Source organism: Rhinolophus hipposideros (genome assembly GCF_964194185.1).
Source record: "Rhinolophus hipposideros genome assembly, chromosome: 12".
In the NCBI taxonomy this organism is placed as follows: domain Eukaryota; kingdom Metazoa; phylum Chordata; class Mammalia; order Chiroptera; family Rhinolophidae; genus Rhinolophus; species Rhinolophus hipposideros.
In genome coordinates, this window is record NC_138058.1 from 1,665,328 (window position 1) to 1,776,069 (window position 110,742).

Genomic DNA, 110,742 nt, shown 5'->3' on the forward strand with positions numbered 1-110,742 from the left:
TCACAGCGGGGACACCGCGCGTCCCGGAAGTGACGCAAGGAGGCGCGGCCGCGGCGCTGGAGGCCCGGGTGACCCCGCGGGCCTGCGGGCCTGTGCGTGGAGCCCGCGCGCGGGGCTGCGCCCGGGACTGTCGCCGACCCGAGGGCGAGCGCGCCCTGACGTTTTGCGCCCCCGCCCCGCGCCCCCCCCGCGTCGGGTCCCTGCCTGTGCGCCCGGCACCTTCTGATCGTTGGGCGACTGTGGTGGAAGAAACCAAAGGACAGCGCGCTGACGATGACAGATCTGTCATCTGGTTCTGGCACTTCATCCGGAGGACGCCGAGCAGGCGAGGCTTCGCCCGGGATGGCGCCGCGGGGAGGAGGAGAGCCCGCGGTCTCGGCCCGGGGCCAGCCTTTCCCCCGCCCTCAGCGGCCCTGTGTCCACGCGCACTGTGCCCGGCGCGGGGCCGGAGTGGGAGGCGCACGCTGCGGCGTCAGAGGGTAGCCGCTCTGGTGCAGGGGAGGTCGAATGAATCAGGCAGTTACAACCCAGCCTTGCAGGCCCCTGGCAAATGAAGCTGTACGAGTGTAAGAGGCTTTGGGCAAGAGCTCCAAGACTTAATCAACGATCAGATCAGCAAGGGCTTTCTTGTCCCAGGAAGGAGTTTGAACCTTATCTAAGCACACAGGAGGCCACTGGAGGGTCCTCCCAGGGGATGCCATGGTTACACGTGTTTCTGAGTGGTGGTTTCTTACTTGAGGAAAGGCGTCTGGGTGAGAATGGTAGAGGTGAGAGCAGTGGTGACTTGGTGTGGGGCGGAGATGATGAGTCCAGACATGTTCAGGAGGTAGAGCTGACAGCCCTCAGTGATGACAGGAGGTGCCAGGCTGCTGCTTCCTAGGCCTCTGGCCGGGTAGATGGCAGTGCTATTCGTGCAAACAGGTTGTAGAGGGGCAGCGGTCTGAGGAGAGGATACCCAGCTCAGTTTTGGATGGACTGTATTTAACGTACCTTTGGGGACATTCCAGGGGGTACAGCAGAGTGGGCAGTTGGACACATAGGTTTGGAGCTTGGGGCTCTAGTCTGGCTTGAAGATAGAGGTCAGCATAGAGATAGAAATGGAACTTTCGGGGTGGGTGTGATCAGGGGGAGTGGACGACAGAGCCTGGCCATAAACACCAGTGACGAGACCCATCATGTAAGGGTGGGAAGCACCCGAGTGCAGCCAGGGAGACAGAGGGACACATAGCTTAGGCAGAGGTCAGGGGGCTATGCCTTCCAAGTGCCAACCAGTAGATTTCTGCTTTGGACAAGATGGAGTAGCACAGAGGGGATTCACCCTCCTGCATGAAACAACCACAAAATTCAAAAGTGGACACAACCATGGATTTCAAGAAATTAGACCTCAAGCAATGAAGAACAGTGATCTCAGATAGAGAGGAGACAAATGAAACAAGCCCTGTGGTGCCCCAGCTTAATGCTTTGAGAGTTTCCAGGCTGTGGCACAGGGAGGGGGCACTGAGGTGGAGCCAGCATACCCCACAAGTCACAGCGATGGAGTTGAGGGCCCAGTGAGACCAAGGAAACTAGAGTTTTCAGGACAGAGTACTGGACAGGAGAGACCTGGGCTGAAAGAGGACTTGGTGTTCTCCCTTGAGTATTCAGCAGAGTACGGAGCAGTGCGTGCCTGGGAGGCACTACCTGAGACCAAGGAAAGAATCATCAGGAAGAATTAGACGGAGCAGTGTCACGAGATTGTGCAAGGCCAGGAACAGTGCCTCTTCCCACTAGTCAGATTGAAAAACCATAGAATTCATGAAATGCTGGGTGGCATACTCATAAAGGTCTTATCTCCATAGTGGGAAGTAATGAGCCCGAGACCTACCCTTCAATCATAAAATCAAGACCAAAAGGATCAGACTGTCTTCAAGTAGCTTAACTATCTCACAGACCAAGCTCAATGATGTTTGTAGAAATTAAAAAAATATACATCCAGCAGCCAACAAGGTAAAATTCACACGATTTGGTATCTAATCACAGATTACCCAGGCTTGGAAAGAAGCAGGAACACATGACCCATAGTGAGAATAACCAAGCAATTTAATGCACAAAGACATAACAGTTATTATAACTGGACTCTATCTGTTAAACGTTAAGTAGAGACATGGAAGATATTTTTTAAAAGGACCCAAATCAAACAATTCTATGGGTATAAACTGCAATGTCTGAGATGAAAAATACACTAGAAGGATTAATGGCAGATTCAGCATTGCAGAAGAAAAGATTAGTGAATTTGCAAACAGCACTAGCCTTTTGGCTGGAGCTGCTGTCTTCTGGTAATTTGCCAAAATGACCAACACAAAAGAAAGAGGAGAGGCACCCCTTTGTTCTTGAGGCCTTTTAGAAACATGGAGCTGGCTGTTGCTTTGGCCACATTCATGTAACTCTATAAGAAAGTGATCAGGTAAGGGCTAACATGTACAGCAGTGGTTATGATCCGGTGAACAGCTGCATTCCAGGAACATCGTGCTGAGTCTACGTCAGCAGTTGCCGGACAACAAACAACTGAAGTCTGAGAAAACTATGTCCCAAAAAGCTCCCTGCTAGATGCATTCAGAAACATAGCTTTAAAAACCCCAACACACCTTCTCATTGGGGCAGTTGTCTCTGAGACTCTGCCCGCTCTGCTTAGAGGGTTCTTAATAAATCTGCTCCTCTTCAAATCCTACTTTGTCTTCTGAATTCTTTCACAACCCGCGAACAACCATGACAGAAAGGTGGTATTGTAGACATCAGGGATGGGGACTGTTCAAAATGGAACGCCCCACGATTGTTCCCATTGCAGAACTGGGCAAGTCTACAGCGTCTCCCAGCATGCTGTTGGCATTATTATAAACAAACAAGTTAAGTTCAAGATTCTGGCCAGTTAATGTAGCTAGTGAGCACATTGATCGCTGTAAGAGCCAAGATAACTTCCTGAAACCTGTGGAGGAAAAGAAGGAAGTCAACGAGAAAGGCCCTTGGTTTCACTGACGTGCCAGCCTGCTCCACCAAGAGAAATGGAGGACCAATAGAAAGGAGCCTTGAAGATTTTGCAACCTAGTTGTCTGGCAGTTGGCTGTTGGGGACTTGACTGATGGCCTGCTTTTTAGTTTCTGGATGTTTTACTGTATTTGGTGATTTTTTCAAACCGGGAGGTGGGGGTGGGGGTGAAGCACTGTTTGGCTTCGTGAGCTGTGCTCCTGAGCGCAGGACACAGTCAGAATTGCTTAGGAAAGGGAAGTGGGTGGAAGACGGCTGGGCTGCAGGTGGGTCCTCAGGCGCAGGCGCCCCACAGTGCAGGCCAATGTTTCAAACAGACTTTGACTCTGCTGCCTTGGAGAGCTGGCTGGTGACCCTGGGCTGCGTGCTCCCAGCAGCAGCTCCTTCCCCCCTCCTTCAGTCCAGCGCATTACCGACCACCCCCTCCCCCCTGTGCCAGCCACAGTGCCATCCTGGGGCTCCAGGGGTGAACACCACGGCCCTTGCTGTCAAGATACCCTCAGTCTGGCAGGGCAGATAGTGCTGGGCCTGTTTGCCCCTGACCCCCCCCTTCCTTCAGGGCTTACTGGCATCTAGAAAGCACATTCCACCCCACAGCTGAACTTGGCATTAGAAGCTGTAGCAGTTGAGAAATTTTCAGCTAAAAGTGCCAGATAGCCCAGTTCTAACTGGCTTGAAGGAAGGTGTGGGGGGATCCTACGACTGGATCTTGTAAGTGCAGCGTCTAGAGATTAGGAGGAGCTTACCTAAGGTGAAGTTTGATTTTGAGCTCCAGGGCGACTCCTCTCTCCCACCATGCTTGCTTTTTCTGTCTCCTCCCTCAGCTGGCCTTTTCTGCTCTGGCTTCATTCGCATGGCTCCCTGCAGAGACAAAATGGCAGCACCAGCCCAGGACTCACTCCCTCCAGCTTCAGACAGGGAGGGAACAGAGCCTTTCCCAGTATTCCCAGCTTGGGTCTCCCTGGACCTCATTGGTTGTGATCGGGTCAGGTGCCCACTCTTCAACCCATCACTCAGACAGTGAAAGCCGTGCACCAATGGGCTTAGAGTCCCAAACTTCCTGAATAGAGAGTGGCAAAGGGAACCCCAGGGAGACTGGGAGCTACTGCCCAGAGAAGGAAGAGACTGCAGGCGAGGCAGAAGATTGGTGTCCAGTCAGCTGACCTTCCTCAGTGCCCCCCGTGGTGCCCAAGGATGTTGTGAGACAGAAGACCCTGAAGGCCTTTATTGCCTGGGGGTGGGGGTGCAGTGGAGTGAGGATGGAGTGGCCATCTCTGACAGAGGCGTGGGGGAGACACAGACCCTGCATCCGTAGGAAGGTTTGGTCATTTTCAAAGCCAGCCAAGAGAACTGAACAGAGAGGGCTCTGTGCCCAGGTCGAGGTTTGAGAGCAGACAGATAAAGCTGGGGTAGGTGAGTCAGGGGGAAGCTAGGGTTTCCCGCTGGGAAGAGACAGAACAAAACAGCACCCAGCAGATGGCAGGGAGCCTAGTTCTAGGACTGATAGCCCTCGGCAGTCAGGGGAGTTTGTGTGTTGGACAGTCTTCTGACTGGTGCCACCACCACCCACGAGAGGGCTGTGCCCAGGAGGAGCCTGAACACCTTCCAGGGCCACACAGGCCTTCTGTCAGGCCCAGCCTCATTACACTGCCCCTTCGCTGGGACCACTCGGCTCTGGACACAAGCTAATTAGACCTGTATTTTCAATTCCCTGCATGAGAGGGCAAGGTGTGGGTGAGGTGAATGGACAGTTTCTTCCAGACCCCCTCATCTTGGCCCTGTGCAGGCACAGGGTAACTCCAGCCCCATGGGCTCTGGTACCAGCACCCTTTCCTAGGCAGATTGGGCCCCATCTATATCCCTGTTCTCCTCTCCAATTTCAGAACCCTGCTGAGCTCACTCCACAGGCAGCTGGAATATTCACATTCCTTTATGACCAACTGGTTCAGACAAAGTCCAGGCAAAAGCAGATTTAAAGTTGTTTCCAGTGAAAGAGTAACCTAGATTCCTAAATACTCCATAACATTGAAAACTAAAGTGTCTATATTTTAAAGTGTTGAATCTTGAATTTCCGGGATAAACCCAAATCTGTCATATGTTATATATATATATATCTGATGTATATATAATGTTGACCTGAGATGACTAATATTCTGAATTTTACATCTTTGTTTACAGTTGAGAATGTCCTGTAATTTTTCTTTCTTATCCTATCCATGACTGATGTTTTTTAAAAATCCCAGTAACACCAGCCTTTAAAATGAGTTGGGGCACACACGCTTTTCTCTTATACCAACACCCAGAGAGAGGAAGAGAAGGAGAGAATGGAAGTTGTCCAAGGCCACATGAGTCTCGTGGCCCAGATCAGGACTGAGGTCTCCTGACTCTGAATCCAGGGCTCCTTCTAGACCCCTCACTGCCACTCAGCCACAGAGGACAGAGCCAAGACACTCCCTCTGCATTGAGTGTCTGGGTCAGGAAGGTGCTGAGCAACGAGTGGGAAACAGATGTACAAGTGGATGGATGGATGCATGGATGGATGGATCGTGGATGGATGGATGCATGGATGGATGGATGGTGGATGGATGGATGGATGCATGCATGAATACATAGTGAATGGATTGTGGATGGATGCCTGGTGGATGATTGGTGGATGGCTGATGAATGGTGGTGGATGGTGGTGGATGGTGGGACATGGAAGCATGATAGATAAATGGGTTCCCTACTCCGAGCTCTGTGAACCATTGTGAATTGTGTGAGTCGGTACTTACACTCAGCCCGCAGCCGCCATCCTGTGTTGGAGTCCTGGTTCCACTCATTCATGGCTGAGAGGTCCTGACACCTTTCAGCCCATCTTTCCCATCATGTCCTTCAGGGTGAATGGGCTCAGCATGGTGGCCGGCCCGTGGTAAATGCAGGCTATCCCATCCGAGACAGCAAGGTCTGGCTCCCTTCCTGGGACCGTGCCAAGGCCTGGCGCTCAGGTTGGGTGGAACCTTTGCTGTGTGTGGCAGTGGCAGGGGGTCCTGTCATCTACCCTCCTGGCTGCTGCTGCGATGCCCATCAGCCGTAGCCGGTGACCCATGGAGGCTTGCGTCCGCATCGCCATGGAGATGATGTCACATGGGGTGCGTGCTGGCCCTTGGAGCACTACCAGACCCTCCAGAACCTCCCTCCTCCCCATTCCTGAGTTGGGGACCCCCTTTCCACTCCTCCTCTCGGGTCCTCATTTCTTGCCCCTCTCCTGGCATAACCCTTACTGAGTTTATACTTTTGAAAATAAAAAGCAGGAAAGGAAGATGTCTTCAGGCTAATTCTGCTTCTGCCCTGTGATCTGCATCCTCTAGCCGAGGGGACGTGCAGAAATTACTTCCTGGAACTGGTAAAAAAGAATGAGCTGGGACTGCCATACAAATGGCACCTCCAGAAGGCACCCCGTGCCACCAGCACTGCATACAGGCGACAGGGCTGGTGTTTCTCATAAAACCTTCCAACTGGGGACATCACTTCCCAACTCCGCCTTCGGTGACATCACATTGGCTGCTTGAAATCAAGTGCAGAAATTGGCAGATGCTTCAATTCAGGTGTTAAACATTTACCAGCACAGCACAGGGCAGGAGATGTGGATAACAGCAGGGATGGGCGGGGCGGGACCGAAATCCAGAGTCAGGACAGAGCCAATGTGAATCCCTCTCCTTTGTCAAGTTTATTTTATTAAAATATACAGGACTGAATATGGGTGGGTGCTGAGAACAGGAACCACCCTCCCAGGCTATGCCCAAGGGAGACGCTTCTGCCATGCAGACATGCGGCCAGTCCATGTCCCACCATGGGACACAGGCCCCTCCTGGCTGGACATGCAGCCAGGCTGGCCCAAGGCCAAGGGGGACAGGGGCATGGTGGTGGCCTTCTGCTCTGGCCTTGGCCCCTGAGAAGCAGAGCTACGTCAGCTGGGAGGGCCGGGCGGGGTGGGGAGAGAAGATCCCTGAGCCTGGGAAAGCTGATGTCCTCCTGGAGGGGAGAAGGACCCCCAGTCAGCCTGGAGATGGGGTGTCAGTGCAACTCCAAGGGGAGGACCCCCCATACATGGGTACCAAGGGGTCCCCGTGGCTGAGCCAGGCCAGTCTCCACGGCCTCTGCCATCCTGCCCTTCCTCAAGGGTCCTGCTCACCCTGGGGCCAGACCTGAGCAGAGATGGGGAGGCAGCTGATGGAATGTATGTATGCGAGTGTCCTCGGAAGGGCCCATGCTGCCTGGGCAGGCAGGAGCTGCTTCTCTCTCTGCCTGTCTCCTGGACGTCCCTGTGGACGTGCCAATGGCCTCAGGCCCTCAGCCCTCACTGCTGGCTCTGACCTCAGGTGGAAATCAGCCCCATCCACAGAGGAGAACCCAGCCAGGCAGAGTCCCGGGCTTTGTGCTTTTGAGTGTTGGTGAGCTGGGCGGGGGATGGGCTTTGAGCCCCCACTGCTCTGAGGTTCAGAACTGACAGCCAGCTTCCTTCCCTGGGTCAGCTGTATCAGGGCTGTTGGGACCCAGGCCTCAGCCCACCAGGATGGCCTCTGTCCTCAGCTCTCCTCGTGGGCTGAAGCTGAGCTGATGGGGGGGCTTGTGCTTTCTGGATGGGGTTGTGGAGAGCCCGTGTGGAGGCGTGGCCACACCGCTACATGACCCTAACCAGGAAGGGGGGCTCGGCGGAACTGCTTGGCCGAGGATGACGTAGGAGAGGACAGAGGGAGGGACAAGCCCTTCCCAGGCCTGCTCGTCACCCAGGCTCCCTGGCTGCCGGTCCCTGAGCTACGTGAGCACTTCTCGGGACACAATGACCTTGGTGTGAATAGTCTAGAGTCTAAGTGTTATGGGTAGCCCCACCACTGCACCTCCTGAGCCAGGCCTGGGCAAGCAAGGGAGGGCTTCTCCAATCCACTGCGGTGGGCAGACAGTACCCCTCACAATGGCCACCAGGAAACCCAACCCTGGGATGAAAGGACAGCGGGGCAGTGGCCCCTCATCACTGGGGCAGAGCTTACCCAGGGGGCCTTTCCAGGAAACAGCAGGCCCCACCTCCATCACCACCTCTATCCCAGTCTGAACACCCTTGACCCCCAGTGGCCCCTCCAGGGTCCTGCGGGGAGGGGCATTCTAGGATTATGGTTAGTGGGCAGGGAGTGACTGGGGGTCCAAGGAGGCCAGAGCAGCCCTTGGGTTGCAGGAGAGAGGGTCCCGTGAGCTCACACAGGAGGGGTCTTTGCTCTGGAGACTGGAACCTCCTCTACAGAGGAGGGGAGCACTTTCCTGCTCACACGCAGCAGCCAGCAGCCTGCAGACACTGCTCTTCCAGCTGTCCTCCCCCCAGAGGCAGCTTCACCCCGCTGGCCTGGGGCAAGGCTGGCTGGGGTGTGTGGCTCATAGCTGGACCCAGCTCCCAGCCAGATGCAGCCCCTTGCTGACCTTGGTCCCCCTCTGCCAGCCCAGAGGAATGGCGTGTGTGTGTGTGTGTGTGTGTGTGTGTGTGTGTGTGTGTGTATCTGGAGGAGCAAACTGTTTACTCTTTGCAAGTATATTAGAAAAACGTTTCTCATGGAGGCTGCTCCTGGCAGGACTGAGGTTTCTTTGGGAGCTGCAGTGGCAAGGGCCACTCGGGGATCCCCCACATGTCCTAGATGACGTTTTCGAACAGCTGCATGGAGTTCATGATGTTCTCGTCCTGCGTGGAGAAGGTACGAGAGGTCTGGTCAGACCTGGGATGGGCAGGGTGGGGCAGAGCCCACCTCCGGCTGCCTTGAACAGATTCTTACCAGGGGCTGAACCATGCAGGGGCAGTTCTGTCTGTCTCTCTGGTGAGGTGGAGTGGGTCATGCACAGCCCGTCTTGGGCCCATGGCCTGACTGTAGCTCATCTGGGGCAGCTACCTAACTGAGGACAAAACTCCCTGACTGTGCAGCCAGACGGAGGCCAGGGGCGACTGAGAGGCCACTGTGGGAGTGAGGCAAGCAGGCGGGGCCATCTCCTGTCCCAGCATGACTGTACCTGAGGGCCACAGGACATCATCAGCTTCCCATTGGCCCCACCTTTGCCCCTCAAACTCCAGGCACGCAGGGGCAGGGCTGACTGACAACGTGCCCAAGTGGGCTGTGCTGGCCAGCGGGTGGGGCCAGGATTGGCAGGGGCAGGACACTGGGAGTTCTCAATCCCTGAGGCCACCTACCTTCTGGCAGGTCTCCAAGAACTCATCAATGGTCACCACCCCATCCTGATTCCGGTCCATTTTCTGCAACCCAAGCCATGACCTTGGTGAGTCTGTGTCCCACCAGGGGCGGCCCCTGCCCCAAGCCTGAGGACATGGCAGTGGGTGGGCACCCTCACGTCAACTTGTCCCCGACCCTGTATCCCAGTCACAGGAAGTGCTCTCCTCAGCCACTCTGCTCTCCACCCCACAGCTGATCTCTCCCCAGTGTGCCCTGCAACCCCAGCCACTTCTGATGACCTTCTGGGCTTACCCTTCCTGAAATGCACCCTGACAGACAGCCAGAGTCCATGGAGCAGCCGAGGCGCGGGGGGGCCACATGACCCAGGAACACAGAGAGAAGTCACCCCGACCGCACCCCTCTCACAGACAGCTTCCTCGGGGAGCTGGGGGAGTTCATGGAAGAAACCAGAATGCTGGCCCGGGTCAGGAAGTGGAGATGGCATTTTAATTCACGGCTCAATCCTGACCAGAGCTGGATGTGAGATGCCAGTTTAACCTCCTGGTGGGAGGGGGCGGCCCAGCGAGGGCAGTGGCTCGCCCAGGGGTTCCCGGAGCAGGAGCCCTTCAGAGCAGGAGCACTTCGTCTTACAGTGGGAGCACTCACCTGGAAGAACCTCTCCACGTGCTCCAGCGGCGCTTCCTCCCGCAGGAGTGGGTAGGTATGCCGGCCCATCATGTCGTAGATGGACTTCATGATGGCCAGCATTTCCTGGGGAGCAAGGTCGGCCTGAGAACACTGCAGGGAGGGGAGCAAGGCCCGAGGGGAGGGGCGGCACCCGAGGACAGGGGCCCCTCATGGCAGCCAGCCGGTGAGCGAGTGGGAGGGGCCCACCCACTCTGCCCAGTGCCCACTTCCCACTCTCCAAGAGAAGCTGGAGACAGCGTTTTAGGTGCAGACTCCAAAATGTGAAACCGAAACAACTACTTTACATACAAAAAGTGTTGGGGCCAAAACACCCTGACTGTGGCCCCTGTGGCAAGGGCCCCCCACACGCCTTAAGAGACCACACTGCTTCTCCACCTGTGTCTCCCACAGGCTCCCCCATAAGAAGGGGTGATCCGAGGACACTTGCTGAATTGGATCGAGATGTCTGAGGGACACACAGCCCCACACTGCCCACACCCGGGGTCTAGGACAGAGAGCCCCTTGGTGCTGTCCCCACTGGCCCTCATCTCTGGGCGAGAGGGGACACAGGACAGCCAGGGCAGCAGCAGTGGGGCAGGGGCTGACGAGCCGCGCCCCAACCACGAGTACCTCTTTGGTGATGTAGCCATCCTTGTTAATGTCGTAGAGGTTAAAGGCCCACTTGAGCTTCTCTTGGACTGTCCCTCGAAGGAGGATGGAGAGGCCCACCACAAAGTCCTGGCGGAAGGGAGGGTGAGGAGTCACAATGTGACGCCCACATTCTACTTCCAGTCCTTGTGCAGCTTCCACTGAATTCACAGCTCCAGAGGCAGGAGCTTCCAATACAGAGTGGGCAGACGGTGTCCATCCGGTCGGCAGTGTGTGCGTGCGTGTGTGTCTGTGTGTGTGTGCGTGCATATGAGTGGGAGAGTCTGTGTGTATGTGTGTGCACGCAAGTGTGTGCATGTGTGCATGAGCGTGCCTGTGACTGCACGCACGTGCACGGGTGTGCACTTGTCTGCACATGCGTGTGAGTGCGTGCATGTGTGAGTGTGCGGTGAAGATGGCATGGGGCTGCTACCCTCACAAGTAGAGACACTCAAACATGGTATCTCAGACCACGTAATGCATTGCTCTGACAGAGGGCACCTGGGGGTGCTCTTTTCATAAAGAGGGTGCCCCACTTGTAGTTTGCCAGTACCTGCATGTCAGGGGGCTTGAAAACTCCCGGCTCCAAAAGCTAAGCTCACAGTGCTCAGTTCTGGGGTCGGGACAAACCTCTGATGGATGACGGATTACTAATGTGACAAGACAGAGATGTTCAACAGCTTCCACGTGGAAACACCAGCTGTTTGTCATAAAAGCTGGTGGGACACAAGTTTTCCCTCCACCCCCGGAAGGCTTGCAGATTGAATCTCCCTGCCCCCCAGGGTCCTCCAGGCTGTTCTGAAAGAAGGGGGGCAGAGAAGGCCTGTCCCAGAAGGGGGGAGGGTGCCAGACTGCGGAGTGCGGAGGGATGGGGCCACGCACCGTGGGGCTCAGTCCCCACTCCATTTACACTTCCGGGGTGTAAGGAAGCCTGCACCACGAAAGAGAAAGACCAAGGGAAACAGAGAACAGGAATTCGGAAGAAACAGAAATTATTCCCGGAGGGGAAAAAAAAAGTAACAAAAACTATTAGATTCAGAGATTGGAAATCTGACATCTCTAAAGAGTAGGAGGATATTAAAAAAGAATAATTGAGAACAAGAAAGAGCTCTGGGGAATTAAAATAAGCAAGCAAAGTGACACACTCAGAAGAAGGGTTACAGAAGCAAGTGGAATGTTCCATGAAGTAGGGGGAAGGCAGAGCTGGAAAACAGGAGCGTAACAGAAGAGAGGCCTGCTGGGGAGGGACCGCCACTTGGAGAGCAGGAGTGCCAGGAAGAAGGGAGCACAGGGAAGAGAGCAGGTCAAAAGGGAAAATTTCCCAGGATGAAGGTTGTGGATGTCCAGGTGTGCGGAGGTCTCGCCCAGCGCCTGCAAACGGCCTGCAGTGTTGCCTGCAGGAATGCTCCTGATGCCATTTCCAAAAACTGCGTGCAAAGAAAGGATCCTATAAGCTTCCAGAGAGAAAAGCGAAAACAAGAGAAAACACAGAATCAAGCCCTGTGCACAAAGCCAGGGATCAGCAGGTTTCGCCGGCCACCATTCTGAAGGCGCATAGCCTCCCACCACAGCTCTGGTCCCACACGACACGTCGAGCAAGAGTGAGAACAGAATAAAGATGCTCGCGGACATCCAAGGGCTCAAAAGCCACGTCGCATGTACGCTCGCTTTCCTAGGAAGCTGCTGGAAGATGCGCCCCTGAAAAGAGAGTAAAGCAAGAAAGAGGAAGGTGCCGGGATTCAGGAACCAGGAGACCCCAGGTGGTATTTAGTCCCCATGGACCAGGAGGAGGCTGGGGAGGCGTCCTCAGGGAGGTGCCCGGCCAGACAACTGGAGAAGGGCTCGGGGAGGAGTTAACGATGAGGTCACAGACCAGCAGATAAAACTCAGGGCAATTGCCAACAGCAGACAAACCAAGAACGTGTGCAGAGGAGGAAAGCGTCATCAGTTTGCCGCGAGGCTCAGCTGGGGCTCACAGGCACACGGTCCGGGGAAACTATATGTCCTTGTCCTCTGAATCTGTACTTCTGTTGGAAGACGAGGGGGGCGGGGGGTGTGGGAGACCCAAGTCCTCACCACCCATGGCAGAGGACCAACAGGCAGCGTCTAAGATGGGACAATCAGGAAGGAGCTGTAGAAGCGTGCGCGCATGCTCCTGGGGTCAGGCAGAGCAACGAAGAGTGACAACTGGCCAAAACAGGAGAGCGCGGCTGCCTCCTCCGGTGTGTGTGTGCGGTGGTTAAGTGATCTTTTCCAAGGGACACCCTGTAATCTATTGGACGCTTAAAGTCGTGTGTGTGTAAGTGAAGCGAATGAAAGTATATTCGAGGAGAAAGCATGTGACAGTTCTCTCATGCCCGAGTTGGGGCCGAGATCTCCTCTGGACCTTGTGCGTGACTTACTTTGTAATAAAGAGTCAGAGCGTCTCAGATCACGTCACTCTCTTCCCTGGGGTCTCACAGGCTTTCCCAGTGGGAGGCAACGCCATGGGAATTCTGCACAGGATGTGCTTCTTGTGTGGGCCAGGGGAGGGTCTGCCGTGTGGAAGCCCTTGTGGTCAGCCATAACCGAGGAATGTCCCCTTCCATTGTCCCTAAGCGTGTGTGCTACAGTAGTGATGGTACTAGGAGAGAGGTGGGTGTGAATGTACCCTCGAGGTCACTGGCCTGTTCTCAGTAACACACAGAGGACCCCAGTCCAGCCGGCTTGCTGGTTCTAAATTTCCAGCCCACACAGCACATGTGGGACTACTGCTAGCGGCATGTTCTTAACTCCAAGTTGTACGGTCTGTCGCCTCCACAGCCCTGCTCTGTGGCTGTCCCTGAGGCAGATCCCAGGGAGGGCGAGGGGCTCCTATAGTGACAGTGACCCCAGAGTGTCCAGCAGGGGGCCTGGTAGAGTGCAGAGTGGGGAGCTCAGCAGAGGGTGTGATGTGGGCTGCAGGCCTTCTTTCCCATTGCTGAAGGCACACCCCGGGTGCTCAGTGCTCCTGGGAGCAGGTTACTTGGGGTGGAGGGATAAGGCAGAGGCAGCCACAGCCTGCTTCTCACACACACTGGCCCCACCTCTCCCAAAGAGGGGCTGTGCCGGCACAGGAGTGAGCTGAATCAGGAAGGCCCTATGGCACCCTGCGCGGCCTGGCGTGTGCCCAGGGGAAGCCAGCACGGCTCCCCCCAGGAGGCACATCCCAGAGGTCCCAGGAGCACCTGCAGAGCAGCAGGCACGTCCTGAGCAGGGACGTGGGACCATGGCCCCATGTGGCATCGCTGAGGTTTGCTAGATTTGCCATTTTATTTCCTGGTAGACTTTTTGGTGAAGGCACGAAAGTTACAGTATTTTACCATTCTCAATAAACTGCAATTAATACGTGCTTTGTCTGTCAAGAACATACAAAAGGGCTGGGGATCACTGCAAATACTCCTAAGCTGACCCGTGTTTCCCTGAGGCTGTGAGGGGCCGAGTGCCTTCCCGGCCCCTGTGAGCACCCAGGATGGGGGCCTGCTGGTTGGAAGGCCCCTGGGGAGATACATGCCCTCCTCCCTGAAAAAGCCTTCCTAGAGCAGACACCAAAATCAAGAGGATGGTCCTCACGGTGAATAAACACCATGTGAAACCAGAGGGTTAACTTGACCTCAGAAAAGCACGTGGAAGGCCTAGCACACACTGGAGGGAGCAGCCTTCCACAGGGGCTTCAGCAACAGCACCCCACACAGCCACTGATAGCACCCCCCACCCAAAGACCCACAATCTACCGCCTTAAGTGGGCACCAAGACCTCTCCTTGGGGAGGGTGACCTAGACCTTCCTGACACCCGCCGCACCCCAGGGTCCCTGATAGCCATTCGATCCTGATTTCAGAAGCACAGAAACCACCCACAATGCCCCGATGGCTCCAACACACAAGGGTCCTTCCCACACTTCCCTCCCAGATGTCTCCAGGGCCTGGAGAAGGACCTGCAGAAACTGGTCGCAGGGGAGGGACCAGGGAGACAATGAGTTTTTTCTGTGTACTCCTCTGTACTGATAGGATTTTTACCGTGTGGGGACATCACTGAAAATAGATGAAAATACTGCATGTTCACATGAGTAAGATGCTAAGTATGGCTGGAGGGGGGGCCCTGTTGTCTCCCAGCTGGATGAGCAGGGTGGCAGCCTCGGTCTGTGTGTCAGGGTTCATGGCATTAAAAAACGAGTGATGGGAGTTATTATTATCCCCGCGGGCTGGTGCAGGAGCTTTGTGAGCACCCTGCTGGCCCTGCGGCTTTCCTGCCACCGCCCTTGGCCCTTGGGCTGAGCGCTTATCGATCACACCCGGCTCTCAGCATGAGTTTCCTCCCCGAAGAGGTTTCAGTTTTTCACCTGCTGCTATTTTTAGGGGCCTGGGCTCCACAGAGGGGCCTTCTTCAAATGATCTGGGGGTGGGGCCTGGGTGGGACCCACAGCTGCCCACACAGAGCCAGGCAAGGCCTTATTGGGGGGCAGTGTGGGGGACAGACTTCTTCCTGACAGTGGGGTCACCAAGTTCACTCAGTGTCTGGCTGGGGTGACAGGAGCCTGCTCGGGCCTGGCTGCTCTGTTTCCTGGAAAGGGGGCAAATTTTGGGGCGGGTGCCTGAAACCCCACCGTCAGCACAGATTTCAGAGTGAGGCCTTGCTCCCCTTCCGAATGCAAGTTCACGCTGGCTCACTACCACCTCAAGGTGCCTCAGTAGCTCCCTGGGCTCAGTGGGGCTGGAATGGAAGACGAGGCTGGGAATAGGGCAGCCAGACAGAAACCAGTTCCCTAGGGACACACTGGACCGTGTATACCAGGACCATGTCTGACCCTCTGGACAGCTGGAGGGTATGTATGGCAACAGGGCTGGCTGCAGGGGACAAGGCAGGAGTCAGCAGGGACCTACCTCAAAGTGGATGGCCCCGTTCCCATCAGCATCGAAGGCGCTGAAGAGGAAGTGCGCATAGGTGGTGGCATCTGGGGGAAACAAGGGCGCAGGCTGGGGTGTGTTGGGGCCGCCTGGCAGCAAAGCCCCCAGCCCAGGCAGCCCCACCTGAGTATCCACCTGTGTCCTGGGCTGGGTTTCCCCTACCCCCTTCAACACCAGGCTTTCAGAAGGTAAGTGCTGGTAGGGAAGGTAGAGGTGGAGGTGAGGGTCCCCTTCCCGTGAAAGGGACGCCCACCCTCTGCAGAACTGCCATGGGGATGTGGGGGGCAGAGGGTTTGGGGGGGCACTGGCCTCAGACTCACCTCCTTGCGGGAAGAACTGTGAGTAAATGAGTTTGAACGTGTCTTCGTCCACCAAGCCCGAGGGACACTCCTGCAGCAGGAAGTCACCCACTCAGCCACCTCGGTCACCTCGGCCACCCCCAGCCCTGCACCCTGACTCCTCCCTCCAGGGGATGTCTGCTGCCCCAGGCACTGACTCATTCCCCCAAACTCCCCCAAACCCCAGGCAAGAGGGGTAAGTGGGGGTATAGTTGGTCCCCCAGGCCACTATGGTCAATCATACACCTTCCTCTGTGTCAGCACAAAGACAACAGAAAGGAGACGGGGCCTTCAGAACACTGATTCTGGGGCTTGGCGCACCCCCCAGATGGCTCTCCCGCAAAACATGAGCCCCATCAAGGACCCTGGGATATTTGCTGTGCCATGGAAAAGTTCCAAGAAGGTCTGCCTGGGCCAGAGCCCCCTTGCTGGCACCAGGGACAGGATGTGGGTGGGTCAGGGCCTCTCCTGGGGGGTGGGGAGTACTCACATTCTTGAAGCCCCTGTAGAGGGACTGCAGCTCCTTCTTGGTGAACTTGGTCTGTGCTTGCAGTTGCTCTAGGCCCTCTGGCTGGTGGCGCATCATGGACAGCTCCAGCTCACTGTCGCTGCTGTCTGGAGGGCGACACAGACCCAGGAGGGAGAACATGCTGTCCCCGCCCCACCTCGCTGCAGGGTGAACCCAAGGTAGAGGAGCTCTCCTTGCATGACTACCATGTATGGTTACAGAGGTGGCAGGAACGGAGGGGCCACAGGGCAGCAGCTCAGGATACTCTGCCTCCCTGCTCCTCACACAGCGTGGGCCCTCCCCACTCACCTCACCTGGAGCCTGCCCACCCTGTCAGCCACACATGGGGCAGGCGCTGGGAGCTGGCCTTGTCCTGGGCAGACACTGAACAAGGGAGACAGCAAGACAGGCTCAAGGGACCCTCCACCTTCAAGACCCAGATCCTGGCCACCTCCTTCGTGCAGCTCTCCCTGACTTCTGCCAGGAATGAGGAGAATACCCTTCTTAGCCCATACAGTCTGACATGCTGCTGCTTGGCTGCAGGTGGTGGAGGGTGTTACTCACATTTGGAAAGCAGGTCAAATCTCAAGGGCCTATTGGGCAGGGACCAGCCCTTTTCTGTAACAATATCACATCCAAATGTTAACTAACTATGGCTGCCTCTGGGAGGGGAGCCGGAGAGTGGATTGCAGGTGATCTTTACCTTTTTATTTATCTTTTTATTAATCTTTTCCTAATCTCTTTTGGTAAAGCATCCATCAATTTTATAATACAAAATGGAGCTACAGAGTAGAACTTACTACCTATTACCTGCTGAACAGGCTGACCACATAACTACAGAGCTTCTTACGAAGATGGGAAGCACGATTCCCACTGCATTGTCACCACTCCAGCCTCTTCCGACACCCTGAGGGCTGTGAGTGCTTAATGATCTGCAGCTCCCCTATACTGCCCACCCTGTGCCCGCAGAACCCAGCACAGAGCCAGGCACAGCCTCTCCCATGAGCACTGCCCACTCTCACTAACCTGACAGCAGCCTGCAACCTACTCAGCACTGACTCTGTTGCCTTGGCCATGCAGACCCCCAACCTCCAAGACAATTACTTGATGCCCTCCTCTCTTTAAATTGCCAGTACCTCCTCCCCCACCCTAACCCTCAGGTTGCTTGCTACATCGCTGAGAAAATGGAAGCCACAGAAGGAAATTTCCCTAAGTTCCTGCCACCACATCTACCCATCCACCTGCATCTGGCCCAGACCTCCGCTTTCCCTCCTCTGGGGTTGAACTGTCCCTGTTCCTGGCTGATGCCTCCACTTGCATAGCAGCAGGTACCAGCCCAGTCCCTCTAACCTACTTCAGCATGAGGCTCCAGCAATTCTCCCCATTCTTTCCTCCCTCCCCATCCCCTTTTCTTCCCTCCCTTCTGGGTTATTACCATCACCATACAGGTATTGGCAACCCTCAGTCAAGTTTAGTATAGGCAAACCTTGCAAGGAGCAATTCCACTCTGGATTCTAACATCCCAAATAGAATCTTACCCAGCTAAGGGGACCTGTACAAGGATGCTCATGGTGACAGTGTTTTAGATGGAGGAGTTGCAGGCATCCCAAAGGTCAGTCAAAGGCAGGATGGGGGGCACAGTATAGGAGGTGCATACCAGGATTAAACGTGCAGTACATTCGAGGTACACATCAATACACAGATCCAAGAAACTCAGTGAATCCTGAGAAGGAAAAATAAAAATAAAACCACACACAGGAACAATATGGTCAAACTGATGAAAACCAAAGATTAAGAGGTCACCTTAAAAGGAGAAGACCCTACAAGAGAAGAGCCTACAAGACCCTACAAGAGAAGGAAGACAGTTGACTTCTCACAAGAAATTATGTAGACCAAAAGACAATGGAACACACTTTAAATTGGTGAAAGAAAAAACATCTGTTAACCTAGAATTCTGTATCTAGTGATAATATCCTTTTAAAAAGGAGGGTAAAATAAAGGCATTTTCAGATAAATGAATGCTAGTGAATTTGCTGCCAGCAGAAATGTACTAAAAGAAATGCTAAAGGAAGTACTTCAGGATGAAGGGAAGTGATAGCAAATAAAAATGAAGATCAGCAGGAAAAGAAGAGGAAGCTAACAGAAATATTTTGAACTGAGAGCATTTGAAAAGATAACATGTCAAAAGTTGTGGGATGCAGCTAAATTAGCACTTACAGGGACATTTAGAGCATTAAATGCCTATTAGAAAAGATAAAAGATTTTAAATAAATAATATAAGCTTCTACCTCAAAAGAATAGAAACAGAAGAGTAAAATAAATCCAAAGCAGGCAGAAGGAAGGAAACAGAGGGAATAAGAACAGAAATCAATGAAATTGGGGGGAAAAATAAAGAATGTCAATGAGATCAAAAGATGGTTCTTTGAAAACATCAGTAAAATTGATAAAACTCTAACAAGAATGAAAAGGACAAAAAAAGAGAGCAAAGGCACAAATTACCAACATCAGGAATAAACAGGTAAATAAATAGAGACCCTCCAGATATTAAAAGGATAAAAGAAAATATCATGAACAAGTACACAAATTCAATAACTTTGATAAAATGGACCAATTCCTCAAAAATCATCAACTACCTAAATTCACCAGATGAAAGTGATAACCTGAATAGGCCTAACCAATATTCCTCTTGCACATAAATGCAAACATTCTTAACAAAACATTTGCAAATTCAATCCAAATGGTTCCCCCCCCCCCCAGGAATGCAATGCTGGTTCAATATCTGAGAGGAAACCAACATAATCGACGATATCAAAAGTCTAAAGAAGAAAAACAGGGGCAGTCGGTTAGCTCAATTGGTTAGAGTGCAGCACTCGTAACAACAAAGTTGCCGGTTCGATCCCCACATGGGCCACTGTGAGCTGCGCCCTCCACAACTAGATTGAAACGGCTACTTGATTTGGAGCTGAGGGGTCCTGGAAAAACACACTAAAAATAAAATAAAAGTTAAAAAAATATTTTTAAAAAAGATAGGAAATATTTTAAAAAATAAAGAAGAAAAACACACAGTCATATAAATGACGCAGAAAGAGTATTTGACAAAATTCAATGTTCAATTCACAATAAAAAGCTCAGTAAATTAGGAATGTAAGGGAACTTCCTCCACTTGATAAAAGACATCTACAAAAACGCTACAGTTAACATCATAAAGGTGAAAGACCGAATGTTTCCCCCCAAGACAGGCAAGAATATATGCTGTCTCCTCTCCCATTCAATATCATACTAAAAGTCCTAGCCAGGGCAATGAGGGGGGAAAAGAAAAGAAAAAAGAAAGGAAGACCTAAATAGAGTGACATTCTACACAACTATTAGCCAGTAATGGTTTTAAATGTCAAGGTCACAAAAGTCAAGGAGGCCAGAGAAACCATTCCAGATCAAAGAGGGCTAAAGAGATGTGACAAGCGGGTGTGGTGTGTGGTCCTTTTCCTACAAAGTTCATTATCATGACAAATGGAGAAATCGGAATGGGGTACTATGCTTGCAACTTCTCTGTAGGTTCAAAACTATTTCTACATAAAAAGTTTATTTAAAAAAAGAAAGGAAGAGAGCAAGGAAAATCATAAAGATTAGATTAGAAAGAAAAAACCAAACTAGCCCTATTCACAGATGACATGATCATCTATGTAGATAATCCCAAAGAACAGACAAAAAATCCCCTAATAACTGAGTTTAGCAAGGTCACAGGTTACAAAGTCAACACCCCAAATCAGTCACATTTCTATAGACCAGCAATGTACATTTGGAAACCAAAATTTAAAACACAATACTATTTACAATCACTTGCCCCACAAATAAAACACTTAGACATAAATCTACCAAAATATGCACATAATCTGTATGCTGATGAAAGAAATCACAGATGATTGAAATAAGTGAAGAGACATAGCATGTTCATGGACCGAAAGATTCAACATCGTAAAGAGGTCAGTTATCTCCAAAATGATTTATAGATTTAACATAATTCCAATAAAAATCCCAGAAGGATATTTTTACAGATATAAGCACACTGATTCTAAAACTTATATGGAAAGGCAAAGAAAACAGAATAGCTAAACAGTTCTGAAGAAGAATAAAGTGGGAGAAATCAGTCTATCTGATTTTAAGACTTACGATACAGCTATAGTAATCAAGACTGGTGTTGGGGCCAGAAAGACACACAGATGAAGGAAATGAAGCAAATAATCCAGAAATAGATCCACACAATGACCAGCTGATTTTCGACAAATGTGCACAAGTAATTAATGGAGAAAGGATAGTTTTTTTTTCAATGGATGGTGTTGGAAAATTGGACATCCATCTACAAAAAAAAAATTAACTTTGATAGAACATAGGGAATATAGTCAATAATGTTATAATAACTATGTATGGTGTCAGGTGGGTACTAGACTTATTGGGGGATCACTTCTTAAGTTATATAAATGTGTAACCACTATGCTGTACACCTGAAACTAATATAATACTGAATGTCAACTGCAATTGAAAAATAAACACAATTAAATTAAAAAATGAGTTTGACTAAACCTTATATCTTATTCAAAATTTAACTCAAAATGGAGCATAGATTTAAATGTAAGACATAAAACTATAAAACTTCTAGAAAAAACACGTAGAAGAAAATCTTTATAGTCTAGTTTTAGGCAAAGAGTTCTTAGATACCAACAGCACAATCCATAAAAGAAAAAATTGATAAACTATACTTTTTAATGAAAAATTACAACTTTTGCTCTATAAGAGATGCTGTTAAATAAAAAGATAGACTACAGACTAGGAGAAAATATTTACAAATCACCTATCTGACAAACGATATCCAGAATATATAAACAACTCTCAAAACTCAGCAATAAGAAAACTAACAACCCAAATTAATAAATGGGCAGCGGACTTGATCAAATACTTCACCCAAGGGATTATACAGATGGCAAATAAATGCATAAAGAGGTGTTTAACACCAGTTGCAATGGGGGAAATCCAAAGTAAAACCACAATGAAATAAAACTGCACACCTATTAAAATCATTCAACAAATATTGACATCAGACACTGTTAAGGACGGGAACTGTTATACTTTGCTGGCAGGAATGAAAATGGTGCCGACACTTTGGGGATCAGTGTGGCATTTTCTAATAAACATCCACTTAACCATATGACCCAGAAATCCCACTCCCATTATTTACCCAAATAAATGAAAACTATTGGATTCACACAATAATTTATGCAAATGTTTAGAGCAACTTAATTCACAATCGCCAAAAGGTGGAGGTAACCCAAATGTCCTTCAACCAGTGAATGGGTAACTGAACCATCGTTTGTCCACACAGTGGAATACTCCTCATCAATGAGACTCGTGATGCCCACAGCAACAGGAACGAATCTCCAATGCACGGGTAAGTGGGAAAATCAGACTCAACAGGCTACGTGATGTATGATACCGATAACACGACATTACGGAAAATATATAATTATAGAAATCACAGAGAAGGAGAACGTATCGGGGCTGGGGGCAAAGGAGAGGCTGATACAGAATGAGGGAATTTTTGTGTGTGGTGCTAGAGCTCTTCTACATCTTGATTGTGGTAGGTGTTACACAACTCCATTTGTCAAAACTCACAGAACTGGAGACACCGGACACGTGCATGCCCAGAGGAAAGACCACATGAGGGCACAGCAAGAAGGTGGCTGTCTGCAAGCCAGGGAGAGAGGTAGAACATGTTTGCATCTTCATACTAATGACACATAAGTGAATGAAAATCACCTTTGCGTGTCTGAGGGTGCAGTCCCCAGGTGTGCCTGCCGGAGAAGCTCAATGCCCAGGAGACATACACAAGAGTCGTCACTGAGCACGCTGCAGTAACAATAGCTTGAATCAACCAAAGGTCCATTGATGATAGATCAGATAGACGGATTGTGGGGCGTCCATGGGATGAAATGTTATAAGCAGTGGACATGATAATAACCCTCATCAATAGGGACGAGTCTTAGAAACAGACTGTTGGATGAAAAACTAGTCCTAGGAGGCCAGTATGATTCCACTATTTTTAAAATTGAAAACCAAGAATAACCAAACAATATATTTAAAGGGATACATAAGAGATAAAATTATAAATAAGAAATATCCAGGAGTGACAAACACAAATCTGGAGGGTGGTAACCTCTATGGGGTGGGATAGGAGAGGAACTCAAGAGAGAGAGAGAGAGAGAGAGAGAGAGAGAGAGAGAGAGAGAGAGAGAGCGAGCTGGTGACGCTCTCGTTCTAGGGAAGGGTGGGTTCGCCTGTGTGCAGTTACTCTGTGTAACTCACCTATCGTATATATATGCACATTTTCAGAGGTTAACTGAAATGTTTAAAAGTAATTATAGTCCCAGAACAAGAGCGAGAGCGAGAGCGAGAGCAAGAGAGAGAGAGAGAGAGAGAGAGAGAGAGAGAGAGAGAGAGATATGAAGAGAGAGACAGAAACACCTCTGCTCTGAATTGAACATTCAACACTTGGAGAATAACAAAATAACAGCAATTCCAGAGGAAGAAACTGAAAAAACCTAATAAGCACATATAGAAGTGTTCAAAATCATTAGTATGAAAAATGCATATGAGAACAATGAGGAAAAAATAGGGCATGACACTTATTAAAATTTCATGTGAACTCTAACAACTCCGTAAAAGTTAAGCTGCAGTTGGGGGATGTGGGCTCCCTTCTCCCTGAGCCCCAGACTCACCGCTCGTTTTGCACATGGGTGTCAAGGAGATTCCCAAATGGAATAGGTTCAAACTGAGCTCCTGGTGTTCCCCCCAGACCTGCTCTGGGGGGAACACCCGCAACCTTCCCTGGCTCACTGATGGCTGACTGCAAGTCTGTCCTGCTGAGGGCTTGTGCCAAACCCTGAGCACAGACCTCTTCCCTCACTCAACCCTGCCAGCCTACCTCCAACACACGTCCTGCCTCCGTTTCCCCACCTCACTGCCCCCACACCCCGGTCCAAAGCTGCATCGTCTCTCCAGGCTCGTCTCCTGGATCCCACTGGTCTATTTTTCAAACCTGGAGGAAGCTGCTGAAAACATATCCTCATGCATTCCTCCATTCGACAACCTCCCTGAGATTGGAGTGTAAAAGTCAGAGTCCTGAAATGGCCAATAAATGTGCCCCTCACCCCTCAGCTCCAACCTCACCTCTCATGTCTCTCCCTTGCTCTTTCTGCTTCAGCTATGATGGCCCCCTGGTGTCCCCTCAAACGTCCAGGCAACTCCCTCCGCAGGCATTCCCCCCCTGCACCCCGACCGCTCTTCTCTCCAGGCCTCTGCTCAAATGTTCCCCCCTCAGAGGCACCACCCCCACCATTCCCATCTATCCCTCATCTCTCTTACTTTTCTCACTTGGCTACGTCTCCCTGGCTCATGCATATTTCTCTATGTACTGGTGTTATGGACTAAATTCTGTGTTCCTCACACCCCATAATTCATACACTTAAGCCCTAACTCTCAATGTGACTGTATTTGGAGATGGTGTCTTTGGGAGGTAATTAAGCTCACGTGAGGTCATGTGAGGGGGCCCTAATCCAACAGGATTCGTGTCCTATAAGAAGAGGAAGCGAGATCTCCCTCCCACTCCCACCTGCACAGGTGCACTGAGAGAAGGCGGCCATCTGCCATCCAGGCAGAGGGGCCTCATCAGAAACCACCCTGCCCACACCTGGATATGGGACTTCCAGCCTGCAGACTGTGAGAAGTAAATGCCTGTTGTTTAAGGCCCCTGGTCCGTGGTATTTTGTTATGGCGGCCCAAGGAGAACAATGCATACATTGGTCTATCGTCAGTCTCTCCTCTACTACGGGAGCTCAGCAGAGACTTCCATCTGCTCCCTGCTGTACCGAATCCTGGAACAGTGCCTACATGTGGGAGTGCCCCGGAACACACTGTGTGGGATAGGTCACCCACCCCTGTTTCCTTGGGTGGCACATGGACTACGGCCTTGGGTGTTAATTTGAATGTCTACAGGCAGGGCCCACCTATGGCAGGTTGTCCCCGGCCCAAACTCCCTGTTACTTATACCTGTTGGGCACAGCGGGGGTGGGGAATCAGGGAGAGAAGTGATATTCCAAGACTCAGGTCCAATGACAGCAAGTAGACAGGAGTCCCAGGTGAGCCAAGGGATATGTGGGCACAGAGGCCATGGAAGGCCCCAAAGCAGGGGAAGGCCTTGTGTGATCTCCATTCTAGAAAGGTCACTCTGGCTGCAGATGTCAATTGAAGTGATGAAGAGAACAGAGAGTGGGACTGGCAGGAGATGTCAAAAAGGAAGGAGCCTCTGTCCCTAGCCACTGAGTGGACCAGGGCAGGGTGGGCAGAATCGGGGACTACCCCACGTTTCTGACTTGGGAAACCGGGTAACGGTGGGTGCCACCCACCCAGGCAAGGGGCTAAATGGCCCAGCGCTGGAAAACGTGCAAGGATGGTTGCTGCCACGTGGCTTTGCAGCGTCAGGCAGGAGCACTGTTTACAGGAACTTGCTTGATTCCACCTGCTAAAGGCCACAGCCGGGTGCTACACATTCAGACCTAGAAGAAGACAGTTGCATACGACTCGTGTCCACTGGAGATGCAAATGATTTCTGTCCGTGGAAGACATAACCCTTAAAGCTACTGAATGTCATTGCCAGCGCAGTTCCAACGCAGTGATCTTATCCCAACCTTAGTCTCTGAACAGCTTTGCTACCTGCTTGTTCTCTCACTGAGTTAAGCCAATGAGAATCTGGTTTTGACTTTGACAGTTGTCTTGGTCAGGCAGAACACCATAGGCAGAGACTGGCCAGATCTGTGGGGAGCTGCTGGAGGCCTCGCTCCCACCTCTGCAATTCCAGGGTGGGCTGTGATCAGTGGGTCTACACAGCATTTGCATAGCTTCGTCACCACACTGGGGTCTCGCTGGGCCAAACTGTGAAGTCGGCCTGTTGTGCCATCTCCCTCACCTCTCCCTGGTCCCAGGCCTCCTCGCCCCTCCAGGGGCTAGTCCTGGACACCCCCCCCATCAAGTATCCATTGATGACCAGGGGTCAGTAGTAAAGATTTCACCTGTCTATCAAACAAGCATTTCATCAGAGGCGTGAAAGCACGAGGTTTTATAACATTGTTTTAAAGTTGAGTGTCCCAAAGTACAATAGCCTGACAGACTACAAACGGGGCTTTCCTCCCACGTATAAAAGTCACCCGCTGCACGCCGCCTTTCTGTGCCCTGGTATGAGCTTGGGAAAGGTGGCTCCAGGCCTCCGCTTCCCTGAGCTAATGGGCAGTATTAGGCGAGGGCACTCTTGGCCTAGCCAATGCAGGAGCCTGTGACACCCCTAGGCTGTCCCCAACACCTCTGCGAGGCTGCCCTGCAGGTGGCCCCCTGCCACCCAGCACCCATCTTTGCTCCCCTCTGCAGGAAGATTCCAAATTGCTGTCCACATGCGCTGGCTCCAGTCACTCTTGAACCCAGCTGGTAGATTCAGCCTTCACTTAGTCCCTGCTGGTCAGGTGACTCCTGGACCTTGGGGACCCACAGAGGATCCCCCAGGGACCGCCATGGGCTCAGAGGACGCCTGTGGGGCAAGACTCCCTTTGCGACCCAGCAGGGTCCTTCTGCGTGTCACAGTGCTGGGCTGCCAAGTCACACTTCCTGTGCGATTCCTGACTAAGCTGCTTGGAAAACACCGCCTGTGTCTAGATGTGTAACAGTCGGGGCCTGGACTTGGGGCGGGGGGGGCCTTACCCAAGCTCCCCAGCCCACACAACGTCAGGCCCGGGGCTCCAGCCCGCCTCCCTGTCCTGCAGGTGCCACCCTGTGCAGCTGGCCTGTCTCTTCCTCTCCCCAGAGTCGGCCCAGCAGGCAGCAGCCTCGGCCAGTCTGGACCCAGGTACCCGGACCTGACAGAGGACATAACGAAGGACGGCCAGCATGATAAAGGGCCTGTCAAGTGCACTCCCCACCCTCCCTGCCCACTAACTTCTAGTGTAGCCAGTGGTGTGTGACCTGGGGTCATTTGGGCGAGGTCACCTCTGGCAGAAATGTTCCAAGTGTTCCCTCTGTGCCAGGCACTGCTTCCTGAGCTCTGCACACACTCGCACACTTAGTCCTCTTGAGGCTCTGTGACCAGGGCCCTTCCCACTTTAGATCTGTACCCATGCAGCTGCGTCCACTTGGAGCTCCTGACACTTGTGCTGGAAGAGCCTGGACACGCACACCTATGTCCATGGCCCCAGCCCCCCTGCGGAGTTAGAGACACATCCAGAAGGATATGCCTGAGTTCAGAAACGTCCTGGCTCTGCCACTGTCCAGCTGGGTGACCTCAGGCAAGTCACTTACTCTCCCTGAGCCTCCGTTTCCTCAACTATAAAATGGGCACCCCGGATATGCACACAGTGCCCGGAGCACACAGAGTGCTCATTAGAAGCTGGCTACTCTGCTGTCATCAGAGATCTGGAAGTTGCCTGGGCCGCAGGAGTCCTGACAGACTTGCAGTGTATGAAGAGCAGTGGCCCCTTCCAGGGACAAGAGCACCCAGCATGCTCAGAGCATTACCAGCCCCAGCGAAGGTAGGAGAGGCTGCCGGGGGAAGGAGAGCAGGAGGGGCAGGAGGAGTCAGGGCTGTGGACCTTCCAGTCTCCCAGGTCACCTTGGCAAAGCCAGGCCCCAGTGGGCATTGTGCACACACGGCAGCCATAGAGACTTGGGACCATCTCCTGGAGAGTGGAACAGGGGTGGTGAGCCAGGCAATGCATATCTCCATTCTGGGCACACCCCATTCTCCCCTTTACACCTCCGTTCTCTTCACTGGCCTATACTCCAACCTCACAATCCAGCCTCCCTCCCTCACCCCCTGCCCAGGCTGCCCTAAAGGGAGGGCCAAGACCTGCATTACTTGTGCTCCTGTCAGCCTCACACTGCCTGGCATACAATGGGTGCCCAATAACTGTGTACTGACAATGGCATATAATTTAAACTTACTGAACACCTTCTGTTTGCTAGGCAGTACTGGGCAGTTCTGGGCTTGCTGCTCTTGCAGAGCACACAGTGGGTGGGGACGGCATCACCCAAACAAGCTGAGGGGCAGGGAGCCAGAAGGCCAGGGAAAGCCCACGGGGAGACGGGGCCTCCAATTCAGCCCCCTCCCTTACAGACAAGGAACAGAGCTAAGACAGGAAAAGTGACTTGCCAAGTGAATGACAACATGCCAGGGACCAGGTCAGGTCTGAAAGGCAGCTGTCCAGCCCCCGGCCAGGGCTCCTTCTGGAACAAGGCTTCCCAAAGTCACACTGACCCCTGGGCCTGATCATTTTTTGTGGTGGGGGCTTCCTGTGCATGTCAGGGTGTTTGCCCACATCCCTGACCTCTACCCAATGGATGCCAGTAGCACTCTCCCCCCAGTTGTGACAATCGAAATGTCTCCAGACGATCCAAATGTCCACTGAGGAGCAAATGGCCCTCAACAGAGAGCTATAAGTCTAGAAGTTAGGAAACCTGGGCTGACAGAACAAGCAGCCCGAGTCAAGCGCTGGGCACAGACATGGACACAGAGGTCTGGTGTTGGGCTGTGTGGGCCTTGAGAACAAGACTGGCCAGCCCAGCCTCACGTTTTACTGGTGTGGCCCACCCCTAGGAGTCCCCGAGTTCCACTTTTACTTTGCAAAGCGCCATAGTTCACTCCTCCCCCAACCCGTGAAGTGGATAGTGGAAAGCAGCCTATTATTATCCTCATTCTACAGATGAGGAAATTAAGATACACCAAGGTCACCTAGAAAACTGGTGACCAGGCTGGCACACCCCCTGACACAGTCACCAGAGACAGAGACTGACAGGGGACCTGGGGCAGGGAGAGGAGGGCTTTCCACTTCTGTATCTATTTCTAGAAGGCTGCATCCCTACAACCCGGATCCATTAGTTCATAACAATCCCCAGGGGCTTCATAACTCTGGTCTCTTTCTTACGAGAATCACGGAGGCTCAGTGAGGACAAGAGACACACATCCCACTGCATGTGTGCAGGCTTCGGGGGGCGGGGGGACTGGGCCCTGGGCACCAGTTCCCTTCCCTCAGTGCCAGCTCACATCCAGGCTGGGACCACAGGGCCCTGGCTCCTCGGAGCCCATCTGACAGTCCCTTAGACACTGCCAGGCCAGTGGGCCCTTCCAGGCACTTAAAGGGCCCCATCAACAGGGAACATCTAGAATTTATAATCCCCTCCCTCTGACACAGGGAGAGGATGTTTTCAGCTGTGAACCAATTCTGCTAATACGACTCATCACTCTATTGCTAATTATTGGTAATGGCAATGGTTCACAAAGCTTGTGCATTTATTACACACGAAGAACAGTGCTGGGGCCATGAAAGCCTCACTGACTGGTTACAAGTCCCACGGGGCAAGAATTATTACTGGTTCCACTTTATAGAGGGTCAAACTGAGGCTCAGAAAGATTGAGGGAGTTTTACAGCCGGTATGTGTGGGTGACAGGAGCTCAGCTGAGACCTGGCTGCCTCTGAGTTGCTGTGCTCCTCCCACGGCATCAAGAGCCCAGGACGCCAAGGGCACAAAGTGGACAAATACACCAGAACAGACAAACTCATTCGAGTCTGAGGTGGGTGCCTCTGTAGTCTTGTGCATACTCTCCACATCGGACAGAAATCCCTTCTCCTTAGGAATCACAAAGGCCAGCTTCAGACTGACCCAGACCTGTGGGTGGCACCTTGAGCCACATCTCTTGCTGTCCTTAGGGCCACCATCCAAGTAGCCTCTGGTGAGCTCAGCCAGCTTGGACCTCCAGGTGGTGGAAGATGAGACCTGCTCCTATGCCCACCACAGGTTCCAGGTGGGGAGAGGATCAGGAACAGAGGATGAGCTAGTACCTCGCAGGAGGCAGGGTCCTCAAGGGCACAGCAATGTGGGCTGCTCGGCCTCCCACCTCACCCAAGCCACTGCATTTCACCGTTACAGATTCCCCCTGCAAGGATCAGCAGCCAGCCAAGTGCAGCCCTGCCGGCAATTTTCCTCTGCAAGTAAAATGTAAGTTCAAGGCAGCACCTCTCAGAACTGCCTTGAGCAAATAATTCCCTTCTTTCTGGGCCTCCTGAACTTACGTAGAAGAGGTGTGATGGAACCAGATGGCTTCTGGGGGAGGCACGTGGCCATGAAGTTCAGGCAAACAGCCAGAAGAGCCGGCCCTGGGCTCTGAAGGCAGAAGGGAGGCCGGGCCTGGATCCCTGGCCCTGTGCCCCTTCCTGCCCTCAGCAGGCCTTCGCAGGGGTTGGGGATGCACTCCCCAGCCTAAGGGGCCCCTGGCAGTTCAGGAGCAGGGGCCAGGTTCTCCTCCCTGCCCTCTCAGGGCCTCTGGTTTCAGTCCCAGGATCTGGAGGTTGGCAAGGGCAAGCAGAGTCCTCTGAGCAGACAACAGGGAGCATAGGTGACATAAAGGTCAGGCTGATCTGTTCCCCATAGTCCAGGGTTCAGAACCTCCACGGCCTCTTAGGAACAGGGGAGGTAGGTTACAGCCCTGGTGAGTCAAGCAAGGTCCCCTTCAGAATGGGTGTGCCCGGAACCTGCCCAGAAGTCTAAAGAGGTGCCAAGGGCTGGGAAGCAGCTCCAAGGGCACCTGTCTGGGGCCGGAGGAGGCAACAGTGTCTGACTTAATAGGTCTGTCTCCTCAGTTGATATTTTATTAGGACTGAGGATTTGGTTACTGGTCTCTAGGCCTGAGCCTTGCCTGAGGACGGGGGTGACTGGATGTGGGATGGGGGCAAAGGGATGGCCCCGTCACTCCGCAGAGGCCTTATACTACTCAGTACAAGACTACTCAGTATCCAGCGCCCTGGCTGCCTGGTCTTTTGTCATCTTCACCCTGCACCACCTCTCACCACCCGGGCGGCCCAAGGCGGCTGTGCTCACGGCGAGCGGCTCTGACGGCCCGTCTGGGACCGCCAAGGATGCGACTCAAGGTGCCACCGGCATGTCGCTCACGCCCGCCCCAAGCGCCACGGCTCTGTCCCCGCTGGGAGCCAGAGTCCCCTCTGCCCCCCTAGTCCCAGGTCCAGAGCTCCGGCGCCGAGAGGCGGCCCGGGTGGCGGAGCTCGGCGTGCCCGACCGAGGGCCGCTGCTCACCGGCTCCCTCCCCACAGCCCGCCGGCCCAGCGGAGGGCAGCGGGCGGGCCCGCTTTACCTTCCATGGACATGGGCTCCAGGATGCCGAACTGCTTGAGCACGGCGATGAAGAGCAGGACCACCACGGCCATGGCGCACAGCTCCATGCCCTGGAGGCCCATGGCGGCCCGCGCGCTGCCTGCGAGGCGCCGGGCCGGTGCCGCCCGCCGGCTCCTGGGGAGGCCGCGGCTCACATGCCCCCGGCAGGCGGGGCGGCGGGTGTCGGCGGGGCGGCGGCAGCGAGCTGGGTCCGGCCGGGCGGTGGGACGCGGCCCCGCGGCCGAGCGCAACTTTCGGAGTCAGCCGGCAAACTTCGAGGCGCGGCAGCGGCGCGGGCCAGAGGCGCCCCCACGCCCGCGCGGGCGCCGCGCCTCTCTGGCCCCCTCTGCAGCCCCGCGGGCGCGGGGGCGCGGGGTCCCGGGCGCTCCCGGCGCCCAGCCTCCATCGGACTCCCCGCGCGCTCATTGGCCTAGGCTCCGCGACCACCCGGGAGGCGTCCCCGGCGGCCCCGCCCCGCGCGCTCCGCTCGCCGACCCGCCTGGCGCTCCGCCACTGCGACCCTGCCAGCCCCGGGAGGCCGCGCGGTGGCGGCTTCCCCGAACCGCCTGTGCAGGGCGGGAGCGAGGCTGCGGAGTCGGAGCCCCCCTTTCCTGGCTAAAGGTGAGGAGCCCGGCCGCCAGCGCACGGCTGGCTTTCGCAGGTCCAGAAGCCCTCTGGCCCCCGGGGGTTCCCCGTACCCCTGCCCTCGGCGGAAATTGAATTTAGCCCTGGTCTCCAAAGTACGCGGAAAGCCGCGTACGCTCGAGGCGTTAGGAGCGCGCGTGGGCTTTGGCACTAGAGTCCACGGAGCTGGGTTCAAGGGCTGCCTTAGCTGCGTGACCTTGGGGGAGTTACGGACTTGCAGCCTCCTCCTCTCGACGGAGGGCCTGGTGCCCGCCTTTCCGGCTGTGGGAAGGAGCTCAGCGGATGCCAGGCTCGCGCGCGGGCAGGTCAAGGGAGTGCTGATTAGTTTGTGGCTCGCCTTCTTCCTGCCCGGGAGTACTGGGTAGGAAAGTAAAGCCACGGAAAGGAAGGAGAGCAGAAGGGGAGCGGTGGGGGGTGGCAGGGCGGAGAGCAGGGTTCTCCGAGCCCCCAAACTCCCGGACTTGAGGGCCAGAGCCACGACACTCCGCTCCCGCCAGTGGGCGCTGAGCACCACACTGAACTTAGAGGGCGGGACACCAAGTTCTGTCCTGCTGGTGACTTAGTGGAGGGGGAACCCAGCCCGGCGCCACGCCTGTGAGGGTGGACCCCGTTTGCACCTGGAACCTGAATAGTAGAAGCTTCCATTTATGGAACTCTGCTACGCATTCATTCATTCATTCATTCATTCAACTAATGTTGAGCAGGTACGGCGCCCCAACACAGAGTTCGGTCCGGGTTAGGGTGGGAAACGACAGCTGAGCGCCGAGGGCCCTTGTGGAGCCGGCAGAAGGAGCCAACCCGTTAGGTTTCCTTGTCATCCTTGAGAGCGGTCCCCGTGGATATTTCTCTTCCCCCATTTTACAGGTGAGGAAAGCGGGCCCTAGAGAATGGGTTATGGAAGGGGCACAGATGCAGCCAGGACAGCTGGGGTTCAGAACAGATGTTGCCCCAGGGCACCGCACTGCTTCCATGGAAACCCAAGGGGACTAGGCTGGTTGAGGCATTTCTTTGCGCCTGCGCAGTTCAACCTCACTATTTAATACACCTGGTTAAAAGCCTCAGCTATTGGAGATATTTTGAAAGAACCATAAATGTATAGCTTTTGATTCCATTTAAGTGGGATACAGTGAGTCTCCACTGACAAAGGCAGAGTTCTAAGCAGAGATGCTAAGATGGGAGAGATCACTCTGGACCAGGAGAATTACTAAGGTGTGTGAGAGTCTCAGAGGTTAATGAGCCTCCTGCCAGTCCCACAGGGGCTCTCATGGCCCCTTTACATGTGTTCTTCGAGCTGGGTGTGTCCAGGGTACCAGATGTGAGATAGATGGGGGGACAGAGAGCCGAGCAAGTTAAGAAAGCCATCTTGGGGTCCTCCTGAGGCTGTCCCACCATTGCTCCCCTGCCTCAGTTTCCCCTGGTGTTCTTGCACATCTTCCCTGTGAAAGTTTCAATGACTGTTCATAAACACTGAGCTATAAACGAGACATTGATCCCTTTGCTCTGCTGCGTAAAATATTAACGATTTCTAAGTGGATAGCACAGCTCAGAGCAGAACATCCAGTAGGCATCAGCAGCCGGGCCATGGGCCTAATGGATGGGAAGCTGACTCCCCTGGCTCACTAGTTTGGGCCCAGCCCAGGATCACTGAGGCTGGGTTTTGGGCTCCATCACACCTGCTTCTTCTCTGGACCTGGAGAGGGAAGCCGGCACAGGAACCCCCAAACCCCATACCTGCTCCCAACACCCATGAAGTACCCTGCTAGCCTCCCTAGCTGCTTGTTACTCCCCTTCCAGGGGCCATTTGCCCTGGCATGAATTCACCCCTTCCTAAAATTACCCAGGGCCTCCTGCAGCAGGGAGCATGCTGGCTGCTGACAGTGCTCCCTGCCAGCTCCCTGCCTTGGGGAGGGGGTGGGCTGTGGGGAGGGTCACAGAGAAATCTCCACAGGGCTGAGGGCTGCCACACAGATAAGAAATGTGAGGTGCGCCGTGAAGGGAGCAGCTCGCTCTTCCACAAATGATAGGGAAGGCTGGTGGTGAGCTCCCACTTGAAGACCTCGCGATGTCTCTGAGACTCAGGGAGGTGTTGGTGTCCTGGCCTAATTCAGAAAGTTCTTAGAGACTCAGCTGCTTTGAGGCTGAGTGAGCTGCACTCCACGCCTAAGCTTGTACTCCATGTCTGCGGTCATGGTCTTCCTTTTGCCTGGCACATTGACAATGCCACTCCAGTCCTGCCTCCAGGAAGCCACCCCAGGTTATGCTAGCTCTGCATTAACCTCCTTCTCCTCTGAGCCGCCACGGCCTCTGCTGCCTGGCTACACCACCCTGCATTGACTTTTGGTCATCTGTCCAACATCTTCTTTGTCACCTGTGCTCCTCATGTCTCACCAAAGCTGTACTGACAGATCCATGGGTCTTGGACCCCATCAGTTCGACCAACATTCATTGCATGCCCCCAGCCTGCTGGTCCTGAGACCACCTTGCTGCCCAGGACTTCAAGTCTTTGGACTCTTAAGGGAGGAACCGGGCCAGACATATTCCCTGCGAACAGCTCAGCAAGCTGTTTCTGTCCCGACTCTCCTGGGGGGCAGGCCTCACTTGGTTCTAGTGCATTCTACTAAGCAGAGAAGGCATTGTTCAATGTATTTATTATCCTTCTCACATTTCATAGGAACCAGACAAAAGCGTGAAGTAGACTTTCTAACTCCCACAGAAATGCCTCTAGGACTCCTTTCCATGGATATCCCAAGGCTGCTCAAACTCAGGGCATCCAATGCTGGATTTTCACTCCTTCCCCCGGTCAAACCCTCCTCAATCTGCCGCTCCCTGAAGTTCCCAGTTTCAGCTGCTCAGGCCAAAATCTGGCTCTTGGCCTGGAACCCGCCTGTCCCCAATCCTCCCCAGTATGCCACCAGCCCGGCCACGCCATTGCCACTCTCTCCCGGACTCCCAACGTTGACCCCCACCTCCACTCTGTCCTCCTCCCATCTGCTCCATTCAGCAGCCCGAGTGGTCCTCTCAGGCCCTGTCCTTCCCTGTGACTGACTCAACACTTCCTGTGTTTGCCTGCTCAGCTCGCCTTGCCTCATTTGGTAACAGCACCCCAATTTACTTTTAGGACCACCTGCCAGCTCCAGATCACTGATCTCGGATGTTTGGGGATATGACTGGCTGCTCAGTATCAAATCCTCTTTTCCCGTCATCTCCACAGCCATGGCAACTGGCTCAGGGCTGGGTACCAGATGGGAACTAGTTGGGAACCAGGACAGTGAGAGACCTCCATGAGACTGGCCCTGTGACAGGCTAGAGAGAGGCGCTGTCTTTCACGGGTAGCTAATTGGCCACACTGCCACCATGTAGAGACGGAGAGAAAAGAGTGCTATGTGCCTGGATCTAGCTGTCCCTGATGACACATCTAAATGTACATTTTTCAGTTATATGAGCCAGTAAATCTCCCTATTGTTGAGTAAGCCAATGTGAGTTGGGTTGCTGTCCCTTGCAATCCAGAGGGTCCTGATTAATGCATTCTGCATTATTCTATTCATAGGTCAAAGACCACAATCTTTAACAAGGCCCATGCCAGCAGCTGATATCTACTGCGCACTTGCTGTGCACCAGGCACTTCAACTCGACTTATATCTCCTTCTTATCTCCTTCATTCCTGACAGCTCCAGATAAGGTAGGGACTTCATAAGAGGAAAGAATTGAAGCACAGAGTGGTTAATGTCTTGCTTAAGGGCACACAGGAACCACAGTGTTGGGATTTGAATCCAGGAAGTCCAGCTCCAGGGCCTATGATTTTTAATTCAGTAGCACCCCTCCCCTCTTGACCCATGTTGTCGGGCCCTTTGTCTTCTCCTTTGCTCACGTGAACCCAGCCACACTTGCAGTTTCCTGAGCAAGCCCAGGACCCTCTCACCTCCTGAGCTCAGTGCACACTCTTCCCTGAGCCTGCATGCTCCTCCTCCCCGTCCTCTTCCTCTTTCTCCTTTTCTTCCTCCTCCTCCTCTTCCTTTACACCCAGCTAATTAATACTGGCTTGTCCTTTGGGTCTCAGCTAATGTTATTTCTGCAGAGGTGTCTTCTCTGACCTCTTCCCCCTAGTTAGTCTCTCCCATGGCCCCATCCCTCTCCCTTTTTGCGATGGTCACAATGTAAACTTGGATATTTACTTGTCTATTCATTTATTCATTTCTGTTCTCCCACTAGATTGTAAGCTTCCCAAAAGTATGAGTGTTACCTACCTTGTATAAGTATTTATGACATAATTAATAGCATGTCAAGTGATGTCTCTTCCCCAGAGGCTGCCATGGTATCACTAGAAAGAGCACTGGACTGGGAATCCTGGAGAACCAGGACTGAGTCCCTAGTTCTAACCCTAACCTGTTGGCAGTGTTGGCCAAGGCACACCACTTCTCTGAGTTTTCCTTTCCTTCTTGTAAAATGGGGTCACTTGGTGACATTTACCTACCTGTCACACAGTCAGCTATGGCAATGTGACAAGCTGATGAAAGAAAGCATCCAAGACATGATAAGGGACCTTGTTCCTGGAGGAGCCCACTTCCTCAGAGCCAGAGTCAATTAGGAAGTGACACTAAAGGAGTCCAGTTCTCTTTATATCATGGTATTGCCCAAGTCCTCTAATTCAATAGGCCCCTGGTGGCCACATAGAACCCATTCACACATTCACTGTTCTGACCCAATTTTAGATGAAATGGGGGAGGCTTATAGCTAGAAGTAACAGAAAACCTTCATTCCTTTTATTTCAACAATACTTCTGCAGGAAATGGACCATGTCACACATAGTCAAACAGGAGGATGGCTCCAGGGGCAGTCAACTCAGACGCAGCCAACTCAGACGCAGCAGTATCATTAAGGACCTGGGTTCTTGTATCTACCTACACTGACAGTCCCAGAGCATCAACTTTATCCACAGCCTGCTCCTCTCATGTTCACAAGATAGGTGCCTAGTTCCAGCCTTCACATCCCAACATGACAAAGTTCTAGGAAATAAAAATGGACAATCTCTTCATGTATATTCTTCTTATAGTGAGGAAGACTTTCCCATTAAGCCTCCCATAAAAAAATCCCTCATGTTTCCTTGGCTGGAATTGCTTCGCATGCCATGCCCAAATCAGTTACTGGCAAGAGGAATGAGACCACCATCATAGTGGAGACTACTAGCTCTCCACCCAAATCTATTCTTCTTTCTTCTACAATAAAAAAAGTCTCAACCAGGTATGTTGACAGTATTTCTGGTGCTAGGTGGTGACAACATTTCTCGGACTCCTTGGCAATTAGGTGTGGTTATGTTCTTGCTAGTGGAAGTGATGAGTGCTCTTTTGGGGATGGAGGCCTTAAGACAGCGAGTGAGTTTCCTACCATATACATCCATGTATATGTGATGAGTCCCAGAAGTATAGGAGAGAGAGAAAGGAACAGAAAAAATATTTGAAGAAATAATGGTCCCACATCTTCACATTCTATGAAAAACATAAATTTATAGATTCAAGAAGCCCAAAGAATCCCAAATATGATAAACATAAAGATATCCATACCTATACACATTACAGCCAAACAGTTGAAGTACAAAGTCAAAGAGGAAATCTTAAAAGCAGCAAGAGAAATATGACATATCACATACAGGGAACAATATGATTAATAGCTGACTTCTCATCAGAAATGATAGAGGAAGGAAAACGGTGGAATGACATACCCAAAGTGCTAAAAGAAAAAAGAAAAAAACACTTATCAACTGAGAATTCTTTATCCAGCAAAACTATCCTTCAAAAAAATGAAAGTAAAATGTATTCCCAGATAAAGACTGAAAGAATTCATTGCTAGCAGACCTACTTCATAAAAAATATTAAAGGAAGACCTTCAGGCTGAAAGGAAGTAACTCAAATTTACAGGAGAAACGTAGGATGCCAGAAATTGCAATTAGTGGATAAATTTAAAAGACAGTATAATTGTATTTTTTTTTATAATTTCAACTCTTAACTCCTTTAAAAGACATGAATTTGCATAAAGCAATAATTACTAAATTTTTTGCTTATAAATAGATGTTATATATGTGACAACAATAGCATACAGGAGGGGAGAGAAAAAGGAAATATATTAAAAGAAAGTTTTTATATTTTACTGGAATTAAATTAATATTATTCTGAAGTAAATTATGATAAATCAAAATGCATGTTATAATCCCTAAGGAATCCAATAAGCAAGTAACTCAAAATAATACAGTTTTTAAAATCAACAGAGGAATTAAAATGTGCACTAAAAATTTTATTTAACACAAAAGAGGGCAGTAAAAGAGGAGCAGAGAACAAAAAAAAATAATGAAAAGGAAACAAATAGAAAAGTAGCAAAATGGCAGACATGAATTCAACCATATCAATAATTACATTAAATGTGAATGGATTAAAAATGAATGGAAGGAAAACTGGAAAGACTACAGGGAATATGTGAGACAAAGTAAAAAAGTCTAACAAATGTGTAATTGGAGTCCCAGAAGAACAGAAGATAGAAAGGGACAGGATTTGAATTTGAAGAAATAGTGGCAGAACATTTTCCAAAACTGATGAAAGATATCAAACCACAGATTCAATAAACTCAGCAAATCACAGGCAGGATAAATACAAAGAAAACCACAGCTGGGCACATCATGATCAAACCGCTGAAAAATAGAGGCAAAGAGAACACCTTAAAAGTACCCAGAGGAAAAAAGATACATTATATTTGGGGGAATAACAATACAAATGATGGCAAAAACAATACAAATGAGGACAAAAACCACAGAATCCAGACTGCAATGGAATAACAGTTTTTCAAAGTGTTCAAAGAAAAATAACTGGTCAACCTATAATTCTACACCCAGCAAAAATGTCTTTCAAAAATGAAAGGTAAATAAGACATTCTGAGTTAAACAAAAACTAAGAAAATATCTCATCACTAGGCACATTCCTCAAGAAGTACTAAAGCGATGAAGTCTTCCATGTTGGAACCAGCTTCTGGGAACAAGTCTTTGACCTTCACAGGAATCATGGGCCAGAATCAGGGCCAGTGGTCTCTGGAATGTAAGCAACTTCATGGTCCTTAATTAAGGAGTTCTGGTTCTCATGGTTTGGAAAGACTTGGAAGCCATGAGAGGACTGAGCTACTTGGCCATGTGGACACATCTCCAAGTGTCACTGTGGTAGTGGACCCCTCATTGCCTACTTATGGGAACACACTTTGGATTGATTCTCCCTTGGTCAGGAGTTGGGGTTCTCTCTTCATGCCTCTTTCCGCACACAGGGCATATCCAAATCATCATCTATTGTCCCAGGGCTTTACAGGAGTCTAGTAACATTGAATAGGAGCTACAAGGAGGGACACTTGAGGGCCTCTTGTCCTCAGAGACCCTCAGAGACCTGGTCCCCTGTGATGGTAAGTTCCAAACCTCTCTCTCACATGGAGGCCTTCTCATTTCTTCTTAGGTCTCTTCTTCCCCTCACCTAGCTTCAGTCCAGGGGAACCAACCAGCCCCAGAGTGACAGGACTGGGTAAGACCAGCTGTGGCTCTTGCCAGCAACTTCACTTCTGACTTAGAGTTTGCACAATGTCTACCATGTTGGTTTGTGAGTTCCTTTAGGTAAATCATATTTCTTGGTTGAACTTGGCTTTTCCATCTTTCTATGTTGGCAAAAGGACTGGGTAACGAGAGTCAGGAGATGCAAGGCTGTGTAATATAAGCTATGCTTCTTACCTCCTTCCGCCTCAGTTTCCTCATTTCAAAAGTGGGGGAAACATTCCTTCACCCCTGGCCTGCCCCCTCATGCTGTTGTCGTGAGACTCAGAGGCACCCACACGTGTGGGCGTGCTCTGTACACTGGGGGTGCTCCAAGCACATATTAACTGGGGTCGTGTTATTTCAACAGCCACTGAATCAAGGACAGGGCCCTGTGTACAAAGATACACAGGAAATGTAGCTGGTAACTCAGAGTCTGCTGATTCCCCTGGCAGTCGCCCCAGTCACATGGGGTCATCAATCCTCATGTTTTATGACACTGATGCTAAGTGCTCTCAAGTCCCATCCTTGCTGCTTATCTGTGAAGTTGTCTGGACATAAACATTTCTTTGTTTGAACTCAAGCCAAGGGCCCCAGGGTGTCTTGGGGAATTTCCACCCGGGAAGCTTGGTGACAGTATCTGAGCCTCTGTGGTGGCCTCTGGCAGCTCAGGGAGGCATGTTTATCTCAGATGCCCTGCATCAGCTGGATGCAGGTGAGTGACTTGGGAATCGAAGCTGTGGGATCTGACATGGAAACAGAAAGGAGATGCAGAGTCATGGCCTGGGCGCCAGAAGTCCTGGGTCTGAGTCCCACCCTTGCCCCCATAGGCTGGGGGCTCAGCCAGTTCACTCTTCTCCCTGAGCTCAGCAAAGCGAGGGGACTGGGTAATAGTAGTAATAGTAATACTACTAATAAAAGCAGCTTCATTTATTGAGTGCTTCTATGTGCCAGCCACTCTCCTAGGCACTCACATGCATAATGTCATTTAATTCTCACAGCGCCCCTATTAATGTCCCCATTCACAACTGCAAATAACAGGGGCCACAGGGTCTGCCCCGGCTACTTCTCTCTGGAAGCTCTGGGACGCTGACCCCAGCACGTGCTCTGAGAAGATCCTTGGAAACACCCAGCATCCCCTTCTCAGAGTATTAGATGGGCCCAGGGCAGGCACTGGTGAGGCTCTCACAGAGGAGGGGTCAGGCCTAGAGGCGTCTGTTAGCTGGACCCAGAGGAGGAAACATGGTTTTTGAATTTTCCTTCAATCCGGAGAGTCGTAAGATTCAGAGTTAGAAGAGGCCTGGGCTCATTCATGCATTTACTCTGTCAACACATATCCTACTGAGTGTCTGTTCTGTGCCTGGCAGACATAGCACTGAATGTCATTGGCCTCAAGGAGCTTACACTCTAGAGAGGGAGACAGACAATGAGACAGTCGTGATAGGACACAGCAAAGACCATGATGGGAGAAATGCATCAGAGGTGCTCCCACCCCAGACTCAAGGCCCAGAGGGAGCCTGGTGTTTCCAAGGCCAGGTCGGAAAGCAGACAAGATTGAGGACCCAAGTCTGACGGAGACCCAAGCCTGCAGGCTCTTACCCACAACCTTCCTTTAAAACGTGCAGAGCGAACCTCGTCTGACCAGCACATCTCAAAGGTGTTTGACCACAGAATCCCCTCTCACACACCGGATAACAGCCCCCGGCCCGCACTTGGCCAGGCACTGTCCTGCCTTGTGAGTTTTTAGACAATACACTTGTCTTAGTCAGCGTGACCCCAGCGTGTCAAGCAGATGGGGAGCAGATTCTCCTCCTAGCTGTGGGGCCCTTGGAAAGCCCATTTGCTTCTCCCAGGGTTTCTTGAGGATCAGGTATGACTCCTGCACTGCGTTTATGGAAAGGTTCAACACAATAACACAATTTTCCTATTAATGACTATTTCCTCTCCTCTGGTCTCTGAATACCTGACCTGCGTGGCTATGAGGATTTCCCTGGGCATATGTTCCATTTGGGGGCTTGGGAGACCGTTCCCTATACCCCTGGGCATCCTGGCTGGGCCTTGAGAAAAAAGGAAGTGAAGCTCAGAATGGTTGGTGGCCCCTGATCTGGGCAGTGCCCCAGACAACTCCCATTGGTAGGTGGACCCCAGAGGGCGTCAGGGAGCACCTCCAGCTGGGAAGCTCAGCACAGGATTCCTTGCACCCAGGAGCTGCTGTAAATACGCATTGACTTGGTTCCACACCACCCCCCAGCCCATGGCAGGAGTTATTTCTGGCATGGAGCCTTGTCCAGGAGCTCATTCACGATCACCTGCCTGTCACCTCAAGATGTCCTCATGTCCTCACCCTTCCCTCCCCTTTCTTCAATACTACAGGGCTCCCTGCCCCGGCCTCAGCTTCCCTCTGTCTGCAACTCAGTAACTCCAGGCTCCCTCCTCCTGCTGCTGCCAGGGAAACACCGCAGCTCCCCAAACCCAGCCCCTCCTGGAAGTGGTCACAGGTGGACCTGGGTCCACAGCAGAAGGGGGATGAGTCCCCCACCCCCAGCAGGGAGGACAAGAGGAGGCCTAGGGTGGGATGAAGGCCCTGAGCTGGCATTTTCGGGTTTGCTTTTGGAGACAATTAGGAGTTGAATTATTAAAGCTGGGCAAGAGCAGAGGCTGTTTTTAAGAACGCATGAGTAAGCAGCGCTCGCCCAGCAAAGTACAGGATCGAAGCGATCAATTGCCATAATGGCTGCGAGTATTTACTCAGCTTATGTGGAGGTGTGCGCCAGCGTGTACCCAACAGGGGCCCATGCCCAGCAGACCCTGTCAGGCTGCCCAGAGGGGTGCGGCTTCAGCCCCCTGCCAAGTCCCCACCAGCAGCCAGGCCTGTGACTGGTGATGAGGGCCCCTATGGGCTTTGGAGTCACATAGTGCAAGGCCCTCCTAGTTTGGTCACCCGGGCCGGCTGCTCAATCTCCCTGGACCTCAGGACTCATCTGTAAAATGGGCTGGCGATGCTCAGCTTCACGCATGGAGCACCCAGATGGTGGGCACTTGGCAAATGTGGGTTCTATTGGCCTGGGCCTGGGGGCGTGGTGAGGCCTACCTGGGGGCAGATGCCTGGAGCTCTAGTCTTACCCCTGGACTTGCTTAGGTAGAATACAGAACCAGCTTGAGCCTCAGATCGGGAGTGCCCTCAGGAGGAGCCCCGCTGCTCCGAGGCTCAGCTGAGAGCTGGGAACCAGATAATTCACTGTATACTCACTGGGTCCTAGGCTAGTGCTGCATCTTGTTTCATCCTTACAGCAGCCCAGCAAGGAGAATTCTTCCATCATCACTCCCCATTTCACATGAGGAAAGTGAGGCTCAGAGAGGTTGAGTAACTTGCCCAAAGTCACACAGCTGGTAAGACACAGAGCCAGGACTACAGCCCAGGCTCCTCTCATCCTTTCTAGGAAGCCACTTAGAACCCCCACCCAATCTCTGCCTTCTCCTCCTCCTGCGTGGCACCCCCTCTTTCTTCCATAGGCCACTAAGAGGTGCCCCAGACACCATTCAGCAGCCCACATGCTTGAAGCTATGTCTAAGGGTTGGCAAAGGTGTGGGGACAGAGTCCCAGAGAGCAGTTTCCAGGCTCTCTGCCTCAGGTAGAAAGGTGCGGGCTTGGTTATTAGATGGCCATCAACTATAATCAGATGGCCATCTGCTGTGGCTGGGTGGCCATCAGCTGTTACTGGTTAGCCATTAACCACTAATATAATTGCCATGCCTACGCTGGAGGGTGGGTTGGTTGGGTAGTTGGCAGAGAAGTGGGCGGTGGATTGCGGATTGTGTTGATCCTACTTCCTGTGTCTTGCCCGGCTGCCAGCGAGACCGGGGTGCAGGAAGACCCCTCGTGGGGTCGTGGCGGATGTTTGCTTTTGTGTCTCGACCAGCCGCCATCGAGAATATAGTGGTATGACTCCCCTATCCATGGCTCTGTTGGTGTTCCTTTTTTGGCCTCATCTTATCCTGCGTTCTGATGCGGGGAGCGGATCCAGAGACCCTGCATGACAAAACGCCACACCCGAAAGGACACACAACTTGTTCACTCCTCTGCCAGGGCTCATTCCGCCCGGCAGCCCCTGCACCCTGAGATCCTGGCTCTAAGGGAACTGCACCAGCCACACTGTCCCAGTGGTCAATCAGCCGATCTCTAAGGGCCATCCGATCGTGAATGAGGATGTTACTGCAAGAACAGCACCTGGTCTCTTCCCTCCCAACAGGCAGTCTCAGGCCACGTTGATCACAGAGAATGTGCAGATGGTAAGCCTGTGTACACACACGCACACACATTTACACACACACACGCACACACTGACAACCAAGCCAGCATGTGGTGGCCCCCAGCCTCCCCACTGGCCCCTCAACCACTTTCCTTAGGAGAATGCTGCTTAGCTCAGGTGCCCACCAGATGCCCATCGCCTTCCTCCAAGTGCTAGGACGGAGTCTTCAGCTGTTCTGTTGGGGACACTGAGGCTGAGACAGCTGTGGGGAGTAGAGGAAAGAGCACCATCTTGGGAGTTCCCAGACCAGTGCTTTGCACGGCTCCCATTCTCTTTCCACCCTCAGTTTCCCCATTTGTGCCCTGAGAACTCAGCAGGTCCAAGAGGAAGACCATGGGGCTGTGGGAGGGGTGGAACCTGCCATTATCCCAGGCCCAGGAAGATGGAGGGGAGGGATGGATAAACTGTACCCACACCCTTGCCTCTGCTCTCATCCCCCCAGAGGGTTCAGGGCACAGGGAGACCCAGTTTTGTCCAGCACAGGCTGGCAGCTGGTCCCAAATACCCCAGCTCAGGCCTGGCCTCCAACAGACTAATCACAGCAGAAGAGGCGGGATGACGAAAGAAGCAAGGAATGATGGGTGAGGAGCAACTCTCCTCTGCTGCTTTCCATCACCTGGCATGCACTCAAGGCTCATAGGGGTGGAATGACCTGAAGGGCCATGGCCAATGGGGCAGAGCTGGGGGGAGGGACACCCAAACCCTCCAGCCCAAGCCTCCTGCCCCTCCTCATCACTCCCACTGACCTGCTCCACCAACCTGTCTTCCCAGGCTCCTCACTCCCCTCTTGAGGGGAGGGAATGCTGGCTGCCTCTCGCCTTGCTAGGGAACCTTCTGCAGACAATCACCCTGCTGTTAGCCAGACTCCATGTTTTGTGAGCCCTCCTATCCTGCTCCTCTCTGCCTTTCACTCCCTTCCTCCCACATGCATTCATTCATTCATTCATTCATTCATTCATTCACCTATACTTGATTACACTCTGTTCCTGGGCCCATGAATCTTCAGCCACTTCCCACTCCAGTCCCCAGCTTCTGATCACGTCTCAGGCCTAAAGCTCAGCTTGTCCTTCTCCACAAGGGACAGCTCTCAGCCGTCAGAGTGGGAGGGCCAAGCCCGTGGACCCCATTCATATGGCCGCAGTTGCTCGGAAGGGAGGTGGGGGAGAATGTTGTCCCTGGGGCCCAGCCAAGACACCTGCGCTCTCCATCTGTCCCTGGCCTCTGCCTCTCACTCCTGTTACTGCCTCCTTCCAACCTTCCAGTCCAGACTTAACCAGGCAGGGGTCTGTAGCTTTTGTCCCTGGACTTTTATAGACCCCTCATATTACCCCTCAAATTTGGAAGAGGCCATTAAAGTGTTCTCTTTTATTTTGCGATGCAAGGGCACTAAAAACAAATAAAAACCTAACTACTCTCTATCTTCAGCATTATTTCAAAGAGGAGGAAGATGTGAACCACCGGCAGGGAGGACGTTTAGTTGTCCACTGCCGTCCTTCCCCATGTCACCTATGGGACTCTGCCAGCCCAGGGACTGGTGCTCAGGAGCCTGGTCTGCCCATTTGGGGGGGCATCTGTGTCAGATCATTATCGCCCCCTGCCCCCACTCCAGGCCAGGCACAAGCCAGCATGTGGACATGGCCGCTGTTGGAGGCTGTCCCCTCATCCACACCTGAGGAAGACCGCTAAAGGAGGCCTTCCTGTGTCACACCCTAGGATTCACCCTGCCCGCCAGAGGCCTCTCGGGTGACCCGAGAAGGTGCCACGGCCACCCCAGGACAAACCTGTAACTGGGGCAGGCACTTCATGGGCAGCAGAGGGGAGGGGAGGCCTGCTGTCAGGAGTCCCAGCCTGTCCTGAGCTTAACCCAGGGTGTCTGGGGATGCGCCCTGGAAGAGAGGTGGCAGCCTGGGGACGCCGGATGTCTGTGTTCTAAGCCACAAATGTGTGAAGAGGTGAGTGTGCAGGTAAGGGGGAGGTTGATATTAGAAAATGGGGAGCTGTGACTTCAAATGAAAAGGGTCCAGGGAGGCAGACATATTGGCCCTTGTTGCCCCCTGGTGGACAAATGGGGGAATGTTTGTCAAGAAAGACCCTTCTGCAGCAGAAGGGGTGGGAAGTCACAGGATGGGCATGGCCAGGCCAATGGGCACCAGGCTCGCCAGCCTGTGAGCATCTGCCCGGGAGCCCTGATGACTCAGTCACCAAGGTTCCACCTTTTCCCTGAGCAGCCCCAAGCATGCCCCAAAGACATTTCCTTCCATCCTGAGCATCTGGAAGCTATTTCTGTTTTCCCTGCACTCCACCCTAAGTAACCCAAACCCCTCCACCCCAGAAAGCAGGGACTGGGCCCCAGAGCAGCAGGAACACACACACACACACACACACACACACACACACACACACACACACACTCACACGTCACTAGGGAAGAGGGCTGGCACAGGAAGGTGGCCACCTCTGTCCTGTGACCTCCCTCCCCCTTAGCCTGCTTGCAGGAGCGTCTCTCTTGACAGGCATTCCCCCATCTGCCCACCAGGGGGCAACAAGGGCCAACATGTCTGCCTCCTTGTGTCTGGGCAGGTGGCCTCCAAACATCTTTTTGAGGGCTCCTCTGCCCACTCTTCCAGTCAGTGCCCAGCAAGCCTTCTCACTGACTCTCCATCTGCATCCCCATACACCCTCTCCTACCCATTCTGAACAGACCATTTAGAGTCAGGCAATGCGGGAGGCTTGAGGGCAGAGGCCACTGGAGGGTTGGGGGCTGCAGCAGCCCGTTATTCTGTCTGGAGAACCCCAGCCTCTCTGCTAAAGCTAAGGCAGGATGTCAAGCTGCTCACCGTTGGCTTATAATGAGCTTCACTTCATTAGCAAGGCCCTGGGGAGAGGTTTGGGAGGCATTCTGAGTGGTGAAAGGGCAGAAAAAGCATCTAAAGAAAAGCCAGGGAGATGCAGGAGTGGGCAGTACAGGCTCCAAAGGCAGGCCCCATCCCAGAGTCCAGGAGCCACAAATGTACTCCAAGCTCCCAGGGCCCTGTGGCTGCTTAAAGGGGCAGAGAGAGGAAAAATTTACAGGATTCAGAGCTGTCCTTGACCTTGAAGATTGCCTTCTCCAGCTCTAATTTCACAGATAAGGAAACTGAGGCCCAGAAAGGATGTAACCCCAGCTCAGAGTCACACAGTAAGTTCCCATTATCACCAGCCCTGTCACTGAAACCACGTCATGAGGGGTAGCACTGCCCTAGTCTTTCACGGACTCTGGTAGAATCCACAAAACCACCCTCCATTATACCAAGTCAATGGATGAGGAAACTGAGGTTCAGAGAGACCAAATAACTTGCCCAAAGTCACATGGCAACATAAAGCAAGCTGATACAGGAGCCCAGCATGGTACGAAGGCGGAGAAGGTATAAAAGGCAGGTTTTTATGTGCATATGGCAACAACGTTCTTAATGACTTCATCATTCCTATGACCATTTCACAGATGAGAAAGCTGAGGCTCAGAGAGGTTAGAAGCAGTTTGCTTCATGCAGTTATGTGAAAGCGTTGGAACAAGGAGGCCACTGGACTGAGGCAGCTCTAATGCCTCGACAGGTGATGTGAGCAACCCAAAACCCAAGTCAGTCAATGTAGTCAAATCAGAGAAAATGAAACTTATGAACAGTCAATCACAAACAACCAATGAGGCTTCGCCAAATACAGACAACCACTCAAGCTACAGCCAATCAAATAATTTCCTCACTTCGCTTCTGCATGTTCTCTATAAAAACCCTTTACCTGGCTCCTGTCGCTGGAGCCCCTGAACTACATTTGGTTTGATGCTGCCTGGTTCAAATTCGTGTCTGCTCAAATACACTCTGGACACTTTTTAATGTGCCTCAGTTTACCTTTTAACAGCCATGAGTGGCAAAGAGGCTATTCTTTAAAATTGTTTTTCAATTGTGTAAATAAAGCCCAAAGAGCATTTTGTGATCTTTTGGGTCCCATGAGGGCGTTGACTGACACCTGCCCTGGGCATTGGACTGTCAGGAGAGCAGAACTAAACTGTACCACTGATGAGGGCCCAGACGTTTTACAAGCCTGTGAAGCTGACAAGGTGTGATTATTTCCTCTTTTCTCTGGCAAAGAAGATGACCCCACGGGTGGCCTCTCTGCCCTGCATAGTCCTAAGTTTCATATCCAACTGAGTGCTCGGATCTCAGTGTTCCTTTTATCTCCACCCTCTCTAAAACTCCCTGTGTGTTTTTCTCTTTTGAATCAGCTTTGTCATTCTGCTGGTTCCCTCATTAAGGACCTCAGTGGAACCCTGACATGCACTCACTGTCTATTTGTAGGAGAACGATATTTTTAACACATCAACAACAGTGCTTTGACAATTCAAGCCAGCTGTGCCAGCGCTTTCTGTAACCTTGGGTCTCTGCCACCTCAACCTGAAGCCCGAGTTCTCTGTCCTGGCTTCTGGCCCCTCTTTGCCTCTTCCCTATGCCTGCCTTGTCCCTGGGAACCTGCTGCGGGGTAGGGGGTAAGTGGCCCAGAAGACAGGATCTCCCCTATCTTGATGTGGACTCTGTCTCACATCCAGGTGTTAAATGTGACTTTTTCTGTGGAGTTTGGGCAGAGGTTCCAATGGTTGCATTAAGGCACTGGGAAACTGACTCTGTAACTCACTGTCCTCAGCCCTGTGGGCGTGGAGAAGAGGAAGGCTGGTGAGGTGAGGAAGGGTGTGTCTTTGAAGGGTTGGTGTTCTGGGGAATTTCCCCTCCTCCCTCACCCAGGCGACATCCATCCTTCATCCAATTGAGGGGCTCGGGGAAGCCTGTGGGAATCTGGGCACATGTCCCTGGAGTTGGGGGATGTAGGGCAGGTGGGTCTGACCCACTGCTGGAGGAGACAGGATGACTGATGGCCATTGGCTATACTGGCCAGAGGCCACCAGGGTAAGGGGAGGGACCTGGACACCCGAGCAATGGTCATGGAGGTGGAGGGTCCCTTCCTGCAGAGCTCCCTTGGACTCTGTGGGAGAAAGCTGGGAAATCCGTCTTTAAAGTTCCATCCTCCTTCAGGAAAGACAGGGGAAACGAGTCCAAGGGCCACCATGGGCACTGATGGGAGGTGGCCCTGGCCTGGCCCCAGAACCGACTGGGAGCTGAGCAAAGCAGGAGTGAGGATGCCAGGACCTTGCCCATACTCTGCCTTCCTTCTCCAGCTGTAGGCCTGGGACACTCAGGGGCAGGGAACCCCAAGTGACCGAGGGCCTGGAGCACTGATTTGGGGCCCGAAGGGGTCCTTGGGTACTTGCTGACCTGAAGTGACCACAGGATCTGCGCAAACACCGTTCACAGAGTGGGAGCAGCAGTTCTGCACAGCGGACTAAAAGGGTCACAGGTGACATAGAGTCACACTTCCTCCAGCGTGTTCCTACCTGGATGCCCAGCATTTGTGTTTTCAGCAACCGTCCATATGGTTCTCAGCCCTTCTCGGGGTTCACACCCAGCCTGCTCTCAGCCCCTTGGCTCCCTGTTCCCAGGAGGCTCTCAGAGCCAGCATGCCCCTGAGTTGAAAGGAGCTCAGAGGTGAGCCAGCAAGCCCGTACTGGTGTTTTTTTTGTCGGGTGAGGGAGCTGAGGCCCAGGGAGGCAGATTGCGCCCTGAGGTGACTGGGACCTGCAGTGCCCTCCCTCCCTTTCAAGACAGACTGAGACAGAGAGCTATGCAGAGAGGGTGAGAGAAAGCACCCCAAGCGTGCAAGCACATCGGCCGCTTTCCCTGCAGCCTGAGGCCCCCAGAGGCCCTGAGGTTGTGCCCCTGCTTTAGACGCACTCCTGCTCCCTCGGCCAGCCTTCACTGCATCAGAAACTTGTCTTTTTACTCTAGAGGTTTGTTACTGCTTTTGAGTATATTTAAACCATTATTGTTGCACCGATTTTCAGATGATTCATCATAGGCTCAATTTTATGTTTTTATTCTTCTTAAAATGTTACTCATTCACCTGACAAGAATTGAGGGCTCCAGGCTTTGTGCTAGGCACTCAGGACAGGGCAGGGAGCAAGATGGGGGGACAAGGCCCCCCCACTGGTCAGGGGACGAAAGCTTTTCCAGCCCAGTCCTGCTCAGCGTTGGCACGTTGTCTCTTGGCATCCATGAGCATCTCTGGGCAGCATAAGCAGCTTTTGGCTTTGGCTGAAGAGCCAACATGTCACATGTCACACGTCACACTGACTCATCTTCTGTGTTGGGGGATTCCTCTCATAGCTCCTTGGGGAATCATGTGATTGCTTTAGCCTCCTTCCCTCCACATCCTTCCAATAACAGAACAAAAGGGCCTGGAAGCTGCTGGGGTCTCTCCCTTTCAGGGTCTAAAGCTCCTGCCGCCACCCTTCCAGGTGCCCTGGCACGGACACAGGGGTCCCCACACGTAGGAGGTCCTCTCATGGTGCCTGCCTCCTGGGCTCCAAGGCCCCAGCACGGTCCTGGCCCTGCTCAGCCCTTGATCATCTGCCCAGCTGAGGGGCAGTGGGGCCTGGCCTGCTGGGAGTAACTGAGAACACAGCTCCGGGGGGCACCGTGGTGTCCCTGCCAGGCGGGCTGGTTTGCAGAGATTTGGGGAAGATGGCTGTCACTGACTAGGCAAGTCCTACATGGGTCTTTCCCCACACCTGCTCCTTTTCTTTGTCCTTCATACAACTGTCACATCTGCCTTTGATGGAGGGGTGAGGGGTCCCCAGAGAAGGAGGGAGGTAGAGAGGGATGCAGGGCAACAGGGTCAGCATGCACACAAGCTGCTCGCTCCCTGCCAGCCCGACTGGGCCTGAGTCTGTGGCCCCGGGGATGGAAGCCCCCTCCCCACTTTCCTTCCCGCTCCAGCCTCCTGAGTGGGGGAGCCTAGCCTGGACCTCAGTGCCTTCAGGTCACAGGGCAGGACCCCAGGACTGCAGTCAGGGCCACTATTCAAGGTGGGAGCCGCTCGGAGCCCCAGCCTGCCCCTTCCTGTACCCTCATCCCAGGCCCTGCTGAACAGTCTTCACCTTGAGCCAGGTTCCCGGAGATGAAGCGGAAGAAGCAGCCGATGACGTCCCCCAGGAGCTTCTTGCAGCCATGCTGGCACTCCTGCAGCCTCAGTGCCACCCCCCGGGCCGGACCAGGCGCCTTGCCGTGCCCCGCCATCCCTGGGTCTGGCCCAGCCCTAGAGTCCCCTGTCCTGCCCTCGCTCTCACTCTGCAGCCCCAGCCGGCTCTGTCCCTCCTCTGCCTGCCCGTGCCTGACTGGACACTCAGAGCCTGTCTACTAGGGTGCTCTCTCCCACTGCCCGCTGTCTCTCAGTCTCAGCTTCTCTCCTGTGGGCCTCAGCCCATCCCCTCGTATCTCGGCAGCTGCAGCCTGCCCTGTCCTCTTCTGTTCTCTGCCCCCACGTCCTGCTCGCTGGGCCTTTCCCAGCCCCACTGCCAGGGGTCAGCACCCTGGAGCAGCCTCTGCTCCTGCCCAGAGCTGGCCAGGCCCCTTCACCTTGTGCCTGGCTCTGGCTCTGGCTCCTGGGACCCGAAGCTCACTCTCTGGAGGCTGTAGGGCCCCCACTGCTCCCTGGGCTGGGGAAGGGTGGGCCTTGTGCCTGAGCTCCCAACACCAATGAGGAGGTGTCAGATGTGATTTTCAGCTGAGGGTGTGATCTCCCTGCAAAGGGGCCTCATCCAGGCCCCAGGGCTTCGCTGCAGCCAGAAGCAGAGCCACCTTGCTCCCACCCCACCCTGGCCAAGGAGGCTCAGGGGCCCGGGACCCTGGGCAGGGCTGAGGGACAGGTGGGGCCCTGGGCTTTGCTCGCTGACCCATGGCCCAACCCTGCTGGTGCCTCTACAGCCTGGAGCATGGGGGAAGGGAAGGGGTTCCTCTGAGGAGGAGGATAAGGGAAAACCGAGCCTGTGACTGGAGCAGTGCTGACTACCCTGCCCCCATCCCCACATTTATTGAACACCTAGGGTGTGCAGGCAGCATGCCCAGGTCCTTCTGGGCACCGGTACATTCAGTCATCAGAACTCTACGAGGCAAGCATGGCAGAGAATGCCACTTCAGTTTTCATTCTCCTCTACCTTTTTTATGCACAGAATACAGATTGGAGGTGGAAATGTGCCCAGTTTAAAAGGTTGCCATTTCCCTGCCTTCCTTGCAGTCAGGGTGGCTCTGTTCTGAACAATGAAGTGTAGGCATAAATCTTCCAGAGATTTCTGTAGGAGAGTTGCTTTCCTGATGTAGGCCCTATCACTTCCTCCTTTCACCTGATTTCTCCTTCCTCTTGCCTGGAACAAAGCCATGATGTCTGAGGCCAAAGCAACCACCTTGCAGCTGTGAAGGAAAGGGCAAAAACCCCCAAAGATACTGACTCTGACATCCCCAAGCTGCTAGGCTGGTGCCAGCCACTGCCTCGCCCAGATTCTTCAGTTAGGAGATGCATGCCGCTGTCTAAATGAAGCCCCTTTTATTTGGGGTTCCTGTTTTGTGCAAGTAAGTGCAGTGCTTGATGGGCCCTCCCATGTGCCACAGTTAAGCGGGCTGCTCCAGGCTGTTTCCTGAGCTCCAGCAAAGGCTGTGCAGCAGGGGAGGCTGCTTATAAGCAGCTGTGTGCCTGGGCCTGGTGACCAAGCACACTCAATGGCATGCTGTGTACCTAAGGCTAGTGGCAGGCCCCAAAGCAGCATTCCAGGGTATCCTCGGGTTTGAGCAAAACCAGGCTTTCATTGGCAAAGATCTGCCTACTGGACTTTCATGGAGAGGGAATGCCTGGCTGTAGGACACGGGTGGCCCTGAGACCTGGGATGCCGGCTAGCAAATTGTATACCTGACCCCCAGGGCTAGAGGAGCATGGGTGGCATCACGTCGTCACGCACAGGTGTGCCACGTAGGCTTGGGGGACACGTCTAGAAGGCTCAGCCCTCCCGTGGTAGCAGCCACATTGCACCCTTCCCCTTGGCCCACACCTGTGGCCCACTGGGGAGTCCCTGAGATGCTTGAGGAGGAAAAGCCTTTGTGTGTAATTTATAGACAGAGCTGCCAGAAATGTTAGAAGCCCGTCTAAGTAGATATGACAGGCCATTCAGGTGGAAGGACATGGAGAAGAGACATTGTCTATGTGGGCTGTCATGTGGGTGTCATACGGGGTGTCCGGCGGGGTCTCTGCTCCCGCTCCCCACATAAGAACGCAGGACATGGCAAGGCCAAACAGGAACACCCATGGAGCCATGGATAGGGGAGTCACACCACTATAGTCTCACTGGAGGCTGAGTTGGAGACACAAGAGGCTAGAGCCACACGATCTGCAACCTGCCATCCACGTCTCTCTGCCAACCCACCTCACTTGCTAGCTGCAATCTGCCTCTCGCAATCCGTAATCCACACTCTGCCACGCCACGCCAAGATGCCACACCACCACGCCAGCTTAGCCATGCTAGCTTAGCCATAGCAGTTATATCAGTGGCCAATGGCTAACTGGTAACAGCCAATGGCCAACTAGTCACAGCTGACGGCCATCTACTACCTGAGCCAGCACCTTTCCACGTGAGGCCGAGAGCCTGGAAACTGATCTCTGGGGCTCTATTCACATATGGCACACTTACATCTGCTTGCCCCCCTGGCCTGGCAGGAGAGATGACCTGGGGTACAGATTTCCATTGTCCTGGACCATTCGTTCAGGGGTCAGGGCAGCAGACAGAAGAAGGCTGGGGATCTGGCCACTCGGAATCGTGGGAACATCAGAGACTTTGTGGTGCTTTCCAAAGGGCACCTGTCCACTGAGTGGACAGGACAGCCTGTGTGCACACGCCAGGGAGCCTGTACTGGCTGCCTACCGGTTCCAGAAAAGAACCTTCCCTCGCTGAGCGGACCGGGCTGCAGCTGTTGTCAAGTGCCCAGCCAGCCAGCAGGTGGCAGGTCAGCTACACTGTACCCTTCCATCTGACAGGGACCGTTCGTCCTTTCTGGGCTTGATACTCACTCTGCACATGGACCTTCCTTGCTGCCTGCCCTGCTTCTGCGAACGTCACCACCCATCAGTGTCCACACAGCACAGTCACTCACCAAGGGACTCATTTTACAACAGGGAAGTGTGGCCAAAGGCCAGCGCTTGCAAGACCCCCTGGCCTCACCGTGTCCTGGTGCCAGCAGCCCTTGGCCTTACAGAGCAGGGGAAGCGGAGCGTCCCCTGCCAGCTGGTTCCAGCACCAGCCGGGAGATTCAGATGCTGTCCCGTGGGAGGCGGGCGCTGTTGCTCCTCTAGCCAGAATAGCGGGTCCAAGCCCAAGGGCAGTGGTGGTGGCAATGGGCTCCATATTACAGGTTTTAGATCCCAAAGAAGGATGCTTTCCCAGAGGGGAGAGGCCTCTGCATCACTGAGGATGGTCCTCGTTGAGGATGGACGCACTTCTCAGCCAAGGATGGGCACTCCTCTTGGGTGGGGTGGGGAAGTGCCTCTTGCCCTGTGCTCCCCTTTTCCTGGGCACAACCATCCTAGAGGCCGCTACTGCTATTGGGGCTTTCACAGCCCAGAAGTGATGCCAGGGCAGAAGGGCAGCTGGTCCCACCCTGGCCCTCGCGACTCTGGCCCCTGAGTGCCACCCAGCCTTGGCTGAAGTGACCTGAGCTTGGGGACACCATGCAGTTTCCTGGGCCTTGGCTTCAGTTCCAGCTGGTTCAGAAATCTGCCTCTCTGTCCAGCTTCTGTGAATGGAAAATCCCCTGACAACAAGGGTGCAGTGTCTCGGCCGCCTGCCACCTGCCCCAAGTACCCGCTGCCCAGGCCACTGAGCTGGCACGACTGAGCTGCACTAAATGGCACCCATTGTTCTCCAGGCCCAGAACCCATAGAAGCTCCTGAGGGAGCAGGGGCACCTCATCTGCACACAGTTTAGTATTTCACATAGGCGCAGCCCTCCATGTGACCAGCAATGCCATCCTTAAGGGACGTACATGGAACCTGTTGCACGGAGGAGACGAGTATCTGTGAGGGTAGCTGCTGCCTGCACAAACCCTAGAGGCTCCACTCTCCTCTGCACCCCCGAGAGAAAACACATGGGAGACACACATCAGGGTAGGTGCCCTCCTGGAGCACATGGCAAAAGCTCCAGGTCAGAGCCCACGGGGCCCCTGACACCATGTGGCCCATTGAGTCATGTGACCTTGCACCAACTCTTTAGTTAAACAGAGTGACCTGCACTGCCCGTCTCTCACAGCTAAATAAGACCTGGTTTTCCTGTGTTCACAAACCCTCAGGGTGCCTAGTGTGCCACCTGGTAATCAATGCACCTAGGGGCTGGGCCAGAGCCACTGATAGCATCCCGGGACTGCCCCCTTCTCTTGTCTGCACAGCTGCTGTGACGAGTGACAGATCCTTCAGATGCATCCTGACAGCTCGGCAAGAGCTGAATGTGAAAGGCCCTGCCCTCTATGAGCCCACTCTGAGCTGAAGGCAGGGCACGTGAGTGTGGTCCCCTTCGCCCCCCTCCATTGTTGTGACCTTCAACACAGCAAGCCTGCCCCCAGCTCGCCTTTCTCTGTGTCCACCCGTTCTCAGGTGTGCTAACAGTCCCAGCGAAGGGGCGGCACACCACACTTGGCCCCAGCCTGAAAGTGAGAGTTAAAGCCGGGCCCCAGCAGGAGAGGCCTGGGGTGGGGTGGGTGCTGGATGGAGCGGGTCAGGGAGGGGAACACAGAGACACTGAGGCCAGGCCGAGGCACTGCAAGATCTCTAGGAAGGAAAGGAGGGAGCCCTGATGACTGCAGGGGAATTTGGGCGTTGAGCGTGAGACCGCTGTGCCAGCCAGAGTGTCCGGCTGCCCTCCAGTCTGCCTCCTCCCCGATGGGGAGCTCTTCTCATGCTGCTGTGGAGCGCTGAGTATTGGTGGGAGCTTTCCGGCTAAGCTGTCTGCACGGACTTGTAGCAGCATCACACTTCTGCCACATGCAGAGCTATCCCCAGCCCAGAAGCGGGAGAATGGGCAGACGCCACACAGGCGTCCACATGCACTAGTGTGGAGGCTGCTGTGGGGACAGTAGCTGAGCAAGCGTCAGCTGAGGGTGACAGCGCAGCATAGAGGGGCTGGGGCTCAGAGGAAGCAGAGGAGGGGCTGGGGTCAGGCTATGATCACCCTGAGTGGCGTCTTGGGTAAAGGACAGGGCCCTGGCTGTCAGCCACTTCCCCTCACACACCGGCTGGAGGTGGCAGCCAGCCTCTGTGCCCAATCCCCTCCTCACCCTAACTTATCACGCCTGGGGGACTGGGGCCACTATTGTACCCATTATCCAGTCAAGGGGACTGAGGCCCCCTGGAAATCACGCACAGAGTGTCTGACACAACACACATCTGTCAGGGCCATACTTGCATCTTTTCCTTAAAGTCAGACAGGCAGTCTCATCCATGCCTGTGTGTGTACCTGTGTGTCGCACGGATACCTGTGTGCGATACGTGTATGTGCCTGTGAGGACCCACATATGCGTGGTGGGTGGGTGTGTACATGTGTGGGGGGGATGTACAGGTGTGTGTGGTAGGTGTGACAAGGGATGAGTGCGTGGCATGTGCACTTGTGAGAGGAGCTCCCCTCTGCACCTCCTGCAGTGTCGTACGTGCAAACACCAAGTATCTCTGACAGCCACCACTTCTGTCAGTGCCTCACAAACAACTAGAATGGAGGTGGAGGAAAAAGCCAACACCAGCCGTGGGTGCACTGGGCGGGGCTGACCCCCCCAGGCTCCTGCACACATGGTCACCCTTCTTCACATGTGTCCTGCATGTGGACGCCAGCCCCTTTTACAGAGGACTGAGAAAGGGTGAGTTCCAGCCTCAGGTTACCCAGCAGGTGAGGTGGGCACAGCGAGCCCAGCCTGTCAGGCTCTGACGCTGGGCTCTACCCTCCCAGCTATTCATGGGGAGCCCCCAGCGTGGCCCCAGTCCTCTGTCCCCCCCTCGTTGAGCTCAGTGCCCTGCGTGGATGAATAAGGACAGGTGTGAATGGATGAAAACACATCTCCCGCTGGAGGCAGCGGTGGTGCGACCTGGGCTGGGGTCCCAGGGTGGTCTCCGAGACCCCAGATCGGACAGAGCTCCGAACAGATCCCACCCCCCCGCCCGCCCCAGCCCCTACCTGAGCCCTGCGGGGCAGCGCTGGACAGGATCCACTTGACCAGGCAGCACCGCATGAGGGCCTGGCGGGTGAGCCACGGCCTCTGCCACTTGATGCCCTGCTTCTTGCTTAGCGGCGCGCGTCCGAGGTCTCCCAGGAGGCTGCCGTCCGACACCTTCATCGCCTCCTGCAGCAGGAACAGGGAGCGCGGCCTGAGCCCCTGCTCATAGAGGGGACCTGCAGATTGTCCCAGTCCCCAGGACCTCCCGGGCAAAGCTGTCCTTAACTCCGCGCAGTGCCTTGCCTTCCAGAGCTGCATGCCAGGAGCTCACAGTCCTGGCCGGAGAATTCCAGGGCCCTGTTGCCCCTGACACAGGTCATCTCCTGCCCAGTGTCTCACCAGCCCAACTCTCTCTCTCTCTAAGAGCCCCCAGTCTGCTTGACAAGGGACACCTTGCTGGCAGACAACATCCACTGGAAAAGCCGCCCAATGACTCAAGACAGAGGAGTGAGGGGGGATGGTCAAGGCCACCCGTGCCACCCACACATGCTCCCTTCCAGCCGCACCAACCTGCCCTGTGAGCACACCACTCTATCCTACACGTCTGTGCTCTTTGCCCGGCAAAAAGCCTCCCTTGTGTAGCCTGGTGAGCCCTACGCGGACTTTAAGACCCAGCTACAAGCCACCTCTCCCATGCAGCCTCCCGGCTTCTCGGCTGAGGCAGTTGGGTCTGCCCTTGTCCACAGTGGCATGGGCTGAGCAGTGGGATGCCTGGCCGAGGGCAGGGTCTTTGGGCTCCCCATTCTGTACCCTGGTCTGGCACACGATGGGGCCCCTTAGAAGGAGGAAGGTGAGGTCCAGACTTGCTCATCAAACTCCCACCCTGGAGAGTCCCTTAGAGATCATGACCCCTCCTCTGACTGAAGCCCAGAGAGGGCAGTGGAACCACATATGTTCACACAGCAAAGCTGGGCTTCCGCATGTCATTCCCGCACCTTCCACTGTTTTCCACCTGAGGCAAGGAGGGGCTGTGTGAGAGACCCCCAGCCTTCCCAGGGGGGCACACTGATGGAACCCACTGTCCTGACCTGTGCAATGATCTGAATGGACAGTTCAAACGACAGACTGGAGGACTCTTGGAAAATGAGCCACAGGGGATTATTCAGAGACACTGGATATGAGCTCCAGTGGTGTGGACAGCCTGGGGTCAGGGAGGAGGCTCGTAGTCAGCGAGATTTGTTTTTCTACAATATTTCGCGTCTCCCCGCATCCTAACTCCTAAAGCATGTCTTCTGTGCCCACACTGGCAGTAGGGTGGCCCCTTGAGGGCCAGGCCTGACCCAGGGAGGGGCGTGTGCAACCAGCTTCACCTGCCACGGTAGCCACTTGGGGCATCTGCAGAGTCTAGTTTGTGGCCTTGTGCCCTGCTGTCCTGTTGGGGACAGCTGTGCTATAGGTGTGGCCTGGCTGACCAGGTCACTGACACAGGCAGCCCCCAGGTTCACACTATCCACGAGTTCCTGCCCTGCGAGCAGCAGCACGCCTGGACAGCGGCCCCGACCCCCGGGGAAGCAGGCTGGTGATGTTCTTCTAGGTGGCCAGTCTACGTTTGCACAGCCCTAAAAAATGTTTGGTTGTCCAAAGCTGTGTAAGTGGGTGGCCTCTGCAGAGGCAAAGCTTCAACTGTAACCCCTGCCTCAGTCAGGTTCTCAGACGCAAGGAGCAGAGACTGACCTAGGCTGATTTTAACCAGAAAGAAAGGAGCAGTGGGCAGCCTAGACCAGTCCCAGCCTCCCCAGGGAGGACAGACAGCCAGGCAGACAGACCAGAGCAAAGAGCAGGTCTGGACAGCCAGACCGCAGCCACAGTCACCCCACAGAAGAGGCCCGCAAGCACTACTGGCCACACTGGGCCTGCTCCTGTGCTGCCGTCCCAGGGGCTCAGGCCCGAGACCCCACTGGCCTCATGGCCCTGCTGTCCCTGGAACCTGGAGGCTGTGGCTGTCTCAGTTGAGTCACTAACTCCAGGTTCAAGGTCAAGAGTAGAGGAGTCTCTTGTCCCACCCCAGGCCATACACCCCGTCTCGGGCTGCAAGGGCAACAGGGAAAGCAGTGTCTGGCTTGTTAGACCCTCCCATGTCCTCAGTGGAGCCTTTCCTGAACTTGGGGACTAAGAAGCACCCTATAACCATCCCTAAAATGGGGGATTTGTGCCAATGCCTCAGTGAAGGGAAGCTGGTCTGTTCACCCTGCCAGCTCCCACTGAACAGGACAACCCCATCAGCCTGTACACATTTGGGGCCGGGCACTCAGCCTCCTGGTCAGTTTTTGGTGAAGCGGCCGCCTAGACAGGGTGATGTCCAAACCCCTTGCTCTGATCTTCAGGGCATTTGCCAACCTGGTGCTAAGTACCCCTGTTGTAGTCATCACCCCTAGGCCAGCTCCTAACACACACCCTCCTCAGTAACACCCCTCACATTCTTCCCCCCCTCCAAGGCTCACCCCAGCAATGAGGTGGGGGTGGGCACATGCCACCCTGATTTGGCAGAAAGAGGGGGCAGGGAGGCAGGGATGCTGAGGGAGCCCCCTACACACACATATATACACGCATGCACGTTCGTACGCACGTACACACAGCTCCTGCCCTGCTGTCAGCCAGGCACCTTCTCCATTATTAACAATCTTATTCGGAAGATAAATGGGCTCAATGAATAGTCTTTATTTAGGTCCAGGGTGAAGTGTGGAAGAAGAACAGGAGGGAGACAGACGGCTCGTGCTTCATTGTTACATGAATTCTTTGCTGCGGGCTCGGCATCTGGGTTAGTGGACACCATCAGAAGGAGAAACTGAGGGAGGCCTCAGAGACTCAGCAGTACCCCATCCATCTCCGGACAGTGCTGGCGCTGGCTGGCAGGGGGCCCTGGCGAGGCCCTCGGCTGGTCATGCATACCTGCAACCCCTGCAGCCTGAGCCTGGGCTGATGGGAGACCCAGCTGGTGACCCTGGGGACAGTCCTCCTGGGAAGGCTGGAAGGGCCCCAGGGCCCGGCTGACAGCTCCCTCCCATGCTATCCTGGGCCTCAGTGTCAGCTCATCACGACAGCCTCAGAGGTCAGCAACACTAACCCCGTTTTAAGATGAGGAAATGTCCCTGAGAGGACTTCCGTGCCAGGCCACACCGGGCTCAGTTTCTTTGTTCCACAGTTCAGGCATTCTTGGCCACAGGCTGCATGGCTGGAGAGGCCTGGGAAGCTGGGGTGGGGTTCCCTAGCCCCCAACCATGTCACAGTCCCTGTTTATGAATGTTCTGCTGAGGGCCGCTGAGCAAGCCCTCTGGGAAGTAATGGGGGGTCCTTACTGGGAGGAGGGCAGGGCCATATCACCACCAAGAAGCGCTGAGTCCTGTGGACTGGGCCCCTCAGACAGGGGGGAGGGCAGAAGGAGGGGGAGTGACCGCTTCCCGTCCTCATGAATATTTGACACTTGTCTGTCTGAGAGAGGGTCTGACTGGCGTGTCAGGGACTGTTAATAGACACTCTGGCTCCCTCCCCTGAATGGGGAGGCCCTTGGGCACCAAAGGGAGGGGGTTCTTCCATCCTCACCCCAGGGGCTCCGTGTTAGGAGGAGAGCTGGGCCAGTCAGGAGACCCCACACAAGGCTCCCCGCAGCCTTTGAGATAAAACCCCAGTGTCCTGGTCATGTGCAAAGCCCCACTCCAACCAAGCCCTGCTGACTGTGTTGGCCTCACCGTATCTGCCACCCCCTCATCACTCTGTTCTTCACCTGCTCAAAACAACCTGCTGCCCTCCATTGCACGTTCTTTCACATACCTGCACACTTCCCCTCACACACCTGCACACTTCCCCCTCCACCTGCACACTTCCCCTCACACACCTGTACACTTCCCCCCTCCACCTGCACACTTCCCCTCATACACCTGCACACTTCCCCCTCCACCTGCACACTTCCCCTCACACACCTGCACACTTCCCCCTCCACCTGCACACTTCCCATCACACACCTGCACACTTCCCCCCTCCACCTGCACACTTCCCCTCACACACCTGCACACTTCCCCCTCCACCTGCACACTTCCCATCACACACCTGCTCACTTCCCCCCTCCACCTACTCACTTCCCCCCTCCACCTGCTCACTTCCCCCTCCGCCTGCACACTTCCCCCTCCACCTGCTCACTTCCCCCCTCCCCCTGCTCACTTCCCGCCTCCACCTGCTCACTTCCCCCCTCCACCTGCACACTTCCCCCTCCACTTGCACACTTCCCCCCTCCACCTGCACACTTCCCCCTCCACTTGCACACTTCCCCGCTCCACCTGCACACTTCCCCCTCCACATGCTCACTTCCCCCTCCATTGCACACTTCTCCCTCCACCTGCACACTACCCCCTTCCACCTGCACGCTTCCCCTCACACACCTGTACACTTTCCCCTCCACCTGCACACTTCCCTCCTCCACATGCACACTCCCCCTTCACCTGCACACTTCCCCCCTCCACCTGCACACTTCCCGCCTCCACCTGCACACTTCCCCCCTCCACCTGCACACTTCCCCCTCCACCTGCACACTTCCCTCCTCCACATGCACACTTCCCCCTCCACATGCACACTTCCCCCGTCCACCTGCACACTTCCCCCCTCTACCTGCACACTTCCCCCCTCCACATGCACACTTCCCCCCTCCACCTGCACACTTCCCCCCTCCACATGCACACTTCCCCCGTCCACCTGCACACTTCCCCCCTCCACATGCACAATTCCCCCTCCACATGCACACTTCCCCCTCCACATGCACACTTCCTCACACACACCTGCACACTTCCCTCCTCCACATGCACACTTCCCCCGTCCACCTGCACACTTCCCCCCTCCACCTGCACACTTCCCCCCTCCACCTGCACACTTCCCCCCTCCACATGCACTTTCCCCCGTCCACCTGCACACTTCCCCCTCCACATGCACACTTCCCCCTCCACCTGCACACTTCCCCCCTCCACATGCACACTTCCCCCTCCACCTGCACACTTCCCCCCTCCACCTGCACACTTCCCTCCTCCACATGCACACTTCCCCCGTCCACCTGCACACTTCCCCCCTCCACATTCACACTTCCCCCCTCCACCTGCACACTTCCCCCTCCACATGCACACTTCCCCCTCCACATGCACACTTCCTCACACACACCTGTACACTTCCCCCTCCACATGCACACTTCCCCCCTCCACATGCACACTTCCCCCCTCTACATACACACTTCCCCCCTCCACATGCACACTTCCCCCCTCCACATGCACACTTCCCCACACACACCTGTACACTTCCCCCTCCACATGCACACTTCCTCACACACACATGCACACTTCTCCCCTCCACCTGCACACTTCCCCTTCCACCAGCACACTTCCCTCCTCCACCTGCACACTTCCCCCCTCCACATGCACACTTCTCCCCTCCACATGCACACTTCCTCACACACACCTGTACACTTCCCCCCTCCACATGCACACTTCCCCCCTCCACATGCACACTTCCCCACACACACCTGTACACTTCCCCCTCCACATGCACACTTCCCTCCTCCACATGCACACTTCCTCACACACACCTGTACACTTCCTCCCTCCACCTGCACACTTATCCACACACCTGCACACTTTCCCCCCGGGATGTTCGAGGCTGACCCTTTCTCCGTTCCGGCCTCCTTCAGGTCATGTACTGGCAGATTCCTGGCCCCTCTATCCTGTTGCTCTCCTTCATGCATGCTCCATCTCGGCACCTGTTTTTATCCCGTGTGTTTGTTTTCTGGTGCATTTTTGTCTGCTCCCCCCATGCCCCTCGTCAGCTCTGAGAACTGGGTTGGCCTGTTGTGTGAACGTTCTTCACCATCCAGCACCCAGAACCCAGGAGGCCCTCCCCTCCAACACCCTGCAGTGAAAGAACAAAGCATCCGTGAGAAGGTAACAAAGCCATGCACAGACATTTCCCCCGAGGAGCATGCACAGGTGTCCAGGAAGCACCTGAGAAGACGCTCAACACCATTAGTCATCAGAGATGCAGACGAAAACTCTCATGAGACATGGCTCGTGCCTCTCAGAATGTCTAAAATGAGAAACAGTGACAGTACCAAATGCTGGCCCTGGTGAGAGAAATGCCTCCCTTTGACATTGAATATGGGGACGGGAAATGCTTTAGACATTCTGGGAAACAGTGGGCAGCTTCTTTAAAAAAACAAACATGCAACTGCCATCCTACCCAAAAATTGTCCCCTTGAGCATTCATCCCAACAAACAAAACCTGGACACGAATGGTCACAGCAGCTCTATTTCCAAAAGCCCCACACTGGAAACATCCCAGGTGGCCTTAAACAAACTGGTCCATCCACACCGTGGAATATTATGCAGCCATCAAGAGGAAAAGACTGTTCATACACACAACAAACTGGGAAATTATACTGAATGAAAGAAGCCAATCTCAGAAGGTTGCATATTGTAGGATTCTATTTGTATAACACTTCAGAATGACAAAATTTTGGAGATGAAGCAACTTAGGACTTAATAATGCGGGGAGAGGTGGGAGGGAGAGAGGATGGTTACACAAGGACAGCACCTGGGCTCCTTGTGATGATAGAACTGTGCTGTACCGTGGCTGTGGTGGTAGCAACACAAAGCTACATATGTGATAAAATTGCATAGCACTGAACACACACACGCACACACATAGCACGTGTAAAACTATGAAGGTCAGAATGAGAATGGTAGACTGCGTACCACTGTGACCTTGTACTGCAGTTTTGCAAGATGCCATGGGAAGGGTAAGTGGGATCTCTGTTATTTCTTACAACAGCATATGGACCTACAATTATCTCAATAAAGTTTCAATTCAGAAAAACGCTTACACACACAAAAGAGCATTTAAAAATACACAAAACCCTCAATAAACATTCACAAGTGACCTGGTTCAAGCCCCCCGATATTCCCCATAATAAACTTGATCCTTTCTGTTCTCCCACTCCTGCTGGAGGCCAGCATCATTGTAACAGAGGACAAAGCTGTCTGTCCTCCGTGGGGATGGCCAGAGTTGGGTGACAGAGACCAATGAAGCCAGAAGATCTGGGCCCTGAGGTCACGCCAAGTCCCCAGTGGCACTGCCCCAGTGGGGTGGGGGGTCTTGGGACGTGCAGCCTCCTCTGAGGTCCACAAGCTTCCCCCAGGACAGATGCTGCAGCAGGCAGGGCCATGCCTTGACACACCCCAGAGCCTAGACAGCTCCTGCCCTACAAAGTGAATCACCTACTATGTGCTGGGCACAGAGTTAGGTGTTTGGAAAGGCTGCCTTATTTCATGCTCATGCCAACCTTTTGGGGTCCCTTAGACCTGCCTCCAATTCATCCAACTGAAGCCTAGACTCTGTACTAGGTTCTTTCTCACACTCTCTTACCAAGCTCCCCTCGCAATGCTGTGTGTTCTCACTCACTCAAGGTCAATGAGAAGTCAGCCCAACTTGCTCAACTTCAGGTGTGTCCTGGTGGGCTTGGCTGGAAGTCATTGGCTCCAGAAAGTGGGGTCATGTCACTGGGCACCCAGGAGCTGCCCCTACCTGGTATTGGAGGTGACTTAGCATGTCTCTAACGCCCAATGACCCACCTTCTTTTACAAAGATGGGATATGGCCTCAGCAGGCAACATGGGGCAGGGGAGGGGCGGATGGAGAGAGGAATTTTTAACGTGGTTGTTTTGCTTTTGTGGCATTCTTATGGTTATGACTGAGGAAAGAGTGAACAAATAAAATGGAGTCACTATAGTCAAGCTGCCATATTTCTAAAATCCAGTAAACTGGGGCATGAGGAAACAATTCTATAATTAAGTAGCCTGGGAACTGGAATTTTTGAACTTTCCAGCTATAAATATAAATCCTATAGATGACCCTCTTATCACCTCCAAAGGACTTAGGAATGAATGTTCACATGTCCAGATACCTGACATGCATCAGCCAGACTGCCAGACACCTGGGAGTTTATCATCTTGGACCAATCCAGAAGCTACAAATGCAGGACTACAAATGCATTCTTCTCAAGAATGAATTTTTTTCTCTAAGAACTCTTTACTTTTCTGTGTCTTTCAGAATGCTCTGGGCATTGTATAAGTGTTTCTGGTTTGCAAAACCCTAAGACCTTTGAGTAAATCTTCATCATTTATTTCTAGACAAAGCCTGATTCATTTCCTCTCAGTTGACACCTTCTACTTCAGCAAATACTACCAGCTCTCCATTTACAATAATGATTTAAAGATTCTCTTTTAAGTGAACCTAGTAAAGTTTAAAATGTGAGTTAATTTAAAGAAAAAATCAAGAAGCAATAGCACAGATAAAGCAGATAAGGCAAAAATCAGTGACTGTACAGTACAAATAGCTAGGAAGCTTGGAGGCCGAGGGGCCCGCTCAACTCAGCTGGACTAAGCCCTTGAGTCTGAACTGTCCCGTACAGCAGCCACTCCTTGAAATGTGGCTACTAAGCCCTTGAAATGTGACTAGTCCCACTGAGATGTGCTGTCCATGGAAACACACACTGGATTTCAAATCCTACTTACTAGAACGTAAAATACCTCAAGGACAATTTTTTACATCGATTACACATTGAAATGATATTTACAGTGGGTTGAATAAAATAATTGATTTAAAAAACAACAACAACTTTCTTTAACATCCCTACCCGAACATTTAAAATGGCCCCATGTGAGATTTCTGGTCGAGATGGCAGAGTAGGTAAATGCTGTGCTTACCTTCTTTCACAATCACATCAAAATTACAACTAAACTGCAGAACAACCATCATTGAGAATCACGTGAAGTCTAGCAGAAACAACTACAGACATGCAGAAAAAGTCACCTTGAGGCTGGTAGGAGGGGCAGAGACTCAGAACAGGCTGGTCCCACACCCGTATGTGACCATTAAAAACTGGGAGGAATATCTCGGCTGAAGAGGTCCTCCCCTGAGGAGCAAGTGGTCCAGCCCCTCACCAAACTCCCCAGCCCAGAATTCCAGGGCCGGTGAGAGAAGTCCCCACAATATCTGGCTAGGAAAACCAGTGGGGACAGAGGGTGGCTGGAGTGCCAGGTGCTCCTCTTAAAGAGCTGTGGACGGACTGACTCACTGTCAGACCCACTCACTCTGAGCTCCAGCACTGGGAAGCAGATGGTAAGGCACAAGGAATATACAGGAAGAACTAAGTTGTCTGGCTTCAGAGTGAGGGCTTGAGAGGCATCTTTTTCCCAGACAGAGGAGCCGGCAGAAGCCACTGTTTCTTTGTTGAGCCCTCCCCTTCCTTGTGTGCAGACACACGCTGATGCGTATCTTAGCCTCCACCAAACTGGCTATCACCTTTTGTCTGCCCCACCCTAGTGATTCTGAGACCCCCCCGCCCAACTTTCAGGCACACCCAAGCCACTTCCTGTGTCTTTTCTGTACAAATGGCCTCCCTTGGCTCATGCTGCAGACTTTCCTAAAATCTCCCAAAGGTTCACAGAACCCAAACAAGCAGCATCTGGTTTTGACATGTCCTGTACCTCTGGCTGAGCAGCCCTAAGCTCGGCACTAGCGACAGCCAATCTCGGTTCACAGATTAGCCTCTCGGGCACCTCTAAGCCCAGTGCAGGTGGCAGCCATCTGTGAATTGCTTTGCGGTTCATACCAGGTGGCCCCGGGCAAAGCACACATTGCAGTTAAACTTGGCCTGCAGCAGGTTCCCTCCCAGGAGGCCCCAGAATTGGTACATCTGGTGGCCAGCTTCAGACCAAGCTGGAGCATCACCCAGCTGCTTCAAAGGAGACACACCCAAAGGGCAGACTGGGCAGGCACCAGAGCACCACTAGAGTGAACCCTGCTCTGCAGGGTCAGCCTCTGCACAACAGCCCCTCCACTGTAGTCACAGCCAGTCCTCACAACCAATCAGCCTGAGGGTCAGTCCCTCCCACTGACATGCAAACAGCAACCAAGGCTCATCTACAACAAGAGGGCACACACAGTCCACACAAGGGACACACCTGGAGCACCAGCTCTGGTGACCAGGGAGAGTGTACCAGGGCCCCACAGCACACCTACTACATAAGGTCACTCTACTAAGACTGCAAGGCATATCGGCCCTACCTAATACATAGAAACAAACACAGGGAGGCAGCCAAAATGGGGAGACAAAGAAACATGTCCCAAATAAAAGAACAGAACAAAGCTCCAACAAAAGAGCAAAACAAGTTGGAGACAAGTAATCTACCAGACACAGAGTTCCAAACACTGGTTATAAGGATGCTCAATGACCTCAGGGAGAACTTCAACAAAGAGATAGGAAACATTAAAAAGAACCAGTCAGAAATAAAGAATACAACAACTGAAATGAAGAATACATTGCAGGGAATCAACAGTAGATTAGATGAAGCAGAGGTTTGAATCAGCAATTTGGAAGATAAGGTAACAGAAAACACCCAATCAGAACAGCAAAAAGAAAAAGTAATCCAAATAAATAATAAATAAATAAGAGGAGCATTTAAGGGGCCTCTGAGACAACGGCAAGTGTGCCAATATTTGCACTGTAGGGGTACCAGAAGGAGAAGAGAGAGAGCAAGGAATTGAAAACCTATTTGAAGAAATAATGATGGAAAACTTCCCTAACCTGGTAAAGGAAACAGACATGTCTAAATAAATAAAGTACAAGCCCAGGAAGCACAGAGAGTCCCAAACAAGATAAACCCAAGGAGGCCAACACCAAGACACGTCATAATTAAAGTGTCAAAGGTTAAGGACAAAGAGAGAATCTTAAAAGCAGCAAGAGAAAAGCAGTTAGTTAACTACAAGGGAGTTCCCATAAGACTGTCAACTGATTTCTCAACAGAAACTTTGCAGGCCAGAAGAGATTGGCACGAAATAGTCAAAGTGATGAAAAGCAAGGACCTACAACCAAGCTTATTCTACACAACAAGGCTATTATTTAAAATCAAAGGACCAATAAAGAGCTTCCCAGACAAGAAAAAGCCAAAGGAGTTCACCACCACTAAACCAGTATTACATGGAATCTTAGAGGGACTTCTTTAAGAAGAAGAAGAAAAAAAAAGATATAAAATATGAATAATAAAATAGCAATAATTATATATCTATCAACAATTACTTTAAGTGTAAATGGATTAAATGTTCCAATCAAAAGATAGGGTGGCTGAATGGATAAGAAAACAAGACCCTACCATGTGCCTACAAGAGACTCACTTCAGATCAAGAGGCACATACAGACTGAAAGTAAAGGGATGGGAAAAAGAGATTTCATGAAAATGGAATCAAAAAACAAAACAAAACAAACAAACAAACAAAACAGAGGTAGCAATATTTATACCAGACAGAATAGACTTTAAAACAAAGGTTATCACAAGAGACAAAGAAAGACCCAGTAATCCCACTTATGGGTATTTATCTGAAGAAACCCAAATGCTACTTCAAGGGATGTGTACTTTCAAATGTTCATTGCAGCATTTATTATAATGGATGAATATCAGAGCAACCTAAGTGCCCATCAATAGATGAATAGATACGATAAAGAAGAGGTGGTACATATATACAATGGAATATTGCTTGACCATGGAAGGGAATGGGTTCTTGCCGTCTACTGCAACATGGATGGACCTGGAGGGTGTTGTGCTGAGTGGAGTGTCAGACAGAGAAAGACAGAGGCGATGAGGTTTCACTTGTATATGGAATCTAAAGAACAAAATGCACAAACAAAACAGAAACAAACTCATAGATACAGAGAACATTTTGATGTTTGCCTGATGGGAGGGGGGTTGAGAGGGTGGGTGAAAAAAGGAAAGAGTTAAGAAGTACAGATTGGTTATTACACCTTAGTCATGGGGATGTAGGGTGTAGCATAAGGAATAGCGTCAACAATATTGTAATAACTGTATGGTGTCAGATGGGTACTAGATTTATAGGGGTGATAGATGGGAGGGGGGTTGGAGGGTAGGGTGAAAAAGGTGAAGGGATTAAGAAATACAAATTGATAGTTACAAATAGTCAATGGGATGTAAAGTAAAGCATAGGGAATATAGTCAATAATACGGTAATAACTCTGTATAGTGCCAGGTGGGTACTAGACTAGTCAGGGGGATCACTTCTTACATTATATAAATAGCTAACCACTATGCTGTACACCTGAAGTTAATATAGAATAATATTGAATGTCTAAATAAATAAAGTATGGGGGGAAAAAGAAAAATCAAATAAAATGGCCCTTGTGACTCCCATGACATTTCTATCGGCTAGATGGCTCTCAGACTTGCCGGTCGGATGGTTTGGGGCAGCCTCCTCCTGGCAGGGCACACTCAGTCCCCAGCTCTTCTGTGCCACCCAAGTCTCAGCTGGCGACAGGTAGGGTTCTTTCAGAAAGGTGCTCTGGTGGGGTGTGAAGGACGGCTTAGGGACAGTGGGGCAGCAGGCTGACTTGCGAGGCTGCTCGAGTCCAGGAAGGAAAGGGCTCTGAGCCAGGCCCAGATGGTGGAATGAGTGGCAGAAAGATTTGTGTGAAGGGTATTTAGGATCTGCTGTCACTGTGGGTAGTGATGGAGGGGTCGAGGTGACTCCTGAGTACTGTGAAACCTGTCACCACAGAGATGTAGGAAGCAAAATCCCTCACGCCTTCCAGCTCCCCCAGAATATGGTGTAGACCATCCACCATCATCTGAGAGTCTTCACCACGCCACAGAGAGAGGCCAGATCACTTTAGACAAAGCACAGACCCAGATGCAGACATCTTACCTCATGTCTCTCCACCCCCCACAGGCTCTAGAGAATCCTCAGAGATTAGCCCAGAGCAGGCTTGGTAGGGGCCACTTCTGGGCACATGGCCACCTGTTGGGATGGGGTGCACAGCTGGAGACCATGGAGGGTCCTGGGCCACATGAGTTAGGGTATCCAGGCCCCTTCCCCAGAGGTCATGTCATGTGAGCAAATGCCTAGGTGGAAAGCATCACTAACGTCTCCCAAATGTTCAAAGACGTGTATGGACGTGAAGCAGCTGGAACAGCACCCACTGGACACTGGTTCGGAAGACTCACTTAGCAGGGCTGGGGTGGATTTCAGCAGGTCAATGTTAACTCCGGCAGCTGAGTACAGTGGGAAGGGGTCTGAGCCAGCCGGATATGGGCTTGAATTCTGGGCCCTTGCCCCCTGGCCGGGCAGCCCTGGACAAAATACTCGACCATTCAGACCCTCAGTTTCCTCATCTGTGAAATGGGGATGATAACGTGCCCTCACAGCCCTGTGGGCAAGGTTAACTGAGTGACATAGGCAAAACCCCCAGAAGGAGGAATTATCCCTATGTTTCACCTTTCTGATGCCCATATCCCCACCCCATGGCATCTGGCAGGAAGATCCAGCTCCCTCTGCTCAGAAACACCTGGGGTTCCCACCATCTGCCTGCACCGAGCTGCTTTGTCTGACTCACTGGGGCTGCACTTAGTTCATCGGGAAGTGAGGCTCAGCTTAGAGATCTTATCCCTCCAGACAGGAAATGCTGGGCCTGTTCTCCGGGAAGGACGGCCTCCCTCTCCCAAGAAGGCTGCATGGGGGCCAAAGCCAGGGCCAGCTGGGGACCAGGCCTGCTCAGAGGGGGGGCTGTCTGGCCCCCGTGCACAGGACCCTGCAGTACAGGCTGGCTCACTGAGCACCCACTCGTCGCCTGCTCTATTTCCATCGCTTGGGACAGATGGCAGGAAGTGGCAGTGGGCGTTGCAGTCATGCGGCCCCAAGGATTTGAGATGAGGAGGCTTCTGGGCTCCTCGATTCTCCATCCACCCCTAAACAGCAACAGATGTGGGCCAGGTAGCTTGCTTGGTGAGGGGGGAGCTGGGTTTGTCATGAGTGCCTGCAGACACTCACATGGCACGTGCATGAGCACACACACACACACACACACACACACACCTGGGTGCCACTCCTCTCGGAGCACTGGAGCAGGACAAGGGAGAACTGGGTTGTCCCTTCCCTGCCTCTGATGGCTGTCACCTCAGCCAGGACACAAGGCCCCCTCCTCTTGCTGCCCAGGTGGTGAGGGTGTTCCACTAACCCAGGTGCACTCGAACTGCTCACTGACAGTATTCTCCTGTCACAGCCCTTCCCATGCTCCACTCAGTCATCAGAAAATAGCAGCGTCGACACTGCCCACAGTGTGGCCCCTCGCGGTGTGCTGGGGCCATGGTGAGGGGGTTGGCACAGGACCTCATTTATCCAGGAGGTTGGTGGTATGTCCTCAGGAAAATGAGACAGAGGAGTTGCATAACTTGTCTGAGGACACACAGCCAGCACATGAAGGGGCTGGAACTGAAGCCAGTTTCCTGATGCCCAGGTAGGTTAACGGCCCACGAGGTGCAGCCACGTCACCTCCCCAGGCCACCTTCCCCTCCTGACCAGGGCCCTGTTGAAGGCTGTGACAGGCCAGGGGCACGTGTGGTACATGTGGGCGGGGATCTGTGTCATGGCACTTTGGAGATGGCCTGAACTCCATCCCCAGCCCCCGCTGGTTACATGGGGGCTGGGCAGAGGCTATAAGGGTATCTGAGGCCCACATGGGGAGACTGAGGCCCAGGGAGGGGCGGGCCCTGCCCAAGCTCACAGTCAATGGGGTAGAGTTGGGGCTACAAGTAGCTCTCTGGCGTCACTTCCCAGAATGCCCATCTTGAGAGAGGGCCTCTTGCTTACTCTGGAGGTGTCCATGTGCGCGAGGTGGAGGGGGGGTAACGCTGGGGAGGAGGCAGGAGGGCTGAGGGGTGGGCTGGGACAGCTGGGGGTGGGACGGGCCCCCTCTCCACTGTCCTGCCTCAGCTCAGCTCAGCTCAGCACCACCCCCCACTTTGGCGTCTGCAGGGCCCCTGGGTTCTGTCCCTGTCATATGGCTGCTCTGCGGTTCTAGGATGTGGGCTGATCACAGCTGACAGACATACCTGTTGATGGGAACATCAGTCAGCTGGGGATGAGGAGCTGGCGGGGGGGAGGGACAGAACAGTGACTCACTCACACTACGCCCTCCTTCCTGCCCCGGGTCTGGGATCAGCGCAGAATATCTGCCAAGCCCTGTCCCCTCTCCTTTCTCGCCTAGGAAACCAAGGCTGCCCTTGTCCCCCACAGAGGCTGCATTCAGGGCTCTGCAGCTGTCCTGCACCTCACCAGGGGCGCCTTGGGGTGGGGCAGGAACAGCAGATGGCCTCAAGCCAGATGAGTCGGGGAAGCAGCCCCCCGCTCTTGCGGAAGGTGTGATAAGAAAAGGGATCCTGAATTCAAAAATCCTGGGGTCCTTTCCTTTACAGCTCTGGACCCGCAGCCCAGAAAGGGGCTCAAGGTGGCATGGATGACCCAGGGGACATGGCAGGGTGGGGTCTGGCTTGTGTGCACTCATTACAGGCTCAGAGGGTGCGAGGGCCACAAGCCCCTGGAGCCAGCCCCCAGCTGGGAAGGGGCCCCTCCTCAGCTGCCTGGCCCCAGACGCCCCTCCCCACTGTAGTCTTCTCCCAGGAACCACCCCTCCGGCTCTAGGGAAGTGAGCTTTGCTGTAAGACAGAGCCGGGTCCACATCCCAGCTACAACACTGTGTAGCTTGTCATCTAGGGAAGGCCTCAGGCTCCTGGTCTGTGAAGTGGGTGCAATGCCAACAGCTATTTTGGGGGTGGTACCTGGGTCCAGGGAGACGATGCAGATACAAGACCAGCCATGACCTTCTCCCAGACTCCACCTGGAGGACGGTCTTGTCCCACTTCAACCCGGGGCTTTGATTGTTACTTTTGGAAATTGGGGAGACAAATAGGACCCACCTCCCACAAGTTTCCCACAGGAAGGCTGGCAGCCAGGCAGGAAGAGATTCGTGGTGCACGTGCTGGGCCGTGAGGACATCTCTCTCTGGAGCCCAGGACGGCAGGCGTGCCCACGCCAGCAGAGCCCTTGGTTCCGTTCACTCCACTCATGGAGTTCAAGGCTGGTGCTGTGCTAGGTGGGCCACTCCCTCCTCTGAGCCTTGGTATCTGCAGAGAGCAGTGGCTGTGCATGCCCTCCTGGGCTGCTGTGAGGACCCACGAATGACTGGGGGTGCATGCGGGAGGCTGAGGACTGGACACCCAGGGTGCAGCTGCTGACCGTGACAATGACAGGCAGCTGAAGGCAGCCGAGTCCGGCCAATGCCCAGCCTGTGCCCTAACTTGCAGCCCCTGCTCCATTAGCAAGGAAGGTGATTTTTCACAGCCAGTGCCCTGGCTGACCTTGCTGAGCCACCCAGGGGCTGCTTCCCCAAGGACCATTGTTCCTGCTTGTCCCAGTACCAGCAGGTATGGGACCCGCCCCAGTCTCTGCCCAGGCCAGCCACAGGAAATCCACTGGCAGGTGTAAGGCCCAGAGAGCCTGTTGTGTGGGTCTGCGGATGGCAGTGAGGGACCACAGTGGCCAAGGGAAAGCCAGGTGTACCCACAGGACTCTAGCCACTCTCTCCACCCATCTAGCAGGGGCAGCGGTGGCCAATCTCCCAGGGTGAGCTCTGGGCAGTTTGGGCCAGCAGGGGAAAGGCAAGAGAAGGGGGCTGTCCCCTGCCCGGGGAAACTTGAGGTGACAGTAGAGAAAGCACCTTTTCAACGTACCCATTGCCACACTCAAAGAGTTTCATGTCACCACCTCTGGGCACCTCTGGGAGATGGGGCTCCTGGGCCCTGGGCAGTGTGGCCTGAAGGCAGCCACAAGCCCACTGTTGGCTGCTTGTCCTCATGGGTGAAAGAAACACAGGAATCCATCTCTCGGGGATAGGGGAGTGTGACGATGCGCGAAGACGAGACGCCAGCTCGGCACCCATTCTTTACTCACAAGACCCTGGTTGTATTTGGATCGTTTGCCCTTCCTTCTTTCTCCGTCCTGCTGCCACTTATGCTAGCCGGAGCTCCTGCAGACATGTTGGACCTTAAGGTAAACTCAAGAATGGAAGCAGGGACACAGATGGAGCCCAGGGCCCTGCTGACCACGGGGCCTCTGAGCCAGCCTTCTATTGCCTCCCTCTGGACTTCTGCACGAGAAAGAAAGGCAACCAGCCCTGTTCAGACTGTTGTTACTTGGGATGTTCTGCGGCGAGCAGCCAGACCTAGTGTCCGTGCTTCTTCCTTACAGAGCAAGACTGTCCCAAACATGAGAGGAGCTGCATACCCTCAGGACCCATTTTCTGAATGTCAGTTGTATTCTACGGGTCAGCTTATGTTTCATTCCCTCATTCTTCTTCATTTAATTGCTCTTACTCCTTCCAACCCCCCGCCACTATTTCTTGAACTGTGCCCCAGGCATTTCCCTTGTTTCTCTCTCCAACCTCTCAACAGTCCCCAGAGTGGGAACTATTAGTGTACTTATTAGGTCTCAGGGCCCTTTAGGAAGCAGGCATTCATTAATTACTTGAATAATTAAGAGGTATATTCGTGGAGTCTAAGACACCCCCTCCCAGCACACAGCCTGCCCCTGGCTCTGAGGCCCTGGGGCCCAGCTCAGGGCAGCTGCCCCCAGAGATGTAACGGAGCAGGACCAGCCGTGTGGCTGAGCCAAGCCCCTCCTCTGTCCGGCTTCTATCCTACAAACCCCTAAAGCTTCTCCCATCCAAAGGGGGCCCCAGGAGTCTAGCCTCTCAGCCAGGACACCCCAACACTTACTTTCCTCAAAGCAACCCTACAGGGGATAGCAAAGAATGGGAACAAGGCTCCCTGGTCCAGGGCAACACCAGAAGCCCCGGCCCCCACCCCTCGAGCCTCCTGCCCTGTTGGCGCCTACCTTGGCCCGAAGCATGCTGGGCGCTGAAGGAAACTGTTGCCAGGCTCCCCTCCTCGCCGCCAAGGAGATCAGGACTGTCAGGCAGAGCTGGCGGCTGCCTCATGTTTGCTCTGACTGGAGGCTCCTCGCCCGCCCCCTGCCCACCCTCCCCCTGCGTCTCTACCTGCTCCACCCCTTCTGCTCCGCCTCCCCTCCCTCCCGCTCTCTCTCCTCTCTCCTCTCTCTCCCTCTCTGTCTGTCTGTCTGTCTCTCCCTCCCTCCCTCCCTCCCCCCTTTTTCTCTCTCTCCTTCTTCTCTCCCCCTCTCTCTGTCTCTCTCTCTCCCTCTCTTTCCCCTTCTCTCTCTCCCTCTCCCAGCCACTGTCCCACTCTCTGTATTATTGGTTCCTAATCCTGCCCTCTCAGCCTGTCAAAGAAGTACTGAAGTCCACCTGTTTGGCTCTCTGGGTGTCCTCTCTGCCTGTCACGGAGTGTCTCTCCCTGTGCCACCTCCGCTCTGTCTCTTTTTCTAACACACACACTCCCTCCCCCTCCACCCCTTGGTTATGGGGAGGGGAGGGTGCATGGGGGGTGTCCAGAAAACCTGGGTTTGGGGGAAGGGAGCTCTGATGTGAGTTTCTGCCCCAATGGGGGTAGGGGGCCGGGAGGGGGCAGCCCTCCTCTCCCTGCTGCCCCCTGTCCGGTCCTGCAGGCCCTTTGCGTGGACACCCTGTGGAGGGGCCTGCAGTCAGGACCCTGGTGCCACCTCAGCTGCTCCTGGTGTCCAAGGCACCCTCCCTGTGGGGACACCATTCTGGTCCTCAATGGCCTCACAAATAGGGGTTCACCATGCAGAGATGGTGACAGCTCCCAGGGCCACAGCACATGGTTCACACACAGGGGTCCTTTCATCTTTCATCTGTCCCCCCCCCTTAATTACCTCCTTTTTACCCTACATGGGGTCTCATGATGTGGGGGTCCTCCCAGGTAGCCTGTCATCTGTCCTTGCCTGTGTCCCAGTTTGGGACCCCATGGGGGTGGCTGAGGGACCTGCCATATCTCTTAGAGGGTGGGGGAAAAGGGTGAGGGTCCCTGAGTTTCCTTGGGAGGGGGGCAGACTCCTGGGAATTCGCTCAGCCACCAGGCAAACCACCCAAGAGCCAGGTGCCAAAAACCTCTGCCAAGTTTCCCTTTTCTGCACCCAGTGACAGCCTGTTCCAGTGGTTCCCATGGAAACAGAGCCTGCGACACCCTCCTCTGCAGCGGGCACCAGGCGCTGGCACGCCCTTCTTTTTTTTTTTTTTTTTTTAGCCAGCCAGTGAGCTCTAACTCTCAGATCCACAGGGGAGGAGAGTGGCCTGGAGCCGTTGACCCACTGAAGCGGGAGGCCGCCCAGCTGTCTGGGCCCTAGGAGGAGGTGCGGGAAGCCCCTGCTGCAGCTGTCGTCAGAGGCCATCCACGTGCTGGCCTTTGGCTCTGAGCACGCTCCCACAAGGGACTCACTGAGCACTTAAGTTTTCACAGTGCACTGCCTTGGGAGGAAAGTATCTCTGTGTGGTGATGAAAGTGAGACCAAAGCAAGTTAAAGGACGTGCCCAGGGTCATAGGCTAGAAAGTGACAAAGCCGGTTTCTTTCATTCCAAAGCTAGCACGGCTGAGATCTTGCCCCACCTCCCAGGCTCCACACACCAGCTTGGGAACTTACCACCAGGCCATGGGCCTGGCCTTCTGCTGTCGCACCCTCAGACCAGCGCTGTGCTCTGCGGGCGCCCACCCGCCACTTGGCACACCCACTGAACTTCCATGACCCAGAGACACTTCCTTCCAGTTCAAGAGCCTTGAGCTGTGACAGACCAGGCCCAGGACAACTGCATCCCTCCAGGCCCTTGTGCCCTTGGGCCTTGAGAACCTCCCACTGCAGCTGCCAAGGAGTGCCCCTCATAAAACACAAATTTGAGGCATGTGTGCCCTGCTGTGACCCTTGCCCACCCCCAACACCGTTCCTCCCCAGGGCAGGTGGGAATGGAGCTGGAGGCCACCCCTGAGAGTGCCCAACTGGGCTGTGGGCACGTAGGATGGGCAGGCTTTCCCCCAGAGTGTCTGGGACTTTCCAGATTCCCTGGCAGTGTGTCAGACCCAAAAAAGGTAAAGGAAGGAAGGCTGCCGGAGGACTGTCCTGCCAGATGGGTTTCAGCTGTGGTCTCCTCACCCCAGGGGTGGGGATGAGAATGGGGGACATGAGAGGGGAAAAGGAAGGGGTCAATTCAAGCCTGGGGGCGGGCTGAGATTCCTTATGTTACACTTGAGTATGTTGCCTTTGAGTGCTGAGCCCTCTCAGCTGGCCCATCCCACCTTGGCGAGGCGCTCACAGCACCCCTGCCCACAGGTTTTGGGGTCTTTTTGGACTTCCTCCATTGCTGCCTATTGCAATCCCCTCCATCCAGGCCCATGGCCAAACCTCCTCCTTGGGAACCCCAAACCTGGCTCCATGGACCCCCATCCTGTACCTTCCTCCTGGGCCCTGGCTTTGCCTATCCCAGGTCAAGGGAAGGAGAGAGAGAGAGAGAGAGAGAGAGAGAGAGAGAGAGAGAGAGAGAGAGAGAGAGACATGCTCAGTACTCTCAATGTTTGGGTCCTGGCCCACCAAGAGCCCCTGCTTATGAGGAAAGCCCATTTGGGTGGAGAGTGGTCTCACCCCGCATGTGGACCTCAAGAAATGTCTGTTGTTGAAAATCAGCCCTCCCTTGATGCTGCAGCCCTCAGTGTCACCGTGAGAAAGCACAGCTGTGGAACTGCAAAGCCACCAGATGCAGCCTTATCCGAGTCTTCTACTGGCCCTCAAAATCTCTCCCGCTGCCCACCCTCCCTCCCGTGGTTGGGTGGAAACCTGGCAGACCCGGGATGCTGCCTGGGAGAAAGACCCCATGGTTCTGCCACTTCACAGCACACTGTGGGCCCAGATCCTGGCCACCTCAGGTGTGGCAGGGGTCTGCAGTGGCAGGGGCTACGGTGTAGATGGCCTTCAGCCCCTGGAACTGTGCGCTGCATTGGCAGAGGTTTAAAGCTCTTCCTCCATCCTGTGGGCACCCCCACGGGTCCTCAGAGCCTGGCCATTGCTGGGCACTGCCCACTCCCCAGCTAGAGTTTCTCACATGGGCCTCAAGGGAGCCAGGAGCTTGACACCCCAGGCAGCTCCACCCTCTGGCGGAGGTCTGTTGGCCCTCCAGGCAGCCTCCCGGGGCTGGGCGTGAGGGCCCCTCTGACTGCCCCTCACCTGAGGCCCTCTTCTGGGCCACAGAGCAGCCAGCCCGTCTCGCCCTGTAGACTTTGTAGCTGGGGGGAGACATCAGTCCAGTGGCTTTCTCTCACCTCGGGGATGCATGCCTGAAGCTCTCTGGGGCTCTTTAAAGCCTCCTTTCCCTCTGGCTTGGAATGAAGAGAGGACACCCATCCCTCTCCTTGGGCTCAGCTCACCTCCCCTAAATCCCCTGCTCTAACCTCAACACCTGCCTCCTGGGTCCCCTCAGTGCTGGGGGGTCCCGGCACCCAAATGCTGCAGCTTGTGGTAGCGGTCAAGGCTGGATGAGTGCGTGTCTCTGCACACACCAGCCTTCTGCTGCCCGGTGCTCAGTCCACGTCTGTACGATGCATGGATGCTAACTGTTCCCAGAGGGTCACATCCAGGCACTGCAAGGAGATTGGGGACCACGGGGAAAGGGCTTCATTCCAGCAGCGGGGTGTGTGTACTGGGCTGGCCCCTGGCACTTGGGCCTGGAGACAGGGCTCTGGGAGCGGAATAGAGGGAGGGCCTCCCTGTGACCCAGAGCAGGACCTCAGGCTGACCCGGAGAAGTCCATGTTGCCTGAAATACCCCAATTATCCGATGATTCCTTGGGGAAGTGTCTACTCAGCCTGCCATCAGTTTCGGTGCCTGAGTTTTCTCAGCTGTAAATAGGTAAATAGCAGTGCCAGCCTCTAAGTGGATTTATGTGAATTGCTTAGCACTTTCTGGTTTATATTCATAGTTTCATAAATGTTAGCTCTGTCCCCTCAGGTAGCCTGAGCAGACTCCCAGCCACGTGGCCCTTCCTTTGCACACCTGAGCCAGCCGGAACTGAGCTGGCCAGCCACCTGAGACCTGAGACCCATGTGGGACCTCAGACGTCTTGGCCCAGAATCTGCCACTCAGGCCTAAAGGGACCTTTGCTCTGGGATGGTCGAGCTGGATGTTGGGCAGGATTCCCAGGGCTTCCGATCTGTCCTCTGTCCTGCCACAGGGACAGCAAGGACACCTGCATCAGACCTCCTTGGATACAGGGTCCCCCACCCCAACACCCACAGGGAATGGGGACTGGCCGCATGACCAGAAACCTCCAGGGCCACAGGACCAGGGGCCCTGAACCTAAAACCTGGCTGGACTTCAACTAGCGAGAGCTTGAACCAGCCATGTGGCTTCTGAGAGCTTTGTTTTCTCAATGTGCGACAGGGTGGTCCCCAACCCCTTCAGTTAATGTCGTGGTAAAAGATGAGATCGTAACCACCAAGGGACTTTGTTTCACACATAAAGTAGGATTCACATTTTAGGGTCCCAGCATTTTAGAATCAAGGAAATATGTCATATATTTTTTTCTGTGGCTATTTCTTTCTCGCTGTCACCTGCCGAGTGCCGCCGCCATTCCCAGGTGACCAGAGCTTACAGTAATACTCGCCAGAGTAAGCTTCCGGCAGTGGCAGTGCCAAGGTTTCTGGGCACTAAGTTCAAAGACAGGCAAGCCTTTTCCTACTTCACAGGGGACACTGAGTTCAGTTTTCAGGACCACTACTTCTGGTCACGGTGGACTAGGCCGCTGGACTGTCCCCAACCGAGGACAACTCAAAAGCTGCTCCAAAAAACTAGTGTATCTGCTTGGGGGTCCTGGGGAGCAAACAAGCCAGGGAGGAATCACAGGGCCAAGGTCGGGGGAAGGAAGGAACCCAGAGGCGTGTGCGCGGCTTGTGGGGCAATTCTTCCCAGGGTCCCGCTGGTCCCAGAAGATACAGACTGCTGAGCAGAGGTGTCACTAGTTTCTGGGGCTAAGGACATAACACCTAGGCCAACCGAGAGGAGCGGTGCCTGCAAACCTTTCTTGTTTGGAGATTGGGAGCCCCGAAGGCGTGGCCCCCAGAATACAGATGAACTGAAAGCCTTCTGAGGGACTGCAAGTCGTCTCAGCCCCAGAAAGTAGGGCAAAGCCATCCTGGTCTGCGACATCCCAAGGCACATGCCAGGTGTCAACATGACCCTCATGGGGGGAAATAACTTCATCTTACAGCTCAAAGTATTTCTACAAGTGTCGGATATAACGTGCGGGACTCAATCAAAAATCACACAAAACCAAACCAACAGAAACAACAGACACTGGAAACAGACTCGTGGAGGCTCTGAGGTAGGACTTATTAAAGTAACTATGCTTCATATGCTGAAACACATTAAAGATAAGAGGCAGTTTTGATAGAGAGCTGAAAATGATTTTTTAATCATTTCCCATCAATTTCGTTCTTAAAACACAGGATGCTATAACTTCCCTGCATGGGGCAACAGATGAGAAATGAGAAGAAATCTCTGGGCAGAGCCAAAACGGCAACTGTGGTACATTCAGGGACGCCGGTGCAAGCGTGTGTCTGCAACAGCGACAGTATGGCATGTATGCGCCATCCTATTCCTAGCAGCAGAACCAAGCAGCTGGTTTTAAGAAGCAATTAAACACAGACACTCCCAAAACTCAGCACACCACGATCTGAAAGCCCCTTGCACAGGCCCCGGGCCCTCGGCCCCCGGCCCAGAGCAGTCATGGCAGGAAGTAGCAGCATTTGAGCATGTGTTCTGTGCCAGGCCCCGGCGAAGGGCTTTCCACGCATTGTCACGTTTTTCACAGCCCTGTGAGGAGGCTATGACTCTTCTCTATTTTATAAATGGAGAAACTGAGGCCCAGAGGCCACATAACACGTTTGAGGTACCCCCAACAGGCATTAGAGTGGACACGCAGACCCAGGTCTGCTGCTCCTGGATGGGCCCCTCCCCACTTGCTAATTTCTGGGGGAATCCCTGGATGCCTGTTGCCAGAGGAGGCCTTGGCTTCTCCTTTCCAAAAACCCTCATTAAACACCGACTGTATACAGGGCCCTAAGCTGGGAGACCTAGTGTTAAGGACCCAGGGCCAAGGCACGGGTAGTGACAGCACTATAATGGATGGGAGGACCTGTCTGTCTCCTCTTCTCTCTTCTCTTCTTCCCACTTCTGGAACTCAGGGTCCAGCATGCAGAGAGGGCACAGGGAGGGACCAGGGACGACCCAGGCCACACGCACAGGAGAAGGAGTAAGGGCCACAGAGCAAAGGCTGTGTGGCCACCAGATCTCTCTGGGTGGGGCTTCCTTCTGGGGAGTCAAGGGGAGGCCCCCTCTAGCCCAGATCCCAGGTCCCTTCCCGGGGAGCCAGTGCTCAGAGAGGAGCCGAGGGCAGCGGGGCTGTTTCCAACATGGGGTGCAGGCAAGGGGCTCAGCCTTCAGACCGGCTAGGGAGCCAGGCAGTCCAGGCTCGGGTCTGTGGAGGGTCCCGGTGGAGGCAGTGGTGGCCCCTTGCCTGCTTGGTGGCTTTACCTGATTAGTTTGGTCAGGCAGGAGGGGTTCCTGGGGTCCAGGAGGTAGTGAGATAAAGTAATGGAAGGACAAGGGGAAAGAGCTTTCCTGGAGGGAGGGGGCAGAGTGAAGCTGGGGCAAGTGGGGAGGGCAGGTGAGGATGGGGGCAAGGACACTGGAGAGGAGTGGGCAGGCAAGAGCAGGCGGAGGGGAGGGGGGTGACAGAGCAGGGTGGGCAGGGCCCGCCCTCCCAAGGAGCTGAGGAAGGGGTTCCAACAGGTGGAGAATAGTGTCTTCCTGGTGCTGACACATTACAGTGAGGAGGAGAAGGGACAGACACCTGGGCTGGCTGGGTAGCTGGGCAACAATTATGTGTGTTTTTGAGAATGAAAGAAGGGGGTCCTGCGCAGACAGGGGATGGGATGGGGTCAGGAAACTGGAATTGGGGGACACCAGCCTGGGCTCAGGGGGCAAGAGAAATCTTCTGGTCTGGGCCATGTCAAAGGGGAAGGTGGGCAGCCCTGGGCATCAGCTTGCAGCTAGAAAGCCCTGTTATGGATTCAGAACGAGACAGGTAAGGGAGAGGGAGAGGCAGCAGAGCTGGGCCTATTGGTCCCGCTGCTGGAAGGACCAGACCCAACACCCAGACCCCACCAAGTCCCCCAACCTTCCTGCTCTCCTGGGCCGTAGAGACCCCCAGCTCCAGCCCCATCCTTTCCTCCTCACCCACGCCCCCACCCCTGGTACCAAGGAATCAAGGGGAGACTCACCTATGGGGGTCCTACAGCTTCAGGGAGGTGACCCGGGGAATGTGGAAGAGCTGCGTCTCCTCAGAGCTGCTGGAGCTGTGGTGTCACAGAAAGAGTGTGAGTGGCCCCAGCACAGACCCTTAGCCCCACAAAGGGACAAACCCGGAGACCCGATTTTCCTGCCTCAGAGGCTGTCCGGGCGCGACAGGGTCCTGGCTGATATGGGGCACGACACGGAGGAACTTTCTGGCCCTGGGACTGCTTCCTTGGGCTGGGGCATCTCTGGAGGGGGATGGCAGGGTCTGGGGCTCGGTGGCTGGGAGGACGCCTCCCTGGATCCCTGCTGTCCCCACCGTCCTGTCCCCACCGTCCTGGCCCCACCATCCTCACCTGAGGCGTTTCCAGATGGGGTGGCAGTATTTGGAAGTCTTGACAGCGAAGATGACGCTGGGGAGCAGGAGGAAGGCACACCACCCCAGGCAGAACCAGAAGGCGTTCTGGGGCGGGGCGGGGCGTGAGCTTACCGGGCCGCTCTGCACCCCAGCAGCCCACTGAGGCAGTGAGGGGCCCGGGGAGTGTCCTCAGGGCTGCGGGGAGGGCTGCACAGTGGGCCTGGGGGCAAGGGCTGTCTTGCCTCACCTAGCCTCACCTCGTGCCCTGCTCACAAGCGCCACCCAGGAGCCCAGATGAGCTGGGGTACTCACCCAGGGGTCAGCCATCATGTCACACAGGATCACACGGCTGTTGTCCAGGGCTGCGGAGAGGGGCTGGCAGGTGGCGATGTGCTGAGTCACCTGTGGCATCAACATGAGGCAGGTGTACCCAGGCCCACACGTGCATACCCCGTGAGCAGACACAGAGGTTGACAGGGACACAGATGGGCCCAGGGCCACAGCTGGACAGACACATGCATGCAGGAACACAGAGACATGAGGACACACCGACGGACAGAGCTCCTGCCCTTTTTGTTCCCTGCACCAGGTTGTATTAAGCCCCTACTATATGCCCGACACTGTGCTTTCACTCACTGAGAGGCAACGTGTGTGTGCATGTGCAAACACGTGTGCACACACTCACACAGGCATGCACACACGCTCAGGATTAAGCAAAGTCCCCACCAGCTTCGTGTGACACCCAGAGGCTGGGGTCAGCGAGCGCCTACAGGAGCAGGTAGGCTTGGGGGCTGGGTTGCCCTCAGATAGGCTGGGCAAAGAGCCAGCACAAGAGGGCATGGGGGTGGGGTATGGACAGCACGTCCTGGAGTCACGGCTGGCACCACACACACTCAGGCCTCAGAGAGGCGCTGCTGGAGGGTGGGTGGGCAGAGCCCTGCCAGTGAGCAGGGGTGTGGCCCCCAGGTTTGGGAGTCTGGGCTCCATCCTGAAGGCCCAGGGCATTCCCAGCGGGGAAAGGTGCAGAGCAGGGTGAATGGCTGGTTCCACAGGGAGTGAGTGATGAGTCGTGGCTCTGAGGCCAGGAGGGGGTGTGCGCCCCACTCACCTCCTGTCTCACCCACGCCGTGTACTGGGAGAAGTAGCCCATCTCCCGGGTCAGGAAGCACTCACTTTCCTGCAGGAAAGAGGGGAGCCCTGGGATGGCAGGAGGCTCAGGAACCAGCACCTCACCCCTTATGCCTGGCACCATCGGGACAGGCTGAGCTGGCTCTCCTGGGGACCCCACTGAGGGGGCAAAGCTGGCATAGAGGCCTGGGGGTGAGCCTTGTGAGCCTCAGCCCTTCACCTCAGCCTTTCTTCCCACCTCTGGCTCTGAAGCAGCCCCTCCATCCCCCACTCACATTCCTCAGGATACGGGTGGCCCAGGCAGGCAGCTCTCCTTTTAGATGAGTGACCCTGTCCATGACACGTGAGGTCTCCAGCTGGGGGAGAGGAGAACTGCTCAGTCAGGGAACAGCCACTCATTTGTTAATTCAACATATAACACACAAATAGTGAGTTTGGCCATAAAGACACGGATGTCCAAAACAGTGGTCCTCAAAAGCCTGCCCACCCACTCCGAATTCTTCCCACTCCAGCCCTCCACCTCCGGTGGGACTGGGCAGAGCAGATGAGGTCCCAAGCCAGCCGGACCTCTTCTTCCTCCCACCCTCGGCTACGCGCCTACTGCACCCACCCTCCCATCCCCAGAAGCCACCTGGAGCTTTGGTGCTGAGGATGCCAGCGCCCTGACAGTGACATTGAGGTCGGCCTGTGGAGGAGAGAAGGAGAAGGTGAGAGGAAGGCTGGCGCTGGCCTGCTCCTGTGCCTCCCTGCATGCCCCTCCCCCAGGCGCCTTCTCCCTGGCCTCCTGACTCACCACGAGGCTCTGCTGGGGGAGGACCTTCTCCTGGTAGAGGTTTCTGAGCCTCTGGGCCTCCTCCTGCAGCTGCTTCCCCAGCACAGAACTGCCCTGAGAGGGGAAGGAGACAGGACAGGACAGCCTTTGCCAGCTTATCCGTTACCAAACCCTTCAAGCAGACACGCTGAGCGATGTCAAAGTGCTGGCTCACAGATGGAGAACCCAGGCCTCCTGGGCCCGAGCTGGGTTTGCGGGTCCTACGCCCGAGTTCTAGGCCCAGCGCCAGCTCACTGGATGCCCCTAAGTCAGCCACAGAGCCTGTCTGAGCGGCAGAGGCATCCGCTGAAACAGGTGGGGTCTGTATGATGTCTGGGAAAAACATTTCAAAGTCTAAATATTTACAAATACAAAAATGCTCTTTTTCCCCACGCCGTCCGTAGGGCGCCTGTCCCAGCGGATCCCACGAGCAATGAGCACTTAGAAATGCCTGTCTGACTGTGTGATGTTGGACCAGTTACTCCATCTGATCTTTACAGATGGAGAGAACGAGGCCCAGACATGTTGAATGACCTGCCCTTCAGCCCCATGGGGAACCCCGAGCCTCACTGGTGGGGGCCCTCAATCCCCGGCCTCAGCCCTCACCCCACCCCCCCGCACCCCGTCCAACCACTCCCATCCTCTCCTACCACCCAGGTCTCGCCCTGACTGCTGCCTGCCCTGCTCCCTTCTCACTTGGGTCTGGGCCAGTCCTTCGAGCTCATGGGCCAGCTTCTCCATGTTGGTGTTCACCACGGCCTTCTGGATCTGCAGGCAGATGGACAGGCCGCGAGGCAATGAACCCCGGCTCCCGGCCCCAAATTCCCAGCCTTTTCAAAAGTACTACACACCAGATAAGTCTACTGAGACACATCAGCCACAGAGGGTTTGACATAAATCAGACATTTTCCATTAGGATTCCCCAAGCAACACACTGGGGATGGGGACACATTCACTCCCCTCCATCAGGATGGGGGGGCACTAGGACAGGCCTGGGGCGTGTAGTGTGGGGACACGGCCCAGGGACATGTGGGGGAGCCAAGGGAAGACAGAGGGCTGGGACAAGGTGACACGCACCCCCAGCTCTTCTGCGGGCGTGCGTTCTGCTGCGGTCTGGCCAGGGGGACCCCCCGCTGACCTGGGTGAGGAAGCCAGGGTACTGGAGGTCCCCGAGCCCGCTGCTCTGCAGGGCCTGCAGGTCCCGGTGGCCAGCTGGGCTCAGCAGGTCCACGGCCTCCAGGTCCACTCTCAGCTTCTGCAACTCCTGCTCCAGGCTGGCCGTGTACTGGGAGGGAAGGGGGAGTGTGGGGGCATGCCCAGCCACTGAGCCAGGCCCCCAGAGCTGCTGTCCTGGGTGAGGCGTCCCCAGATCTTCTGGATATCCAGGGCCCCCAACCTGAACACTCCCAGACCCAGACAGGCCCCCAGCAGGCTTCCCCCTTGTCCCTCTCTCCAACCCACCCCACCGAGCCCCAACCCTCCTCATCACTTATCTGGCCACTGGACAGCAACACAGACTTTTCCTGACTACCCAGGACAAAACAGCTTCCCAAACCAGTGTTTATCATATCGCCCTGTGTCAAGGTCTTCAGACAGCCTGTTGCTGTGACATTATTTATGTGTGCACTTGTCTATCGCCATCAGCTCCACCCATTCTGAACGAAACCCTCGGTATCTCGAGCAAAGGCTCACAGGGGGTGGGCACGAGACAATGTTGAATGTGGAAAAGAGAATGAATGAATGCAGTCACATTTCCAAGACAGTTTAAAAAAGGGATGCTCAGCATTTTCCAGCCATTGCTGGAGGAGATTTAGAGGGCATGACATTCAGCCCTGGTATTTAACAGATGAGAAACAGGCCACGGAAGAGTGTTCACCTGCCCGAGGTTTCACAGCAGGTCAGAGAAAGGAGCTCAGCTCTGCTCCTGTCCCCACCCTACCGCTCCTTGTTCGCCAGGGGGACAAAGGCCTAATCCTCTCTCAGAAGCATCAGTAATAGACCGGTATGGGCGATGTCTGAAGATGGGCAGAGCTCTCCTGGTGCCCCCGAAAGCACACCTCGTCACACTCATCTTTGCCTCATTAGCTCCTTATCATTTCGTGAGGACAAGCACTCACAAGATCACATTTGGTATGTTGCCACATGGCCCCTGCGGACTGCCTAGTCCTTCTGAACCTGAAGCCCCATCTGTCCAGACTCTTGTGTGAGCTGGACCCCTCCCCTCCCAAGACCGGGGCTGAGAACCCTCCCCACGGGGGCCATGGCTCTGCTGCAGCCCTCCCTGGGCAGCCTTCATCCACGGGCAGTGTCTGTGGCCCAGCACCCGGATATGGCCTGTTTCATGGGCTTCTCATCTGCTCAGACACGCTGCAGGAAGAGGAAACTGAGGCCTCACTCAAACTGCCCTGGTTAGACAGTTTAAGGCGTGCACTTGGCACTAACCTCTGGACCACGTGGCTAAGCGGTTGGCGGGCTGAGGATGGCTGGTGGGTTGGAGAGGAGGTTGGAAGGGTCTCAGAGAGGGTGGAGAATCAGGAGTCAGCGTGCTGGGGGTGGGCAGGGGAGATGTGGCTTTTCCCAGGATATGTTTGGGAAGGCCTCCCCAGGGGTCCTGGGACTCAAGGCACCTCTCCCCTGTCTCCCTTAGGCGTGGAGAGAGAAAAGGAGGGAATGCACACCCTGAAGAGAACCCATTATCCAAGTATGTGATACTAGCTCACACTAGCCTCTCGTGAACCAGCTCTCCCTTCTGTGTCCCAGAGCTCTCCCATCTGCATGGAGCCCCCTCCGCAGTTCTACACACGTCCTGGCAAAGTCCAGGGCTAAGGGATCAAATCCCGCCTCCCCCTACTGGCTGCGTGAGCTCAGCAAGGGGCCTGGGGGAGCTCTTCCCCATCATTTGCACCGTCACCCCATCCTTACTGCCACATCCCAGCCAAGGCCTGTCCCAGTCAGGACACACACCCCCGGCTTCTCACTCACTGTCACCAGCACCTCAGTGTGTCCCATTTACTCAAGCACAGTGCTCAGAGCTGGTCACAGCCTCCAGGCACTCACCTGTCCACCTGGGAACCCCAGAAACCTCCTGGGCTCGGGCCCCAGACCAGGCCCTGAGCTGGCACCTGGGGCCTCTGCCCTTGAGGCACCTCAATTGCTTCTCAGGGGAAAGGAGATGGTCCCACCACAGAAGCAAGAAGAGAGATCTGCAGGAGGGTCCCCCACAACCTTCTGGAAGACTCCCTTACGTGGCTCATATCCAGGTACGTCTCCAGGTCGTAGGAGTCATTGAGCTGCAGGACCCTCCAGAGCGCAGCACCTTTCCTGCATTGCCTGGGAAGGAAACATGGGCATCGGAGACAGCCAGGGGAGGGCTGGTGGGGGCTGACATCCCCGGAAGGGACACACACCTCGGCCCCTCCTCACACCCTGGCCCCGCCCAGGCTTCCCACTCACTGATAGGCCAGGAGAATGCTGACATTCTTTTTCAGGCCAAGAAGGTGGGACAGGTTCATGGACGAGGGCAAGTTCCCTGGGGTGTCAGCAAACTGGAGATGGGTTAGGGGGAAGTGAGCCTGGAGCAAGGAGGGCCGGGTCCTGCAGTGCTACCCGGGCTCAGCAGAGACCACATCCCTGTAACTCCAGTCCAAACCCGCCTCGAACTCAAATCACCCTGGGCCCTAACCCTCAGCAGGGACCCTTCCCATGAATCTCGGGGATGGGGGCAGCCTGGGCTGCAGCAGACAATCTGGGCTCACCTGCCAGAAGCACTGGGGAACCAGAACAGAGGGGCTCAGGTCTGGGTGCTACCCCTGGGGGTCTCTGCCCAGCCCCAGGGCCTCACAGGCTCTCTCCCACTCCTCACCCATTGGTGGTTTTCTGTCTGTCCTGGGCTACGTCCATCCTTCCCTCGTCCCTCTCTCCCTCTTGCCCCTGTGGCACCCACTTCCTTCTAACCCTCTTGCCCTGCTCACATCTCCCTGCACCTCCTCTGGGCCCTAGGGAGGGGCAGACGCACCTCGTAGAGCTCCCCGCTCTCCCAGCTCCGGCACACCAGTGTCTGCACGTTGCCGCCCACCAGGAAGGTGGAGAAGACAAGGAGGATGAGGGGTGCAGCAAAGAGGCAGCTGAGGCACACCCCCCTGGGGAAGGCGGAGAGGCGAGGTGAGAAGGAGATCCCCTGTCCCCACCCACACCTTGGGCCAGGTGATGAGCAAGGCGGCTCCAGGGCAGAGACCGCTGGGGCGAGAAACTTGGAGTCCGCCACCTGGTCAGGTGTCAGAGCTGCTGACTGTGCCCCCCAGGTCTGCTTCCATCCCCACCCCATCGCCAGTGCCCTGGCTGACCCTGGCACTGTCTCCCTCTGGGCCCAGGGCACATAGAAGTGAGCAGCTCCAGAGCTCGGCCCTCAACAAGGCCACCTGGCATGGCTAGCCATGCCCTGCCAGACGAGGACACTGACGCCCAGATGGGTTAACAACTGGCCCAGGACCACCCACCGAGTCGGTGCCAGAACCAGCAGTTAAGCCCCATCTCTCAACGCCCCAGACTCGCTCCTATAGCCACACAGAGCTGTCTGTGGGCATAGAGGCACCTGGTGCCAGGTGGGAGAGAGAGACCCCACCCCTCTCTGCACCCTTCTTACACATTGAGGACTCGGGCTCCAGCTCTGCCCTTGGCTCCTGAGTGGCTGGGGTTCTCCCGGGCAGACAGCCCCCAGATGCCCAGGTTGAGGCCCACCAGGTTACAGACCACCACAAGCAGGACCACAGAGCACAGCACGCAGCCCACAATCCACCTGCCACAGGAAAGGTGAGGGTGTCACTGGGAAGGGATGGGCTGCCATAGGACCTAGAGGCTGAGTGGGGCCACTAAATCCAAGCTGGGGCTTCAGATGTGTAGATGTGGACACACCCTAAAGCCTCCCTGCTCCTATGGGGTCCCCAGGCCCAGATCTCAAGGGCACACAGCCAAGGTGGGGACACAGGGGCCAAAGCAAAATGGGGTCTTGGCTTAAAGGAGGCAGAGGCCTAGTACAACCAGGGGTTGATGGGGGCTGGAACTGGCCCGGTAGCCAAGAGGCTGGGTTACCCACCCGTGTGCCCACCTCCCACCCCAACCCCGCAGGGCCCAAGCACCTGTATTTCTCGTATCTCTGCACCTCCTTCAGGTAGGGGCGGCTACTGTTTTCCACCTTCTCCAGGGCCTGGCTCCAGCGATAGGCTGCCTCCCAGTTTGGGAACGCTTTGGCCAGTGTCTTCAGCCCTCTAGGCTGCTGGGCCACTGTCTTCTTCAGCTCTGCCCAAAGCAGTGGGGGCTTATGGGACGGCAAAGGCACCAGGGGCCCAGGGAGAAGGATGGACAGGACCCACAAAGAGGACCCACTCTCCATCCAGGCCCAGCCAAGAGGACAGCCTTCAGCATCCTCACTGCCCCACTCCTCTCAACAGCCTCTTGGTAGCGGTGGGGTGGGGGTGGCAACCTGGGCAGCCAGCCTCGCCCCTGGGCAGGGGTTTACCTTTGACCACATCGGCCATCTGCAAGGAAGCCAGGAGCGGGAGGGCATTGAAGGTGTTGTTCTCCTGCCAGAGCAAAAGACAGCTGTGCCTCCTGCCCTCTGCCTGGTATCCCAGCTTGGGGACCCCGACGTCACCACGCCCACAGGGAGAGCTTCCCCCTTAGGGCTCCCAGCTCAGGGAGTCAGGAAACAGGCTCCCCTTTGTTCTCTGGGTCGATGGCCTCTTCTCCCCTCCCTGGGCCTAGCTTGACTCAACTCTCCAAACCGTGCTCCTCGAAGACCCCTCCTTTAATCCCCAGCCCTCCTCCCAGCCATCCTCTCATCTCCTCCATTCATCCTGCACACAACCGCCAGACCTATTTCCCTAAAGTCCAGCTGCAGCCTGCTCTTCCAGCCTCAGCTCCCACTTCCTTCCTCCTGAAACCTTCTGCTCCAGCCTCCCAGCACCGCTGACTCACTACTTCCCCAACTTGGGCATTTCCAGGGCCTGGGTCATAGGTGTGGCCTCACGCTGCACCTCTCCCTCAGCCCATCTCCACCCGGGAGAGCCTGCCTGCCCTCCAGGGCTGAGCTGCACACTCACCCCCTTACCACCCCAGCCCCACCCCCTGAGAGTCCTGGATCTTGCTTCTGAGTACCAGGCCTGCCTCTCCCACCAGGCCGTGTGTACTTGAGAACTGGCATCATGAGATACCAGCCCAGGGTGCCATGTGACAGGTGAGGCCCTGACTTGACCCAAGTTTAACTGTGTTCTCACCCCAAAAGAGGGAAACTGAAGCCCCTCACTTGTGAGCTCCCAAGCAGGTGAAGGAGAAATCAGGTAGACTGAGGCAGGCACTCACCTCCTGGACCATGATGGAGAAGTTGGCCTCCGGGACGCCCTTCAGTCGATGAAGGACATCGTCCACATGGGTCACCTGAAAGTGGGGTAATGACGAAGGCCTGCTAGCGATCCCTGAGGGAGGATGGGGGGCAGAGGTCGCTGAACATCAGTGTCCTCATGTGCAAAATGGGGACCAGAACAGCCCTCCTGCCATGGTGGCAGTGAGAACTCAAGGAGCTGACACACGTGACAGTCATGGTGCAGTGCAGAGCCCAGAAAAACGGTTGCCCCTCGGCCAAGATGACCATCATTAGCCCTGGGTGTGTGGAGGGGAAACACCGGAACCCAGGCTGCCCGGGGCCCCGCGGAGCCTCAGGCCCCCTTGCTCTAAGGGCCTGTGTCCAGCCTGCACCTGGCTGAAATCAGCTCCCAGCTCCAGGTCACCAGCCTGGCGCAGGCTCTCCGCGCAGCCTTGGCAGCCCGGCTCCTGCAGGAGGTCATGGAGTCGCTCACGGCACACCGAGACGGCCCGCTCCAGGTCCTGCTGCCTGTCCTGCAGCTCCAGCAGGGTGGTGTTCAGGGCCCGGAGGTGGTCCACAGAGACCTGCAGAGCTGGGATCCCACCCACACCTGCATTGAGCAGTCCCTACTGCTGACTCATACTCACAGGCCTCCGCCCCAGCCACAGGGACCTGCCCATTTCAACTTCTGTCTTATCAAGGAAATGGCCCCAGGGCACGTGTTAAGGCAGGATGTGCGCTAAGTGCCCGAGGGGATCCCAGGATAAAGCCAGGGTTGGGGCTTGCTGAGGCAGCAGGAGAAATCTAGGGCTGAGTGAGGTGGGCACCCCCCAGATACCACCCAGGATGCCGGTCCCACTCACCGTGGCCCAGGCTGCGCAGTGAGGCCAGCGTGTCATAGACCGTGCTCCTGAGCTGGTTGTGGATCGTGCTCCCGAGGCTTGTGGCAATGTCTGGAGAGCACAGGGCAGGCTGCACACTGGCCCCCGGAAGCTAAGAGCCCTCAGGCCTCCCCAGGCCAGGCACAGGGCTCTGCCCAGGGTGGCTGCTATGCTGCCAGCTGGGCCCGACCCCCACCCCTGTGACCGTGTCCTAGGTGGAGCCCAGGACGATGGGATGAGAAGAGAGGGCCCCTCAAGGCAGGCCTGGGGCTGTAATCCTCACCATCCAGGTCCTTCAAGACATGTTTCTGGGGCAGGGAGAACTGCTGTGCCACAGCTTGCAGCTCCTAGGCGTACAGAGCCATGAAGCTGTCATCTTGTCACCCGATGGCCCCCTCTGGTCCCTCCCCAACCCTTCCCGAGGCCCTTGGGCACTCTGTCCTGCCTGGGCCTGGTGCTCATGGTGGCATGTGAGAGTGAAGTGTGACTCGGTGCTCACCTGGGGGACATCGGAGACCAGACCCCTGAGACTGAACAGCATCTGAGGCACGGCCTCGGCACTGGGGCCCATCTGCTCGTGCACACGCTGGTTGGTGACAAAGGCACAGACGACACCAATCCTGTGGGCCAGGGGTGGAGGAGGGGGCTTGCTGGATGCCCGTGGGCACCTCGGCCCTGCCCACCCCTCCCGCTGACCCAGGCGCCCCTCACAGCAGCACGAGGGTGGTCAGCAGCAGGAAGGTCATGAAGGTGCCGCGCTCACAGGCCAGCTCCTTGTGCTCCATCTTCAGTGGGCCCCTACAGCGCTGGTGGCCACGGCAACACCAAAAGCAGAGCCCGGCAGTGGGCACCACCAGGAGGTAGAGGCCCGTGATGACAGCACACACCACGTAGCCAGCCTCGTACCGCACAACCTGGGAGGGCGGCAGGGCGGCAGGGCAGAGTGGCTGGCGGACGCCACCGGACACCAGAGGCCAACCAGAAGCGGGGCTGCATGTCCTTGAGCCCATGTGAGGTGCACGTGTCCTTATTGTTGTTTAGCACTTAAAGCTGAGGAAAGTGCCCTCCAGGGAGCTCGGGGCTCCCTGCAAATCCCAGGGCGTTAATGGCAGAGCTGAGGTTTGAAATCAGGCCTGCGACTGCAGCGCTCACAGAAGAGGAGAAGGGATGCCCTAGACCCCGCCCTGGGTGGCAGCCAGCCAGGAGGGCTGAGCTGAGGGGGCCTTCCTACTTCTGCCTCTCAGGCTCAGCCTTGAATTCCCTTGGGCCCCCGCCTCACCTCATCCACCTTCACAGAGGCCGGTTCATTCAGCAGGGCCCTCACCAGCTCTACGGAAAGAGTCAAGCTGGGGCTGGGGGACAGCGACTGCCCTGCCCCTGTGCCCTCCCCCACTGCCAGGTGAGGGTGGGCATTCCAGAGAGGCTCCTTCCACCCCCAAAGCCCAGTGCCATCATGTCCAGGCCTCAGGGCTGCCACAGGAGATTGTGGCTGAGGGGAGGCCTGGCCAAGCCCTCCCTACAGGTGGGCCCTGTTGCAGGAAGCCACCAGCCTGGTTAAAAGCAGAGAAAGGCCTGGCCCAGCATCCCGTCCCGTCAACAGACAGGGGACAGACTGAGGGGGCCCTGCAGTAGCCCTCCCCTCCCCCCCCCCCCCGGCCGTCCTCGTAACCCCCAACACCACTAGACCCAGAGAAAATCTTGGCCAGGTCTTCGGGAACTTCTAATACAATTTCCTCTATTTTAGGACAGAGAAACAGGCTCAGAGAGGAAAAGGGGCTTGCCCAAGGTCGCACAGGAAGGTACTGGAGGGGTCTCCAGGAGATGCCCCTGGACAGGAAGATGGGGGTGGAAAACGCTGGGGACCCTGCCCTTCAAGCGCCCCACAGTGGAGGGGAATGAGGGTGCTGGCTAGGACCCAATGCCTCCGGAGGCTGGCGGGGGTGGGCGCACTCACCGGTAGGGAAAGGGTTGAGCTGCACTGCGGACAGGAAGCCGCGCACGGTGCCGTAAAGGTGGTCTAGGGGGCCGGGCGCGCGCACGCGGGGGGCCAGCCACCGGGACCTGGCCGCTGGCGCGAAGGTCAGGTGCGCGGCCGGGCCAAGGGACCCGCAGTCCGCCGCCCAGGTCCCCGGCAGGCTCAGGGCCAGCACGAGGCCCAGGCCCAGGCCGAGCGGGGGCGCCATGGGGTCGGGGGCTGCGCAGCAGACGGCGGGTCTCAGGCGGCGGAGAGCGCGGCCAGCGCGGACCAGCGGCGCATCCCGCCAACCTCCTGTCCCTGGGCTCTCAGAACTGGCCCGACGGGTTTGGGCTCCGCAGCTACCTGGGCGCCAGCAGAGCGCTGGGAGGACAGGGCGGAGGCCTGCAGTGGGGGCAGGGCCTGACAGACCCGCCCCCAGAAGCCTGGGTCCCCTCCCCCCAACTCAGGGCCTCCTGGGAGGGCTGCTGCCCACACAGGTAAGGGACACATGCAGTGGCCCCCGGTTATCTAGGGTGGCCCAATTTCAAGTAGTATATTCCACGCCCAGATCCAGCAGCCCAACCTGGGGGCTGGGAAAGCAGCCCCCCAGGGAGCTCTGGCCCATGGGTGGCAAGATCAGCCTCACAGGCCCAGGACCCAGACTCCTCCCCCAGCTCTCTCTGGCCTGCTGTGTCCCCTCAGGTCACGCCTGCGCCCACTGCCAGGCCAATGGAGCAGAGAGGCCACCGAGCTATGTCCAGAGTGGCTCTCCAAGGGGCCACTCAGGCAGGCACAGTCCTTTGGGAGGGCGAATCCCGACAAAGCGGGCCTTTTGGCCCAGCAATGCCCCATCCAGTCACAGCTGAAAGAACTGATGCAGGCTATGCCAGAGATGTGTCTACACAGGTCTGTTTGCTAAATGGCTGTGTGCCCGATCCTGAGAGGCAGCCCGAGGCTGAGCAGGTGGGGGAATATTGCTACGTGATGGGGATGACCCTGGCAGCATTGTTCATGATACCAGAAACAGTCCTGAGGGCCACCCCGACCAAGGAATGTGTGAAATGAGCATCGCGTGACACATGGGGCAGTCGTTAAGGAAAATGCTGTGGAAATGGCTCTCTTGACTTGAAAGATACTCAGTGCATGAATGAGTGCAAATGGCAGATTCCGCCACAGTATGTGGAGTGAAGGCATCTGATCATCGCCAGGTAATCACGGGACTTTCTCATTCTCTTCTGCTCATCCCTACTGCATGATTTCTTTGCAGTAAACATGTTACTTGTATTAAAAGAGTGAACAGAAGTTTCTGAGTCTCCATGGCAGCCATCCCCAGCCCCCCACCTGCCCATGGCATGGGAGCCCTGGAGGGAGGGGCTGGGACTGCAGCCCAGGTTTGCAAGGTGGGCGTCATTAGGGGTGGGGAGGAGAGGCATCACTTAAGTCTGAGTCAGGGTGGGGCCTGCGTGGCAGCCTTACCTTCTCAATCCTGCCCCACAGTGTTGTCAGAGCTGGGCGATAAGAGGCACAGTGTAGAAGCAGTAGTCCAGTTAATAACGGGGTGCAGACAGGAAACAGAACCTCATCAAAGGGTGACTCAGAGATGAGGATCGGGGCTGCCCTGAGGAATGGGCTGGGGGTGTCCTGGCTCCTCAGGTCCAGGGCGGGTCCGGGTCAGCACTGTCCCTGGAGGCCCAACACCAGTATGTGGCAGGAGGCCCCACTCTGCCCTGTGACTGTGCCGAAAAGCTACACGCAGGCTGTGCCCAACTCTCACCCTGCCCGTCTGACTGTCCTGAGCCCTGCTGGGGCCCCGGGTCCCCTGAAGGCTGCCATCAGGAAGGGCGGGTCTCTCCAGAGCCTGCCTGTTCCTCCTCTCTCTCCTGGTCCAGTGCAAGCTGTTAGAAAGAATTACACCCTGGAGATCGCTTTCTGACTTCAGTTCTGCCACCAGGAGCCTGGAAATAGCCCTTTCCCGGAAAGGTCCAATCCACATATGGTGCAATAGATAGCTGCCACTCAGGCTTTTTCGTATGTTTTGACTTGGGTGCACTGGGGGCAGGGAGTTTAGGCCCCAGCTTCCCCAGGAGCATGAGAAACCCTTGGGGCTTTGGGCCATAAGCAGCCCAGGCTCACCAGGCCCTGTCTGTCACTCTCTCTTCTCAGCTAATAAAATTAAGCCAATCAGTGACCACTGCTATTGTTTTCATAAATGTCAATAATAAAAGCACTGTACCTGGAAGGTAGGATTTCCCCAAGAAAAAAAGGAAACATACCAAGCCTCTTTCTTAGCCAAGGGGTAGGAGAGTTAAGATACTGAATCTGCCTACTGGACAGGTGGACAAAGTGAGGCTGGCAGAAGGGACTACCCCGAGTCAGGGGCCACACCAGAACCCTCTTCCCCAAGCAGGATCTTGATGGAACAGTCTATCATCAGACTGGCAGTTGCCCCCCACCTACCCACCCTTCTCCTCCCCTACCCCAGCTCCATCTGGCAGAGCAGGTGGGTCTCAGAGGCAGCCCTGGGCACAGGGCAGAGGAAACTGCCCACATAACTGAATTCCTAGGAGGGCTGAGCAAGTGGGCGGCGGGGGCTGGGCTGGCTCGTAGCAGCCCTGCCCCTGCAGCAGAGCTGGAAGCTTCCTAAAGTGGGGAGGAGCTCCTGCATGGTGCTGTTCTGCCTCCTCCTTTTATTCATACCTTTCTGGGCATACCTGCATATCCCTTCCTCCTGATACAACCTGAGGCCTTCTGACCTGGAAATTCTTTGGTTGACCTGGGCTCAGCTAACCCTGGTTACCTTGGGAACACTTCCTGAGGCCACTTTCCCAACCCCTGACTCACGCATTCTCAGAAGTTTGTTGGGCCCCAAACCCCAGAGCCCTGAAGTGGGGGAGGGGAGTGTGGGGGTGGAGACCTGCACAAAGGGCGGGACTCTGCCCTTCAGAAAGCAGTTGGGCCAGAGGACACTAGGTGTGGCCACCCGCTGGGAACAGACGGGAGGAAATGTCCAGCTGTCCTCAGGGAAACAGCCGGCCAGAGGGCTGGTCCCTCTTCTTGCGGCCTCAGGTGTCTACGCTGTGCCCTGGGAACAGGGAACAGGTCGTAAACCATCCAAAGGGACAAAGGCCCTTCTGATGGCAAGAAGCAAACAGGGCAGAAAGAGAAGTTATTGCAGGGACAGGAAGCATTGGAGTGCGAGCCTGGGAGGTGGAGCTGGGCCTGCGGGGCCATGGCCGATCCAGTGCCCTCCGCTCTGTCTCAGATGACCGCACGCTGTCCAGGGTCCTCTGCGTCCAGCAGGGCAGAGCAGCTCGTCCCATCCTGCCAGTCTGAGTTGACCCATTCTCTCAGATCGGCTGTTACCACAGCTACAGCACAGGAAAAACTGATGGCCCCAACGAGAGGTGGCGGCCCCCAGGCCACAACAATCCAGCCCTCTGCAACAGCTTACATACATGGTGAAGTCACGGCTACTGGGGCCATCACCATGGTTGGCAGGTGTGTGGGGACAGTCCTCTGAGCAGGAGGTAACATCTAAAAGGTGTTGGTCACAGTCGTGGGAACAGAACTCTTGTTCCAAACACCCACCAAATGCACGTCACTCACTAAACGTGTCATTCTGAGAAGCTCTGGGTGAGAAGACATGAAAGGGGATGAAAAGCTGGCTAGGTGGGGACGTTCTGGAGAATTTCACTACCATGCGCCCAGACCTCTTGTCCCTCATTCCTTCACCCAGCCACTCAACTGTGTGTTTTGGTGCCACCTCCTGGGCATGTCTCCAGAATGGACCATGGAAAATGCAGGTCGCCATGGGATTCTTGGATTCAAAGGGGCTCCTGCACCAGCCTCAGGAGAAGAGTGAAAGCTGTCATCTGTTTCACCAGAGTCTTCGCCACTGGGATCCCCTCAGTCACCTGGCAGTTTCCTGCAGTGCTCTCTCACTGTCACACTCCCCTCCCTCCTTCCCTGCCCACACGATCCCTCTTCTCCATTCCCTACTCTTGCACCCCTTTCTGCTCATCCTCTAAGACTTGTCCGCGTGGCCATCTCTAGGAGGCACTGGCCTCCCAGCAGAGTGAGGGGTCTCTTCGGGCCGCTTCATGCTACCTGTACACAAGTCTGTCTGCCCACAAGTATGGACTTGTACTGTATCCACCCGCAGCCCCAGCACAGACCCCAACCCGAGTATTTCCCTAAGTGTCTTCCTGGCTTGAGGAAAGCAAATTTCAAAACATTGAAAGACAAACATTTTCTCATGACCAGAGAGTCTGAAAGTGAATGTGACTCAAAGATGGATGGGAGCATCTCCAAACTGAAATCTGAGGGTGTGGTGGTGAAAGAACCTGTGTGGGAGGGGCAGGGTAGGGCGGGACACAATAGGGCAGAGGCCTGTCCCTGGGAACTGCTTTGTGACCTTGCTAAGCAGTAAGGACAGGCGCAGCCCAAAGCGAGGCCACAGGACATGCGTGGGGGTTTCTGCAACACTCTGGGGAGTTCCTGACAACCACTGCAGGCAGGTGTGGCTCTCACAGGGTCCCTTGGGCATGTTGGGACCTCAGGCAGACCCCTTTGTCAGAAGCGGTCAGAGTGGGGAGGGCAGGGGCCCAGCCAGACACAGACGGCTGTGCTCTGGTTTGCGTGGCAGGATGAGCTTTGAGGAGAAAGGAAGAAAACTGGTTTCCGAGCCTTGGGGCGGTTGGGGCCTCACATTGTCCGTGAGCATGCTGGGGGTAGCCTCTGCCTCTGGAGAGCCTGACTTCGGAAGGAAATAGTCACAGTTAGAGATGAGCCACTGGCCCCAGTGGAACATCTCATCCAGTCTGCCTGTCACAACAGGTGTGAGGGAACATTGTGGACTGTCCCTGTTTGCAAGTGCCAGGTATCCTTCCTTCCTCCTGAGGCCTCCTGGCAGGACCACTGATGAGGCGCTCGGGACTCAGTCTGAACCCCGAGTCTCCTCCCGGCCACGCTCATGCCAAAGTCTTAGCTAGATCTTACATGGCAGCTGGAAAGAATGGCCCCCACTTTGGTCCCTTGCGACGGTGTGGGGGGACACGGTGTAGGCATGGAGGCCCCTCTCAGTGAAGGCTAGAAGAGGGGGGTAGGCTGGAAAGAGGAGCCCACGCAGCCCTAACCGGGAGACTGAGATGGGTGACGCCCAAGGGTGGAGAAGTGGTGCCTGCATTCTACAGCAGAGTTTCAGCTGGTGAGACGCCTGCTCTGGGTCAGTCTGTCTTCTGCTCAGCCCACTGCACACAGTCCAGAGGAGAAGTGCCAGGTCCTGGTGACAGAATGAGGTCCACTGGAAGGTGGGTTGGAACCGACAGCTGGCAATGGAGCCAAGAGACGTGCAATGGGCAAGTCACAGATTCCTAGATGCATGACTGCTTGTGGAAACAGAAAGACATAAGGGATTATAGCTGACCACAAGTCAGCATGAGCCAGTAATGAGGCCAGACACCAACATGCCTTGGTAATACTAGCCGGCCCCAGAGGTCAAAGGTCCCCTGCAGAGGCCCAGTGTCCTTTTCATGTGCTGCTTGGCCCTGCTCTGGAGCTTTACTCCCTCTAGAGACAGCCCTGAGCAGATGGGGCCAGAGACCTGTGCCCTGGCCAGGGGCCACCGAGGGTCCAGATGGGAGACAGGAAGGTCAGGGCAAGACCCCACTGCCTTCTGGACTTCATGTCAGAAGCAGCCAAGGACCTACCCTGCCCTCCCCAGCCCACGCTCCACACCTGCATCCCCTGTACCCCTGCAGACCTGGCCGCCCAAGCCGGGGGCACGGCCTCTGCAGAACAAGAATGAAGATGAGGACGAGGGCAGCGCAGACCAGCGTCTCCACGCTCCACTCCCAGCAGCACTTCCCTTTCTCGTGTGCATTCCACAGGATGTGGATGGGGCTGAGAGTCTCGGGTCCCCCTAGACCGGGGAGAAGACATAGGGATCCTGACACCCAAGAGGTCACAGGCACCCCTGCAACGGGCCCCTCAGAAGGCAGGATGCTGTACACAGGAAGGAACACACGGTGGCTTTTCTGGGCCTCTTTGAAAGGGTCAGTGTTTTCTCTGTGGGTAACCAACAGCGAGGACTCTGCCATCACCCCTGTCTACTAGAGAAAGCTGGTTCCAAGATGAGGCCCCCACTGTGACAGGGGTAGGCCACACACACTTACTGCCAGTTGAAACTCTGGTATCACAAAACATAAAATGTGGACATGCTCCCCGAGAAGTGACAATGTTGGGTTACACAGCAGTCTGTGTCCCCCAAACAAGGCAGCAATGTAAACTGTGGGAGGAGGGGCTTCTGAGTCACATGACCTCACCCCCCAAGAAATGAACGGGGACAATGACAAAACTGTTCATTCCCTGGAGACCTTCTCTTCCTGACAAGATGCAAGTCTCCAACTATCAGGAGAACTGGTTTTGCTGCAGCGTGGGGAACTGTCACCTGAGCAGGGGACTCTGGGGCTCAGCCAGCAAGGACAGGGCAAAAGTGAAACGGAGGCCTCCACACAGCTGAGGAGTGCCCGGCTGCTCAGCAGAATCCCCTGCAGTCATCTGCTTGCACCCTAGTAAATGTGAATCCAGGCGAGGGGTTCAGGCATTGCAGCTCCCCAGGGGTTGTGATGTCCACCGCCATGGTCAGGCCCAGCACCCATGTAAGACAGCAGGTCTCATCCTGGAGGGCAGGGGTGCCCCCACCTCCTACACTCCTGAAGGGGGCACGGGGAGGGGATGTCAGGACTCCATTCCTACCTGTGGCCATCTCCACCCCCACCGTCCCCATCTATGAACCACGCCTGGCAGTTTTGGGGACTGGATCAATACAGGGCTGGGGTGTACGTGAGAAGTGGGGTAGACAGCACACTGGGCCCCTCAGCTTCTCTGGGGTGGATGTCAGGCAACCGGAGCGCCCCGGAAGCTTTCAGAGAGAAGGGGCCTTTGCTTAGGCCACAGTGGGGGCACAGTGGGCACCCCCTCTCTAACTCTCTCTCTGACAGAAAATCCTGCAATTTTACTGCACCTGCCACACTCTGGAGCAGCCGTCGGCCTCGGCACCTCCACACTGGCCGAAGGCAGGCCTGCCTGTCTCAGAGCCCACAGCATCACGAAGAGTGACCCATGCACAGGTGACCCACCTGATCATAACACTCCCTGACACCTCTGGGCGACTCGTGCCCCTAAAAAGTCTTGTCCCCAATGCATGTCGGCCATGAAGGCAAACGCAGCACTCCACCCTCATGCAGCCCCAGCTCAGGCCCCACCCAGACACCCCTGACCGGGACTGCAACTGCGTTTCCCAGCCTCGTCGTAGTTGGGTGGGGCCATGTGACTAATTCTGGCAAACGGGCTCTAAGCAGAAGTAAAGCGAGTTATTTCTTGACTAAAGCACAGCAAAGCAGGTGTAAGGTCTTACGAGTCCTTTCCCCTTCTGGGGGACCCTGAAGCCACATGTGGAGATGGCCATGTCACAGGACGGTGGCACCTCCCACAGTCTGGCTCCCTGGGTCTTGGCAGAGCTGTCAAAGCCAAACCCCTCAGACTGCACCCCTGTACACGCACACCAGCTCTGGCCAGCATCAGACATTGCAGAGTGAAAACCAATCCTTGCTGGGCTAGGCTCTGAGATCTGGGGCTCACCTGTCACTGAGGCATCGCCTGGACTGCTCTAACTAAACACGGCCACATGGACACCAGGCACTCTGGGCACCGTCACACACTGCTCAAACCTCTTGCCATCAGCTGTTATCTCTAGTGACACCTGCCACAACCCTCCATCCCTGGACACAGACACTGACGTTCTCTCCACGCCCACTTGTCAGTTCTTCGTGCCTCCATCTCTCTGCTGCTGAACATGCTGTGTGGTACCCCAAGGTTCTTGTGTATTTGTCTGGACTAACCCTCCCACTGCTCCATCCAGCAGGGCCTCCTCTGCGCCTCCATGCTGGGCCCGAGCTCTGAGGCCCCAGCCTGTCTCCACAGCCAGACCTCTCCTCTCACCGGGAGCTTGAGATCGCGCCTCCATCCCTGGAAGAACTCGGAGCAGGCTCGCCTGCATGCTGCTCAAGACAGGTTTTCCATTTGTTGACCGAGCACAGGAGTCAGCCGGTGTTGGGCTATTGAGAAGAATCAGTCCTGCACTCCTAGCCCTCGGGTGGTCCAAGATGGTCACCAGTTTGATGTCTGGTGGCCTAGATGAGAGATGCCAGCTGGTATGGAACATTGTTCCCTAAGTCCTTCAGGAGTGGTCAGAGGGTCATTTATAGGATTTATATATCTACTTCCAGGTATAGCTGGAAAGTTCGAAAGTTCACGTTCCCAGGCTACTTAAAATAAGAGTAGAATATTTTCCCTGTGCCTCAGCCTACTGGATTTTAGTAATTTAGAAGCTTGACTATAGTGGTCCCCTTTATTTCTTCACTCCTTCCTCAAGTACGAGGCCCTCACTTGGGACAGAACCCCCTGGAGAGCACACTTCTAGGCAAGGGAAAGGAGACTCAGCTCAAGGCCGCTCCTTTTTGGGGTCCCAAGAGACTCCCTCAGCCCCTTGCCCAGGGCTCCTGCCACCAGGTGTTCCTTCCTCCCACCTGCCAAGCTGGGGTCAGAGCCACCTTCCCACCGCAGCTCACAACCTGCCTCCCCAGCCTGAGTCCTCTGGTTGTTTCTATGGCACTGTTGGTGGGACTGCAAATTGGTGCAGTCACTAGGGAATGCGGTATTTTGGGAACTCCTCCTCTGCCCATCTTTCAGTGGGGCCTTAAGCACATTGCCTTGATTACCTGCAAAGGTGGCACATTGGCTCACTGGATATAATTTTTGGAAAAAGATAAAAGTCGTTTTCAGCTACGCACGGTGAATTAAGTAGGTAATCGAGATGAATAATACTGTCTGCTCAAAAATGAGTGATGATGATGACAACAAAACCAGTCCGTTTTTGTGGCTCCAGACAGCTCAGGCATCTATCTACCTGTCTCCTGTGACCTGGGCCCGCCCAGGCACCTGACTGACTGGTGCAACACTGCCCCCTGGTGAAGCCGACGGGAACTACCGGGAGATTCTCACAAGGCCAGAAAATCCTTAAAAATGTAAAACGGAAGGTCCGGGGGCCAACGCACAGTTCGCCTGCTTCCCCCTTTGGCCGGAGTCTTCCCGGAAGCTAAATCAATGTGATCTATTCGTCTAAGTCTTTGCTAGGCAGTTCATATTTCCTACCTTCTCCCTTTATGTCTTTTTAAACTCTCAGACATACATCACATATACACACACACATATTTATACCCATTTTAGAAAACGTTTATATACATTGCATGCATCAATCTTTACTGTATAGTTTTGACAAACAGATCCACGCTTGTGTACTCCACACCCCCGTGGAGATAAGGAGTATTTTCGTCACCCCAGACAGTCCCCTCGGGCCCTTCCCTAGCAGTTCTCCTCTATGAGGCAGTGATACTTCTGTTTTCTGTCACCGTGGATTGGTTTTGTCTTTTCTAGAGTTTGATATAAGAGGAGTCACATAGTATGTACCGGAGTGTCCTGATTTCTTTCACTCCATGCTGATGGAATCCATCAGGGTGTCCGTAGTTCATTCTTTTCATGTTTGGTAGTAAGTAGTTCATTGCGTGAATATGCCATCATTTGTTTTTCTGTTATGCTGCTGATGGATATCTGGGCTGTTTCCAGTTGTGGCTACTAAGAATAGTACTACTAGGAACGTTTTTGTATAAGTGTTTTTTGAACACATGCTTTCACTTCTCTTATGTAAATATTCAGGAGTCAGATTTCTGGGTCAAGGGATAGGTATGTGTTTACCTTTATAAGAAACCGCTAAACCATTTTCCAAAGTGGCAGGAGCTTTTTTTACCTTCTCACCAGAAGGGTGTGAGTCTCCTTTTATTTCTCAAGTTGGGAGGAGTCCAATTCCAAATGACAGTAAGATAAGAATAAGCATTCATATACACTATGAGGTCAGCGTTAGTGAGGCAGATTCTACAGAACACCCCACACTTTAAAATGGAAATGCTGGATTAAAACATCATCTCTGCTCATAAAAAAAAAAGCTATCACCTCACGCCTGTTAGAATGGCTGTTACAAAACAAAACAAAACAAAACAAAACAAAACAAAACAAAACAAAAAATAACCAGTGTTGGAGAGGCTGTGGAGAAAAGAGATCCCTCGTGCACTGTTGGTGGGAATGCAGACTGGTGCAGCCGCTATGGAAAACAGTATGGAGGCTCCTCAAAAAATTAAAAATAGAACTACCATATGAGCCAGCAATTCCTCTTCTGGGTATTTATCTGAAGAAAACAAAAATGTAGCTCAAAAAAAATCTGTACCCCTGTGTTCACTGCAGCATTATTTACAATAGACAAGATATGGAAGCAACCTAAGTTTCCACAGGTAGATGAATAGATAAAGAAGAGGTGGTACGTATACACAATGGAATATTACTCAGCCATGAAAAATAAGGAAATCTTACCATTTGTGATAATGTGGATGGACCTTGACCAATTTATGCTAAGAGAAATAAGTCAGAGAAAGACAAATACTGTATGATGTCACTTACGTGTAGAATTTAAAAAACAAAAACAGGGACTCACAGGTACAGAGAACAGATTGGTGGATGATAGAGGTGGTGGGTGAGGGTGGGTGAAATGGGTGAATGGGGTAAAAAAAACCAAATTTCCAGTTATTATTAAGTAAATAAGTCAAGGATGTGTAAAGTACAGCCCAGTGACGATAGCGATACTGTCCCATATATTTGAAAGTTGCTGAGAAAGTAGATCTTTAAAGTTTTCAGCACGAGAAAAAAGTTTCAGTATGTACGTGGATGGATGTTGACTAAACTTCCTGTGGTGACCATCTTAAGTATACCCATCTGTCAAATCATTAGGTTGGCACTAACACTAACACAGGGCTATGTGTCAGTTGTATCTCAATTAAAAACAAACCCAAGTGCTACCTCCAGAGGTCAAGACAAACAAGGAGCCAAAGGTCCTTGGAGGATGGTTGACAAACTGGAACTCTGATGCTTCTCTGAGGGAGATGCTGGAAACCCTCTGACATTATCTTCTGAAGCGTAACATAAGCCTTGCAAAGTGACCCAGGAATTTCACTCCTAGGCATATAGTCTCAAAAGCAAAGCACATGTGTACCAGGAATGTTCATAACAATTATGAAGTCAGACAATTAAGCTCACAAACTCATCCTAGAAAAAGTGCTACATACCTCACTGATGGTCACCTTCGAAATACTCCCCTTGGGAAGCTATGCACTGACACCAGCGCCTAGTCCACCCTTCAAAGCAATTTTGGAACTCTTTTTCTGGAATGGCCATCAGAGCTGTCATCGTATTACCCTTGATATCCTGAATGTCATCAAAATGTCTTCCTTCAATATTTCCTTTATCTTTGTGTAAAGAAAGAAGTCATTGGCGGCCAGATCAGGTGAGTAGGGAGGGTGTTCCAATACAGTTATTTGTTTACTGGCTAAAAACTCCTTCACAGACAGTGCTGTGTGAGCTGGTGCATTGTCGTGAAACAAGAGCCGTGAATTGTTGGCGAAAAGTTCAGGTCGTCTAATTTTTACACGCAGCCTTTTCAGCACTTCTAAATGGTAAACTTGGTTACCTGTTTGTCCAGTTGGTACAAATTCATAATGAATAATCCCTCTGATATCAAAAAAGGTTAGCAACATCGTTGCAACAAGTTTGCAAACTTAATTGTCAGGCCTTGTAGATTCAGAATAGCCCAAACTGAAAACAACTTAAATATCCATCAATAGCAGAATAAAGAAACAAACTGAGTATATTCATACAGTGGAATACTATACCATCAGCGAAAAAGAACGAAATACTGATATATGCAAGATGGTTCAATCACACAAAATATGGAGTGAGGAAGCCAGACAGAAAAGAATATTACATACTATATGATTTTATTTAAGTGATGACCAAGAACAGGTAAAACTAGTTGAGGATGACAGAAAACACAGAGCTGGTTACTAGAAGGGCTGGGAGGTGAGAGGTGGTGAGGATGAGGTTTGGGGGTGGGTGACTAGGAAGGGCCTGGGGGAGCCTTCAGGAACAGTGGAGACATTCTGTATCTCGACCTACAGCTGGTTGATGGTTACGTGGGTTTATGTTCATGTAAAAATGCATCACACTGTATGCTGAAGATTTACACGTCAGGGATGTTAAATCTCAATTAAAATAATATTTTAAAAGAAATCCATGAACTCATAGTGATGCCAAAAACAAAACACCACCACCAACAAAAACAACAAAAATACCTCAGGTGGGAGGTGGGGACAGAAAGCTCTTCTTTCATAAGAATGCCAGCCACCAAATGTAGGAGGAATAATAGAATTAAAAAAACACCATTTTGTAAGTGCTAACTTACTAATTATTCAGAAAAGGATGATCAGTGGAGTCTGGAAACACTAGATAAAAGGCTGCTGGGAAGCAAGATATTCATAGATTACTTATTACGTCCAAAGGGAGAGGTTGTTAATTATAATGCAGCGATCTGGACAACATGTGAACAAAACACTCAAGCTCAGCATTAGCAAAAACAGGACAAATTAGCATCTTGAGTCTCTTGATGTGACTTGGTGAGAACTATACAACATCTATGCAGACTTATTGCCAAAATGCTTAGTCTGCCGCTAACCATGAGAAAACAATCAGAAAATACAGGTTGTGGGGGATTCAACAAAACTGGCCCAGGCTTCTCAAATGTTAGTGTTGTGAAGACAAAAAGAGGTGGAAAGACTGTCCTAGATGGAAGAAGAATTAAGAGGCAGGATGAGTAATTGGAATGTGTCACCATTGATTGGACACTGGACCACAGGCTGTAAATAACATTTGGGGATCACTGTGGAGAAATTAAAACTGACCCCATGTGAGATAACATTATTGTACAAATGTTAGATTTCTTGGGTTGAACAAGTTGGACAAAGTACTTGCTCATAAAAGATACATGCTGATACACATCCTTATAAGATATGTGACATGATGGGTAAAATGACACAATGTCAGCAATTTCGTTTCAAATAGTTCAGAAAGGAAAAACATGCATAGACAAAGCAAATGTTATAGAAGGGGGAAAAGGAAGGAAAAGGGAAGGAGGGCCCTTAATAGCAATAACTGTGACAGCAATTGTTTCATTGTGAAAACAATTGGGTTAATAAAGTGCTGTATTTCTAAGGACACATGAAACCAATTTCCCACCTTACATGCCAGCCTAAGCCTTACGTGCCAACCTAACGGCCTGGGACTTTGGGATTGAAGAACCACTGTAGGCCAGGAGACCAGGACATGACTGGAACAGGGTGGTGGGGTAAGTCTAGGACACCACATACGATGGGGACCCTCCATGAAACTGGAGGTAAAAAATTACCACCAAAAATGAGAGTCCGTAGGGCCACTTCTCTGCCTAGCACCCCCACCCACACTTGGTGACAGAAGTTGGGGATGGGGTGATTTTCCCCTAGTAAGTCATGTCCCCAGGAGGGTTTGGGGTAATGTTTCCTGTGTGATCCAGGAAATCTCAGTCCAAACCCTGAATTTATTCAATTCTTTTCTGGAGAGAAATTCCCACAACACAGGTCTTTCTGAATTCCCACATATTAAGGTCAGAAAAACTTAGGCTGGCCGTATGGAAGGCAGTGTGGCGGTTCCTCAAAAAATTACAAATAGAATTACCATATGACCCAGCAATCCCACTCCTGGGTATCTACCCAAAAAATCTGAAAACATTTATCCATAAAGACACGTGTGCTCCAATGTTCATTGCAGCTTTGTTTACGGTGGCCAAGACATGGAAACAACCAAAATGTCCTTCGATAGATGAATGGATAAAGAAGTTGGGGTATATATACACAATGGAATACTATTCGGCGGTAAGAAAAAATGATATAAGAACATTTGTGACAACATGGATGGATCTTGAGAGTATAATGCTAAGAGAAATAAGTCAGACAGAAAAAGCAGAGAACCCTATGATTTCACTGATATGTGGTATATAAACCAAAAACAACAAAAGAACAAGACAAACAAATGAGAAACAAAAACTCATAGACACAGACAATAGTTTAGTGGTTACCAGAGGGTAAGGGGGGTGGGGGGAGGGAGATGAGGGTAAAGGGGATCAAATATATGGTGATGGAAGGAGAACTGACTCTGGGTGGTGAACACACAATGGGATTTATAGACGATGTAATACAGAATTGTACACCTGAAATCTATGTAATTTCACTAACAATTGTCACCCCAATAAATTAAAAAAAAAAATTAGCCTGGCAACTCATGGTTATAAAACATGAGAAAGTCGGCCAGATTAAAGTTCTGAGAGAAAGTAACAGGCAGCCCAGAAGTTCATACCCAGTGAAAATCCACATCGAGAACCAGGGCAAAAATAAAGACATCATTCAATGAAAACCTAAATCCTATGGTTTCTGCTTCTCTCTGGAGTACCAGGACCAATATGGACAGCAAACAGAACAATTTCTGGTTCTAGAAAAACAGAATTTTAAGGGTGGGCTTTCTGAATGCGGTCTGGGGGTTCTAGAATTGGCTGTCTTATCTGATTAGATTTAAGGATACCAATGACTCTTATCTGCAATAGTAAGGAGAGCACTGAGCATCCACGCACGTCTGGCAACAGAGAGACACAAAAATATCTGCATCGGCGTCTATTAATCAACCATTTATAAGAAGCAAGAAGCTGGAAGGGACATTTTTGGAAAACTAACTGTAATGTAAGTGCCTGTACTTAGACTTTTTGATTATAATGTAAGTGCCTGCCATTTGGCTTGTGATTGCCCGGCATCCATCTCCAATACACAGATTGCCAGCTACTCACATAAAGAGCCAGACTGCCGCGACCTTGAAGGCCTGTGACCCTGGGTAACCTAGATCACTGACTGCTTCAGTAACCCCACTTTTCCCTTCCTGCGTTGTAATTCCAGCTCTTATGTTTTCAATTTGCCAATAAAGAGTGAACCCATGAAACACTAGGCACCCCACCCTTGGACACTAATAAAGGCAGAGCCCCCGGTCCACACTCTCTACCTCTCTCTCCTGTGACCTTGCTATATGGCCCCTGGGTATGCCGTGTACCCTCCAGGATTTGTGAGCAATCAATCTTTTTTCGAAGTTCTCTGATAGTTGTTGCTGAGGCATGTCATGCAATCATAATAAGAACGCAAGGGCCGGTCCAGCCACAACACTGGCTCCGGTGGGGAAATGTCCGCGGGGGCTCCCATGGACAGTAGGACAGGCTCAGGGCATTCCTAACCAGTGCATCATCAGCCACAGGGTGAGACCAACACAAAACACCATGAGCATAATACTGGTTACTTGTAATGTTTCTGGACAACATGGTAAATAAATAAATAAATAAATAAACTCAGAGATTCAAATTCCCTCCTCAAGTGCACACAGAACATTTCTCCAGGATGCATCACACGTCAGGTCTTAAAACAAGCCTTAACAAATTTAAGAAGATTGAAATCACACTAAGTATCTTTCCCAACCACAATGGAATAAAACTAGAAATCAATAGCAAAAGGAAAAAACTGGCAAATTCAAACATATATGGAAATTAAACACCACACTCTGGAACAACCAATGGGTTAAAGAAGAAATCACAAGAAAAAACAGAAAAAATCTTGAGATAAATGAAACCAAAACCACAACATACCAAAACCTATGGGACCCGCAAACACAGCGCTGACAGGGAGGTTTTGGGGAGTAGGTGCCTACCCTAGGAAAGAAGGCAGATCTCAAATCAACAACCTCACTTTACATTTCCAGGGAGGAGGAAAAGAACACACTAAGCCACAGCTAGCAAAATGAAGGAAATAATAGATTAGAGTAGAAACAAAGGAAACAGAAAAATAGGTAAACAGTAAAAAACAAAAAAAAATAACAACTAATGAAACTAAGAGTTGGGTATTTTAAAAGGTCAATAAAATTAAGGGGGCAGAAGGAGGGATGAAACCATACTACAAACACACACACACACAATTACAGTGGTGGTCAAATGGGTAGTATGTTTTTCAAACTCATTGGACACTTTAAATGGGTGAATTTTATTTAAAGTATTCTTCAATAAAGTTGCTTTGACAAAGATTCAAAAGTCAGTTCTTTAAAATGACCAGTAAAATTGACAAACCTCTGGAAACACGGTCAAGAGGAAAAAGGGAGAATACAGGTAAGCAATTCCAGGAATTTGATAAAGAGGACATAACTATGAATAAAACAGGGATTTTAAAGAAAATAAAAATATTTTGATCAACGTAATGGCAAAAAGATAAATTTTTTTTAAAAATCTAACTTAAAAAATTTAAGAACAAATGAAAAATCTGAATAGCCCCTAAAAGCCAATCAAAACTCACACCACACATACAATAATCCCAGTTTACTGGGTGAATAAACCAAACATTCAAGGAACACAAACTCCTTCAGGGGTGAGAAAATCACTAAACTGGATAAACCCCAAAAGGGCAAGTATTCTTTTTTTTTTTTTTTTTTAGGGCAAGTATTCTTTAACAGAAAATCTATCAATGTAATTTACTACATTAACAGGTTAAAGAAAACCATGTGGTCATCTCAAAAGATACAGATTTAATTACTGTCCAAGAAAACTTATTAGGTTGGTGCAAAAGTAATTGTGTTTTTTGCGATTATTTTTAATCTTTTAAACTGTGATTACTTTTGCACCAACCTCATATTTTTAAAAAGATAAAAAGACACATTCCATGACATTCGTCGTCACTGTTATTGGGCTATCCCATCAGAAAGCACACATGGTGGGCAGGTCATGTAAATGACTCTACCAACAATACCTAATGGTTACATAGCACTTGATAACTCACAAATCACTTTGCCTCCATTATCTGTCTAATCTAGCCACTTTCAAGTAAGTATCATATTTTTTAAAATTTATATATAAATTGGGAAACAGATTATAAAGGGTGAAGTGAACAGATTAAAAAATCCCAATTATTTTCATTCTTTATTTTGTTGTTCCTCTGATATCCTGTTTTACATATCAAATTAAAAATAACAGATATATAAATATAGATAATACATAAAGAAACCAAAATTCTGAAGCCTATTCTCCAGTGGTTCCCATACGCTCTTGGAACAAAGATAGAAATAAAAATGTTTAACCCTGTGGTTTATATATCCTTAGTCATATCTATCTTTCCTTCTCAAATTTGTAATCTACAATTAAACACTGGTATTTCCCCCACTTAAAAACTATAGTTTCTTTGAAGCTTGCAGCCTGGTCATTTCCAGCTACCAACCTGGGTGCTTACGTCTGGGGAACAAATGAGATTTCTCTTTGGTACTCAATCCCAACTGGTTACAAATGACCTAGGTATGCCACAACTTCTGACACAACTTGACGTGCCATTTCAGTGCCCAAAAGAAGGGTGTCATGGGAAGAGTGAAGGAGTACTCGTTCCTATTCCCCAAAGTGCAACTAACACCCTGGGCTCAGATACCGTGTTTCCCCAAAAATAAGACCTAGCTGGACAATCAACTCTAATGCGTCTTTTGGAGCAAAAATTAATATAAGACCCGGTCTTATTTTACTATAACATAAGATGGGTCTTATATAACATAATATAATATAAGACCGGTTCTTATATTAGTTTTTGCTCCAAAAGACGCATTAGAGCTGATTGTCCAGCTAGGTCTTATTTTCAAGGAAACAAGGTATAAGACACTGTAAGAAGATTCTGAAAGATGGAGACGATACAGGCTGGCTGGGGCCTCAGAGCCTGAGGAACCACACAGCACTGAATCCCATGGGTCTTCTTTCCGCCTCATCTATCCCAGGCTGGGCTCTGAAGAAGCTGGCAACCCAAA

General features: G+C 53.6%; 3 protein-coding genes across 5 annotated transcripts in view; all 3 read right to left on the reverse strand.

Annotated features, from left to right (window-relative positions):
- LOC308506216 (oxaloacetate tautomerase FAHD2A, mitochondrial) overlaps positions 1-3,811 on the reverse strand; it is an 8,578-nt gene extending 4,767 nt beyond the window's left edge. Inside the window, exon 1 of one of the 3 annotated variants that reach the window (XM_081069385.1) lies at positions 3,768-3,811. The gene's annotated coding sequence lies outside the window, so the exon portion shown is untranslated. Of the gene's footprint in view, positions 431-3,767 lie in introns of those variants that run through there. The other 2 variants (XM_081069384.1, XM_081069383.1) reach the window with 2 other exon arrangements.
- A 4,776-nt stretch (positions 3,812-8,587) lies between these two features.
- On the reverse strand, positions 8,588-74,089 carry KCNIP3 (potassium voltage-gated channel interacting protein 3; the record flags this gene model as incomplete). Its single annotated transcript, XM_081069386.1, is given in 10 exon segments — positions 8,588-8,725; positions 9,227-9,289; positions 9,873-9,977; positions 10,524-10,631; positions 15,441-15,511; positions 15,785-15,854; positions 16,293-16,417; positions 56,185-56,350; positions 73,987-74,064; positions 74,066-74,089. Coding segments are annotated over 10 exon segments (858 nt in total). The 3' UTR covers positions 8,588-8,677.
- A 5,365-nt stretch (positions 74,090-79,454) lies between these two features.
- Positions 79,455-100,915, reverse strand: PROM2 (prominin 2; the record flags this gene model as incomplete). Its single annotated transcript, XM_081068424.1, is given in 28 exon segments — positions 79,455-81,129; positions 81,351-81,425; positions 81,720-81,826; positions 82,034-82,123; positions 82,830-82,898; positions 83,125-83,205; positions 83,481-83,534; positions 83,643-83,735; positions 84,357-84,428; positions 84,799-84,945; positions 86,906-86,990; positions 87,114-87,205; positions 87,676-87,799; positions 88,303-88,455; positions 88,796-88,955; positions 89,176-89,239; positions 90,018-90,092; positions 90,411-90,610; positions 90,882-90,971; positions 91,183-91,246; positions 91,399-91,519; positions 91,611-91,813; positions 92,179-92,228; positions 92,854-93,162; positions 93,165-93,242; positions 93,245-93,258; positions 98,608-98,776; positions 100,858-100,915. Coding segments are annotated over 27 exon segments (2,886 nt in total). The 3' UTR covers positions 79,455-81,129; positions 81,351-81,361.
- Positions 100,916-110,742: the final 9,827 nt, after the last annotated feature.